This window comes from Sardina pilchardus, chromosome 10 (genome assembly GCF_963854185.1).
Source record: "Sardina pilchardus chromosome 10, fSarPil1.1, whole genome shotgun sequence".
NCBI lineage: Eukaryota > Metazoa > Chordata > Actinopteri > Clupeiformes > Clupeidae > Sardina > Sardina pilchardus.
Genome location: NC_085003.1, coordinates 1,388,632 through 1,519,517, shown reverse-complemented (window position 1 = coordinate 1,519,517; position 130,886 = coordinate 1,388,632). Strand labels below are relative to the sequence as shown.

Genomic DNA, 130,886 nt, shown 5'->3' with positions numbered 1-130,886 from the left:
AAAAAAAAGGCTGCAAAAGAAATAAAAAAAAAAAATAATTTCCCCATTCATTTCAATGGGTCCGAAAAGCGGGAATACCGGAGAAACGACAACCGGCAGCCATCCGACATTAACAAGCAAGCTACACCGGATCAGGCCTGATTTTGTGTTGGAACCATGTCGATAGCTCAAACGCTCTAGGAGAAGAGGCATCTTAACCCTCAATTTGACCCCAAGCAATGTTTAACATCATAAAATATATGGTTCACTTTTTTTGTTTTGCGCCAAGTTTCATGACTTTTCCTCATTTGAAGGGTACAAGAGAGTAAACATGAAATTTCCACAAAAATATGTTTCAAATGTCCTGTAAGAAAAATTGTTATGTTGGTGTTTTTGGGGTCAATTTGACCCCATTTTTATGAAACATGAGGTAAATGAATATTTGACACATTATGGATATTATTATTGTAATAGTATGAGAACATATAGTTATTATCATTATTACATATACAAGTACATATTACATGTAAGTTACTTTGGCAGGTCTGAAAAAGTCCAAAAAGTCAGCCTTTGGGCTGTTGACACTGGATTGGCCATATTGTCAGCCAGGGTTCCAGGGTTCATAAAGGGGTGTGGGGGGTGGGATTGTTTTGTAGGGCTTTTGATGGTGGTTATTACACTCTTGTTTAAGTACCTACCACAAAAAAAAACTGTGTAAAAAAATATATTTTAATAATTTTTTGAGAGTTTTTTTAGCTGGGGTCAAATTGACCCCAAGGATAACGAACGTCGACAAGATTTGAGGACAACATATGAGGGTTAAAAAAGTGGGTGAACGGGAATAATAAGTTGCATAAGAAAAATGTGCATCTCCGTGGAGGAGCTGCAAGAGTGGGCTTGCTCACCAGGGGCGGTGATGTACGCCTGAACAGTCCCCCATTCATTTCAATGGGGAAACGCCTCTAGTGGAGCAAGGCGGAACTACAAGGGTCTAAAAACGGGAATACCGGAAAAACGACAACCGGCAGCCATCCGACATTAACAAGCAACTTACATCAGATCGGGCCTGATTTTTTAGTGTTTGAACCGCGTCGATAGCTCAAACGCTCTTGGAGAAGAGGCGTCTTAAAAAAACGGGCAAAGAAGATATAATTATATTTGACTGCAGCAATTTACTAATGTAGCCTATCTGACTATTCTTCTCGTCACTATTTATTGTAATCATTATTGTGATTAAAGGAGAATGTTGATAGCCTACTGTGTCTGGCATCCACTCAGGCACTACTTTCAGGCATCCACACACCTCATGCTCATATGGCACTACTCAAGGCACTAACCAGGGTCACAGTGGAGCCTTCCGTGCTAATACAATTTACACCCACCGTTCACTCTCACCTCTTCTCTGAGACAACACACGATATTTTGAAGGTCTTTGGGCGCATGCGTATATCGTAAAGGATTTCAGCTAAGCCAGGGGGTCTGGGGGGATGGCCCATTCCATTCCATGATAAAATAACTTCTTAAATTATGATTACAGGCCAATTTTGGGGAAATAAATCTACAGATTGAGACTTGCAAAGATGACATGACCTTCAACAGATTCAAGGCATCTGTTTTGTAGAACAAAAACCATTTTAGACAGGAATAACATTAACATTCAAAACTGCAACATGGAGTAGCAACACTTGGACTCATCACCCTCTATTGTAAAGATGTAAGAAATGAATTGAACAGTTCCACAACTGCATATAAAGAGATTCTTAAGTTTAACTAAAGATGATTGTTATTAAAAACTAGCTCTGAGTTAGTCATTTAATTACTTTTTTACTTTAATTTAATTTTTCAGAACAACCTGCTAAAATACATCAGAATGCAGGAAATGGTATCTACTTCATTAAATAAAATTGGGTGAAGGATGTCTGGACCCTGTGGCACATTGTATCACCCACATTCAAAATGCTTCTGACATCCATGTGTTCAGCAAATGATTGAAGCATGTAAATACAGGTATCTGATATGATCACTTTGAAGATTGTATCATATAGGCAAAACATCATACTGTAAATGTGCATCAAGCCCAAAGTGTAAATTAAGCTTTAGAAACTAAGTGTTTTGGCTATGAGTTAATAGTAAGATGAGGAGTATTGAAACATTTAACAAACGTGTTTTTTTTAGTCTCTTTATTATTTTTTTTTACAGTTGTGCCTTAAAGCAACATATTGCACTTTAGTATGGATGTTCATGAGTATACATCATTAGGTGCTTCATAGCCAACCATGTTTCAGATGCAGTTGGGATGATCTGACTGGCTGGCAACACAAAACCATAGCGACCAGTGTCACGAAGCTCAAAAGCAAATGAGTACTTGATCCCAAGATCGTAAGACCAATCAATGCTACCACCACTCGCTTGATCTGTTAAGGGAAAGTAAGACATGAAGGATTACGTTTAATGAAACATGATCTTGTCCCTGAGAACTAAAATTAAATTAGCTTATTTTCTACCTAGAATCAGTACCCAGCTTCTTCTGGGCCTTTTCAAAGTATTACAATGTGATACCGTGCATTGGTACTTTTGTCATATATTTCTTTATTGTAAAAACGAATTTGGAACTTACAAATAATATTGCAAATGCTTCCCACTTTATATCTTGTCCCATACAAGGAGGTGAGGGCATTCACGGCAGCTCTACCCACTGAGTCCTACAGTAAAGTAAAAATTTATGAAATGATGTTGATAGAGATCAGTTACAATCTTCCAGTGTTGTATCACAGCTCCAGACATTTAAAGAGCAATTCAAACTGTAACTGTGGATTTGGGAATTACTGAAAAATGAAATACATACCAACTCTGCCTGGTGAGGCACATGTTTGCATGAATATCCATGGGGATACATGAGGAGCTGTGAGTAGGCATGGATGGAGATGAAGGATTTGAAGTTGCCATGAGTCTGGATTAAGTTTACTACATTTTTTACCTCCACCTCTGAATGGGCATGGGGCCCATGATAAGAGTCTGAGCAGGGGTTCCTACTGGCTCCAGGGCCTGGTTTGTATCCAGACAAGAGAACATGATCATCACAGAGTTAGAACAATACTGTATATTAAACGTTACTCAAAAGGACAGTAGATCACAAACCTCCAAAACCTGCGTTCCAGTTTCTGTTAGGATCAGTACCACGGCACATAGATCCAGAATTACTTGAACGAGTCTTACGCCACATGCGATCCTATTGAACATTACATATAATTATTTACAGCAAAAGTTTTCAATACAATTTTGAACTGGAAAATTGTTAGCCTTGCCCTGCCTGACTCTTTCACAACGTGTGTGTGTGTGTGTATGTATGTATGTATAGTATATTCTTTTGATCCCGTGAGGGAAATTCGGTCTCTGCATGTATTTCAATCCGTGAATTACTGAACACACACAGCACACAGTGAGGTGAAGCACTCACTAACTTGGAGCAGTGAGCTGCCTGCTCAACAGCGGCGCTCGGGGAGCAGTGAGGGCTCAGGTGCCTTGCTCAAGCTGTGGACTGGTTGGGGATCGAATCTGCAACCCTCTGGTTACGAGTTCGAAGCCCTAACCAATAGGCCACAGCTGCCCCCAATGACGTGAATCGAGACTGGGAACTCTTGATTGGGAAACGTTTGCATCGCGATGGGCACTAACTTTGAAATCAGTAGTCCAGCCTTACCAATCACATTGATCAGGATCATTAGTCCAGCCTTACCAATCACATTGATCAGAGATTCCTAACATCACTTCCTACTTCACCTACATTTTTCCTATGATTAATTAATAAAAGTGAATGTGTTATTTGACCGCCTTAGTTAATTTATATAATATAAAGGCGTAAAGTACACTTACAGAAATGTACAACTAGTCCGATACAAGACTTACACTTGTGTGAGAGTGCACATAACCATCGGGATTGGTGATGACCAGCAGGTAGATGTCCATTGCATTCAGGAGATTTGTCACTGAGGGATCATTATTGTAGTCAGAGGCAATCTAGACAAAACAAATGCATCCATACACACACACACACACACAGTTTAGGTTTGGATTCACAAAATATTATTCCGGTTTTAGAAAGAAAGTTTGCAGATTACATCATGTGCTTACATAACATTTCTACATTGCCCATCATCAGCAACCATTCATCCAATGTTGCAAAGGCACTTTGGCCCAATCCCAATGTCCAGACTCACAGACTTTGGTGCGCGTTCTCGCGAAATTCGTAAGAGCTTAGGGCTGTCCCAATGTCGAATTTCAGAAGGCGTGAGGGCTTGAGTAGCCTACACACTTACAGAGCCCTTTCCTTGAGTCTGCATCGGTGCAGACTTCACTTAAGGGAATTACCCACAGTTCAAAGTGTTGTGACGTTTACCGCAGAGACCATAGACCTCTGAAGTTCGCCTACAAAAAAGCCGCCATCTTTGCCCAAATAAGGAGATTTTTTCTATCGGAAAATAATATGGAGATTTTGAATTTTCGCACCTCTCACGGAGACGAAGAAATTGGAAATGCAGACATTTTGAGCTACAAAGTTTGTCCTCTGCCTTCAAGTGGATACTGTGATTTTCGGTAGGTGAAGACGGCACACTTTGATCTTTGCTTCCCCAGAGCTAATTTACAATACAACTTGCCATAGGCAGTTAGCTTCAATTAACACCCGGAACTCCTTATATGGGAAAAGATTGGCAGCTTTGGATCCTATTTGTAGGCGAACTTTCTATAGCAAAATCCAGAAATTACAAAGGTAAACAACAGGGGGACACATGTGCATGGTGCAAATGTCAGCAACATCTTTGTCATTAAACATTGCCATGTGATCTTGTGAAGTGCTGTCCCAATCCCAAATACATATCTGAGCCCATGTGGCCTCACACACTCACTCACTTAGCACCTGAGATGAATTAATTATGTGAGTCTTCAGTCCTTAGTCCTCAGGGCTCACATTGGGATTGTGCCATTCTGTTTGCTAATCTGATATCATTTCAAAAGGCTAACAGAGAAAACATTAAGAGAACATTTTCGCAATTATGTAAGCACATGTAATCTGAAAACTGCTGTCCTGATTAAAACAATGCAACTGATCTCAGCTGGTATTCTGTCTATAATGGAATGGACATGTTTTATACTATAATCTGATATAACCATTAGTTAAAATGCATTATTAAAGCAACAGATTGCATTGACGATTGCTATAGAGTCTTACAGTATGCTTGTTTGTGAACGACATTACATCATATTTAAGGTGTTATGAATGTATGAATGTAAGTGACCTTAGTGGAAAGTGTCACAGAAAAATGTTTCAGTTTTTAAGCTTTGTGACAGTAATTGTTAAATATTTCTTGATGAAAAGTTTCTTCTCACTGAGCAAATTTTCTCTAACTAAATGTTGAATTTTTCGTAAATTTCTAGTGAGAGATTAAATTAATTACCAAAAAGGTGAATTTTGTACAGCACTTTTTGCTCATCTTTGAGTCATACATTTTGATTATTTGAAAAAAAGAAAGAATCAGTGGTTTGTATTGTACAACCAGATTTTCACATTCCTTTGAGGCAGATTAGATGCCTTTTGGTGCTAATTTACAACTGCGAGACTTTAGCTTGCTATTGTTTTAGCTGGCTGTGGCTGGCACCCCATCAAGCAGCCATCACCACTTCCTCCATCTATGCAGTGAAAGTCAAATTGACAACTTCTGAAATACTTATAAAATGTATGTTGTGAATGTAATACATCCATGTTTGGTCTTAAATTAATACTTGTAATATGGGCAGCCTGATCACGGTTTAATTGCAATCTAATGTATTTGTACATAGTTGTAGACTAAGAACTACACTATAGAGTTTTAGACACCACACCCACTTTCAGGTAAAGAAATCCTGCTGAGTCGGGGGTGGCTAGATGAATGAAAAGGGAAGCTCTTCAATTCATTCCCTCTCTTCTTCTCTCTCTCGGCTCTGGGCAAGAGATCACTCTGATCTCTTGTCCACTCTCTCTCTCTCTCTCTCCCATTCCCTCTCTCTTTCTCTCTTTTCTCTTTGTTTCTTTATGGTTTGTTATTTTCATTATTTGATGCATTGTTTTATCTGGTGTATTTTACATTGTAACTTGATAACTTACGTTTTAAGTTCAAGTTTATTGTTTGTTATGAGGTTAAGTTTACTTTCTCCTTTTGTTCCTTTGTTTAAGGATAATTACTGATATTACTTCACTCCTACATTCAAAGGCTCAAGGCCTAATAACAAACTAGTTATTTGGTCATTTATTAGAGGTACAATCAAGCATCTTATGGAGTCAGATAAATCGTGGTTTTCTCCTAATAACATTACCATCTAACTTCTCCGATATCTTAATTACAGTCCAATTCAATCTGATTGAAGCGCCGGACGTAGACAGAACGCATATATACTGTATAAGCGGGAAAATATAGTTTGAATATTTTTCCCTTTACAGTATTCACCTTGTTTGCCATCCATACAGCACTGGCCTGAGACACCCACTCCCTGGCGTGGATACCAGCATCAATCCAAATGGCAGGCCTTTTAGTTCCTCCTGTGCTGAACTGCATGTGGTACAGTAAAATATCATTTTCATTTGTTCAAATTGTAGTGATACACATGCACACAAAACATTTTAATTGTTTTAACTTTCAGATACCTTCAGGACATACATTGGACGATTCTCATAGGACAATCCAATTTGTTCTTTAGATACAATATTGGGATAATCAGCTACAAGAGTGTCCATCCAGCTGTAGATCTGTGTGGAGAAATGTAACAGATCACAACAGAATACTCAGACACCTCATTACACTTCAACTGGGTACAGCAGCAGTGACAACATAGTATTTCTTAGTCATTTAGGTTTACATTGTTACATTAGCCTCGTTGACACTAGACCCTTCTCAATTGAAAGTGTGCCTGGAAACGGTTAATTGATTTACGACTTCCAGTAGGAGCGTAACTAGCCGTAAAATTAAACTTAAGTTGGATTTAACTCTTATCAATTGCATTAAGCTCTTATCAAATCATTTCAGAAGTGTATAATCTGGCCCCAGCCGTGGCGCGACTGGCTGGGGCACCTGCACCACACGCCGGCGACCCGGGTTCGATTCCCGCCCCGTGGTCCTTTCCGGATCCCACCCCGACTCTCTCCCACTCGCTTCCTGTCATTCTCTCTACTGTCCTGTCCAATTAAAGGCATAAAAAAGCCCCCCCCCCCCCCCCAAAAAAAGAAGGGTATAATCTTGTAAACAAAAGTGGTAACACTTTACATTACAGATCAGTAGTAAGTGGGTAATGTTATGGTAATATGCAATTTCATGGTAATAATATTTTTAAACCACATATTACAAATAATTCATGTGTAATTTCTAGACAATTACTGTGTAATTACCATACAACAACAATGCAAACTAGAGAATGTAATTCCAGGGAAATTACGAGTGCATAAAAATGCCAATGCTGTGGAGAAACATTTTGTTAAATACTGTATTGTTTCAAATATGATCAAAGCACAAAGATAGAGGTGAGAGAGAGAAAAAACTTTTGTCATAGTTGATGATTACTGTAATTTGATGATTGTTATCTGTTGTTATGATGAAATAAATGTGATAATTTCACAATAACTATATGGTATCAGGGCTGTAAAATACTGTTTTGTCTTTTTGAAAGGTTTTCTGTACGGTGGGGAGTTGTTGAAATTCTTTCGAAAAGACAAACCAGTATTTTACAGCCCGTTCTCTCTGCTCGCGGATGGTGGTGGGGGGTTATTTGAGGATGGGTGGCGCCGCCTGTGGGCGGACTCTGGCTGGCCATGCTCGGCCATGCTGCTTGGGCGCGCGGTTCAGATGTGGTGTGTGGGTTCGCCGGGGGGGGGGGGGGGGGTGGGGCATTGGGGGGGCATTGTGGGTGGGTGGATGTTGCGTGCGTGGTGGGTGGGTGGATGTTTGCATGCGTGGTGGACGATGTGCGGGATTCTCTCTTTGAGTTTAACTGGGTAACCTATTCCGACGCACCTGTCCCCACAAAAGAGGTGTGTAAAAGCGTTTTGTAAACCCTCAATAGTATAATCATTTATATCACTATTGATATACTTATTAATACCAACCATCATGACTTAGTAATACTAACACACTCTATTTCTCTTCCCTTTCCCCTATACCTCACCTGTGAGGTAAACCATTACCAGCCAACCTCTGTGCCTTTCCCTCATCACACCTGAAGTCACATCCCTCTGACTGCCCTACCATCGCCATTGCCTTCGCCATCCCTATGACTGCCCTACCATCGCCTGCTGTGGTTCCCTGCCCAAATCGTTGGCCCACACATTCCAGCGACCCATCACTTTCCGAAATAACTAATAGATTACTAATGGACAATTTATTCCCTACACTGGACTATTTGAACTTTCATTGTCATTGTAACTTTCAAACTACAAATGGCTGTACTGTAACTGACCCAAGGCAGATGGGTTGGGCCCTTGAGTCGTGGATCTGTCTGAGGTTTCTTCCTATATGTATCTCCAATTCTAGGGAGTTTTTCCTTGCCCCTGTTACTCATGGGCTCTCTTTGAATGTCTAACACTCTGTAAAGCGCCATGAGACATGTGTAATGTTTTGGCGCTCTGTAAGCGAAATTAAATTGAAATTGAAATTGATACCATATAGTTATTATGAAATTACCTTATTTTTTCATCATAATACTAGATAACAGGTCACATTTTACCATCAAACTAACTACCACAAAAACGTTGACCATTGTGTAATTGTGCCATACCACTTTTATTGTGCCATACCACAGTTACTATGTAATTTAGTCCTTCATAGCACCATCATGTTGGTATAATTACAGAAATATTATGTCACAATAAGTGAATCCTAAATATTTATTGCTTCGGTAAGTACATATTTACAGCAGTTGTTACCATTTTATTTTACCCAAGTTATTTGCATTGTTGTTGTATGGTAATTACACAGTAATTGTCTAGAAATTACACATTCATTATTTGTAATATGTGGTTTAAAAATATTATTACCATGACATTGCATATATATTACCATAACATTACTCACTTATTACTGATCTGTAATGTAAAGTGTTACCAGAAAACCTTTCGAAAAGACAAAACAGTATTCTACAGCCCTGATACCATATAGTTATTGTGAAATTACCTCATTTATTTCATCATAACAACAGATAACAGGTCACATATTGTGTTACAATAAGTAAATCCTAAGTATTTATTGCTTCAGTAAGTTCATATTTACAGCAGTTATGTAAGGGATAACGGCCGACGAGGTGACCGGTTCGATGGAAATAATGGCTAGGTGGAGGTCTAGAACTCCGGCGACGTGCGAAGCACGGAGACGGAGTTACCTCCGCCGTGCCATTATTTCCATCGAACCGGTCGACCTCGAAGGCCGTTATCCCGCTTATCTCCCGTTTGTATTCATAACCTGTATATTTAGAACATAGTTTTATTCCACCGTTGCGTCCGTTAACATCGCTAAAACTGTCTTGACTGTGGGACTACTTTTCCGCCACATATCAACTTTCTACTTGCAGGACAAAACTGCCGTTACTAGTTCTAAATGGATGGTTGCTATGGCCAAAAGCCAGTCGTTAGTTCTAAATGGCTGGTTGCTACGGCCAAAAGCCAGTCGTTAGTTCTATCTCTCCCGTTGTCAAGCGGGCATATCCCAGGATTCTGATTAACTTTATCTTTGAAAGATCGCTACTTTTATAGCCTAAATGGCATCCAACTAGCTACAATCCACCTCCGTCATATGCTACAATGTTACTATGGTTCTGCACGTCTGTATTTCAGCTTGGATGCAACGTGACAGTTCATTTAAACTTCGCAACGAGTTTGGCGAATTAATATTCAAGTGTGATACGGGAACTACTTCAAAGGTAGCAGGTTATACGAAGTTAATGGCCACCCCATCAGCCAATCAGAGAAGAGAATTCCATTGTTGAGGGAGATAATACCATTTTATTTTACCCTTAAACCCAAATTATTTGCATTGTTGTTGTATGGTAATTGCATAGTAATTGTCTAGAAATTACACATTAATTATTTGTAATATGTGGTTTAAACATATTATTACCATTAAATTGCATACATATTACCATAACATTACCCACTTATTACCGATCTGTAATGTAAAGTGTTACCACAAAAGTTTTAAATGCAGTTGTTTAATCAATTCAAAAGAAATACAAGTCTATGCCAGATTGTTTGCATGTCCTTGATTTAGTGGCATTGGAAATGTGTTTCAATGGCCACTTGGCCAGACGGAACGCAAATCTGAAATTAGGTCGTATGGGTATTCCTAGCCTATAATTACGTTACATTATTTAAAATCCAGTTACTGTCCCAGAAGAAACCTAATTGCCTAACCTATTTCCCCTAGACTTGGCTCTATTTGGACAGGGTGTGTTTCTATTGGCTACCCCACATTCAATGTTAGTCCTGATTTTTGGCTGTGCAGATCGGGTATTGGTACAACAAGATATATTGCCATTCTTTGGCATTGACATTAAACAAAATACAAATACAGTTATTAGGTTTGGGACCTAAAGATTATGTAGATAAACTGAGCAAAATCTGAGACAGGAGCCACGTTTACGGTTACTATTAATCCGATTAAAAAATAACAGCTCAGTCTGAAAAAAATGTGAATATAAACATCACAAGCGGAATAAAACTGCCTGATCTGAATTTTAATCAGCATGAAAGATGTGGTCTAGTCTGTTCCTATTCCCATTGAACGGCCATACCCATGACAATTGGATTGCCAGCTGTATCTTCTCAAGAAAAAGTAGGCAACAACAGCTATTCTGATCAAAGATTCTAAAGCCCCTGAGAGCACCTGAACGGAATAGAATATACCTCATGTAAACAGGCGGCACAAATTTTTCAATTGGATTAGTTGTATCCTTGTTCAAGCAGAATGACAAAAAAACTGTTCATGTAAATGTGACTGGTGAGTGCTGCAACCATTTCACAAAATGACCCGACTGTGGCAAACGTAAAATTTGAATGAACATAGAGGATGATGAAAGCTCTGAAATTTCATGAAATCAAAGTGTTTGAACACAGAAGTTATAAAGTTATGTTTTTGTGTACACATGCATGCTGATTTTCACTCACTGTTTCAAGCTTGTGATAAGCACCAAAGTTGAAACTCCTCAAGTTGCGTTCCTTCTCATTGTTCTCTTCCATCTCTGCCTGCTCTTCATCTAGCAGTTCCTGATAGGATAAGAGGGTCACATCATAATATCTAGCATGTTGTATACATTTCCCTTAATGCCGAATATATGCACATGAATGTCAGACTTACTTGCAGATTGTTGATCATTACAGAAAAGGGGATGTTGTTGTCCTTGAGGTAATCCTTTACAGCATTTAGACTAGCATAAGGTACATGAATGTCGACTGGCAGCTCAGAAGAGACAGGATGCTGCCAAAAGTCAAGCTGGGAGATAAAGGGATTTTGGGTCAAACCTGCTGTGGCATGTAAAGTTTAGTTCTTTATCTAAATATGGTCTGTTTTAGAGTGATCAATCAACTTTTTACAGAAATGTTCATCCTTGGATATTGATTCACAGGGATTTAATATCAGAATGATTTGGTTAACAAACCTTCCAGTCCTGTTCGTTCTCCAGTGACTGAAGGAGTTCAATGTGCTGAACAGATTCCATATGGATTCTGAGCACTTGGTCTCTAAAGTTTGTAAATAGAAAATCCATGCATTTACAGAGCACAACTGGACTACAATCAACTCTACTCTAAGACAGTAAGCAGTTATTTATAAATTTCAAGTAGATAAGTATGTAAAATAAACCCACCCAATGAAGACCTTGTTGCATTGACTTGTTACAACAAGCACAATGAAAATCAGACAGGTTATCATCTTCATCTCAGCTGCACACGAGACACGACACTGTGTAGAGTAGATGTGACCAGTTTTATACCCGTGCAGACATATGGGGAGTTCTCACAGTGTTTATTCAGCTGGATTTACATATCAGTTTCTCTTACCTGTGTTTTGCAACATTGACATTTTAAGGACTGAACTTGTTGTCCACTTCCAGGCATATCTATCACAACGTATCAGTTCTAACATTTACTCCTATTGTATTTAGGCTCTCCATTTTGATATAGATTATACAGTATTAGCCATTTTCTCACTGTGGAAAATGATTATAGTATGTGATCCATCCAAGGTGTAAGTTTGGTTCTAGCTTTGGTAAGGACAGAACAATTATGTCCGCATAGCTGGTTATTACTTACACTCTGCATGGTGAAACAATTTTGGAGGTCTTTTTTGGTATAGTTTAACTGATCTAAAAGCACAAAAAGAGACAGATGTGCATGTTGAAAGACAAAGGAATACTAGATTGAAGTTTACTCTTTCCTGAAATATGTTCTGGCAGACAGCCCTGATAACTATTTTTTGCAACTGTTTGCCTCCTTTATATCTACCACCTACCCTACTGTATTCATTGAGTGAATTCAGGGCACCACTCTTCAGTAGTCTAGCATTAAATCAAATGAGATACCAATGCTGATTTAAAAAATAATGTTTTCAACTCATTTCACCTGTAATTAAAAGGTTTGATGTTGTTTTACTACTGGAGTGGTTTACAGTGCTATTACACAATTGTGTCATTCCGTGTGAAATCAGACAAAATCCAGGAAAATGGTTGCAGCACCGACTCTGATTTTTTTCTGAAGTTTGTTTAAGAATTCCTGCTTCTTTTTGTTATATGATAAGTAAAATATAGCCATTCCATTCAATTCAAGTAACTATCAGAGTTCCCTTAATAAGTAAAAAAAAAAAGAAAAAATGTTAATGTAACAAAAAACAAAAAAAATGTTGTTGTAAATGTTTATTCTGATGTTCCCAAAACACCTGTAACTATGCATACATTCTGTGAATGGGATTTGGTACAATATTAATACTTTACACACTACATGTCCATACCACATAGCATTTCAGTTGCATGGAAACGACACAAAAATACATTATTATTGTCATGGTCATTTGTTGTGGAGACTTCAAATTGTGAGAACACATTGATAAACTGATATATTTGAAGAGAAAATAGTGACCAAGTCAAAAAACCCCATCAATTTCACACAATATCACATTTTTCCAAAATCTAGGGCCCTTTGGAAAGTCAAGAGACAAGTACAGCCTTGAAATTGTTTACAGATGCGTATTATGAGTTTATCTTCCACTCTAGAAAAATTGGGGAGAATAGGGAACACATTTGTTGAGATATGAATGGCCAAATATGGCATGTGTTTTCAATTTCAAGGTCTGAAAAAGATATGAAGACACATGATTTCCACAGAAATATTTCACAGGCCTTGGTTTTAGGACCCATTGATGATATAGGCTACTGTACAGTAGACAAAGTTTGAACAAAATCTGAGACAGTGCAGCAACAACCTTATCCGATTTGAGATGGAATGACTAAGGCACACTATTCAATTCAATTCAATTCAATTAAAAAAAACATTATTTATCCCCGAGGGGCAATTGCTCCATGCAGGCATAGTGATATATAAGACGCACAACATGTAAGACAAATAAGACAAGACAAAGGGAGAACAGGACAGACAATGGTGTGTGTGTGTGTGGGTCCTAGTCTCTTAGTCCCAGGAAAGAGAGGAGGAGGGGGCTGGGAGCATATTTAAGTTCAGAAGGCGAATAGCCTCAAAAGTAAAAGTAGCCTTCCTCCTGTTGGTCCTAGCAAGAGCACAGCGCAGACGCCTGCCAGAGGGCAGCCATTCAAAAACTCTGTGCAAGACATGCGTAGAGTCTTCTAAGATGGAGTTGGCTTTTCTTAGTGTTGCCTTCTCATGCAGTGATGTCAGAGACTGAAGAGGGTGGCCAATGATTTTACAGCATGTTTGCACAATGCTCTGGAGGTGTTTCTTGTATGTGTCACTATGCAAGATTTTTACCTTAATAATGACCTTTTACGAAGCAAATTTGATGGTAAACAAACATGTAATAGGGGAATCATTCACCTAGCAGAGCCATAGCAACTAACCATAACCAGCCATGCAACGAGAATTGTCAGCTGGAAGACGTCTCCCAAGAATTGTGAAAATGACCTTGTCAGATATTGCTCTTTTGAGAGAGTTTTTGCCTGTTGTTAATCCTTCGCCTCCACAACAAAAGCATGTTTGCGTTTGTGTACAGGGGGAACAAGCCATGAGAAGTAGGCTACTTACAATGGCAGAATAAAATATACAGTTAAGGCCAACATTATTAGCCCCCCTTGTGAAATCAGATATAATCCTAATTTGTTTATACATGAAAATGACCATTTCCAAAAATGTGCTAAGTTTATATGATTACAAAAGAGCAAAGACAGCATGCCCACAAAGTTTGATATTGTTTTACTCATGCTCTGATTTGTGACAAGAAAAGGAAGAATTGACATGTTTAAAATTATTAGCCCCCAGACCATTAATAGTCAATAGTGTAGCCTTTCTTTGCTTTACTGACAACTTCTTTGAATAGTCTTTTACTAGGTTGGCACCTATCTCTATAGACACTCTTTAGCTCCAGCTCGTCCAAACTGCATGGTTTTCTTGCATGGACTCTTGCTTTAAGCACGTGCCACAGATTCTCAATGGGGTTGAGGTCTGTGTAGGCCACTCCAGGATCTTGATTTTGGTATCCTTTAGGACGTTTTAGACCACTTTTCACATATGCTTTGGGTTATTATCATGCTGAAAGACCTGGTGGCGACCTAAGCCTAGACTAAGAGCAGACTTCTTGATGTTATCCCTCAAAATGTCAACATAATCTTTCTTTTTCATGATTCTATGCACCCACAGCCCCATAACATGATGCTCCCACCACCATGGTTCACTGTGGGAACTGTATTTTTATGGTTGTAGGCCTTACCCTTTTTTCACCAAACATAGGCAACATCCATGTGCCCAAACAGCTCCAGTTTAATCTCATTAGACCAAAGCAGGGGCGCAGAAAGCCCCCCCCCCCCCCCCCCCCCCGCAATAATATCATTAAAATTAATAGCGGTCACTACAGTGGACAGCTGTTTAAAAGTCATTTTCTCCTAAATGCAATAGTTTCTATGGTGGACTGCATATCAGCCATTAGAGTACTCTCTGCTGCCCCCAACCATTGAGGTGTATTCAGTGGTTAGTTGTTGTAGCTACACGTGAGCCTCCTCTAAATCAAAGATGGCTGACAGACAGCCACACCTGTTGACTACTTCGGGTATATCCTGTCAATCCTCCTATTACAGGAGAACCCAAGAGGTAAAAAAAATATGATGATATGCAGGAATATCTAAGGAACAATATTACTCTATATTTTTTTAAAAAAAAAATATTTCAAATAAGCTGGAAATTGCGATTAACCATGTGTCCTATAAAGTGGACATCATGCATTACTGACCATATTTTTCACACAGGTCATGTGGTTGATTCATCTCTTATAATGATTATTTTGGTTGCAATTCAGTGCATTTTGGGTATATTCATGTTAGTTTATACATTGTATGCATATTATTCATAATTTATGCATAATTGTGGATTTTTATGCATAATAGTTGTAGTTTGTGTTTCTATAAAATATTATTTTATCATATTTTTAGACCACAAGTGCAGCAAATAATAGGTAAGACCCCTCTGACTCCAGTGATGATCAGTATAGTGATGAAAATGATGATGAGTGGCTGCCAGAGAACAATAAAGGCATGGACGATGAGGATGATGAATGAGATGCAGAGATTTAGGATGCAAAGAGTTAATAGGATTGATGAACTGATGATTGATGAGCATAAAATGAGGTTAATTTGAGAAAAACTCAGTTTGCTTCATTTTTACATTAGGTTTTCACTTTTATGTTTGAGGTCCGAGGTGCATGTAGTCCACTGTAGTGGACATGTTTGTAACTTCCTGAAAAACTCATATTTTTAAAAATGTTTTGAATATTTGGTTTTTTCATGTCCTAAGCAGATTAAAAACACATTACAAACAATTTTGACCCAGGCTTTCATAATTCATGCATCAGAGGGTTAAAAATAAATAAATAACTAAATAAAAATAAAAAAATAATTCCCTTCCACTTATTCCACATTGTAAGTGCACATGCACAATACAATATAGGCCTATACAATATACAATATACAATACACACACATACAACATCCTGCATTAATACTTGCATTGATTTGATTTTGAAAAATTCAAAAAGCATACTTTACAAACTCTTACATTTTGATGTGTATCTCACCACAGCAAGCTGGCAGCTTGACACGGCTTTCATGTTTGTGTAGGCCTGACTGCCCTGGAAATGGCAATATAAGAACCATGGTGGAGGGATACTTTGGGGCTAAGCAATTTACAAAAATATGTGGTGTGTGCCTTACAGAAATAAATGTACATTTTTATTTAGTGATGAAAAATGACTTTTTGACACTTTTTGCGCTCCATATTTGTGACACTAGCTGATCTGACCTGACTTGTTTGCGTGGTAGCACACATGACGTGCCCAGATGATGATTCTCTATAATATGTTTTACTGCATTGCAATGAACAAAATAAAGGCAAAAAAGTGTTTATTTGTCAAACAAATTTGGATGCAATATGAGTCTTGAATTGGATACCATACAGGAGTTTGCTAGGATCTCAAAACCGTATAATGAACGTGACTTGCCAGAGAAACACATGATAATGTTGGATAATGAACATAGGCTATTATATGCCACACAAAAACATGGGGTAAGTGGAGCTAAATGAACTTATTATTTTGCTGTCACTTCGTCTGTTTTATGACCTAGAATATTGTATTTGGTATCTGTAGCTCTAGCTCTCCTCTTTCATCTGATATGCGTGGCATATCTTTCTGATGGTGGTTTCACGAGTAAATCAAACGAGAGTAATAGACCATGAGCCAGGGCCTCAAATTATGGAAACCGTTACCGAAAAGGTGGCAAAGGCTACCATACCTTTTCTGAAAGCCTGGAATCTCAGCTTTTCAATGATGTATGATGGCCATCTGACAAGAGTAGCTGTTTTGAGTTATGACACATAATGTAAACTAAGGTTAAAGAAATAATGTGTATAAATCAAGCAGAACACTGGAATATTTTATTTTGTTATGTTTGGTATCATTTTAAAGGGGAGACTCTGAGCTTTCATTTAAATCCTTTTGTGAACATTTTGGATAAGTACAGCCAACCCTGGAGCTCTTCAAACCTTTAATCACACACATTTCCCTACCATTTCCCTGCCATTTTTTGTCTTTTAATTAGTGGTGGGCCGTTATCGGCGTTAACGTGCTGCGTTATCGTGCAACTCTTATCGGGCGATAAAAAAAATATCGGCGTTAATCTATTCTCAAAGTTGGGCTGGGAGCTGGGTCTATACCACGCAAGCTATGATCACTTTCACCTTGATATCTTAGCGCGAACGCCAATGTTTAAGAGTGCGCCTGAAAAAAGTCTAGGTCGCACTGGTGCACCTGACGCTGCTCGGCTGCTTTCTTTCACAAGTTGTCATTGTAGACTATGCGTGCAACTTTACCTAACAGTAACCAATGATACATCCTCCCAACATGGACGATAAGCTCAGACCCCTCCCGAATGGCACCTGATCGCTCATTCCTAATAGAAGTAACCCCCCTCTCCTTGGCCCGCTTTCTCTCCCTCTCCCTCCCTCTCCCGTGCGCGCTCAATGGACACTCGCGAGTCGCGACCCGCCCCTCGACATGCACATTTAATCCAAATAAAACATTCACTATCGTGAAAGCAATGATGCATATAGAAGACGTTAGCTAAATTAATATAAATTCCGGTTAGCATCATTGCTGCAGAAAGTTGATTAAAACTCTTACATTCAAGTCACTCTTGCATGAGTTGGATGATAATCTCAATACCAATGTTTTCCAACTCCAAAACTCGAAAGGAGAAAAAGTATTAGCCCACATTGAAACTTACAGTAAACACACGTGGGGAAACTGAGCAGTCCAACTAGTAAACTATGATAAACTAGCCAACTATGCTAGGCTTTGTTTACATTTTGAGGTTTCAAGCAGACAGCTGAATTAAAGAGGCAGAGTTGTAATATAGTAGGCTGCAATATGCATAAAGTGTGCCGTCATGAATATCAGACATTTCAGTATGTAGAATAGGCTTATATAAATAATTTTGTAAAGAAAAAAATCTTTTATTGTGTTTCAAGCTTTTTCTAGACTTTTTGTTGTTAAAAAATCATTATATGAAAGGACAGCAATAAAAAGGGGACCTTTTAGTGTTAAAGGCGATGCAATGAAAAATGTGGGTGCACCTAAATTTCGCGCTGGTGCACCTAAAATTAATCTAGATTAATCTAGATTAATTTCAAGATTACAGTGAGATTAATCTAGATTAACAAAATTAATCTATGCCCACCTCTACTTTTAATCCTGTGGCACCTGGGAGCATCAGAGAAACAAAATCCAAACACTGAAATACTGGCATGACCCTAAGGATTCAGGAAATGTATCATTTACCCATATCTAATAACGTTTAGAGAACGTTATCTCCAGGTTGTCAAAACAAATAACGTTCCCCTAACGTTTTTACAACTGAAAAAAGAAACGTTATATTTTGGTTGAATCCAGCAAGCAAATAACGTTAGCCATTGGTTCTCCTGTGGTTAGTTTATCAGTAACCTTCTAATACCCTGGAGAGAACGTTAGCTCCAGGTTATTACAACTAAAAAAAGAAACGTTATATTCTGGTTGCATTTCTCTTTTCACACAACGTTGCTACTTAGTTGTTTTTTGGTATCTTATTTGTATAACCATATCGGTATTTTCTGGTTATGTGCGTGGGGTTGATTATTGTTGATGAAAATCGCCCCAGAGTTTCTATGAGTTTCCAATTGAACACGGCCAGCAGCCACACTGCAACTTAGTTGGAATAATTTGTTGCAAAATCAACATATAGGCCTATTCTATTCTTCCCCCCTCTGTTGGATTGATATTAGGCCGACCAGAGCCAGCCCGTCTAGCTAAGAAGGGGCCAGCGCGAGAAGAGGTTGAGAAAAGCTAGCCTACTTCCATCATCTCGGGTCCGTGAAAAAAACAGCCAGCTCTGGGGCCCGTTGCACAAAAGCAGAATTAAGACATCCGGGATAAGTTACTGAGCCGCGATCACTGAATCCTAAACAAGAGCATACCGGCTGAATTGGTTGCACAAAGACCAATCCAGGATAAGCAGACACAGATTCATCAAGCCAGGTGTAAGTTATTCTGTGTATGTGCGCGTTCTCGTTTCTCCCCAAATAACTCGCGGTTGGAATAAAAAAAGTCCCGAAAAATAGCGTCTTGCACACAAAGTGAACAACCGCTTTTGATATAGACTAACAACGAGGTAAAGTTGAACTTTTTTGGATGGGGGATCATGATTATTTCTGTTACATAGCGGGAGTAGGTGTGGCAGATCAACTGAATGCAAATTTACGTATGCACGTGTGAGAGCTTCCTTGTCTCGGCACGCAACGTCATTAAGGAAGCGCTTTGCCACCGCAAAGATGCACAAAGTATCTTAATTTGTCTTAAAAGCCGAATTAGTTGAAAACACCTTCGAATGTCCCCTCCACTTCCAATCAACTACTACAGCAGCCTATTCATCAAACATCTGTCAAAAAAGAAGCGAACAACGAGTAGGCTGTTATTAATTATAAGGCCACCATAATTTAAATGACATCCATATGGTGTTAGGCAGACATTCTGCTGTGTTTTGCGAGTAAATGCATGTAGCAAATAATATATTATGGAATCTACAGCTCTTTAAAAAAAATCACGTGGAGGTCTCATTTGAATGACAGCTAGCTGAACCAATCAGATAATGTAATTACCATTAGAATCAACTTATCTTGGATGTTAGCCTGGTCAGGAGCAGGCTAGCTCCACAGAATAAATCGCCATAACTTATACCATAACATATCCTGCTGCCCCCTATCCCGCTTTTGTGCAACTGGATCACGGATAAATTGAGCCAGGATAACCAAGATATCCCGGGTTAATCCCTTATCCTAGTTTTGTGCAATAGGCCCCTGGTCGGGAGCGGGTTATGTGCTTAGTTATAGCTCAAATCGTGAAATATCACCGCCCTCTGACCAATTCTAACCAATCCATTATCTTGAAAAACGAAGTTATCTCACGTGTGCTAATCTGTCTACTTTGAACAGGTCCAGCCCCGCCTCTGCAAACATTTTGAATCTCGAAGGCGCTTTTAACTATGTTGTGCGTGCAAATATGTCACTACTATGGACATGCATGCCATACAATATCTGATGGCCATCGACTTTTTGATGTTATAGGTTAGACACTTAAAAAGACCACCCTAGATTTCGCTACCGCTCATAAATGCGGAAGTAATCGTTTTTAAACCTAGGCTGTCTTGTGCGTCTCCACGTTTCCCGATTGGTCAAAATCACCCCAACCACGAGAACGCGCACAGATCTGAGCTGAAAGCCTAGTTTGACAAATTTATCACATACCTGCTGTCGTAGGATCACTTAACTTAATACCCGAGTTGAGGCTTTGTGCAGCCTCGATATGTCTAGATAACCTAGATTTGTCTAACTTGCTTCGTAGGACACCCCATAGGTCAAGCCAGGTGTAAGTTATTCGGTATGTGTGCGCGTTCTCGTTTCTCCCCCAAATAACTGACGGTTGGAGTAAAAAAGACGCGAAAAATAGCGTCTTGCACACAAAGTGAACAACCGCTTTTGATATAGACCAGGGGTCTCAAACTCAAATGAGCTGGGGGCCACTGTAACCAACATCAACTGGTTGGGGGGCCGCATAGGTTAACCCATAGGTTTATCGCATAAAAAATACCCTCAAGGGGCGACTTAGGCATTAGCCTATTATTTTGACAGAAAGTTGCGGGCTGGAACATGTTGCAAGTAAACAATTGCTAATTCGTGTTGTTGTCACGAGCCTGAGCTATGGTAGTGCAGCCATAGAGCCCAGCCCACGATTGTTACAAAATATAAAATGCCCAGATGCATGCGCGGGCCGCACTAACATTAAGCTTCGACTTCAGGCCGGGGGCCGCAAAATATCATCTCGCGGGCCGCAATTGGCCCGCGGGCCGCGAGTTTGAGACCCCTGATATAGACTAACAACGAGGTAAAGTTGTACTTTTTTGGATGGGAATCATGATTATTTCTGTTACATAGCGGGAGTAGGTGTAGCAGACCAATGGGGTATACTACGAATCTCGATTAGTGGGTTAGCGAGGTATGTTGCGCTCAAAGCCAGGGTATGCTGTCATTCGAAAGTGGATTTGTTTTAGCGTCGCTGTATCACCATGGTATCTTATGCTCGCAACCAAACCTGGTCGGGAGCAGGTTATGTGCTAGGTTATAGCTCAAATCGTGAAAAACTACCGCCCTCTGGTCAATTCTAACCAATCCATTATCTTGAAAGACGAAGTTATCTCACGTGTGCTAATCTGTCATACTTAGAACAAGTTCAGCCCCGCCTCTGCAAACATTTTGAAACTCGAAGGCGCTTTTAACTAGGTTGCGCGTGCAAATATGTCACTACTATGGATGTGCATACCTTGCAATATTTGATGACCATCGATTTTTTGATGTTATGGGTTAGACACTAAAAAAGACCACCCTAGATTTCTCTGCCGCTCACAAATGCGGAAGTAATCGTTGGTTAACCTAGGCTGTCTTGTGCGTCTCCGCGTTTCCCGATTGGTCAAAGTCACCCCAACCACGAGAACGCGCACAGATCTGAGCTGAAAGCCTAGTTGGACAAATTCATCCTTGAGTGAGTTTCGTAGTACCACTCAACTCTGATTGCGACTTTCGTTTTTAGCAATCCAGGTTATCCAAAGAAAGCCTGGTTATATTCAACGAGATTCGTAGTATACCCCACAAGTGAATGCAAATGTACGTATGCACCCACGTGTGACAGCTTCCTTGTCTCGGCACGCAACGTCATTAAGAAAGCGCTTTGCCACCGCAAAGATGCACACAGTATGACTATATATATCTTAATTTGTCGAATTAGTTGAAAACACCTTTGAAAAATGTCCCCTCCACTTCCAATAAACTACTAGGCTATTCATCAAACGTCCGTCAAAAAATAAGCAAACAACGAGTATGTTATTAATTATAAGGCCACCATAATTTAAATAACATCCATATGGTATTAGGCAGACATTCTGCTGTGTTTTGCGAGTAAATGCAAGTAGCAAATAATATATAAATGGAATACAGCTCTTTGAAAAAATCGCATGGAGGTCTGATTTGAATGCAGAACCAATTAGAATTAACTTAGCTTGGCTGTTAGCCTGGTCGGGAGCAGGCTAGCTTCCAAGTATAAATTCCCATGGTAACTTATATGTGATCTCTTCTGTGAAACCAAGTCAAGGCTATGTTCATCCAGGATAACCCAGTAAGCCTGTCTAAATCCCCTATCTTGGTTTTGTGAAATACCCCCCTGGTTTGGTTGCGAGCATAAGATACCATGGTGATACAGCGACGCTAAAACAAATCCACTTTCGTATGACAGCATACCCTGGTTTTGAGCGCAACATACCTCGCTAAGCCACTAATCGAGCTTCGTAGGACACCCCACTAGCCGCCTCAACTCATCTGCGCTCAGCATTAGTGAAACGTGTTTTGCATGTTTACTTTGACCAGGGGGGTATTCCATCAAGCGAGCTAACCGTAAATCGCGGCTAACTTTGATAAGCCTCGCTAATTTTAGAGAGAGCTCGGTTCCATTACTCTCGCTAACAGGAATCTCAGCTGAGTTGCTGGGGTAACATATGCTTCTGAACTAACCTGGTCGGTGGCAGGCTAACTGCCGAGCTGAATTAATCTGTGTTGCAAATAAAAAACACCTGTCGGAAAACGAGTCCCAAACCGTTGGTTCCGTCAACCTGTGCTTTCGTCACCTGTAGCCTACAACTTAAAAAATAGAAGGAGAAACTTTTTTCCGACAGTGTTGCAAGCATTGATTAAGGCTACCTATCCGCTAGTTTAAATTAATTTCTGAAAATTATGCAACTTACATTGTTTGAACTTGATCTGTGTGTGGTCCAAGGGATCTTGCGGCTCTACCCAAAGTACTTCTTTCGTGGTGTCATGCGCAGCGTGACAGGAGAACAATCTGGGCATGTTTTGCGTGTTCTGGGGTTCGGTTCCCATGCGATGAATTTACATAGACTATGTTAACATATTAATATTGCCATGTTTAGTTATACTCTTTAATGAAAGGCATCATTATTAAGGGTCATATACAGTAGCTTCAGTGACATAGGCAGGCTGTCAGTGTGCTATACGATGCAAGGCAAGCCAGCCTATAGCCTAATTCTGTAAAGGCTAATAATTAAAACCGCTTCATAGTCTAATTAATTATGCATGTAGTTCGGATATCAAACCAACTGTATTACAGAAATTAAATATGAAATGACATATTGAAAGCCAATATTGCATTTCAGATAGGCTAATTATATTTCACAAACACTTTGGCAGAACTATATGCTTGGGAGACAATAGGCTAGGTTTTCTCCCAATACTCCCAGGACAATAAAGGCTACCAATTTATTTTATGACCACCGAAAAAATATTTCAGAGTGAACCCTTTTAATTTACAAACGTAGGTTATCTTTATTGTTGAATAGCCTATGCCAAAGTTGTTTTGAGTTTAAATAGCCTGCTATTCACTCGTTTTGTTCAGAGTGAAGACAATCAAAGTCCCAATTCAAACCATCATAATTATACTGTTTAGCGATTTACAGTAGGCCTACGATTTCGTTATTCTCCTTTTTAGGCAACTACTGTAGGCCTATCTATTTTTTTCTCTCGTGTTCAATTTGATTACTTCCGATGAAAATCCTGTAGATGGCGCTTGTAAATCGAACTGAAATCTTCTAGTTTGCCTTAATTTTACGACATGCATCCTCTTTTCGTCAATCTATGGTTTTGGTCTACTTTTCTACCTCGTGCACGAGCTGATTTTAGCCTCGTTTGAATAAACGAGGGCAAGATGCAGCTAACTTGAGTTAATGGAACGGCTTTAGCTTCAAGTGGAAGTCTACACTAGTTCAAGCCAGGCTATTTCTGTTGAGCGCCGCCTTGTTTAGCGAGGTTGATGGAATACCCCCCAGGCTTGGTCAACTGCGTGTGTCGTCACTTATCTTGGATCTACTTACTCTGGTTTTGTGAAATAGGCCCCAGGTGGAAGAGCTAGCTAGCCATAGTCCCAGGCAGGCACACATTTCATGCTAACTGCAAATCTGACGAATAGTGTTGGATTAATCCATTATCGATTAGAGTGGCACCTGAAATGCATTCATGTTTTTAAAGCTGTATTTGTTATGAGAATGATGATGAGGACTCCAACGAATTCTTTCTCAAACGTTGAGACTGCATCTTAAACAGCACAATGTTCCCGGGGGAGAATTGTTTTATATTAACACGTAGTCCAGTGGGGTGTCCTACGAAGCTTGATTAGTGCCTTAGCGAGGTATGTTGCGCTCAAAACCAGGGTATGCTGTCATACGAAAGTGGATTTGTTTTAGCGTCGCTGTATCACCATGGTATCTTATGCTCGCAACCAAACCTGCTCGGGAGCGGGTTAATTATGTGCTTAGTTATAGCTCAAATCGTGAAATATCACCGCCCTCTGACCAATTCTAACCAATCCATTATCTTGAACAACGAAGTTATCTCACGTGTGCTAATCTGTCATACTTTGAACAGGTTCGGCCCCGCCTCTGCAAACATTTTGAATCTCGAAGGCGCTTTTAAGTATGTTGTGCGTGCAAATATGTCACTACTGTGGACATGCATGCCATACAATATCTGATGACCATCGACTTTTTGATGTTATAGGTTAGACACTAAAAAAGACCACCCTAGATTTCGCTACCGCTCATAAATGCGGAAGTAATCGTTTTTAAACCTAGGCTGTCTTGTGCGTCTCCACGTTTCCCGATTGGTCAAAATCACCCCAACCACGAGAACGCGCACAGATCTGAGCTGAAAGCCTAGTTTGACAAATTTCTCACATACCTGCTGTCGTAGGATCACTTAACTTAATACCCGAGTTGAGGCTTTGTGCAGCCTCGATATGTCTAGATAACCTAGATTTGTCTAACTTGCTTCGTAGGACACCCCACAGGTTATAGCCTATGTTTACTGTGTTGTTCACTCAGCCTATCCCACAATTCCCAGTCCCAATTTAAAACAAATGAAACCAAAATCCATCATAATTCTGAACCGAGGACTTTTAATGGAATACGATGCAATAAAAGCAGCCAGTTTTGAATTTTGAAACAATGTGTTAGGCTAGCGCCTGCTCTGCTGATGTTTTGATCTGACTAATCGTTTATTATAGGAAAAAAGACACCGTAGACAAGAAGGTATTAGACCTAACCGCATTTAAATATTTCGCTGACACACACGTAAACTAATGAGCCGTATTCGTCGCAGTTCAGCAAGCAGCTAAAGAAAAGTGAAAAATGTACGTGTAGTGAATTGTCATTGCCTTTATCATCAGAGACTTTCGCTCTCCCAGATCACAGATGGTCTATCGTCGCAGACGGCGAGTGTACAGCGGAGCCATGTCTGGATGTCAAGATAAATCCACATATTTTTTTCCCCTTCACACTTTGTTGCTGGGAGGTTAGGGGAACGTTAATGCAACCAAATATTATAACGTTCCCTAAAGGGTAGGAGAACGTTCTGCTAACCAAAATAAATAACCAGAAAAAAACGTATTTTCGTCAGGAAAACTTTCCTGGGGAACCATAGGGCAACTTTCGCAACTTTCAGGCAACGTTCCCTTAACCAAGAAAAAAACGTTCTAAAAACATCCTCCTAACCAGAAATTGTTAGCTGGGTTGTTATGTTCCAATTTCAATTTCAATTTAATTTCGCTTATAGAGCGCCAAAACATTACACATGTCTCATGGCGCTTTACAGAGTGTTAAACATTCAAAGAGAGCCCATGAGTAACAGGGGCAAGGAAAAACTCCCTAGAATTGGAGATACATATAGGAAGAAACCTCAGACAGATCCACGACTCAAGGGCCCAACCCATCTGCCTGGGGTCAGTTACAGTAAGGTCATTTGTAATTTGAAAGTTACAATGACAATGAAAGTTCAAATAGTCCAGTGTAGGGGATAAATTGTCCATTAGTAATCCATTAGTTATTTCGGAAAGTGATGGGTCGCTAGGATGCGTGGGCCAAAGATTCGGGCAGGGAACCACAGCAGGCGATGGTAGGGCGATGGTATGTTCCGTGTGTTATTGTTATGTTCCACCCTAAAACCCGTCCCTATGGAAGCCCTGTGTGTTGTTTTAGTTCCCCCCTGTTTGCCCTGGTGTGAACGCTACCCCGTGACACTAAGCACCATGACCTTAACCATTACAAAGTCTGAATTAATGTTTAAACACCCTGGAAACTTTTCATATGTGGCTTGTTGCCAGACCATAATTTGACACTTAATACATTTTACATCACCATGATGCATAACACAATTAACAAGGATAAGAAGTCATAGTATTTAATTAAACCTTTATTTCTGAACATAATTGGTCATTTTCTAACATCTCTGCACTGCTCCTTCCAACCATAAATCCTCATATAAACATGGAGTGGCAAAAGATGTATTGGCACACTACTTTGGCAACATAAACCAAAATATATCATGTGTTCATATGTACTGTAACTGTACTGAAATGTACAAGATCTCAATTTAAATTACACATTCTTAGACTATCAACTGTAATAGAAAACAAAAGGAAAACCTTAAGCAAGTTTAATAGGTTGGGTCCTGTACAATCACAAGTTATATAATTCACTCAATTGAGTTTCTCAAAATCTGAAGTAAACAAGAGATCTTAAAGCTTAATTTCTATCCAGTTGAATTATTTACATTTCAAACATTATATCTTCAACACAGCTGAAATGTTGTCCGTTTAAGTTTGAAAAAGCACTGAATAGACTCTGGTGGGAATCTTCCAGGTGATCGTTGTGCCAATCAACATGGATTACAACAGGTCTGGCATTTAGAAAGGTTTTGCCATTAGGCCATGTTAGGTTCACATGATGGCGATGAAGCTGCATGGAACAAAGAAAGTGAAATACAGTCAGAGATAATGGTTGGTATTTTGCACACAATTAACTACACAATCAACATCCTAAAGAAAACTTTAGAATTGGAAATCCAGCAATGTCTAAGTATAACATTTAGTGAAACCAATTACAATTGATGAAATATAGCCGCAAGCGGCGATGGCGGGCCCGAGCACCTGCGGTGCGGACCTGAGACGTTTCTGAATCTAACAAAGCAACATCTGCGTGTTGGTGGGCATGTGCATGAGCAACACACATGCCCATCAAAAGTGGTTCATTTTCATGAATGTTTGTGTCAACCACAACAGACAACACGCTAGGTGGCTCTATAGAGTCCCTAAGCCACACCCTAGGCCAGACCTCTGTCTCTGACTGGCGGCAGCAATAAGACACAAGCCTACCTAAATTTGTTCAATTTCGTGAATGTATATGTCAACCACAATAGGAAACGCACTAGGTGGCGCTATAGAGTCCCTAAGCCACACCCTAGGCCAGAGCTCTGTCTCTGACTAGCAGTAGCAATAACACACAAGCCCACCAAATTTGCTTAAAGAGAAACTATGCAGGATTGGCGATTTCATCTTAAGTTTCGGTTTCGTTTTTCATTTTCGCTCGTTTTATGACTTCTAATACTAAAAAGGCCTAGATATTCTCTTGGAAGACTTGATCACCTTCCTAGAGATAGTCTGGTGTTCATCTGTATAGAAGTCTTAGGGGGTATTCACACCTGCCTTGTTTAGTTCGATTAAAACGAACTCAAGTTCGTTTCTTGCTTGGTTCGGACCTTTTTGACTGGTGTGAATACAATCACTCGAACTCTAGTGCGGACCAAACAAGCGGACCGAGACCCAGCTGAGGAGGTGGTCTCGGAGCGGTTCCTATCGAACCCTGGTGCGGTTCGTTTATGGTGTGAAAGCAGACCGACCTCGATCCGACCCAGTTACAGAAATCTACCTTTTTTGGATTTGACGAGCTCCCGTAGTTTTTGCGCATTATGGGAAATGTAGGATAGCTCCGTGACGCACAACAGCTGTAAGCAGCAGTGGGCTAACGCTTTTTTTTGCCAACAATAATTTGATTTTGCATCTCCTACCCGTTCCGTCTTCCGTAGGCCTGCTGTTAGCATGTTGGACACACATGAGAGCTCTTCTCAGCTGTTTTGTTGCACGTCTTCGTCGTTGCAAAATTACGAGCATGATATTGTTAAACTTGCATCAAACGGTCTTGACACTCAAGCACTTCTGCAAAGCTGTAACTGTATAAACTATATTGCTAATAACGAGTACAGTACGCAAACATAGTATTTACGTGGACCAACTTTGACTTTGGCTTCCTATTCTTCACCCCACCTACACGTTTACCAGCCAATGGTTGAACGACCTTAGCACATGTGCTTTTGTTTATAAATTCTGGTCCGGTTGCAATTAATCACGGTGTGAAAGCGAACCGCACTAAAAAATAAAAAAAATAAAAAAAAATGGTCCGGACCAAATAAGTGAACTAACGGACCTTCCTGGTGTGAATACGCCCTTAGGTTATTGACATCAAATAGGTAAGAGCATAACTTCACTTGACAGTGGGTCCCTGGCCTTTTAGATTCAACCCCTGATGACTGGTGTACGGGCGGACACGTAACGAAACATTCGTACCGGTCATCAGGGCAACCTCCAGGGGGCGCCACAATACTTATTTCTTTATCTTTGTGTAGCAGTGAAATATTTTATATATTATTTTCTTTATTTTTTTGGTGATGAATTTCATAAAATCTTATATACATAGAAATTCCTATACACTGTTCCTTTAATTGCGCGCGATGTTGCTAAGCAACCCATGTTTACAGCATTCCTCAGTTGCCTAATGGATGCTGTAAACGGTAAGCCGCTATCATTTTCTCCCGATAGAAAATTACATTAATTACATTAATTATTAAAACAATTAAAAGTATTGTTCTTGAACAGAAAACAATGTCACAATCTTTTATAAGTATAATTTAATCACTTGTAACCCTGTTTTAGCGAACGTGTAAGAGAAATCAATAACTTTAGCATTTATAGTGTCTTCCTCTACCGTAATGTAAACAATGATTGTATATAAGGGTATCTTTAGTCCACAACAAGTAAAAACGATGTCATTACCTCCTGTTGTATACATGATCATATTGTATCTGTTATGAGTGATATATATAGCTTTGAAATTGGTTGAAATAGTTCTTACGGTTAGACATTTCATTAGCGTTCACTGGAATTTGCCGTTACTGTGTGTAGGGGATTGGAGAGGATCCGCTGTGCGTGTGCGCATTCTAATATGAAACTGCTCCATTCTCTGTCCAGGTACAAAGTGACTTAACGGTTGTTTTTTAAGATAAAGTGGGTTCTGTCATCTATATTGTGTACCCTATGTCACTGTGTATTATTATATATATTACATCATTTATTTATATGACTCATAGTATGGCCTGTGCAAAGCCAGCCTAAGCCCAAGATGAAGGCCTATCTGTAGGCCTGTTGTATATGAGCTTGTGAATTGTTTCCTGTTTTGTATTGTATTATTGTCATTTATACCCATCATCATATGTATAACTTGTTATTCATAATTACTTATATGAGTTGCCTAATGGATGCTGTAAACGGGGATTGGAGAGGATCCGCTGTGCGTGTGCGCATTCTAATATGAAACTGCTCCATTCTCTGTCCAGTAAACAGATATTGCAGATACCCCATCCCTGTGTGTGTGTGTACATCATTCCTGTCCATTCAACTGGCCTGAACCGATACACATCTGCTACATTTGCTATAATTAGAGTGCATGCAAATGCACTCTACTGTTCTTCCAAAGTCTTCTTCTTATTATTATTACAGTGCATGAAAATGTAGTGCATTTTTAACATTTCTGCTAGAAATCATCAGCTAGGTTAGCTAATCAACCTAGTTAGCATTGTTAGTAAAGTTAGCATCATTACCATAGTTAGCATTGCTAGCATAGTTAGCATAACTGCTCGTAATCATTAGCTAAGTCAGCTAATCAACCTGGTTAGCACTGTTAGCATAGTTAACATTTTAACATGAATAGAAATCATTAGTTAAGTTAGAACTGGAATGTTTCAGCTTTAAACTGTCTACCTTCACACTATCAACTTTCTTTAAACCAGTGATTCTTAACCATAGGGCCGCGGCCCAAACCTGGGCCGCCAGCACCCCACCGAGGGCCGCAACAAACTTTCAGTTTTGCATCTGTGGGCCGCAAGACTGCCTTCAGGGGTGTCCAAACCAACTGCGGCCCGCCGAGCATGCAGTTTATCATAGATCCGCCACGCACTTAGGTTATCATTGGCTATTCGCTATTTTTTTTTTTTTTTTAGCAACGACGTTGTGGTTGACATTACTGCAAACTGCTTTACACTCTTCATAAAGAACGTTTACATTTACAATGTCAATATCAAAACAGCATGTTACATAGAGATGTTTGATACATAGATTTGAAATCTCTATTGCAGCAAATCTAATTATGTTACTCATAACGTTACTCATAACGTAGCTAATTGGGAAAGCGTTTGAGCGCGCATGAAAAGGAGACAGAGCGCCAGCTGGCTTGTCATTGTTGATAACTGATATCTCCTTTTTATGAGAAACGAAAAACGCGAAGACAACAGTAGTTCCATAGCCTGATTACGTCACTGGGAGGGCGTGCCAGGCTAGTAATTCCACTCCTGAGCAATCTACTGTGAGAGGGCACTGCAGCCACTGAATGGAGCCGGCAAGAGTCTTAAAGTGACAGTGCACCATTTATAAATGAATTATACATCCTCATATTAACCGTATTTCTTAACGAATTTATTTTCTACAACAAAAAATTACTTTGTCATTATTATAATTTAAATTTAAATAATTCTATATGGGGGGGGGGGGGCTGGTAATATTTAATGGGCCCCGGGCCACTTTGTAATTTAAAAATGGGCCTCGAGGTCAGAAAGGTTAAGAACCCCTGCTTTAAACTATGCAATCACCATCTTTACCCTAGCTACACCTTAGTAGCCATATCTACATTATCTATCGATACATTTTTGCATTTTCATGCACTGGTAATTCCTTGGAATTGCATTTCTAGTTAAACTTCTTCTTCTAACGCTCGCAATTCAGCTTCAACCGTTTAAAGTAGAAACGTCATTCAAACGTTGTTGCGTAGGTCTTGCTTATTCTATGTGTTCTTTTTATTTTTCAACTTTGTAACTTTTATACTTTTTGAACTATTAAATAAAAACTATTAACAATTTCCCCCATAGACTTAACATTGCTCATTATGACATCACGGCAGCAATTAGAATGTTACGCCAGGTGGCCAGTCCAGGTGCAGCAGCTCTCTCTCTCTCTCAGGCTTTAAACATACACTGGCTCTCTTGAGACTACATTTTCTGTTCCCCTGTATCCTCTGCGCACAACTGTATCAACATAAGTCTTCCTAATTCCATCCAACTTTCTATCCATTCATCTTCTTCAAACCATTCACTCATTCACCCATTCTAAACAGTCTGCCTATCAACATCAATTAGACAATCTACATTCAACTTTTAATCTACTCTGTCTCAGGCTTTAAGCATACACTCTGGCTCTCTTAAGACTAGCCAGTTAAATTGATTACACCTGTATCTGTATCCACTACTCTCAGTAGAGAGCTGTGTCTCTCCATTCTACAAGAATATAAGGCACATTCCATCCAACTTTCTATCCATTCATCTTCTTCAGACCATTCACTCATCCACCCATTAAACTGTCTATCAACATCCATTAAACTCTCTGTCTATCAACATTAATTAGACTATCTAAATTCAACTTTTAAATTATTTACTCAGTCTCAGGCTTTAAGCATACACTCTGGCTCTCTTAAGACTAGCCAGTTAAATTGATTACACCTGTATCAACTACTCTCAGAGAGCTGTATCAGTGTCTCTCTTAACAAGAATATAAGGCACATTCCATCCAACCTTCTATCCATTCATCTTCTTAAGACCATTCACTCATCCACCCATTAAACTGTCAATCAATATCTATTAAACAATCTGCCTATCAACATCCATTAAACATTCTGTCTATCAACATTAATTAGACTATCTACATACAAGTATTTACTGTAGGTGCCTCTCAAGCAGCGTTTATATGTCCTCCCTCGGTCCTCGGGCCTCAATGATCTACATAAAGAAAGATAGAAGAAGGGCTAGACTATCCCATTGTTGCCGCTCCATCATTCTTTATGTAGATCAGTGAGGATCGAGGCCCGAGGAGCGGGAGGGGACGCGTAAACGCTTCATGAGAGGCACCTTCTGTCTCAGGCTATAAGCATACAATCTGGCTCTCGAAGCCAGTTAAATTGTTTCCTCTGTCCACAACTGTTTCTAAATAAAAGTCCTCGCTGCAATAATAGACTATCAAATCATTTAACCATTGTAACTACTCAACTGACAGTTGGATTGGTTGAACAGTAAAATAGTTATCATCAACTATGCCTTCGGCCAACTACATGAAACCTCCATGTACCAGGCAACCAACATAGCAACCATTTAAATTAAGCGTTTATGACTGTTTCCATGGCAACCAAAATGATTATACTATAATAACTTCTTGTTTCCTGATAGTGGCCACCATGGATAACCTAACAAGAAATGTTTCAAAATAAAAGTCCTCACTAGCAAGTTAGCTAGTTAGCATAGTTAGCATTTTTAGCATAGTTGCTAGACATCATTAGCTAAGTTAGCTAATCAACCTGGTAAGCATAGTTAGCATAGTTAGCTAATCATTTCTAGCAGTTATGCTAAAAATGCTAAGTTAGCTAATCAACATGGTAAGCATTGTTAGCATAGTTAACATTGTTAGCATAGTTAGCATTTTTAACATAACTGTTAGAAATCATCAGTTAAATTAGCTAATCAACCTGGTTAGCATTGTTAACAGTTAACATTTTAACATACCTGTTAGAAATCATTAGTTAAGTTAGAACTGGAATGTGTAAGCTTTAAACTGTCTACCTTCACACTATCAACTCTCTTTAAACTATGCAACCACCATGTTTACCCTAGCTACACCTTAATAACCATATCTACATAATCTATCTATATCATCAGTTAAATTAGCTAATCAACCTAGTTAGCATTGTTAACAGTTAACATTTTAACATACCTGTTAGAAATCATTAGTTAAGTTAGAACTGGAATGTGTAAGCTTTAAACTGTCTACCTTCACACTATCAACTCTCTTTAAACTATGCAACCACCATGTTTACCCTAGCTACACCTTAATAACCATATCTACATAATCTATCTATATATTTTAGCATTTTCGTGCACTGGTAATTCCTTGGAATTGCTTTTCTAGTTCTTCTTCTAACGCACGCAATTCAGCTTCAACCGCTTAACGTAGAAACTCCATTCAAACTATGTCGCGTAGGTCTTACTTACGCGATGTTAGCTTTGTATTTTTCAACTTTGTAACTTTTATACTTTTTAAACTATTAGTTAAAAACTATTACAATTTCCCCCATAGACTTAACATTGCTCATTATGACATCACGGCAGCAATTAGAATGTTACCCCAGCTGGTCAGCCACCAGGGCACCAACTGTCAGTTTCTCTCAGGCTTTAAGAGTCATTGCATGAGAAAACCAGGCAGAGGTGGGAAGAAGGGGGTCGGCCAAATCGGCTCATACTTTGTATATGTGATAAGTATGTGGAACTATGAACAGCCATATACTTAAAACCCTCCAGCTGTTTTTTTGTTATGGAGTTCTGGGACCCGTCTCAGAGACCCTCAAAAATCCAACAATTCATGGCTGAAAATGACTGAAATTGCCATTTCTACCCTGATTATCCTGATAAAGATATGAACATAAGCTTTATATTTCCATAGAGCCTAGGTAGCATAGTTTTAAAGACCAAAAGGTGCACCGAGGGGTTATCTACACCACTGAAAGCAGAATGTCCCCCCCTCTAAATTTCGGTCATTTTTAAGAAGCATTATCTCGTATTCGCAGTGGCTTTGGTGGATGGTTTTACTGTTGCTGGAGAAAGGAACATCTACTGATTCAAAAACAATTGTCGTCTAATTGGGCCACACATAATGTGTGCCGTGCCAGGAGGGTCTTAAGCAGAATTTGTCGTGTTTTGGCCTATGATAAACCAAATTCAGATCGCCATCACATGGCCATACCATGGCATTACATCACAAACAGATTTAATGCCAGATGTTTGCGATGTAATGGCATGGTATGGCCACTCGGTGACGATCTGAATAGTCTAGTTTCAAATGTATGACAACCAAGAGCATCAATGCATGCAGAGGTCTGCACTCTTTGAGTGATTTTCTAGTTAATTAAAGCTTTCTTTAACAATCTGTCATACAGTGACACAAAAATTGACCATAAATTACCCTATAGTGAGATATTATTACCTGGTTTATTATACTCCAAAATCCGAAAAAATACCGGAAAGACCCTCCTGGCACGGCGCACATTATGTGTGGCCCAATTAGACGACCATTGTTTTTGAATCAGAAGATGTTCCTCTGTCCAGCAACAGTAAAACCATCCACCAAAGCCACTGCGAATGTGAGATAATGCCTCCTAAAAATGACCAATTTTAGAGGGATGAAAATTCTGCTTTCAGTGGTGCAGATAACCCCCTAGTGCACCTTTTGGTCTTTAAAACTATTCTACCTAAGCTCTATGGAAACATAAAGCTCGTGTTCATATCTTTATCAGGATAATCAGGGTAGAAATGGCAATTTCAGTCATTTTCAGCCATGAATTGTTGGATTTTTGAGGGTCTCTGAGAGGGGTCCCAGAACTCCATAACAAAAAAGAGCTGGAGGGTTTTAAGTATATGGCTGTTCATAGTTCCACATACTTATCACATATACAAAGTATGAGCCGATTTGGCCGACCCCCTTCTTCCCACCTCCTGCTTGTTCTGCCTGGTTTTCTCGTGCAATGACTCTTAAGCATATAATCTTTCTGAAGACTTCATATCCTGTTAAACTGTTTCCTCTGTCCACAACTTTTTCAAAATAAAAGTCCTCAATGCAATAATACACTATTAAATCATTTAACCATTGAAACTACTCAACTATTTAACTGTTCAACCATTCCAGCTGTCAGTTATCATCAACTATGCCTCCAGTCAACTGACATGAAAACTCCATGTACCTAGCAACCAACATAGCAACCATTAAAATTAAGCGTTTATGACCGTTTCAATAGCAACCAACATGATTTTACTACAGTAACTTCTTTATTCCTGATAGTGGCCACTATAGATACCCTATCAACACATGTTTCAAAATAAAAGTCCTCACTAGCAAGTTAGCTAGTTAGCATGGTTAGCATTTTTAACATTACTGCTAGAAATGATTAGCCAAGTTAGCTAATCAACCTGGTTAGCATAGTTAACATAGTTAGCATTTTTAGCATAACTGTTAGAAATTATTAGCTAAGTTAGGTTATCAACCTGGTAAGCATTGGTAGCATAGTTAGCATTGTTAGCATTTTTAACATAACTGCTAGAAATCATTAGTTCAGTTAGAACTGTAATGTTTAAGCTTTAAACTGTCTACCTTCACACTATCAGCTTTCTTTAAACTATGCAACCACCATGTTTACCCTAGCTACACCTTAGTAACTATATCTACATTATCTACTGTATCTATACATTTTTGCATTTTCATGCACTCGTAATTTCCCTGGAATTACATTCTCTAGTTGTTATTACTATTATTATTTGTATGTATGATATACCACCATTCTTGCAGACCATTACAGTGCTGTGCTATGTGCATGATCCAAGAGAGACTGGGCTGAAGGACGAGACATTTTCACAGGGATGGAGGAGGGGTTATGTTTGTACATGTTCAGGAGAAAGAGATATGGACAGAATTACCTTAAAAAGTGCCCCATCATTGCAATGCCACACAATCCCTTCCACTTGACCTTGGTCACACTCTGAAAACCAGGTATACAGCTCCTTGTAACTCACAGGAGGGGGATCTCTAATATTCAGGATTCCATGAGGCACCAAGAAATGAATTGGGCGTTTCTTGCTTCCCAATCCTTCAGATAATAAAAGAAAAGACGTGAAAATGTAAAAAAGAGTGAAAGAGCACTACTGATATACCTGCATACACGTCAAAAAGATGCAAGTAAATATGTAAATAGACGGGAAACAGTTGTAAAATGTTTGTGTAGGCCTACTTTTTTCTGGTTGCTCAAAACATGCAACATACATCTTTCTTATATACTTACTTCAAGGAGATGCATTACTGTTTCTGTATTTTTTTATTTTGTAGTGTATATTTTGGGACAGTTTTAACACAAAGGTACAATTGTAATATGTTAGCTTCAAAGAGGTGAAGTAAATAGACTTTGAGTTGCGAACCCGGTATAGCCCCAGTCTTTCTTTTCCTTAGCCCAATTTTCACACAATTATTAAACATAATAAACATAGTCAGGTATTTCATTTGAAAGATGTTGAGATTCAATATTACCATATGGATTTCCATTGACATTGGTCCCAATGAGTTCCAGAGTTTGTTCTTGCAGTTCTGATAGTGGAGCACATGTGATTTCCAGCATTTCTTCACCTTCTCTGAGGGGCCTGAGAAGAAGTGCTTCTCCAGTCTCATAATCAATCACGGAGGAGTGCCAGCAATACTGCTTATTGCTTTTCTCCACAGGGACCCAACCTTGATCAGTCAGAAAAAAACACATTGTTTTCACTATCAGGTAGCATAATCCTTTTCCCCAAAGAGTTGGGGCATTGTGTAAAATGTCTGATGCGGCTAACTCCGTCACTGCCGGACTTTGATAGCGAGGAGATATCGGAAGGTATGATTTTGAGGAGTTTCTCGGATTCGTTCATTATTGACTTTGGTGCACTTCCTCCCTCATGTTGCCTGCCTTAGACATACAGTGGGCATTGGTTGATATTGGCCGCTTTCACGTGAGATTCTCATGAGAATCACACGTGAATCACGTGTATTTTATTTATTTTTCCCAAGTGAAGCTGCAATGTCCCAAACAACCACCAGGTGGCACTTGTGAGCAGGGTTAGGAATGTCGGCATTTACCACTAGCCAAACAGTCCCAAATTGAATTCAATCCCGAAGCAAGCTGAACATCTTTTCTGCTTTTAATAGCCTAGTCTCACGACAAAACTTGTTATTGTTTATGAAGGTGTCTTCTGTTAGCCTATTTTATGAAGAGGCATCTGGCTGTTTCGTTTAGGTTTGTTTAGCTGTCACTAATGTTTTCATGAGGTAGGCCTAACCACTAAAAGCATAAGCCTATGTCCTAAGCACAACTGTGTTCTCGTTTTTGGGTCAATTCATACATTTTATTTCAAATGTGTGGATAGGCCGATGGTACGCTTGTTTTTATGCTGGCAACAAAACAAAATGCTTCACAAATGTTATTCTTGATTCTAAATGCGGGAAACAATTAAAAAATAAAATGTCCCATTTTCCGACGCACAACAAACCTCTAGGCTATGTTTATTTGAAATGTAAGCTGGCTGTTGTCAAATTTGTAAAATAAGATAGACCTACTGGAGAAACTATGGTTTATGCTCTCTTATGCTGTTTCTTTCCAAACCGAATGCGAAGGAGGGAGAATGAATTACGAACTGAACGGTTTTGATTAAATATAAAATGTCCCATTTTCCGAAGCACTACAAACATCTTGCCTAAATATTCTATTATTATAGAATATTTATATTATTATACATAACTCCCGATGCCGGCTTCTGGACCCAAATCTGCAAAAACATCTTCCTCATGACTAATAATTCCAATCTACAACTAATACAATACAAGGTACTTCACAGATTCCACTATACTGCACAGAAATTATCAAAAATGGGTTTTGGCTCCGACACATGTTCTCACTGCATGCTTAACACACCCGACACATACATTCACGCTGTTTGGCTGTGCACCCCAATCTATCAGTTTTGGTTCCATGTCACAGAAGCACTCATCCTGGGCTGTCACATCCCAGCAACCTCATCCCTGTGCATATTAGGAGATACATCCGTAATCAGTCTAAGCACCACAAAGAATAAGTTTCTACTGGTAGCACTAACCATCGCCAAAAAAACAATCCTTACGAACTGGAAGTCTAGGAAAAAGGTTAATATTGCACACTGGAAAAATTTACTAACCGACTATATATCATTAGATGATCCATCTACACTCAACTAGGGCTTTGACTTTTGGCCAAAAATCATATTCGAAGTTCGTTTGGTTATTAATATCAAACTTCGAATGTATTCGAATATTTGTTAATAATATTTTGACCATTATTTTTATGCTATTGGAAAAACACGCAGCATTCATTAAGCTGAATTTCCTTTTCCTGCTCTCCCTCCGTCTCTCTGTCACTCATGCGTCTGTGTCTCTCTCTCTCTCTCTCTCTCACAAACATACACACACACACACACACACACACACACACACACGTTCACAGCCCCTCCACTGCACTCCGTGCAGACCGCGTCTGTCTCCATGAAAACAAGATCCCTGGAAGCTTGATTGCACCGACATGTTCAGGTGGAGGCACTATGCATAGCCTACAACTTTACCAAACAGTATAGCCTAAGTAGCCTAAACTCATTCTCCATGGCCCGCTTTCTCTCGTCCTCCCTCGTGCGCGCTCAATGGACACCCGTCCCTCGACATGCATCCTAAACCTTCACAATCGTGAAAGCAATGACGCATAGAAGACAACAAGCTAAATTATCCGGTTAGCATGATTAGCATGCTGCACAGATTAAAACTCTTGCATTCAAGTTGATTGACCATCTCAATACCAATGTCTTCCAACTCCAAGACTTAAAAGGGCCTGTCCCAATGAGGAAGTTACTAGCTTACCTTGAAACTTACACACACGTGGGGAAACTGAATAGGCTAGTCAAACCACTCGCTAACATCACCTACAGGAGCCCAGATGAGTAAGCCTAATAGCCTTGCTAATGAGCTCATGATTCACGACTTTACCAGATGTGAGAAAGCCGCTGAATCTGAAAACAAAGTTTGCATGCAAACACATGTACCAAAAATTAGTGCTCATAACAGGTTCGAATATTAAGAGCTGCCTAAAATTCGTTCGAATATCATATATTTTTCAAAAATTCGAATTATATTCGAATAACGAAGTTCGGAGTCAAAGCCCTACACTCAACCCACATAACACTCAGGATACACCTTCCCCTTGGTCCTCTTTTCTCACCTATTCGCAGTCCGGACCTGGCTCTCTTCACCGTTGATCCAACCCCTAATCTCACTTTTTTGTTAGAAAACAATTTCATTTGAATTATGGACTGCCTTTGAATGAAATTTGATCGGACTTTCAGTTCACAGAAGAAAGTTTCAAGACGCTAAGAAACACGTTTGCCCCGTAGCATTAACGGTGACTTAATTTATTTCAAAAGGATATGACCTCATGAATCCTATGGTTGTTTGTGTGTTCTACTTGTCTTTTTGACCTATAATGATTAGGGGATGCATCTCAGTTGTTAGATTTGCATATAACATGTATGCATATAGGCTAGTCTTCTTTTTCTACACTTGACATTCAGTTGTGTTCTGTTCTCAGAGCATAGGCCTATGCTTTCTTTGTCTATGATCTGCAACTTGCCGATGCGATGCGTGCTTCTCAAGTCTGATAATTTGCAGCAAGATCGAATGGTGGAACCATGGACTGAAAGAAAAATAAATTAAAAGTTTCCCCAATCAGGAAATATTTCTTAATTTAATGCCATCAAGGCATATAGCCTACAATTGGTATGAGCATGCAATGTGCGTCCTTGCGCAATATAAAGTGGCTCGTTGGAAAGCCGTACGTCTGCTCTTTCGTGCAATAAAGGTTTCATCTCGCTGCAATTTATAATCGCTGAGCAATGACGCACTCAATCGGGCTCTATGAGTTTTGGTTTTGATTTTTGTTTTGGTCCATTGATGAAGACGTTAATAAAGAGTTTCTTAATAGCAATACTGTAATATTCTATGCCTGCATTTCATGCTTGGGAGGCTCAACGCATTCATGTGAGGAACGGCTGAAACAGAATTTGTAGGCCTATAGGAAAATCCTTAAGCTAACTATGTTCAATGTTGAGTCAAATAGCCTAATTTTTGGATGAATGCTGACACGAAACAAAAAAAGGTAGACTAAATGCATGTTTCCCAAATTCTGAGCAATCATAGATAATTAGGCCTAGGCTATATTGTTTTACATGCATGTGAGATCCCAGTTTTGCGTAGCTCAATGACGCTACGACTAAGTTAGACTAATTTTTACAATAAGCGGGTCGGGTACAGGCCATTTCAATAATAATTTTTTTGCGGTCCGAGTTGCGGTCGAGTTAGTTGTAAACGGCGGGGCGGGGCGGGCCGTTCAGACACGTACCCGCGCATCACTGGTGGGCACCAACTTTTTTGATGAATTGATAAACATTTAAAAAGTGGTGGGGACAAAAAAGGTTCGTCATAAAAAGTGGTGGAGACATGTATGCTACCCGGTCCCCGGCGAAAATGATGCTGCTGTTTCCGAAAGCCGAAAAGGAGTAGGCTCACTGTTGCAGACGCACACTCAACAAAAGATTGCTAATGATGTGTGAAACTGCTCTTGAACTGCTCTCTACATAAAACAATCTTCAGTTTTGCGGATGACAAGAAATAATGACATCATTAGGAAATAAAAACCGAGAGTAGAGACTGTATTGCACACTTTCCACGTGGAATTATTCATGGTCTACAGGCAAACCATGAGGAGGCTGACACACGCATCATCCTACATATGCTGGAAGTAATTAATGCTGGGTACGAGAACATCATTGTGAAGTACCGTGATACAGATCTCCTCCGTCTGCCTCTTCACTTCACTAGGGACCAAGCCTGCAAGGTGTGGATGATGACTGGGACCTCCAAGGAGTATGAGTGCTACCCAGTCCACCTTATCAATGAGAACTACCTCGGGTAGTTGTGGATAATGTACTCGGCTTCCATGCCCTAACTGGTTGCGATACTGTCTCCTCATTTGCTGGACATGGGAAGAAGTCATGTTGGACTGTGTATTTGCAACACCCAGAACGGTTACATGGTGTTGGTTGGGATGGGCCTCAAGGTGACGTTGAGGAGTTTTTGTGCCATCTGTACAAAGCACCATGCACATCTTTGGGTATTGACAGGGCTAGACATGACTTGTTTCAGAAAGGCAAAAAGGCAATGGAAATGTTACCTCCAACAAGTGATGCATTGTCATTGCATCTTGCATCTGCAAATCACCAGGCAAAGGTATGGCTGCAATCTGACAAGGTAGATGTTATGGCCTGGTCAGATTACACGATATCAGCCCGATTTTGGCCATTTGTCGTGGTGACCGACAAGTTTACAGCGTCGTATCCGATTTCAAATGATCGGGCACGACATCAAACGCGGAGGGAATCTTATAATGTGACATGCTTCACGACTTGCGATTTGTCGTTCACAACGTTCTAAAACAGCCCGACCAAAAGACTGGCTTGTCAGAAATTTGACGGGAGTCGTAATGACGCGACCGATGCTTTCGGTGTATGTGGCCACTCTCCCGACCAAGACGCGGAGAGGTTTTCATGGTTCTAAAATCGTATAGTGTGACATGGTAGATCGTAAACGACAATTGTGAGCGACAAAAACATTGTAGCCTATAGTCTGACCCTGCCATTAGTGAAATCCCTGAGGAGACAGGTGGTTGGAAGGTTGTAGACCAACACTTGGTGGTTGTGTGACTCAGGAACCTCCTGTTCCAAGTAGTTGCTTGGAGCTGATAACTTGTGGTTGTAGAACCAAGTGCCATACACATGCCTGCACTTGCCTTAAGAATGGACAGCCTTGCACACCTGCATGTGGTTGTGATGCTGATGGATGTCTCAACAATGTAGGGATGGAACATGATCAGGACGAGACAGCCTTTTTGTAATACAGCAACAAAAATTGCACATTGCAAAACATTGCATATATTACAAAAACATTCAGACAGTCTGAATTGACATTTGAATTGACATTGACATTTTACCTTGAAATAAAGAACCATTCTTGTTATTCATTAGCAATATATTCTTATGAGTATTTTCAATAAATTAACAGCTCAAAAAACCTATTTTAGGGTGCAGTGACTCTTTAATGTCCACCATGGTGAACTTCATTTGTTTTCCTGGCCTGACACCCACCCGGATCATTAAAGTGGAGTTTCACCAACTGGCAGGCTGCATCACATGTTAAGGTGCCCTGCCACACAGTGCCACACCGTTTTTACTTGTACTTTTTGAAATGTGTTTGTGTTATGTCGTAAATATGAAAATGAGCATCTGTCAGATCTAGCCTCAAGAAAAAAGACAAGAAATAGCGAAGAAATCTGGCCCATTAAAAAAGCTGGTCATGCTGATGTGTAAATGACAGGTCATTACTATTCATGAGCTCGCCCAGTTGAGACTGTGCCCACAGAATTTGTAGCCCAGTGAGAATTTTCCAATACAGCTGGATGGCTGAACGTCAATGGACTTGTGTGATATGCAGGAATTTGGAACAATACCATAACAGGATCAATTAAAATTAGTTATCTGTTCTGAAGCCTGGAGCAGTTGCTGTTCGCAGGTTCGAGTCTAGTCATGTGCAGGGCTGAAACGCGCAGGTTCAAATGTACTTTACAACTCCCCAGGACAGCATGCTTGTATTTGAAATCTTAAGACATTTGTCATGGTACACACAGCTTATGGTGAAGCAACATGGGGAGATATAGAGCAACATTGATATGTTGAAATTACACTATTATCAATTAAATATCGTTTTCATGTTCTCCAAAACATCATTTTTCAATTTACATTTTACACAGCATCTAGCCTAGAAATCTAGACGCACCCTAATGGCAGGAAATGTATTAGCAGGATAGTCTAGCAACTGTCCATGGAGTTGTGAGCTGAAAACAAATGTAATTTATATCGGGCCAATCACATCGTGTATAGAGGTAGGCGGGCATAACTTAATGACGACTGACCTGCGACCATAAGTTGCGACTATTAAGCGTGAATTCCCCATCCTGCTACTTGAAAACAAGAAGATGATTGGTTGTAGCGCCATCCGTGGAGAGGGAATTTGAAAGACAACTGTTTATCCCACCCCTCCGATTGAGCCCTGCCTATGGTGAGTTCCCAAACCCTACATGTTTAAGTGGGTCTGGCTCGTCAGGCTACACAGAACTCCAACTTTGTTGAAACGGAGTTGCACATGTGGTCTGTGAAAGGTGCAGATTGTAGCTTTTTTTAGGCAATAGGTTATACATATTATTGTTATTGTGAGGGAACAGCACCAATCAAGACATTTACATATCACGTGCACAAAGCAGTATCACCTTTGTCTGCACTGTGCAGGCTAGTTTCTCAATTGTGATATGCCTACTGGTAAATCATCTGCAAATAAACAAAATACAAAATCCATACTGCAGCTTCATCTGTACACTTCAACACCAAAAATAGCTGATAAGATCTTACTTAGTTTATCAAGCTTCAATGGTTTCTATATTCGTTGGACCCACCTGGGATATGTCCATACTCATCGGGTACAGGATCGCCATCAAGGTGCTGAACCTTTTGTGCTGGCACCCAATTATCAGGCACGGCTTTGAAATCCTCCTGTAGGTTCCACGTGAAGCCTAAAAAACACTCATCAGGTATATTACAATAGAACAAATACTATGTATATTTGATGCCTGATAAAATAATATATATTTTTTATTTCCATCATAAATATTTTACCTGTCCCGTTTTTGTGAGAAGATTGAAACTTCCTGAACTTCTTCTCTGCTTGCTTGTTTGGTTTTCGATCTAAGCGTGCCCAGAGGTAATGTTGGCCTTCAAAGATGGGAATAGAAATGCATATGAAAATTGCTTACTGTAAAGTGTAGTAGTGGAATATTTAGTCACATGAGAAAACATATCTAGGGTAGTGCATGCTAGGGCTATGACCAAGCAAAAAGGTTTGGGGAACGTTTCCTAAAGGTTTGTTGAAGATCACACAAAACAATCTCCAAGTTCTATACTGTTCACGTATTGTATGTAGCATTTAGCAAATGTTCCCGGTCATCTTCCAGCAGTTTTGAACAACCGTCAGCGAACTTTAAGGTAATGTTTCCTGATGGTTTTATTAAGGATACATTTTTTATCCATTAAAGGCATGGTTCGGAGTAATTTCATCCTAGGGTCCTTTGCACCATGACCTCGAGCCAAACACCCATCCAGAAGCTTTCTCCCCTTGGTTGAGTTAGTGCTATCAGCCTAATGGCTTAGTGCAGGTGCTAATGGAACCAACGGTGTGATGTGACGCGACACATACGTCAACGCAACGGTAGCCACTGAGAGTAGAAGCCATCAGGTAAGTGTTATTTAAATAAACTCCTGGTGTACTTGCAGAGTCCTGTCCTGGTAGTGGCTGGGGCTGGCACAGCACACAGCACATGAATCCAATTCCATTCAAATAGCTACTACATGCCTTGTAAAAGTAGCAAAATGCTACTGTTTCGCCAGAGGGGGGTGCCAAACTTCACCTTCTTTTATTGTAAATGTTTATTCTGTGACACTGCCACATAATTAATGAAGGTGTATGTATGTGTGTATATTTTACCATTCCATAGAAGTAATATATGTTTACTATAGTGAAATCCTTGCAAGGTTAAACATTTTCTATGGTGTGTGTGTTTCAAATTGTGTTTTGGCTGCAAGATAACGCCTCAATAATACAGGTGACCAGAAATACTTATGTAAATGCTGCACTGGTGCTTTAAGGGGCTACCTGGGGAAGTAAAGGGGTGGAGCTAAGGTGGCTGGCAGCGGAAGCAGGAAGTGATGGACAATAAAATGTTTGGTAATGGAGATTGAAGGGAAGTGGTGTGTTTGGGACTGGTGCTTTTGGAAAGTCTCTCAAATCCTCCTCTTTGACCTGAGAAGACAGCCTTTTCCAACAGAAGAAGGATTTTACTGGGATTCCTTGGGAATTTACTGACTGTCTTACCGGTGAGACCAATCTGGTTTATTTTTCCATTTTTGTGTAGCAATGCATTGCAAAGGACTATTTTTGTGCTGATTTTTGACCACAGGGTTTTTGGACTTTGATGGACTTCTGGGGAAAGGGGAGAATTGTTTGACATGAGCAATTGTTTGTTGGGCTTTTGGGTGTTTAATCCAAAATATATAATAGTTTGTGAAACAATTTGATTGTGCTTGTGATTGGGTTTGTGCAGGGGTTTGTGTGTTTGGAGGGGATTGACTTAACTCTTTAATTTATGAAACAGTGTAGTGCTTCAATTTAAATTGTAGCCTATTTAACTATTTATTTAATTATAGTTAGATTGTTACAGAGTGGTGGCCAGTACGGGGACTACATTGTTAAGAGTTTTGTTGTTTATTGCCTCCATTTTGTGTCACCATGTCCATGATGATGGAACAGCGTGGGCCTGGTGAGCCTGATACTGAAATAGGGGAAGAACCTATTTTGAATCACACTCCTCCATTTAAACCTGGTCCATTTGTAACTTTTAGAGAGCCTGTTGCTGAAATTTCTTCACTTTTAAGTGATTTGTATTTAGAGGAACATGACTCTTCAGGTTCAGAAAATGGGGAAGATACTACAGTCACAGGTGTTTTAGACAGTTCTGTGGTTCAGGAGCTTAGGGACTCCATTAAAGGTGTACAAGATCAAGTAAACACTGTAGAGATAGAGTTTAAGGCTTCATTGGAGAGCTCAATAAATAGAGAGCATGGTCTTAGGGAATATGTGGATAACAAGTTTCATGACTTTGAGACACTTCTAAAGAACTCTCTTAAACAACTAGAGCAAGGTGTGGTGGAATGCCTGTTACGTAGGGATGAGCAGTTGAAGAAAGAGATGTGTAAATTAAAACGCTCTAGCACTCCTAACAGTTATACCACCTTTAATTATCCTACACCCAATATTAGTGACATTAGGCTACTCCCTTCTGGTGAGTGGTCTGGTACTCCTACTCTCATTACCAAGCCACCTGTCCGCATTGTATTTCCAACCTTTGGAGAATCCTGTGAAGCTACAGATGTGTTCGACTTCATCGAACAATGTGAAAACTTTTTAGCACTACGTCCCCTGTCTGATGGAGAGCTTACTGCCACTTTAGCTGCCAGTTTGAAAGGGTCTGCTAAGAGTTGGTGGACGACCGAAAAAACAAAGGTGCGTAATTGGGCTGAATTCAAGAAGTCCTTTTTGTCAGCTTTTTTAACGACTGACTACTTGACTGAGGTGGAGGAACAGTTGCACATTAACGTTCAGGCTCCTGACCAATGCCTACGAGACTTTGTTTACGAGTACAGGGCTCTGTGTCTGAAATGGAAGTCTGATATGGCCGAAGAGGAGTTGGTCAGACGTATCATGAACAATTGCAATCCTGCTCTAGTCAGTAGTTTAAGGGGAACAGTCCACACCGTGGAACAGCTAGTTAAAGTGGGGTCCATGGTGGAGCGTGACTGGTCTGCCAAGAAAGACTACTGGGCGAGAGTGAACAGCCAGGCCTCCAGCGAAAAGAATAAGAAGAAAACGACCACCAAAAGTTCCAGTCAGCCACACCCAGGCCAGAAGGGAAATCAGCATGCAGCCATGGCTAAAGCAGAACCTCCTTCGCTGCTGGTAGTGCCAATTGAGGTCCGGGGACTTCAAGGGGAAGCTGTGTTGGATACAAGTTGCACCTTCACTTTGATGCAGATGAGTCTTTGGCAAAAGCTTGCCAGACAGGGAGAAAAGTTATGCACTGGTGACCCCTTGAACTTTGTGTTAGCAGATGGAAAATCACACCAAGCAGAGGGGAAGAGACAGCTGGCATATACCTGGCATGGGGCAGTCTGGACCTTAGAAACATACATCATGGCAGACAGCAACCTAACTTTTCCACTAATTCTCGGACTTGACTTTTTAACAAAAACTAGGGCCCAAATCAACCTAGGGGAACGTTCCTATGGGGTCCCGATAAATGGGAAATGTTCCTTTTTCCCATTTCTAAATCGCAACCCTGGTAATCTGACTTGGGTTTCCCAGTACCTGTATATGGCAGTCACTCCTCCCACTTCTTCCCTGCTGATGAGCGCAGCCGAGACATCTGAGGCCCATGAAGCTCTGCTGAGAACCCACCCATCAGAGATGCAAGAGCTGTTCCAAACTTGGCCATCGGTGTGTTCATCTAAGATTGGAAAGACCAATGTGATGCAGCATCATATTCTTACCTCTGATGAAGTGCCAGTTCGTGCAAAGGCTTATCGGGTATCTCCACTCAAGAAGAACATCATTGAGCAGCAGGTGAAACAGATGTTGGCAGATGATGTCATTGAACCATCCCAGTCAGCCTGGGCGTCGCCTGTGGTACTGGTGGGAAAACCTGATGGGAGCCATCGCTTCTGTATAGACTACAGGAGGTTGAATTCTAAGACACCCCTAGATGCTTACCCTATGCCATTAATCCATGAGATCTTGGAGTCTTTGCATGGGGCAAAATGTTTCAGTACTTTGGATCTCCGGTCTGGTTATTGGCAAGTGGCTATGAGTCCTGAGAGCAAGGCTAAGACAGCGGTCATAACACCAATGGGCTTATACCAGTTCAAGGTTATGCCATTTGGTTTAAAAAATGCCGCAGCCACATTCCAGCGGCTAATGGAAAACGCTCTGGGGGAGTTAAGGGGGCGTAACTGCTTTGTATACATTGATGACATCATAATTTACTCCCCCAACACAGAACAACACCTGAAAGATCTCCATGATGTGTTCTCAAAACTACATTCTGCAAATTTGACTTTGAATTTGAAAAAATGCCACTTCTTCAAGACCCAGCTCAAGTTCTTAGGACACATTGTCACGGATAAAGGGGTGGAGATTGACGCTGAGAAGACCAAGGCAGTTACCACTTATCCTACTCCAACGAACATAAAGTCTCTTCAAAGATTCTTGGGTCTTGTGGGGTGGTACCATAAATTTATTCCTCACTTTGCTGACAAGGCTGCTCCTTTGAACAACCTGAAGCGGAAATCAGTGAAGTGGGAGTGGACAGAAGAATGCCAAAACAGTGTTGACCAACTGAAGCAAGCACTGAGAAACGCTCCTGTCTTGGTCCAGCCTGATCTAAGCTTGCCATTCCAGGTGCACACGGATGCAAGTGATGTGGGACTAGGAGCAGTTCTATCTCAGCAGACTACGGATGGTGAGAAAGTAGTTGCATTTGCTTCAAGAGGACTTAGGGGGGCAGAAAACAATTATTCTACATCAGAGAAGGAGTGCTTGGCTGTCATATGGGCTGTGGAGAAATGGCGCCACTTCCTGGAAGGAGGTAGATTCGACGTCTTCACAGACCATAGCGCTTTAACCTGGGCTTTCAACTGTCCCAAGACCAGTTCCAGGTTGACCCGCTGGACCCTGAGGTTGCAGCAATTCAGCTTTGAGGTCCACTACAGGAAAGGCTGTATGAACATTGTGCCGGATGCACTCTCGAGGGCAGGAGAGGACGAACAGCCATCCGCGATGGTGTCTTATATAGCTGCCCATCCAACCCCATGCTCCTCCGATTTGCCCACTTCTCTAGCTGAGATCGCGCTTGCTCAAGACCAAGACTCGGAGGTCAGAGAGATGCGAGGCAGAGAGACCACCACTGGCCAGCAGGCGGAGCGCATTGGATGGGAAGTGCTCCAGGGTGTTCTCTACAGAACAATTCCCATTAAAGGAGTGGGACTGAAATATCAGCTGGTAGTACCAAAGGAACTGACCTCTGTTTTCCTTAAGTACTTCCACGACAGCCCACTAGGAGCACACTTGGGCAGGCTCAAAACCCTGTTGCGGATTTTGGAAGTAGCTTGGTGGCCTACAGTCAGGAAAGACGTGTGGCAGCATGTAAAGCAATGCAACATCTGTCAGCAATACAAGCCAGAGAATAGGAAACCTGCTGGATTTCTACAGTCCACCGAGGTGGAGGAGGCAGGCTACATGCTGGGGCTGGACTTCATGGGACCTTTTCCACGGAGCAAGAAAGGAAACCTTTACCTACTGGTGATAGTGGACTACTACACTAGGTGGGTTGAGTTATTCCCTATGCGGGACAGCAAAACTCCTCGGCTTTGCCAGCTACTAAAAGATGAAATTCTGACTAGGTGGGGCGTCCCCAAATATTTAGTTTCTGACCGGGGCCCACAGTTCACCAGTCAGCTCCTCATACTACTCTGCAAGAAGTGGGGAATCATACAGAAGTTGACCACCAGTTACCATCCGCAGACCAATCTAACCGAACGTGTCAATCGAAATCTGAAGACCATGATTGCGTCCTTTGTGGGAGAACATCATGAAGACTGGGATAAGTGGATTGCAGAGTTCCGTTTCGCTATTAACACTACTCAACATGAGACTACTGGACGGACTCCGGCAGAATTGGCCCTGGGAAGACAGGTGAAAGGTCCTTTGGAGAGGCTTATTCATCAAGCTCCAGCACCACAGCCCCAGCATCCATCCTATTCCCTACTGGAGCGACAAAGGCACATGGCACAGGAGTGGGAGTGGCCAGACTCAGACAAGCCAGATACTATAATGCCCATAGGAGACCCGCGCATTTTCATGTGGGAGATCTGGTCTGGGTTAGGGCCCACCCTCAATCTAAAGCCTCTGATAAGTTTTCATCAAAGCTAGCGCCAAAATGGACAGGGCCAGCAGAAGTGATGAGAATATTAGGTCCATTGAATTATAGGCTTAAATGGCAAAACACTGACAAAACTGACACCTTACATGTGGGTAATCTAAAACCATATTTTGGGGTTGGGTCCCTCTTGCCTCCGGCTGGGGGGGGGGGATCTGTGACACTGCCACATAATTAATGAAGGTGTATGTATGTGTGTATATTTTACCATTCCATAGAAGTAATATATGTTTACTATAGTGAAATCCTTGCAAGGTTAAACATTTTCTATGGTGTGTGTGTTTCAAATTGTGTTTTGGCTGCAAGATAACGCCTCAATAATACAGGTGACCAGAAATACTTATGTAAATGCTGCACTGGTGCTTTAAGGGGCTACCTGGGGAAGTAAAGGGGTGGAGCTAAGGTGGCTGGCAGCGGAAGCAGGAAGTGATGGACAATAAAATGTTTGGTAATGGAGATTGAAGGGAAGTGGTGTGTTTGGGACTGGTGCTTTTGGAAAGTCTCTCAAATCCTCCTCTTTGACCTGAGAAGACAGCCTTTTCCAACAGAAGAAGGATTTTACTGGGATTCCTTGGGAATTTACTGACTGTCTTACCGGTGAGACCAATCTGGTTTATTTTTCCATTTTTGTGTAGCAATGCATTGCAAAGGACTATTTTTGTGCTGATTTTTGACCACGGGGTTTTTGGACTTTGATGGACTTCTGGGGAAAGGGGAGAATTGTTTGACATGAGCAATTGTTTGTTGGGCTTTTGGGTGTTTAATCCAAAATATATAATAGTTTGTGAAACAATTTGATTGTGCTTGTGATTGGGTTTGTGCAGGGGTTTGTGTGTTTGGAGGGGATTGACTTAACTCTTTAATTTATGAAACAGTGTAGTGCTTCAATTTAAATTGTAGCCTATTTAACTATTTATTTAATTATAGTTAGATTGTTACAATTCTGGTGTTACCAAAACACCTGTAACTACATGCATTTATTCTGTGAACGAGGCTTGGTACAATATTAGAACTTTACACACTACATGTCCATATACTTTTCTATTTCCACATAGATTTTCATGATCCTACTACCTACCCCACATAGCTTTTCAGCTGAGAAGCAAACAACGTAGCCTAATCTTGATATCGCCTTACATACTTTCCTAATTCCTACGTAGGGCTAGTCAGACTTTTGTTAAATCTTCAGGGCCCGGTTGCACAAACACCAAAACCAAAGATTGATGATATGAACCAAATATTCTGGAACAGACGGATTCACAACATTGAACGCGATGGGCTATTAAGCTACTGCAACTTCCACCGTTTCCTTTCCAGAGATTGCTGCGCTGTTCACAACGCATGCAGTCTACATTGAAGTGAAACGTGCAGAACGTTGTCCAAAACAATACAATAACAATAACATTGTGTGTTGAGATCTAGTACAATATAGACATCACATGAAGTGGCAACTAAAGCCATTATCAGTCATGAAAACTTTGGCGGCTGCAACCTCATTTAGGTTTTGGCTGAGCCAGCTAGCCAGCCAACTACTTCATCAGCCGGCCGTTATTCTCAAAGCAATGGCTTCGGGGTCTATAGCCTACATAACACACTATCCATTGCAAACATAGCATATTTGAAACCGATCATTCCCCATCCCCCATACACTCGTCTAGGCTAGGCTACTACAGACATCACCGCGGCATCGAGGACAATTAACTGCCTCCCCACCCCCACCGCCTCTCTCTGTCCCCTAGGCTGTTGTAGGCTGGCTGTTTAGGCAACTCGTGGAAGAATGCGCAATCATGTTTCATCGCATATGCGCGTTTCAGAATGTTCGAATTCGCCAGCGTGTGTGTAGTTGTGTGAATAGAAAAAAATAGAATATAGCCTATATTTATTGATGCCTTGCTTAAAAAAATTCTGCCATGAATAGGTCGGGGATCGAACCAGCAGCCCTTTGGATAAGAGGCCGAAGCTCTAACCAGTGGGCTACAGTTCTCCTCTACTGATCTGTTAAAATGTGTGTCTCAATGCTGAATCTCGAATTCACATAGACGTTAGCTTAAATTGTAGAAACAATAGGCCTATAGGTAGCCTATATGTTTGCGCCGCCGAAAATGATCGGACCAGAGCCTAACAGTCTGGTTTCAATTACACAGTACAGTAGCCAGGCTACAGGCTACCGTGGCTACTTTCTAAAACAATTTTTATTAATTTAGGGAGAAGCATCTTATAGAGTCTAGCTACATCGGAGGGAGGGAGATAGAGGGCTATGCTGAGCAGAAAGATATTCTCCGTTTTGTGAATGTGTATATGTTTGCGATGTCTGCTGAAAAAAAGCGCCATCTAGCGATCATTTTGTGTAAGTAACAGCCTCCCAGTCTAAGGACTCAGCGGTCTTTTGACCGCCTCGCCGCGCTTTAAGTAGTTCACACCAGCACGGCGCTTCTAGTAGGTCGTCAAAGCGGTCAAATGACCGGGGCGCGGCGCTTCTAGGTATAAGTGGGTCAGAACGGCGTGGCGCTTCTAGTGTTAAGGTGTTTAAAAATGAGCGTAGCACTCTAGAATCTTTGGTTAACACTACGGTATGACGTTAGCAAACGCCTGACGTTAAACTAAATTAGCCTACGTAAGCTAGCAGGCTAACGGAATAAAATAGTTTCACTGGCAGCTAATATCTCAGACCAGGCGTTATTAGTGGGCACAACAATGGTATAACCAGGTAGTAAATCGTTTATTTTCAAACTACTTTTCACAAATCCAAGCTAAATAACGTCACACAAATGACATTTCAACAGACTCGGCAGTCATTTACCGATATCAGCAGCCATGTTTGTTTTGTTTTCACGGAGATTCAGATGTGGCCGCAAAGGATTATGGGTAGAAGGGAGCTTGAAGTGTACATCGATGCTGCCTTCGTTTTTTCGGTTTCGAACGGCCTTCGCTGCCTTGCTCTCTAGTTAGATATCTTAGAAGGCAGCAGTTTTACCCGATTCGAACGGAGCCATATTCACACAAATATTAGATGGAACACAAAAACATAGTTATACAACATGATCAGACAAATATATATTCACAGATATAGCAGAAGCCATTTTTGTACTTTGTGGATTGAGGACTGACTAAGCCAGACCTAGTTCTCATCCTCACAAAAACGCTTGGTTGGAATTGAATGTAATAACCAGAATACAGTAAAGTCACACAATCATGATTTACTAGTTAAGTTTTGTTTTCATCAAGACACACACAGAGACAAAAACACACTCACACACACACACACACACACACAAAATTCAGTATACATGTGAAAGCATTACACAGGTTAAGTTGTCAAATATGGATTACCAATCAGAACTGCATTTCGTAGATGTCATAATTAGATTAATCTGGTTAGTCAGATTAGGTGTATATGACATCTAAACAGCTAATATGCCTGTTTGGCATAGCATGAATCCAGAGGCAGACTTTTCTGGTTCCAGAGAGCAAAAGTCCTGCCATAGTTATCTGATCTACCTGGCAGCTAATTAGGATGAGCTGGTTTACTAAATGGTTAAATCAAATACTTGGCAGGACTTTTACTCTCTGAAAACAGGATGTCCGCCTCTGAATTAATCTGATGATATCCACATACCCAAGCTGCTAACCTGGTTTACTGCTTCTAGCTGACCAAATAGGAAATGTCACAGATATTGACAACACCTTTGTTAATTGGTCTGAAACGTTCCTTAATATTAGATACTATGATAAAGCTGATACTGATATGCCTAAATCACATGTCTGGTATAGCCTCCACCCATCCTCCCCCAAGCAGGTATGCTGGAAGCAGATTTTTTAGATAACTACCAGCAGTAAAATGATCTTGAGGGGTTGCCCAAGAGGTATTGCGAACAGATTTTTTAATTTTCTAAGTATATTGAAATGGCAAGGTTTGAATTATGGCATCTTATTAAAGAAACAGGAAGTTGGTGTTAAAGGCAGAAAAAAGGTTATCATTTGGATGTCATTTGGAAGCTACATGTGAAATTGGTGCCGCTAGTCAGAGACAAAGCTCTGGCCTAAGGTGTGGATTAGGGACTCTATAGCGCCACCTAGCACGTAGTCTGTTGTGGTTGACACATACATTCACGAAAATGGACCAAATTTGGTGGGCTTGTGTGTTATTGCTACCGCTAGTCAGAGACTGAGCTATGGCCTAGGGTGTGGCTTAGGGACTCTATAGCGCCACCTAGCGTGTTGTCTGTTGTGGTTGACACATATATTCACAAAAATTAACCACATTTGATGGGCGTGTGTGTTGCTCATGCATATGCCCACCATCACGTAGATGTTGCCTTATTAGATTCCGAAATGTCACAGGTCCGCACCGCAGGTGCTTGGGCCCGCCATCGCCGCTTGCGGCTATATTTTGCATTGTTGTTGTATGGTAATTGCACAGTAATTGTCTAGAAATTACACATTAATTACTTGTAATATGTGGTTAAAAAATATTATTACCATGAAATTGCATATATATTACCATAAAATTACTTGAATTAATGTAAAGTGATACCGAAATTACTTCATGAAATGTCACTTCTGCTTTGAAGTTTGTTAATAACGAGTCAAGACGTGCTTGAGGTGTGTAGATTAAAGACTCTGTAAAGTGCCATGTGACATGTGTAATGTTTTGCCGCTCTAAGTGAAATTAAATTGAAATTCATAATTCAAAAAATCACGGTTGACAAAAAAGTTTCGCTGGCAGCTGCCTCGAATAATATCAATGTATATGCTAAGAATTCTGTAGACTGACATCTGCAGCTTCGAACACAGTAGAGAGACTGGCATAACAAGTTCAATTACAAACTAATCAAAAGACAAGAGAATAAACTATGCTGCTCCACAATAGTGCAGACGTCTGTGCAAATGTATGGATGACTTCGGTGCAGTTGTAAAGAAACGGACAGACTCGAACAAAGTCTGCTATGGGATTATGATTTCACGTTAAATTAAAACTGAAGATGCACAATCGGTAAGCTCCAATACTCAAAGTGGGTGATTATAACGGGGTTTTCACTATTTCACAATGTAGCCTCATGGATAAGGTAATGTTATGGCTATGGCTATGGCTATGGCTATGGTTATTTAGCAGACGCCTTTGTCCAAAGCGACATACAAATAAATAACAATACAAATTAAATTAACAGTGAACAATTACAAACTAGGGAGAATAGTAATATTATCAGTAAAACAATAATTTTAAGCACTAACCTAATGAGAAATAAAACAGTGAAATGAGAATAGCAATCAAATAAGTCACTCAGTTAATTAAATATAATAATAATAATAACTAAAGCATGGTATGGCTAAATTTAAGGACAATAGCAAAATAAATTTCAAATTCTATCAATAGACAAATTATAACAAAACAATACTATTATACAAACCATAACACATCACAAACTCAAAGGACTAAGTGCATATTAAATAAATATGCCTTAAGACCCCTCTTAAAAGATCCAAAGCTGTTGCTGGAACGGAGAGCTCTGGGCAACTCATTCCACCAACACGGAACCACTGAAGAATAGGATCTACAATTTGACCTAGCATGTATGGTTGGTCGACATAACAGACGCTCCTCAGAAGATCGCAATGGGCGGTTGGGAATGTACATCGTGATTAAAGAACTGAAGTAGCTGGGAGCAGATCCAGTCAGTGTCCTATAGGCCAGAGTGAGAGATTTAAATTTAATTCTGGCTACTATAGGGAGCCAGTGGAGAGTAACTAGGAGAGGGGTTACATGTGTCCTCTTTGGCTGATTGAAGACCAGTCGTGCTGCAGCATTCTGAATCAACTGTAGTGGTCTTAATACACAAGCAGGTAGGCCAGCTAACAGAGAATTACAGTAGTCCAGCTTGGAGATAACCATTGCCTGTACAAGAAGCTGAGTGGAATCTTGTGTCAGATAAGGTCTGATCTTCCTAATGTTGTACAGGGTATACCGACATGACTTTGCAATTGAGGCAACATGCTCAGAGAAAGTAAGTTGGTCATCAATTATGACAGCCAAGTTACGTGCCGATCTGGTTGGAGTCAGTGAGGATGAATCAAGCTGGATATTGATCTGTTGGGGAATAGCTGTTTTTGCTGGAAACACCAAGAGCTCAGTTTTGGAAAGATTAAGCTGAAGGTGCTGATCCTTCATCCAGATTGAAATGTCCTTCAGGCATGCAGAGATCCGATGGGAAACACTAGAGTCCTCAGGTGGGAAGGATAGGAAAAGTTGAGTGTCGTCCGCATAGCAATGATATTCAAATCCATGAGAGCGAATAATCCCACCTAAAGAAGTGGTGTAAATAGAGAAAAGGAGGGGCCCTAATACTGATCCTTGGGGGACTCCTGTAGTGAGGTCATGAGACTTTGATATCTGTCCCTGCCAAGACACGCTAAAAGAACGCCCTTTAAGGTAAGACTTGAATCAGTCAAGAGCTTTCCCAGAAATTCCCAGTTCATATAGTGTAGAAAGGAGAATGTCATGGTTAACCGTATCAAAGGCTGCAGATAAATCTAACAGAATTAACACTGATGACTGAGCAGAGGACTTAGCTACTCTCAATGCTTCAGTCACAGATAGAAGAGCAGTTTCAGTAGAATGACCACTCTTGAAACCAGACTGCATAGGGTCTAGTAGGTTATTCTGATAGAGGAAGTCACACATTTGCTTGAAGACCACTTTCTCCAAAACCTTTGACAAGAAAGGAAGAAGGGAGACAGGTCTGTAGTTCTTCACATCAGTTGAATTAAGTGTACTTTTCTTCAGCAAAGGCGTAATTCTTGCCTGTTTAAAAGAAGAAGGAACTATTCCAGAACTGAGTGAAGTATTAAATACATGTGTGACTGCCGGTATAATAGCGGGTGCTATAGACTGCAGGAGCGTAGACGGGACAGGATCCAAAGGGCATGTTGTTGGACGGCTTCGCTGAAGCAGTTGAGAGACCGCTTCCTCATCAAGAGGAGAGAAAAAGTCCAATGATGGCATCATGCTAACACCAGGCAGAGTCCTTCTTATAGGGTCATCAAACTGAGCACTTATCTTAGCAACTTTCTCAGTGAAAAATGTTGCAAAGTCATCTGCTGACAGTGAAGTAGCTGATGGCGGTGGTGGAGGATTGAGAAGAGACTTGAACGTAGCAAAAAGTTTTCTGCTGTCAGTGGCGTTCTCAATCTTACTCTGATAATATGTTCTTTTTGCAAGTGTGACAGTGGATGAAAAAGATGATAGCATAGACTGGTATTTACTAAGATCATTTCTATCTCCAGATTTACGCCATTTCCTTTCAGCAGCTCTAAGTTCCTTGCGTACTGAGCGTATACTGTTTGTCAGCCATGGATGGCGAGGTTTAGAACGAGTGGGTCTTGTGGAAAGAGGACATGCTGCATTCAGACAGGATGCCAGTGTAGAGCAAAGAGTGTCTGTAGCATCATTAACCTCAAGTGATGAGAATGAGCTTGGAATAGGTAGAGCAGAAGTTACTAAATAGTAATGTTACGAAATATGCCACCGTGTGACACTGTAATGCAGAAAACATGAAGCCGTATCAGCTTATAAGCATCACATTTAATACTGCAATGTCATCATCATCATCATCAACCGTTTTTTATTCAGGGAAAATTGACTGAGCATCAAGCTCTTTTACAGCAATGCCCTGAGTCACAAAACATATAACAACAATAATCAAAATAATGAAACAAGAATAAGAAAAAAAAAAAAAAAAAAAAAATATATATATATATATATATATATAAAAAGCAAATAATTAAAATAATACATAAACAATTAATAAAGCAATAATAATAATAAAAAACAGAGAGAAGAGAAAAGGAAAATGTATGTATAAATAATAATAATAATAATAATAAAATAAAAGGTCTAAATATTAGTCAAAGCAAGAACATTTTACAACAGCCATATCATCAATCATACCTTTGAATTGGTCTAGTGACACAAACCTATCTAATTTGAATAATTCTTGGAATTTGTTCCATTTATTAGATGCAAAAAATGTAAAAGCTAATTTACCAAATTCTGATTTAATTTGAGGAGTTTGAAGAGATATAAAACCCTGTGAACGTGTATTGTGGCAGATTGATTTCATATTCAGAAGAGAAGTTAGGTAAGGAGGTAACTTTCAATATGTCAATATGTAATGTTCCGTATTGCCTACATCTAGGCCTACTGCCGACATGAGCAATATGCTGTTTCACCTTGTAGTGGCGCTCGACCTTAATACAGCCCTCCAGAATGCGTACCGTATTTTCCGGACTATAAGTCACACTTTTTTTCATAGTCTGGCTGGCCCTGCGACCTATAGTCAGGTGCGACTTACATATGAAATGTAACATGTTTTTGAATAATTCCAAAATGAAAGAGGAGTAAACATTACTGTCTACAGCTGTCTACAACTACAGATGGGCGGACATTCACGCCTTCTCACCATTAATATTAATCTTTTTGGCCTCTGTGTCTAGTTACAGCCTCTGTCTGTTCTTGGTCTTAGATTTTGTGAATACATTTCTGAATACTGCGACTTATAGTCAGGTGCGACTTATATATGGCATTTTCCTCTTCATTAGGCATTTTTTGACTGGTGGGTCTTTCCACCTCAATTCAACAAATGCCTTCTGCTTGACCATCTCAGATTTCCTTCAAAATTTTACCACCTGAAGAGTAACCATTTAAACTGACTTAGCCAAAGTATTAGATTGGTATACCTAATACATCCAGAGAAAAACGTTTTTGAACATGGTACCCCCCTTCTAATTTTTGGCACATTGGCGCCCACATCTAAATCTGCAGCAACGTTCAGATGTCATTATCTCAAAAAGTGTTCAAGCTAAAGACTTCAAATTTTCTGTGAATAATGATTGCTACCTATAGATTCCACATAGTCATTTGTAGGCCGTATGTATTGACACTGACTGTGTTTCAATCTTGTGAAATCAGAAGAAAAATGGCAGATTTTTTTTCAACCCCCACATTGGGTGCTCCATTACACAATTTGTAAACAAAATGTTTGACAAATGGTTATATCTCTCTACAGAAGTGTTTAAGCTGTCTTTGAAAAAGTAATTAAGAGGTGTCTATATTGTTTTTTTGTTGGAAGTATTGTAACACAAAACTGAAAAATAATCAATTTGGATGATATTGTATCTCCCCATTACAGAGGTATGACACGCTATACCAATGAATTGAACACATCTCCTGAAAGAGTATGGAATGGGCTTTCAGACTGTGAAATTTCAAGATGGTATTATGGCTGCAGTTATTAAAAAACATTTTTTTAAATATTGGTCTATTACAACAATTAGCGTTGCTTTTTTGTGCTATTATTTAATGATTTCATAATCCTTGTCTTATTCCTAAGTATCAGATGTTTATGTCTCATACTGTTAAACATTTATATTTTCATTTACTTGCTGAGTGATGAACTAATAAAATATTTCCTGTATTTCCGAAATAAATTGCTGCTGTCACTATTTAATGCCACTAGATGTCACTGTTCATGGATATCAGCAATGTGTTGTTATAGTAGACCAATATTTCAAAAATAACATTTCAATAACCATAGCCATAATACCATCTTGAAATTTCACAGTCTGAAAGCCCATTCCATACTCTTTCTGGAGATGTGTTCACTTCATTGGTATAGCTTGTCATACCTCTGTAATGGGGAGATACAATATTATCCAAATTGATTGTTTTTCAGTTTTGTGTTACAATACTTCCAACAAAAAAGCAATATAGACACCTCTTCATTACTTTTTCAAAGACAGCTTAAACACTTCTGTAGAGAGACATAACCATTTGCCAAACATTTTGTTTACAAATTGTGTAATGGGGCACCGAATGTGGGGGTGTGAAAGAAATCTGCAATTTTTCTTCTGATTTCACAAGATTGAAACACAGTCAGTAGCTGTGTCTCATTCCAGGGGCTGCGTGGTTCTAAGGCCGGATTCGTAGACCGGTTGCGTCATAGTGGCGCGCCTAGTACTGTCCCATTCCGTGGGCTCCTTCGAATCCGGCCGACAAACCCACCCTTCTTTTCCCCGAAACAGAGTGTGCATCTGATGTATGCTTCGCGGCCTACCTGGCCACCAAGATTCGATACCATAGATATATATAGGTAGATACCGCATTGTCCGCTGAGTTCTATTAGAACGAACGTGGAATACGGCCGCCATATTGGTAGGGGCAACATTCCCCCGTAAATGAATGGAGACCTATGGTGAGCTGAAGGAGTTTTGGGCTATAAAGTCCTCATAACTCATAAATATTTCAATCGATGGGCATAAATTATATGTCATGGTTACAAGTAGCTAAACTAAGTTAAGAAAACAAAAAAATAATACTATTTACGTGGAGAAAAAATAAACATTTTGATGAGATCAATTCAAAACACACACAAACTCATTAAAATATATTGTCGGATTTATTTAAATATTTGACATATAATCGTTTCAATAAAAAACTATGACTTTTAGCCGTTTTGATGGTTTAAAATAGGAGATGCCGTCAGTTCTGCCACTTCGAACGTTACCATTTCACTACTACTGCAAGCTGTCTGACAACCAACATACAAATGACGGCATTTGACAACAGTAACAGGACACAGATCATACGGATATCGTTTGACAAGTGAAAACGTTTACCTTTACATTACCCCAGAAAATGGAAGGTTTAACAATTCAATAGGGCAAAGAAATTGACACTTTTCTGAAGTTATCCGGTCCTGGACCGGCTTACGTTACGTTATGCTATGGCAGCAACGAGCTAACAGGTAGGCTAACTTACTTTCATAAAATTAGACAGGTTAAGGCTGTATGAATACTATTATAATAAAGTGACTACATGAGTAACGTTACGTTTCAGAATTAATTTGCCTTCAATTCACAACAAAACCATAGTTAACTGACGTGAAATTAGCCTTGCCACACTAGTCAGTACTATTAGCCAACTCAAAACCTGTTCTCTACAAGCCTTTATAAGACTGTCAAATGCAACAACAGAAAACATAAACGTGCGATTTTACATGTACAAGGCCATTCCCATATGGTTAGAAGGCGCTACGATTTGTACAAAGCCCACAGGGTCTGTTATCCTATCATTTCCACTCAGAGACACCTGTTTCTCCATAGGCTTCCATTGATCTATCGGTCGACATTGCCCCTAGCAATATGGCGGCGCTCTTGCCGTACGTTCTAGAGTCCAATGCGGTGTCTATGTATATATGTCTATGTTCGATACGTTTATGACGTTTCATTGAGTTTCATTGAGTTGGCGAGATAGTCGGCAGAGGAGTAGCCTAGCCTACACGTTTAAACATTTAATAAACGTTATAATAATATTTAAATGAAGTTATTATATATTTTCAGTTAAGTCTCAGTTTCAAAATAACTTTTTGAAATGTGAACTATGCTATGTCGCCGATTTCCGTAGGCTATCAAAATAATCACTTCCTAAATAAAGCTCAAACATTGGCCTTTCACTTTCAAATGGTTTATCAAGTCATATGCCAATTAACATTATGCTCAGATAATCACTAGTGCAGTGGCGGTTCTAGACTGAATTACTCCCCAGGCGAGATCCTCCACGAGCGCCCCCATGAGTGTTTTTTGACGCACTTTGCGTCAGTCGGGCTCATAGGGTTAAGCGCTCGTGCCGCCCCATACAAGATGCCGCCCCGGGCGACCGCCCGGTTCGCCCGTACCTAAAACCGCCACTGCACTAGTGAGTAGGCCTAGGCTAGTCTATTATAATTGGTTCCCACTAGAAGATCGTAATGTTAGTTGATGGCCGTTTGCGTAAAGTCCAAGGGTGAATGACATCCACCAAATGTTTCTTAAAGCATTTGTTGGTGACATCTAGCCTAACGGAAACTAGATTAAATATTGAATTGATAGATTACAAATGTGTCCCTTGCAAATTAAGTAGCAAATACAATTCCATCAGTTCAAGAAAAATGTGTAGCCTGAATTAACCACAGCCTGCACACACGATGCCGCTGGAGATAGTTTTCGTGTAGGCTATATAATCAGTAGCCTAAGCCTAATGACAGCAAGTCTGATCACTAATTGTAAACCTGCAATAATAGAATGCCTAACGTAGAAAGAGAGAGAGAGAGAGAGAGAGAGAGAGAGAGAGAGAGAGAGAGAAGGAGTGTTGCGTTGGGTTAATTAAAGTAAAAAACAGCTCTTCGGGAACGGACAAAAATAGAATTGAAACTGCGACTGTCCTGTAGCCTATGTAAAGTTTCTTGGTGATAAAGTTTGTAGAAGGCAGTAGGCTAGTCAGAGGTCCGAGGCACACCGATTAAGTGAAAACATTAAAAAAAAAATGCTTTATTTCATTGGATAAAGTCAGCGCGTTTCGACATATGAGAGCGCATCTTCTGCCGTTATATGAGACTGCCCTTCAACAGGAGCGGGTCTTCCTCAGGACAATCCAATAGAGTAACCTACTTTGTCGATCTATTGTATGTGGCAAATGCATGTGATGCTTTGTGCATGATCGAGATATGAATAGCCTAAAACATGATATAAACCTACAAACAGCACTTGCGCAAGAGACGATCAACTTCTGCTATAACATGGATAGCCTATGATCATCAGCTGAGCCTCAATGACGTTTGTCAACGTTGCAATAGGGAGGGAAAGTGAAAACCAGCGCCCCAAGTGGTTGCGTTCCTATCGAAGAGCAGCTCCAATGTCAAGTCCCATAGACCGACTTTTCAAAAAAATACAACGCAGCTATACCAGCGATCTTATCCACCAAAAATATTTTTCAGTCGGCATACTGTAATAATCTACTAACTGCGAAAATATCAGACTCTATTTCGCCTTATTTAAAAAAACCGTAATTGCTCGTTTCATTTCATAAATGGACTACAACTTCAAGTGACGTGACACCCTTCGACGACGTTACTCACCTAGCATGGTTTGTTTATTAGCCTGTTAGCTAGTTGGTTAGTTAGTAGACAATCACACTTACTGCCAGCTCTTGTGTGAGTAGGAGCACAACACAAGTTATCCCAACATAAAGGTAATTACCACGCGGTTTACATCGCTCTCTGTTATTACAAAAATATGATAAGCAAGTTAAGCAAATTGCCGTTTTGATCAGTTGGAGATGGAGCGCCCAAACTGGTGACGTCAAATGCTACTGTAGCTAGCTACTGTAGTTCGTTATCACCATGTTACAAACAAACTCAAAACAATTAAACTGATCCTAAAAAATAAAGTATGACCACTAGAAGCAATAGAGCTGACCTACATGGATAGCATATTGAAGGCATTTAACTAACTTCCGATCGTGGGCAGAGATATATTTTTTCTAAAAGAAAATCTAATCAACTCCCGCTAGCCTCTAGGAACGCAACCACCAGGTGGCGATGAGATTACTTTCCCTCCCTATGGAGCTACAAGCTAGGTCAGTTAACGACGAAGTCCAATAGTTATGCATTTAAGCCTGCAAACGACCAGCATTCACATCAGCTGATCACAGCTCGTTATCCTGCAATTCCATAGCCAGTTATCTAAACTCCTGTTATATTCCCTCCGATGTTTTTGAAATTATGTCAAGCAGCGAAAGCAATTACGCTAGCCATGCCCATCTGTACCCTACCTGTAAAGTTTGGTTTTAACCAGGCTAGAAAGAAAAAGGGCAAGGCTACTCACATGAACGCTATCCAACTCCCTTTGAAATAGCCATCTCTTGAAAAGTAGCCTAATGCGACAGTTGTGTGACCGCTTGTTAGCCGGTGGCTTAAATAATTATTTTAAATTGGAGATGGACAAGGCAAGCATAGAATATGGCCATAGGCTATCCTCCTATCACTGTTTTGACTAGTCTTAATAAGATTGGCATTGCCTATGCCACATTAATTCCTTGATAACGTTTCCTCTGCACTGAATGTTATTAAGCGTCTGCTAAATAAAAATAAAAAAATCGAATAGATGATTGTTCTCATTCAGTATAGCATGTTATATCGTTAACATGTTTTGATGACATGGGCGTGTTGAAAGGATGCTTTTCACGTAGCCTACATGAGTTTGACAGATCAGGCCAAGCTCGGACTCATGACGTAACAGAGCAGTTCTTTTGGGCTAGACCGTCCCGTTTAAAAAACCGTTGGTCCGGCTAGGTCGGGTCTATGCGGTCACAGAAGACCAGTGCTAGGTAGCACGAATGCTCCGAAGCATCCAACCCCTGAAATGAGACACAGCTAGTGTCAACACATACGACTTAGGAATGAATATGTGGAATCTATAGGTAGCAATCATTATTCACAGAAAATTTGAAGTCTTAAGCTTGAACACTTTTTGAGATAATGACATTGTAAGCTGGTAAATTTTCCATCTGAGAAACATCCCTAAAGTTCAGAACGGGGGAGACGACCTCACAGTTAGACTCCTTTGTGTCCAGGTGATCTATTTGCATTTGAACTGTTCCCATTGTGTGTGTGGCCGGCCATTTGGGAAAAGGCCCTCGGACACACCTCTTCTCCCCCTCTCCATGCCTCTGATGAATTAATGTTGAAAACTGGAATGTATCTGTTTCATGACAAATGATAATACATCCATGTTTGGTCTTGAATTAATACTTGTAATGTGGGCAACAGCCTGATCACGCTTTCATTGCACTCTAATGTATGTATACATAATTGTAGAGTAAGAACTGCACGGGAGAACTTCAGGTGGTAGACACACCCACATCCCACCCACAGGGTTGGGGGGTGACCTGCATGATAGTTTAAGGTTGAGAATTTCTCACCTCGCGCTTCTCTCTATCTCGGCTGTGGGCAAGAGGTCACTCTGATCTCTGGTCCCTCTCTTCTCTTCTCTACCTGCTCTGCTCTGGTCTAGGCAAGAGGTCACACTGACCTCTCTGCCCCTCTCTCTCTCTCTCTCTCTCTCTCTCTCCCTGCCTTTTCTCTCTCTCTCTCTCTCTCTCTCTATCTTTTGATTTCTTTATGGGGTTTGTTATTTTCATTATTTGATATATTGTTTTATCTGGTATATGTAGCATTTTAACTTGGTAACTTGTTAAGGTTTAAGTCCAAGTTTATTGTTTGTTTTGAGGTTAAGATTACTTATCCTTTGTTCCTTTGTTCAAAGACAATTACTGATACTTTTACTCTTACCTAAGGCTCAAGGCCTAATAAATGGTTAATTCTCCTCGCTCAGTTTGCATATCTCTAAAGTCTAGTTGTGCCATGCCATTCTCTGCCATAGTTAAACAAAATAGTTATTTGGTAATGTATTAGAGGTACAATATATCTATGGAGTCAGATTTAATCGTGGTGAATTTCCTAATACAATTGCCATCTAACTTCTCAGATATTTTTACAGTCCAATTCAACCTCATCGAAGCGCCGGACGTAGACAGAACACGTATAAAAGTGGGAAATATATTGTCGTATATTTTGCCCTACTTTACAGTGGCGACCTCGACCGTGATCGTTATGACGGGATGTACCTATATTTCTGAAATTTGGTGAGTAGAAAAACTTCTTAAAGACGTGTAGCAGAAAGCACACGCATAGGCCTACGCATTATTTTCGCTATCAACTCACCTAAAGATTCAGAAACTTTGCTCTCTCCGTTATACGGAAATACGAACATGGACAGATGTAGACACGTGATAATATTTCTTTGTTTAATACATTAAGACAGAAAATGGCTAAAATTGTTGAAACTGAAGACATTACTTCTTACTCTAATGGGATAGAGATATGCAACTGGCGATTTTCCATTGAAATACATGCGTTACAAACAAAAAAACATGCAATGATGGACGGTGTTATCTTGTTACTTCTCATTATTTGCATTTATTCATTATTGAACACCGCGCAGTCATTGAAACCTTTCTCTGATGCGAGATATGTGGCTATCCCCAACAAAGCGATGTTAGAATATGTTGCTTCGTCAGAATTGTCGTTCACAGCCGACTCAAGCAACGACGTCTCTTCTAACACCACTGGAACAGCGCAAACAGACTGCGAAAAGGAGGCTATCCAACACATGGACGCAAACGACCCAAGCATTGTCTGCAACTCATGTGGAAAATCAGAACATGAGATGCAGACATGTTGGTCGACAGGCTTTCGAAAACACCGCCAACGCAGAGTCCAATCATCTAACACCTTTGCTTCTCCTAACAACCCACATGCCTCTGGACCCATCCATTGTTCTAGGTGTTAAGGCGCAAAATTGCTGTGTGTGTGTGTGCTTTCACTGAAGGACAATGTAATGATGCAGACTAACCATTCAAGACCATGGTAAGACAGAGTTTTATATTTTTAAACTGAACATGATAACATTAACCTATACTAATAATAGCACAGATAATTCCATGCAACAACCTGTAGCATTGTTCTCCCAAGGTGCTCTGATGGGAAATTTGTTAGTCAGATATTCAGACAGTGTTTTAATTTACTTTGAAGATAATGGTATTTGCTAGCTTGTTGTATGCTCATGTATAGTGAGTGTGTAGACTCTGTAAGTGTTGATGCTTGAAAGCATTTAACTGTGCAGATGCTAGTAGCATGATTATTCTTCACACTTTTTGTTTTTCTTTATACTCACCGGTTAAACCAAATGAACGGTCACTGAACCAAAGAGTATCTGCTGAATGAATGTTAGGTTGGATCTCTCGTGACTAACAAATAATGCCTATATATTAAAAAAAAAAAAAAAAAAAAAAAATGGGAAATGCAATGTTGTAGATTGTTGCTTAGTATGACTACCACCTGAAATTTGAATGTCTGTATATGTCTCTGCCAAAAGGAGGCCCATGTGCAGCTGACTGTGTGGCAGACACATCATGCCGACATTCTTATACCAACTAAATGTTAAGTCTATTGTTGAATGTCCAGAAGTGATAAAGCACATACACACACACAAGTACATTTTCTATTAATGATTCAAATTGAAGAATTTTAACTGCTGGGATGAACTAATTTGCTTTCCTTTTAACTTCTATCATTTTATATAAATTCTTTGATTATTTGATTTGATTTCCGTGATACATTTGTATTCAGTGTGCAAATAGTGCCAGTAACAAAGATGATTAATCTTATGAAGCATTTTTTTTTCAATTTGAGATACACCAGAATGTGTTTAATTCCATTTATTTTGAAATTTGTATATTGGTTTGTTTGTTTTGCTCTTTCTCTCTTTCCTGTCTTTTCCCTGTATACATGCCCAACTCATCGAAAAGCAAAAGACTATTGATATTCTAATGTTACAGCAGACAGACGATACTCTCACGATTCTGCTCAACTCCAGATTGCTTTTACACGAAGAAGAATGTTCCACGCTACAGCAATGCTCACCTGATCCTGAGAACTTGTTTCAGACCGGAGAAGCTCGGTCAACTAATGTCAAAACTACTCTGAGAGATTCCTTCGGACACTATGGACAAATATGTGAATATGGATGACCAGCTTTAATTTTTTGACACTTATGAGATAATGACTTCACAGTGTCAATGGGGCGACTGTAAGCTGGTAAATTTTCCATCTGAGAAACATCCCTAAAGTTCAGAACGGGGGAGACGACCTCACAGTTAGACTCCTTTGTGTCCAGGTGATCTATTTGCATTTGAACTGTTCCCATTGTGTGTGTGGCCGGCCATTTGGGAAAAGGCCCTCGGACACACCTCTTCTCCCCCTCTCCATGCCTCTGATGAATTAATGTTGAAAACTGGAATGTATCTGTTTCATGACAAATGATAATACATCCATGTTTGGTCTTGAATTAATACTTGTAATGTGGGCAACAGCCTGATCACGCTTTCATTGCACTCTAATGTATGTATACATAATTGTAGAGTAAGAACTGCACGGGAGAACTTCAGGTGGTAGACACACCCACATCCCACCCACAGGGTTGGGGGGTGACCTGCATGATAGTTTAAGGTTGAGAATTTCTCACCTCGCGCTTCTCTCTATCTCGGCTGTGGGCAAGAGGTCACTCTGATCTCTGGTCCCTCTCTTCTCTTCTCTACCTGCTCTGCTCTGGTCTAGGCAAGAGGTCACACTGACCTCTCTGCCCCTCTCTCTCTCTCTCTCTCTCTCTCTCTCTCCCTGCCTTTTCTCTCTCTCTCTCTCTCTCTCTATCTTTTGATTTCTTTATGGGGTTTGTTATTTTCATTATTTGATATATTGTTTTATCTGGTATATGTAGCATTTTAACTTGGTAACTTGTTAAGGTTTAAGTCCAAGTTTATTGTTTGTTTTGAGGTTAAGATTACTTATCCTTTGTTCCTTTGTTCAAAGACAATTACTGATACTTTTACTCTTACCTAAGGCTCAAGGCCTAATAAATGGTTAATTCTCCTCGCTCAGTTTGCATATCTCTAAAGTCTAGTTGTGCCATGCCATTCTCTGCCATAGTTAAACAAAATAGTTATTTGGTAATGTATTAGAGGTACAATATATCTATGGAGTCAGATTTAATCGTGGTGAATTTCCTAATAACATTACCATTTAACTCCACATGGCTACTGATCCATTGTTCTTCACGCATGTAAAGGGACAACGTCCGACGTGTTTGTGTAGCGCGTTTGGGACTGTTTTTTCAACCTTTACAACATCTGAACTTTGCTGCAGATTTAGATGAGGGCGCCAATGTGCCAAAAATCAGAAGGGGGGTACCATGTTCAAAAATGTTTTTCTCTGGATGTATTAGGTATACCGGTCTAATATTTTGGCTAAGTTAGTTTAAATGGTTACTCTTTAGATGGTAAAAGTTTGAAGCAAATCTGAGATGGTCAAGCAGAAATTTTCTCTAAAATCCGTTGAATTGAGGTGGAATGACCCTGGTGCGATTTATACTCCGGTGTGACTTATACTCCGGAAATACGGTAGGTGGAAAAGTGCTTAAGCCACGGCAGAATGCCCGCAAGAGTTGTATATAAGAAACGCCCAAATCTTGGGGTTGCTCCACCCAAAAACGCGCAACACCCTCTATCACGCGTAAAATGACAGATTTAAGTGAAGGGCAGAATTCACTTAGAGTGAAATGCGCATAGTTACGAGTTTTTTGGACTTACACACTTGGAATTCCCCCCTTACAGAATAAGGATCTTAATTGAACAAATCACTTACCTTTGTATGTTGAAATATAACAACAGGTGCCATCCAATTTCTCCGTAGCAAAGGCAGTGTGAATATCTGAGTCCAGTGAAGAGGAGTTAAGATGCTCTGTTGCAACAACACGAAATGGCTGAGAATAGAATAAAAGCAAAAGCTTAAGAAGAGGTCAGGATAAGTCACAAGTCTGAACAGGCTGAAAAATAATAATATGTGCCCAGTCTGGACAGTTTTAGCTAGCTAACTCAAGCCTACTAAAATGAATCTAGCAAGCCTAGCCCTATCAACAAACTCTATCCTCCATCCATATTAGAGATGTAACGATTACCGGTGTGACGGTAAACCATGAAAAAAATGTTGACGATAACAATTGACCCTTCCAGAGCCACGCCCTAAAACCGCCACGGGCCAATCGTGGCTTAGCAACCCGTAACTAGGCAAGCAAGGCCTGGCAAGCTTTCAAGTTTTTGCCATGTTAACCTATGGAGACTGCATAGCCTATGGGCCATTAAGGGCATTTATTTGGATGTGTGGTGCCCCCAAACACGTAAAATCACGGTGAAATAACATGTTGAACTATATTGACATGATATAGTTTGAAACAAGTGTTTTTTTAACTTTAAAAAATCGCATTTTGCGTGATATTTCCAGAGAATGTCAGACATGACGCAAGGAAGAAACGATTTAATTTTGAGAGTGATCCGTAATTCCGTCGGGATTCCGGGCCGTTTATGTATTTAGCTTAGTGGTGTAATGGCATGGTATGACCACGTGGTGGCGATCTGAAAAGTTTAGGTTCAAATGTATGAGAACCTAGGAAGAAGAAGGCAGGCGGAGGTAGCTGCGCTCTCTGAGTGCTTTTCTGGTTTTGTGTAATGCTATTGTTTTATTGCATATGGCATCTGTCTCTGTCAAAGCGGAGCATTCATGAAGATGAGGTGAAAAGAAGTGAGAAGTTTGGGGGAGTCAGTCCATGGAACTCATCGTAGATAGGTGAGTGGATTGACACAGCCGCATACATGTATTAGACAAAGTATTTTACACTATCTGAGGCCACTCATAATTTCCAGGCTACTAGCATACTAGTCAGGTTCCTTAACACTAGAAGCGCCGTGCCGTTCTGACCCACTTATACCTAGAAGCGCCGCGCCCCGGTCATTTGACCGCTTTGACGACCTACTAGAAGCGTCGTGCTGGGTTGAAGCGCGGCTGAGGCGGTCAAAAGACCGCTGAGTCCTTAGACTGGGAGGCTGTTACTTACACATAATGATAGCTAGATGGCGCTTCGTGCACGAATCAAATCGTTTGGTCATAAATTCAGTTTGCACTAAGCCATGTGTCATTCGTGTCAGACCGTGTTGTTGATAGTCTGTGGTTGTTTCATTATGACATACAGCACGTTTGAGTTATCTGTTCATTTATTTGTGTTGATTTGTGTCGTTTGAGGTAAAAACTCTAGAAGAGTTCTTGAACAAACCTTAAGCAAACTTGACTTTCAACTTTTTCATAGTATTTATTTTTTTATATTTCGTTTTTTTACATTTTGTATGCTACTTAGAAATGTTATTTATAGGCTATTTTAAAACGGAGGCATGCGTTCTGTGATTAGGAGCCCGACCCGACGGGAGGGGAAGGATGACAAATGTCGACCAAACACCGGTGTTGTTGGATCTCGAGATCCGTAACACCGGCCCGCAGTTCAGGTTTGGGCAGATAATCTAAGCTCTAAAATGAATGGGTGGCTACTTCTAATTCACTCCCCAAATTCACTTCTATTCATTTAATAGGTAGCCTATATGTTCGCGCTAGGGCTTTGACTTTTGGCCAAAAATCATATTCGAAGTTCGTTTGTTTATTAATATCAAACTTCGAATATATTCGAATATTTGTTAATAATATTTAGACCATTATTTTTAGGCTGCGCTATTGAAAAACACGCAGCATTCATTTCCTTTCCCTGCTCTCCCTCCGTCTCTCTGTCACTCATGCGTCTGTGTCTTTCTCTCTCCCTCTCTCACACACACACACACACACACACACGTACACAGCCTCTCCACTCCGTGCACACCGCGTCTGTCTCCATGAAAACAAGATCCGTGGAAGCTTGATTGCACCGATGCACATAAGGCTGCTCGGGTGGTGGCACTATGCGTACAACTTTACCAAACAGTATTTAAGTAGCCTAAACTCATTCTCCATGGCCCGCTTTCTCTTGTCCCCCCTCGTGCGCGCTCAATGGACACCCGTCCCTCGACATGCATCCAACATTCACAATCGTGAAAGCAATGACGCATAGACAACAAGCTAAATTATCCGGTTAGCATGATTAGATGCTGCACAGATTAAAACGATTGCATTCAAGTTTACTGACCATCTCAATACCAATGTCTTCCAACTCCAAGACATAAAAGGGCCTGTCCCAATGAGGATATTACTAGCTTACCTTGAAACTTACACACACGTGGGGAAACTGAATAGGCTAGTCAAACCAGTAGAGTATGATAAGCTAGCCACCTATGCTACTTTGTTTACAATTTTGTAATAGCCTTAATTGCTAATGAGTTCGTGATTCACGACTTTACCAGATGTGAGAAAGCCGCTGAATCTGAATTGAAAACGTTTGCATGCAAACACATACAAAAAAATAATGCCCATAACAGGTTCGAATATTAAGAGCTGCCTAAAATTCGTTCGAATATCATATATTTTTCAAAAAATCGAATTATATTCGAATAACGAAGTTCGGAGTCAAAGCCCTAGTTCGCGCCGTCGAAAATGATCGGACCTGGAACAAAGAGCCTAACCTAGTCTGGTTTCAATTACACAGTAGCCAGGATTTCATGCCGCATGTTACAGGCTACCGCGGCTACTTTCTAAAACAATTTTCATTCATTTAGGGAGAAGCATCTTGTAGGGTCTAGCTACCTCGGAGGGAGGGAGATAGAGAGAGCAGCTATGCTGAGCAGGCATAGGCGCGAGAAGTAGCCTAATTAAAAATGATGAGTGAAAGATGTTTTGCGAATGTGTAGGCTATGTTTGCGATGTCTGCTGAAAAAAAGCTATAGGCCTATTGTTTCTACAATTTAAGCTAACTTCTATGTGAATTCGTGATTCAGCATTGAGACACACATTTTACCAACTTGGTGGGGCGGAGCTGTAGCCCACTGGTTAGAGCTGCAGCCCCAAAACCCAAGGGTTGCTGGTTCGATCGCCGACCTGTTCATGGCTGAAGTTCTTTTGAGCAAGGCATCAATAAAGTATATTATATTCTATTCTTTTCTATTCACACAACTACACGCACGCTGGCGAATTCGAACATTCTGAAACGCGCATATGCGATGAAACATGATTGCGCATTCTTCCACGAGTTGCCTAAACAGCCAGCCTACAGCCTATGCAGGGGGCAGAGAGAGAGGGTGGGGGTGGGGAGGCAGTTGTCCTCAATGCCGCAGTGATATCTGTAGCCTAAGTGAACTGGTTAGACGAGTGTATGGGGGAGGGGGAATGATCGGTTTCAAATAGGCTATGTTTGCAATGGATAGTGTGTTATGTATAGACCCCAAAGCCATTTGCTTTGAGAATAACGGCTGGCTGATGAAGTTATTGGCTGGCTAGCTGACTCAGCCAAAACCTAAATGCTGCTGCAGCCGCCAAAGTTTTCATGGCTGATAATGGCTTTAGTTGCCACTTCATGTCTACAGATGTCTATATTGTACTAGATCTCAACACACAATGTTATTGTATTGTTTTGGACAAAGTTCTGAACGTTTCACTTCAATGTAGACTGCATGTAATGTAATGCTTATATATTAGTCTGAGCTTTAAAAGATAGTCTACAAATAGAAGATAAGATATACAACTATGAATGTACGTAGGCATACGCGCCCTACGTAGCCTACATAAATAGGCTATGACGAATTTCAGCTGAAAATATTTTTTACACACGTAGGCCTGTCTAATGGAACAACGTCGCAACGTTTTCAAAACAAACTTTACCACTGTAAATCGCCTCCAAGGACTATGCCATGTAAATGAAAAATAGTTATTAAAATAAATCACATAATACATATTGCACACATATAAACTATATGTTTTATGGTAAAATATTATTCTCATGCCCGACTGACAGGAAACCCTTGCGACATCTGCTGTGAGAAAAGAGAATAGCAGCCTGGACAAACATGGCCGAACATGAGACAACATAGTGTTGTCACATAAGTGAGCGCAAAATAGCTCTATCATGTAAAAATTCTGGGTGATAAAACACGCGTATTTAGGAAAAGTCGTGAACGTAGGGTCCTGGAATTTAATCGAGTGAAGAGATTTTTTTTTTTTGTAATCACTGCGGTCAAAAGACCACAGCCCGGCAGTTCTAGGTATATCTAGGTCAAACCTACACAGCGCTTCTAGTAATACGCGTCAGCGGTCAAATGACCGGCGCTTGGCGCTTCTAGTGTTAAAGATATGATATGAAGTGTAATAGTCTTCTTTTTTTTTCTTAGCACGGTTCGCTTTCACACTGTGATTAATTGCAACCGGACCAGAATTTATAAACAAAACACATGTGCTAAGGTCATTCAACCATTGGCCGGTAAACGTGTAGGCGGGGACGGGGTAAAGAATAAGGAAGCCAAAGTCAAAGTTGGCCCACGTAAATATTTGGAAACATTGCGTAGCCTACTGTACTTGTTATTATCCTAGCAATATAGTTTATAAAGTTACAGATTTGCAGAAGTGCTCGAGCGTCAAGACCGTTTGATGCAACATGAGTTTAACAACATCATGCTCGTAATTTTGCAATGACGAAGACGTGCAGCAAAACAGCTGAGAAGGAGAGCTCTCATGTGTGTCCACTGTCCAACATGCTAAACTAACAGCAGGCCTATACGGAAGACGGAACAGGTAGGAGATGCAAAATCATTGCCAAAAAAAAAAATGTTAGCCTACAGCGTACAGCTGTTGTGTGTCACTGAGCTATCCTACATATCCCATAATGCGCGAAAACTACGGGAGCTCTTCAAATCCAAGAAAGGTAGATTTCTGCAACTGGGTCGGATCGAGGTCGGGCTGCTTTCACACCATAAACGAACCGCTCCAGGGTTCGATAGGAACCGCTCCGAGACCACCTCCTCAGCTGGGTCTCGGTCCGCTTGTTTGGTCCGCACCAGAGTTCGAGTGATTGTATTCACACCAGTCAAAAAGGTCCGAACCAAGCAAAAAACGAATTTGAGTTCGTTTTAATCGAACTAAACAAGGCAGGTGTGAATACGCCTTTAATTTCACAACGATGCCGCATGAGTTCACCCAGCCCAGCAGTGGCGTAACTATAGTAGGTGCAGCAGGTGCAGTCGCACCAGGGCCCGTGACCTCCCGGGGCCCGTCGCTACCCCAGCCCTGCCTTTTTTTTTTTTTTTTTTTAGAACTTAACCAGTAAGAATCAAACTATCAAATAAAAACGGCTAAATCAAATTACCATCTTTCCTTGTTGTCATACTGTTTCGCCAGAGTATCTTTCTTTCTACGGAGATACAGCAAGGATTTCTGGGTAGGCTAAGTAATTTGTTGCGATTTTTTGAATGGATAGTGCGGCGGCACATTTCAGTCATCGTTCCGAGCAAAATGCCCTTCAAACACAAAAGTGCCTGCAAGAAGTGGCAGGAGCGTAAGGAGCAAGGGGAACTAACACTAACATCTATTTTTCAACTTGCCAAAATGCTGCTGGTGGTAGATTATTTACGACAGTAACATCCACATTCGGGTGTAGCCTACTACTCTGTTGTTTCTTACATTGCCTGTGACTGTGACAACAGCTGAGCGATCTTTTTCCAAACTCAAACTTATTAAGACTTAGGCCTACCTAAGGAGCAGCATGGGGCAGGAGAGGCTCAGTGGGTTAGCTATCCTGTCCATTGAAAATACGAGAGCCAGCGCATTAAATATTGGGAACATCGTTGACGATTTTGCACAACGAAAGGCTCACGGCCTAATTCACGCATAGGCTATTGGATATTGTATGCATATTAATGATTTTATTTGGTTTCTGCACAGTTGAATAAGTTAGGATAAATTAAGTTTCGTTTCTGCGCAGTGCAAGTTTATAAGCAAGCAATCTACGCTTGCAGTTTCAGCAGAAGGTTGAAGAAGTTTCAGCGCATTGAGTGTTACCATAATTCCATGCGAGTTGATGTTAATGCAGTAATATTAGATTACACTGGCATGCAGACTATTAATATATATATTTTGAATGTAATGGTCCTATGTAGCCGTGTGTTTTTCATTATATATCTGTAACTACTAAACTACTTCGTTTCCAGAGGTCCTTTGCATAGAGAATTGAAGTCACCCTTAATGTGTATTGCATGTAAGCCTAACAGAGCTAATACATCTCTAAGTATATTTCTTGAAAAATAGTCGCGAGAGGGCCCGATTGGCCACGTCGCACCGGGGCCCGCACCTGCCTTGTTACGCCACTGCAGCCCAGCACCACACTCCAAGAGCACAGTAAAGAAAACGGGACTTCGTTCATGTCCACAAATCTATGGCTACTGGAAAATGTAGGTTCATTTATCAAATGTTATTTCGAAATAGGCAAATTAAAAAACATAGTTATTTTAGAATTTCTGAAAGAAAAGGGCTGGAATTGGAGCACAATAGTCCTTAAAGGGATATTCCACCATTTTTGGAATTAAGCTCATTTTCCACCTCCCCTCGAGCAAAACAATTGATATTTACCTTTTTCCCGTTCATCCAGTGGTTCTGTGAGTCTGGAGATTGGCTACAACTTTTAGCTTTAGCCTAGCAACAGTCATTGAATTGGTCTAGACCATATGCATATCGCCTGCTAGCCTCACGTTTAAAAGTGACTAAGATTTCCGGTCATTTAAAACCAGTCTCTTCTGAAGTTAGAAAGTGCAATAAGACAAACTGAAAATAAAACCTGTCGATTTTCTAGGCTGATTTGACATGGAACTACACACATCTGGCGTAATAATCAAGTTGCAGACGTATGGTGTAAACCGATTCAATGATTTATGCTAGGCTGGAGCTAAAAGTTGTATCGCCAGACTCACCGAATGGCTGGATAAGTGGGGAAAAAAGAAAATATGTATTGTTTTGCTCGAGGGGAGGTGGAAAATGAGCTTAATTCCCCAAATGGTGGAATATCCCTTTAACTGCTGTGCTACCACCACCCCTTCCGTGCCTGCATCCGAACCACACCCGTGATATGGACAATCATTGATAGGGCTGTAGGTAGTGCATCCCAGAATTTTCAATATGTATGTTCAAATTCCTGTTCGGCATTCCAAAGAAGAAGAAAAAGTTAGTTTCGTTGAGAGGTGATGGTGGTGCTAGGCACTATGACCCTATCTCGCCTGCAAATTAAATCGGTACAAAACTGGCCACCATGCTTACACACTGATTGCAGTGTAAGTGTGGCCTCACTTGCATACTTACAAACTTTCTCACTCAATTTTACTGACTTGCACTAGAAGAAATTGCAATGAAGATTTGCTTTTTTATCTTGGTGATAACTTTATCCACCAGTGTTTTGTTTGCTTTATACCTAAAGTTTTTTTTCTTCTCCCTTCTCAGATGCAGTTATGTCAAACCACTCAATTTCGGCTGGCCAGATCGGAACAGCCCTGAATGGGAAGATGGCAGACTGGCAATGTCCAGGAAAAATGTTAATTTAAAATTAGTGTTTCCTCAGGTGGTGGCGAGTTTGGAAATGTTTTAAATGTGGCTATATTAACTTGAAAATAACTTTTCACTTGCAAAGTTTGTACTTGTTAAGTCTGTACTTGAAAGTGGTAAATGTGTAATGAAAAAAAAATGCAGTAAAGTTTGTATTTGAAAAGACTTGGAATTGTGTGTTCTGTGCAATGAGTAGCCTAAATATATGTGCAGGCTGTATAAAAAACAGTTGTGCCACTAATATGAAAGCACATGGTGTCATCATATTAGAAGCATATTTGTATCCCTAATATATGTGAAAGTACCATCATATTAGAAGCATATTTGTATCCCTAATATATGTGAAAGTATATGTAGTCTGGAAATAAGTGCAAGCATGTATACATACAGAGCTGCCAACTCTCACGCTTTCGGCGTGTGACACACGATTTTGCTTGTTTACACACGCACTCACGCCATACATCCATTTTCTCACACAAAACAAAATCTGATTTTGGGCTGAGACTAGTTCGTTCCTTTTACAACTCCCCAACGGCTAAGAAGCGCCACTATAGCTACAGTAGGCTAACCCTATTCGTTGCATAGACATCCAAGTTTGCGACAGAAGGAGAGACCCGCGGGAGAAAATCTCAATCTGGTCAGAGAACTATGTATGTTGACAATGTCACAAATTGTAGGCCTATCATTAATTAAGAATTCACTCTCTTAAACTTAACATCTTGAAAGAAATCAGTTTGTGTGGATGAACTTGATTCCCATGTTAACTTTAGACATTGCACTGTTTTGTTTGCTGGAACGTGTGGATAAATGGAGAGAGCTAAATCATAGTGCTCACTAAAATCATAAAGGAACATTGCAAGACACTCATCTCTTATATGATCCCTGAAAGATTTTCTTCAACTTGTTAGTGTTTTGAACATGTATTTTATCTAAGGACACAGAAAGCAAAATTAATTGCATCCACATATCCTTGTCATGCATCTTTTATTTCACTCGCGTAAAACCGTCAGATAGAAAGCCACCTCACGTATTTCTTAAAGCGACAGGCACTCAATTCCACACACCACTAACGCACACTCAATTATACGGAAGAGCAATAAGGCCACGGAGTAAAATATTTATTCTAAATCTCTGAGAAAAAAAGTTACATTTTTTGAGAAAAAAGTAAAAATTTTCAAGAAAAAAAGTTGAAAATTTCAAAAGTTGAAATTTTTGAGAAATAAAGTCAAAAGTTTTGAGAAAAAAAGTTGAAATTTGAGAAAAAAAGTCAAAATTTTCGAGAAAAAAGTCAGAAATCTGTAGAAGGCGGTAAATGTTATATTTAAGATATTATAGAATCATTTGTGCACAAGTGGCGCAACGCCAGAGTGTTCGTCTTTCACTCCGGGGACCCGGGTTTGATTCCCGTTATGATTCAGGATTTGCAGTTTACATGTTGATTGATTTCCATGGCCATTTTTCAACGACGATTTTTCGTTAATGGTTTTTAATAACAAACTATCTGAAATAAACAGATGAATAGACAAACATTTTGAAACTAGAGAATGTAATTCCAGGGAAATTACGAGTGCATGAAAATGCAAAAATGTATAGATACAGTAGATAATGTAGATATAGTTACTAAGGTGTAGCTAGTGTAAACATGGTGGTTGCATAGTTTAAAGAAAGCTGATAGTGTGAAGGTAGACAGTTTAAAGCTTAAACATTACAGTTCTAACTGAACTAATGATTTCTAGCAGTTATGCTAAAAATGTTAACTATGCTAACTATACTAACAATGCTAACCAGGTTGATTAGCTAACTTAGCTAATCATTTCTAACAGTTATGCTAAAAATGCTAACTATGCTAACAATGCTTACCATGCTAACTAGCTAACTTGCTAGTGAGGACTTTTATTTTGAAACATTTGTTGATAGGGTATCCATGGTGGCCACTATCAGGAATAAAGAAGTTACTGTAGTAAAATCATGTTGGTTGCTATGGAAACGGTCATAAACACTAATTTTAATGGTTGCTATGTTGGTTGCTAGGTACATGGAGGTTTCATGTAGTTGACTGGAGGCATAGTTGATGATAACTGACAGTTGGAATGGTTGAACAGTTAAATAGTTGAGTAGTTTCAATGGTTAAATGATGTAATAGTGTATTATTGCAGTGAGGACTTTTATTTTGAAACAGTTGTGGACAGAGGAAACAGTTTAACAGGATATGTGTAGTCTTCACAGAGAGATTGTATGCTTAAAGCCTGAGAGAGAGAGAGCTGCTGCAGCTGGACTGGCCACCTGGCATAAGATTCTAATTGCCCTATTATGATGTCATAATCGCAATGTTAAGTCTATGGGGGGAATTTTAATAGTTTTTATTTAATAGTTCAAAAAGTATAAAAGTTACAAAGTTGAAAAATACATAGCTGAAGTCACCTAAGTAAGACCTACGCAGCGCAGTTTGAATGAAGTTTCTATGTTAAACGGTTGAAGCTGAATTGCACGCACAAAAAGCGTCAGCGGAATAATAATATCGATAATAATAACTAGAAATGCAATTCCAAGGAATTACCAGTGCATGAAAATGCAAAAATAGATAGATAATGTAGATATGGTTACTAAGATGTAGCTAGGGTAAACATGGTGGTTGCATAGTTTACAGAGAGTTGATAGTGTGAAGGTAGACAGTTTAAAGATGAAACGTTCCAGTTCTAACTTAACTAATGATTTCTATTCATGTTAAAATGTTGATTAGCTAACTTAGTTAATGATTTCTAGCAGTTACGCTAAAAATGCTTATTATGCTAGCAATGCTAACCAGGTTGATTAGCTAACTTAACCGATGATTTCTGGCAGTAATGCTAAAAATGCTAACTATGCTAACAATGCTAAATTTGCTAACAATGCTAACCAGGTTGATTAGCTAACTTAGTTGATGATTTTTTGCAGTTATGCTAAAAATGCTAACTATGCTAACAATGCTAACTATGCTAACCATGCTAACTAGCTAACTTGCTAGTGAGGACTTTTATTTTGAAACATTTGTTGCTTGGGTATCCATGGTGGCCACTATCAGGAAACAAGAAGTTACTGCAGTATAATCATGTTGGTTGCTATGGAAACGGTCATAAACACTTAATTTTAAATGGTTGCTATGTTGGTTGCTAGGTACATGGAGGTTTCATGTAGTTGACTGGAGGCATAGTGGATGATAACTGACAGTTGGAATGGTTGAACAGTTCAATAGTTGAGTAGTTTCAATGGTTAAATGATTTAATAGTGTATTATTGCAGTGAGGACCTTTATTTTGAAACAGTTGTGGACAGAGGAAGTAGTGAAACAGGATCTGTAGTCTTAATGAGATTGTATGCTTAAAGCCTGAGACAGAAGGTGCCTCTCATAGCGTTTACGCGTCCTCTCTCGCTCCTCACTGATCTACATAAAGAATGATGGAGCGGCAACAATGGGATAGTCTAGCCCTTCTTCTATCTTTCTTTATGTAGATCATTGAGGATCGAGGAGCGAGGGAGGACATATAAACGCTGCTTGAGAGGGACCCACAGTAAATACTTTAAAAGTTGTATGTAGATAGTCTAATTAATGTTGATAGATAGAATGTTTAATGGATGTTGATAGGCAGATTGTTGAATAGATATTGATTGACAGTTTAATGGGTGGATGAGTGAATGGTCTGAAGAAGATGAATGGATAGAAGGTTGGATGGAATGTGCCTTATATTCTTGTTAAGAGAGACACTGATACAGCTCTCTGAGAGTAGTTGACACAGGTGTAATCAATTTAACTGGCTAGTCTTAAGAGAGCCAGAGTACTCTTAAAGCCTGAGACAGAGTAAATAATTTAAAAGTTGAATGTAGATAGTCTAATTAATGTTGATAGACAGAGAGTTTAATGGATGTTGATAGACAGATTGTTTAATAGATGTTGATAGACAGTTTAATGGGTGGATGAGTGAATGGTCTGGAGAAGATGAATGGATAGAATGTTGGATGGAATGTGCCTTATATTCTTGTAGAATGGAGAGACACAGCTCTCTACTGAGAGTAGTGGATACAGATACAGGTGTAATCAATTTAACTGGCTAGTCTTAAGAGAGCCAGCCTGAGACAGAGTAGATTGTTTAAAAGTTCAATGTAGAGCGTCTAATTACAGTGCATGAAAATGCACTGTACTGTTCTTCCTAGACTTCTTATTATTATTATATTTATTATTATTCCGCTTACCACTTTTTCTGACCGCAATTTCTCTTCAACCGTTTAACTTAGAAACTTCATTCAAACTTTGTAACGTAGGTATTCTAATGGATCGGGTTGCTATGACTTTTCAACTTTGTAACTTTTATACTTTTTGAACTATTAAATAAAAACTATTCAAAATTTCCCCATAGACTTAACATTGGCCTCTATGACATCACAATCGGGTCGTTGAGCAATTAGAATCTTATGCCAGGTGGCCAGCCCCACCTGCAGCAGCCCTCTCTCTCTCAGGCTTTAAGCATACAATCTCTCTGTGAAGACTACATATCCTGTTAACTGTTTCCTCTTTCCACAACTGTTTCAAAATAAAAGTCCTCACTGCAATAATACACTATTAAATCATTTAACCACTGAAACTACTGAACTATTTAACTGTTCAACCATTCCAACTGTCAGTTATCATCAACTATGCCTCCAGTCAACTAAATGAAACCTCCATGTACCTAGCAACCAACATAGCAACCATTAAAACTAAGCGTTTTTGACAGTTTCCATAGCAACCAACATGATTATACTACAGTAACTTCTTTATTCCTGATAGTGGGCACCATGGATACCCTAGCAACTACTGTTTCAAAATAAAAGTCCTCACTAGCAAGTTAGCATTGTTAACATGGTTAGCATTGTTAGCATAGTTAGCATTTTTAGCATAACTACTAAAAATGATTAGTTAAGTTAGCTAATCAACCTGGTTAGCATTGTTAGCATAGTTAGCATTGTTAGCATAGTTAGCATTTTTAGCACAACTGCTAAAATGATTAGCTAAGTTAGCTAATCAACATGGTTAGCATTGTTAACATAGTTAGCAATGTTAGCATAGTTAGCATTTTTAACATTACTGCTAGAAATCATCAGCTAAGTTAACTTATCAACCTGGTTAGCATTGTTAGCATAGTCAACATTTTAGAATACCTGTTAGAAATCATTAGTTAAGTTAGAACAGGAATGTTTAAGCTTTAAAATGTCTACCTTAACACCATCAACTCTCTTTAAACTATGCAACCACCATGTTTACCCTAGCTACACCTTAGTAGCCATATCTACATTTTTTTGCATTTTCATGCACTGGTAATTCCTTGGAATTGCATTTCTAGTTGATGTTGTTGATAGGCAGACTGTTTAGAATGGGTGGATGAGTGAATGGTTTGAAGAAGATGAATGGATATAAAGTTGGATGGAATTAGGAGGACTTATTTTGATACTGTTGTGCGCAGAGGATACAGGGGAACAGAATATGTAGTCTTCAGAGAGGAGCCTGAGAGAAACTGACAGTTGGTGGCCAGGTGGCTGACCAGCTGGGGTAACATTCTAATTGCTGCCGTGATGTCATAATGAGCCATGTTAAGTCTATGGGGGAAATTGTAATAGTTTTTAACTAATAGTTTAAAAAGTATAAAAGTTACAAAGTTGAAAAATACAAAGCCCACATCGCGTAAGTAAGACCTACGCGTCAAAATTTGAATGGAGTTTCTACGTTAAGCGGTTGAAGCTGAATTGCGTGCGTTAGAAGAAGAACTAGAAATGCAATTCCAAGGAATTACCAGTGCATGAAAATGCAAAAATGTATAGATAATGTAGATAAGGCTACTAAGGTGTAGCTAGGGTAAAGATGGTGATTGCATAGTAGAAAGTTGATGGTGTGAAGGTAGACAGTTTAAAGCTGAAACATTCCAGTTCTAACTTAAAGGTAGGGTATGGAATGAGCTTTTTTGGCCATTTTTGCAAAATCACTTGAAATCCTATTCCTAACCCACTTATAGCCACTAGGTTGGAAGCACTGAAATGGAAATTAAACACGTCAATCATCTGCGGAACGGGCAGGGCTCGAAAAACTCCAGCCAATAGAATTCCTCACCCCATACCATCATTTCACAGCTCGATCGTCAATCTAACGTCTTACTCCTCTTCCTACTCCCCCTCCCCACCGCGCGCGACCCTTTCGAAAGCTGGTGACCGCGAGTCAGTGCTGAAACGAAACCAACTGCCTGCTGCTGCACGTCCATGTTCCCCTCTTGTTGTGTCACTTCATTTCTATACAAACTAACTAAGGCAGCGGATACCTACGGAAACTCAATCACCCACGCAATAAATAAGCTATGTAGCAAAAATTACATTTTACCATGACACGAAGAGTGCTGTAAACATGAAATCGAAACTTAACAGCTTGGAGCTACGGTGGAATAGGCGAACCAACGGGGCAGCACTAAACTCGGATATTTCAGGAGATAATCGCCCTGGTAAGAACAAACCAGATTCTGTTCAAATATACACACCTATGGCTACTGAACCATATGTACTACAACCCTTTGGAGGTGAATAGCCTAAAGAATGTAATTGGGGAAGTTGATGTGAGTGATTGTATGGAGACTAGAGCTCATAGTGCTGTAGACGCCAGGATGGCATTTCATTTAGCCTGGCTCGCTCTCGCGCTGCGCATTTGAATTGTCGCTCGTGCATGGAGGGCGGGACTTGAGGTTGTATATGTTCAAACTCTGCCGTCCGTTTTGCTAATTCCGTACCCAACCTTTAACTAATGATTTCTATTCCTGTTAAAATGATAACTATGGTTACAATGATAACCAGGTTGATTGTTAACTTAGCTACTGATTTCATGCAGTTATGGTAAAATGTTAACTATGCTAACTATGCTCACAGTGCCAACCAGGTTGTTTAGCTAACTTAACTGATGATTTCTAGCAATAATGCTAAAAATGCTAACTATGCTAATAATGCTAAAATTGCTAACAATGCTAACCAGGTTGATTAGCTAACTTAGTTGATGATTTTTTGCAGTTATGCTAAAAATGCTAACTATGCTAACAATGCTAACTATGATAACCATGCTAACTAGCTAACTTGCTAGTGAGGACTTTTATTTTGAAACATTTGTTGCTAGGGTATCCATGGTGGCCACTATCAGGAAACAAGAAGTTACTGCAGTATAATCATGTTGGTTGCTATGGAAACAGTCATAAACACGTCATTTTAATGGTTGCCATGTTGGTTGCTAGGTACATGGAGGTTTCATGTAGTTGACTGGAGGCATAGTGGATGATAACTGACAGTTGGAATGGTTGAACAGTTCAATAGTTGAGTAGTTTCAATGGTTAAATGATTTAATAGTGTACTATTGCAGTGAGGACTTTTATTTTGAAACAGTTGTGGACAGAGGAAACAGTTAACAGGATATGTAGTCTTCACAGAGAGATTGTATGCTTAAAGCCTGAGAGAAAGAGAGCTGCTGCAGGTGGGGCTGGCCACCTGGCATAAGATTCTTATTGCTTAACGACCCGATTGTGATGTCATAGAGGCCAATGTTAAGTCTATGGGGAAATTTTAATAGTTTTTAATTTATAGTTTAAAAAGTATAAAAGTTACAAAGTTGAAACATATAAAGCACACATGTCCTAAATAAGACCTACGCAACAACGTTTGAATGAAGTTTCTACGTTGAACGGTTGAAGCTGCATTAAACACGTTAGAAGAAGAATAATAAGAACTAGAAATGCAATTCCAAGGAATAACCAGTGCATGAAAATGCAAAAATAGATAGATAATGTAGATATGGTTACTAAGGTGTAGCTAGGGTAAACATGGTGGTTGCATAGTTTACAGAGAATTGATAGTGTGAAGGTAGACAGTTTAAAGATGAAACGTTCCAGTTCTAACTTAACTAATGATTTCCATTCATGTTAAAATGTTGATTAGCTAACTTAGCTAATGATTTCTAGCAGTTACGCTAAAAATGCTTATTATGCTAGCAATGCTAACTTTACTAACAATGCTAACCAGGTTGATTAGCTAACTTAACCGATGATTTCTAGCAGTAATGCTAAAAATGCTAACTATGCTAACAATGCTAAATTTGCTAACAATGCTAACCAGGTTGATTAGCTAACTTAGTTGATGATTTTTTGCAGTAATGCTAAAAATGCTAACAATGCTAACTATGCTAACCATGCTAACTAGCTAACTTGCTAGTGAGGACTTTTATTTTGAAACATTTGTTGCTAGGGTATCCATGGTGGCCACTATCAGGAAACAAGAAGTTACTGCAGTATAATCATGTTGGTTGCTATGGAAACGGTCATAAACACTTAATTTTAATGGTTGCTATGTTGGTTGCTAGGTACATGGAGGTTTCATGTAGTTGACTGGAGGCATAGTGGATGATAACTGACAGTTGGAATGGTTGAACAGTTCAATAGTTGAGTAGTTTCAATGGTTAAATTATTTAATAGTGTATTATTGCAGTGAGGACCTTTATTTTGAAACAGTTTTGGACAGAGGAAGTAGTGAAACAGGATCTGTAGTCTTAATGAGTTTGTATGCTTAAAGCCTGAGACAGAAGGTGCCTCTCATATAGCGTTTACGCGTCCTCTCTCGCTCCTCACTGATCTACATAAAGAATGATGGAGCGGCAACAATGGGATAGTCTAGCCCTTCTTCTATCTTTCTTTATGTAGATCATTGAGGATCGAGGAGCGAGGGAGGACATATAAACGCTGCTTGAGAGGGACCCACAGTAAATACTTTAAAAGTTGTATGTAGATAGTCTAATTACAGTGCATGAAAATGCACTGTACTGTTCTTCCTCGGTCTTCTTCTTCTTATTATTATTATTATTATTATTACAGTGCATGAAAATGCACTGTACTGTTATTCCAAGTCTTCTTCTTATTATTACAGTGCATGAAAATGCACTGTACTGTTCTTCCTAGGCTTCTTCTTATTATTACAGTGCATGAAAATGCACTGTACTGTTCTTCCTAGGCTTCAACTTCTTATTATTACAGTGCATGAAAATGCACTGTACTGTTCTTCCTATTCTTCTTATTATTACAGTGCATGAAAATGCACTGTACTGTTCTTCCTCGGTCTTCTTCTTCTTCTTCTTATTATTATTCTTCTTCTAACGCACGCAATTCAGCTTCAACCGTTTAACGTAGAAACTTCATTCAAACGTTGTTGCGTAGGTCTTGCTTATGCCATGCCTGCTTTGTATTTTTCAACTTTGTAACTTTTATACTTTTTAAACTATTAGTTAAAAACTATTACAATTTCCCCCATAGACTTAACATTGCTCATTATGACATCACGGCAGCAATTAGAATCTTAGGCCAGGTGGCCGGCCACCTGGGCACCAACTGTCAGTTTCTCTGGCTTTAAGCATACAGTCTCTCAGAAGACTACATATCCTGTTAACTGTTTACTCTGTCCACAACTGTTTCAAAATAAAAGTCCTCACTGCAATAATACACTATTAAATCATTTAACCATTGAAACTACTCAACTATTGAACTGTTCAACCATTCCAACGGTCAGTTATCATCCACTATGCCTCCAGTCAACTACATGAAACCTCCATGTACCTAGCAACCAACATAGCAACCATTAAAATTAAGCGTTTATGACCGTTTCCATAGCAACCAACATGATTATACTGCAGTAACTTCTTGTTTCCTGATAGTGGCCACCATGGATACCCTAGCAACAAATGTTTCAAAATAAAAGTCCTCACTAGCAAGTTAGCTAGTTAGCATGGTTAGCATTGTTAGCATAGTTAGCATTTTTAGCATAACTGCAAAAAATCATCAACTAAGTTAGCTAATCAACCTGGTTAGCATTGTTAGCAAATTTAGCATTGTTAGCATAGTTAGCATTTTTAGCATTGCTGCTAGAAATCATTGGTTAAGTTAGCTAATCAACCCGGTTAGCATTGTTAGTAAAGTTAGCATTGCTAGCATAATTAGCATTTTTAGCGTAACTGCTAGAAATCATTAGCTAAGTTAGCTAATCAACATTTTAACATGAATAGAAATCATTAGTTAAGTTAGAACTGGAATGTTTCATCTTTAAACAGTCTACCTTCACACTATCAACTCTCTGTAAACTATGCAACCACTATGTTTACCCTAGCTACACCTTAGTAACCATATCTACATTATCTATCTATTTCTGCATTTTCATGCACTGGTAATTCCTTGGAATTGCATTTCTAGTTATTATTACAGTGCATGAAAATGCACTGTACTGTTCTTCCTAGTCTTCTTCAACTTCTTATTATTCTTCTTCTAACGCACGCAATTCAGCTTCAACCGCTTAACGTAGAAACTCCATTCAAACTATGTCGCGTAGGTCTTACTTACGCGATGTGGGCTTTGTATTTTTCAACTTTGTAACTTTTATACTTTTTAAACTATTACTTAAAAACTATTACAATTTCCCCCATAGACTTAACATTGCTCATTATGACATCACGGCAGCAATTAGAATCTTATGCCAGGTGGCCGGCCACCTGGGCACCAACTGTCAGTTTCTCTGGCTTTAAGCATGCAGTCTCTCAGAAGACTACATATCCTGTTAACTGTTTCCTCTGTCCACAACTGTTTCAAAATAAAAGTCCTCACTGCAATAATACACCATTAAATCATTTAACCATTGAAACTACTCAACTATTTAACTGTTCAACCATTACAACTGTCAGTTATCATCAACTATGCCTCCAGTCAACTATATGAAACCTCCATGTACCTAGCAACCAACATAGCAACCATTAAAATTAAGCGTTTATGACCGTTTCCATAGCAACCAACATGATTACACTGCAGTAACTTCTTGTTTCCTGATAGTGGCCACAATGAATACCCTTGCAACAAATGTTTAAAAATAAAAGTCCGCACTAGCAAGTTAGCTAGTTAGCATGGTTAGCATAGTTAGCATTTTTAGCATAACTGCTAGAAATTATTGGCTAAGTTAGCTAATCAACCTGGTTAGCATGTTTAGCATAACTGCAAAAAATCATCAACTAAGTTAGCTAATCAACCTGGTTAGCATTGTTAGCATTTTTAACATGGTTAGCATAGTTAGCATTTTTAGCATTATTGCTAGAAATCATTAGTTAAGTTAGCTAATCAACCTGGTTAGCAATGTTAGTTTAAGTTAGCATTGTTACCATAGTTAGCATTGCTAGCATAGTTAGCATTTTTAGCATAACTGCTAGAAATCATTAGCTAAGTTAGCTAATCAACCTGGTTAGAACTGTGAGCATAGTTAGCATAGTTAACATTTTTACCATAACTGCATGAAATCAGTAGCTAAGTTAACCAATCAACCTGGTTATCATTGTTACCATAGTTAACATTTTAACATGAATAGAAATCATTAGTTAAATTAGAACTGGAATGTTTCAGCTTTAAACTGTCTACCTTCACACCATCAACTCTCTGTAAACTATGCAACTACCATGTTTACCCTAGCTACACCTTAGTAACCATATCTACATTATCTATCTATTTTTGCATTTTCATGCACTGGTAATTCCTTGGAATTGCATTTCTAGTTAAACTTCTTCTTCTAACGCTCGCAATTCAGCTTCAACCGTTTAACGTAGAAACTTCATTCAAACTTTGTTGCGTAGGTCTTGCTTATGCCATATGTGCTTTATATTTTTCAACTTTGTAACTTTTATACTTTTTAAACTATTAGTTAAAAACTATCACCATTTCCCCCATAGACTTAACATTGCTCATTATGACATCACGGCAGCAATTAGAATGTTACCCCAGCTGGTCAGCCACCTGGGCACCAACTGTCAGTTTCTCTCAGGCTCCTCTCTGAAGACTACATATTCTGTTCCCCTGTATCCTCTGCGCACAACAGTATCAAAATAAGTCCTCCTAATTCCATCCAACTTTATATCCATTCATCTTCTTCAAACCATTCACTCATCCACCCATTCTAAACAGTCTGCCTATCAACAACATCAATTAGACGCTCTACATTGAACTTTTAAACAATCTACTCTGTCTCAGGCTGGCTCTCTTAAGACTAGCCAGTTAAATTGATTACACCTGTATCTGTATCCACTACTCTCAGTAGAGAGCTGTGTCTCTCCATTCTACAAGAATATAAGGCACATTCCATCCAACATTCTATCCATTCATCTTCTTCAGACCATTCACTCATCCACCCATTAAACTGTCTATCAACATCTATTAAACAATCTGTCTAACATCCATTAAACTCTCTGTCTATCAACATTAATTAGACTATCTACATTCAACTTTTAAATTATTTACTCTGTCTCAGGCTTTAAGATACTCTCTTAAGACTAGCCAGTTAAATTGATTACACCTGTGTCAACTACTCTCAGAGAGCTGTATCAGTGTCTCTCTTAACAAGAATATAAGGCACATTCCATCCAACCTTCTATCCATTCATCTTCTTCAGACCATTCACTCATCCACCCATTAAACTGTCAATCAATATCTATTAAACAATCTGCCTATCAACATCCATTAAACATTCTATCTATCAACATTAATTAGACTATCTACATACAACTTTTAAAGTATTTACTGTGGGTCCCTCTCAAGCAGCGTTTATATGTCCTCCCTCGATCCTCGATCCTCAATGATCTACATAAAGAAAGATAGAAGAAGGGCTAGACTATCCCATTGTTGCCGCTCCATCATTCTTTATGTAGATCAGTGAGGAGCGAGAGAGGACGCGTAAACGCTATGAGAAGCACCTTCTGTCTCAGGCTTTAAGCATACAATCTCATTAAGACTACAGATCCTGTTTCACTACTTCCTCTGTCCACAACTGTTTCAAAATAAAGGTCCTCACTGCAATAATACACTATTAAATCATTTAACCATTGAAACTACTCAACTATTGAACTGTTCAACCATTCCAACTGTCAGTTATCATCCACTATGCCTCCAGTCAACTACATGAAACCTCCATGTACCTAGCAACCAACATAGCAACCATTAAAAAGTGTTTATGACCGTTTCCATAGCAACCAACATGATTATACTGCAGTAACTTCTTGTTTCCTGATAGTGGCCACCATGGATACCCTAGCAACAAATGTTTCAAAATAAAAGTCCTCACTAGCAAGTTAGCTAGTTACCATGGTTAGCATAGTTAGCATTGTTAGCATAGTTAGCATTTTTAGCATAACTGCAAAAAATCATCAACTAAGTTAGCTAATCAACCTGGTTAGCATTGTTAGCAAATTTAGCATTGTTAGCATAGTTAGCATTTTTAGCATTACTGCTAGAAATCATCGGTTAAGTTAGCTAATCAACCTGGTTAGCATTGTTAGCATTGCTAGCATAGTAAGCATTTTTAGCGTAACTGCTAGAAATCATTAGCTAAATTAGCTAATCAACATTTTAACATGAATAGAAATCATTAGTTAAGTTAGAACTGGAACGTTTCATCTTTAAACTGTCTACCTTCACACTATCAACTCTCTGTAAACTATGCAACCACCATGTTTACCCTAGCTACACCTTAGTAACCATATCTACATTATCTATCTATTTTTGCATTTTCATGCACTGGTAATTCCTTGGAATTGCATTTCTAGTTCTTCTTCTAACGCACGCAATTCAGCTTCAACCGCTTAACGTAGAAACTCCATTCAAATTTTGTCGCGTAGGTCTTACTTACGCGATGTGGGCTTTGTATTTTTCAACTTTGTAACTTTTATACTTTTTAAACTATTAGTTAAAAACTATTACAATTTCCCCCATAGACTTAACATTGCTCATTATGACATCACGGCAGCAATTAGAATCTTACGCCAGGTGGCCGGCCACCTGGGCACCAACTGTCAGTTTCTCTGGGTTTAAGCATACAGTCTCTCAGAAGACTACATATCCTGTTAACTGTTTCCTCTGTCCACAACTGTTTCAAAATAAAAGTCCTCACTGCAATAATACACTATTAAATCATTTAACCAATGAAACTACTCAACTATTGAACTGTTCAACCATTCCAACTGTCAGTTATCATCCACTATGCCTCCAGTCAACTACATGAAACCTCCATGTACCTAGCAACCAACATAGCAACCATTAAAATTAAGTGTTCATGACCGTTTCCATAGCAACCAACATGATTATACTGCAGTAACTTCTTGTTTCTTGATAGTGGCCACCATGGATACCCTAGCAACAAATGTTTCAAAATAAAAGTCCTCACTAGCAAGTTAGCTAGTTAGCATAGTTAGCATTTTTAGCATAACTGCAAAAAATCATCAACTAAGTCAACTAATCAACCTGGTTAGCATTGTTAGCAAATTTAGCATTGTTAGCATAGTTAGCATTTTTAGCATTGCTGCTAGAAATCATTGGTTAAGTTAGCTAATCAACCTGGTTAGCATTGTTAGTAAAGTTAGCATTGCTAGCATAATTAGCATTTTTAGCGTAACTGCTAGAAATCATTAGCTAAGTTAGCTAATCAACATTTTAACATGAATAGAAATCATTAGTTAAGTTAGAACTGGAATGTTTCATCTTTAAACAGTCTACCTTCACACTATCAACTCTCTGTAAACTATGCAACCACCATGTTTACCCTAGCTACACCTTAGTAACCATATCTACATTATCTATCTATTTCTGCATTTTCATGCACTGGTAATTCCTTGGAATTGCATTTCTAGTTCTTCTTCTAACGCACGCAATTCAGCTTCAACCGCTTAACGTAGAAACTCCATTCAAACTATGTCGCGTAGGTCTTACTTACGCGATGTGTGCTTTGTATTTTTCAACTTTGTAACTTTTATACTTTTTAAACTATTAGTTAAAAACTATTACAATTTCCCCCATAGACTTAACATTGCTCATTATGACATCACGGCAGCAATTAGAATCTTACGCCAGGTGGCCGGCCACCTGGGCACCAACTGTCAGTTTCTCTGGCTTTAAGCATACAGTCTCTTAGAAGACTACATATCCTGTTAACTGTTTCCTCTGTCCACAACTGTTTCAAAATAAAAGTCCTCACTGCAATAATACACTATTAAATCATTTAACCATTGAAACTACTCAACTATTGAACTGTTCAACCATTCCAACTGTCAGTTATCATCCACTATGCTTCAAGTCAACTACATGAAACCTCCATGTACCTAGCAACCAACATAGCAACCATTAAAATTAAGTGTTTATGACCGTTTCCATAGCAACCAACATGATTATACTGCAGTAACTTCTTGTTTCCTGATAGTGGCCACCATGGATACCCTAGCAACAAATGTTTCAAAATAAAAGTCCTCACTAGCAAGTTAGCTAGTTAGCATGGTTAGCATAGTTAACATTGTTAGCATAGTTAACATTTTTTAGCATAACTGCAAAAAATCATCAACTAAGTTATCTAATCAACCTGGTTAGCATTGTTAGCACATTTAACATTGTTAGCATAGTTAGCATTTTTAGCATTACTGCTAGAAATCATCAGTTAAGTTAGCTAATCAACCTGGTTAGCATTGTTAGTAAAGTTAGCATTGCTAGCATAATTAACATTTTTAGCGTAACTGCTAGAAATCATTAGCTAAGTTAGCTAATCAACATTTTAACATGAATAGAAATCATTAGTTAAGTTAGAACTGGAATGTTTCATCTTTAAACTGTCTACCTTCACACTATCAACTCTCTGTAAACAATGCAACCACCATGTTTACCCTAGCTACACCTTAGTAACCATATCTACATTATCTATCTATTTTTGCATTTTCATGCACTGGTAATTCCTTGGAATTGCATTTCTAGTTATTATTCTTCTTCTAACGCACGCAAATCAGCTAGAACCGTTTAACGTAGAAACTTCATTCAAACTGCGTTACGTAGGTCTTACTTAGGACATGTGTGCTATGACTTTTCAACTTTGTAACTTTTATACTTTTTAAACTATTAGTTAAAAACTATTACAATTTCCCCCATAGACTTAACCCTCTAACCGCCCAGGTTTATTTTGATTTTTGCATAAAAATTTCATAAGCCCATGGCTTGAAAGTGGTCAGAGATAAAGTCCTACTGTAAATGTGAAAATCATTGAGTATGAACTAAAGTTTATGAAGGGGGTCAATTTTCTCATCTAATTTGCATATTATGACGTCACAGATTGGCAATAGCGTCAAATTATGCACATTTCAGTAAATACTGATTGTTGAACACATTTGAGCAGTTTTACTTTGATTTTTGTAATTTCTCCGACATAACAAACAAACAGGACCACAGCCACATGTAAACCAACAATAGTAAACTATTAGTATTACCACAATCCCTATGTTACTATATAATAAAGTAGCCTGGTCAAATCAGTTCCTATCGCGGATGACTTTGTTGTTCTTCAGAGCCCTATTTTTACTAGACCTGCTGTCTGTACCATGTCAATTACAGACACTATCATCATGATTATCACTGGCACCAAGCACACCATGCTTATTTGAACCCTTTGGTCAACATTGCTGCAGGTAAACATTGACGTACACACGCAAAGACCCACCTCCATTCACAGACGCATCTTGACTGTCACTGCCAATGAACGACCGATCATAATCTCCAAAAGGCAGATATTCTCCTTCAGAATCAGAGTAGGTGAATAGCAGACCCAAGACTTCATAACACACGACTTTGTTTTTTAACATTTGCCGTTTTTCTGCTTCAATTTGTGCATAGCGATCGCGCATTTCACTTCCGCGTTATAAACAGGAAATGCGTCTTTTTTTTTTGTTTCTCGCGAGTAATACAGGCACTTCCTGAAAACTTTTTTACTCGAATTTGGGCTTGAATCGAAGCTCTGGATGTCTGCCATCTAGTGGTGGAGAGTACAAAGGCGATTTGTCACCCTACTCGGATCTACCGTCTGTTTTAATCAGTGATGTTGCTTGTCGCCGTACGGCGCCTTGGGCGGTTAGAGGGTTAACATTGCTCATTATGACATCACGGCAGCAATTAGAATCTTACTCCAGCTGGCCAGCCACCTGGGCACCAACTGTCAGTTTCTCTCAGGCAATCTTTCTGAAGACTACATATTCTGTTCCCCTGTATCCTCTGTGCACAACAGTATCAAAATAAGTCCTCCTAATTCCATCCAACTTTATATCCATTCATCTTCTTCAAACCATTCACTCATCCACCCATTCTAAACAGTCTGCCTATCAACATCAATTAGACGTTCTACATTCAACTTTTAAACAATCTACTCTGTCTCAGGCTGGCTCTCTTAAGACTAGCCAGTTAAATTGATTACACCTGTATCTGTATCCACTACTCTCAGTAGAGAGCTGTGTCTCTCCATTCTACAAGAATATAAGGCACATTCCATCCAACATTCTATCCATTCATCTTCTTCAGACCATTCACTCATCCACCCATTAAACTGTCTATCAACATCTATTAAACAATCTGTCTATCAACATCCATTAAACTCTCTGTCTATCAACATTAATTAGACTATCTACATTCAACTTTTTAATTATTTACTCTGTCTCAGGCTTTAAGAGTACACTCTGGCTCTCTTAAGACTAGCCAGTTAAATTGATTACACCTGTGTCAACTACTCTCAGAGAGCTGTATCAGTGTCTCTCTTAACAAGAATATAAGGCACATTCCATCCAACCTTCTATCCATTCATCTTCTTCAGACCATTCACTCATCCACCATTAAACTGTCAATCAATATCTATTAAACAATCTGCCTATCAACATCCATTAAACATTCTGTCTATCAACATTAATTAGACTATCTACATACAACTTTTAAAGTATTTACTGTGGGTCCCTCTCAAGCAGCGTTTATATGTCCTCCCTCGCTCCTCGATCCTCAATGATCTACATAAAGAAAGATAGAAGAAGGGCTAGACTATCCCATTGTTGCCGCTCCATCATTCTTTATGTAGATCAGTGAGGAGCGAGAGAGGACGCGTAAACGCTATATGAGAGGCACCTTCTGTCTCAGGCTTTAAGCATACAATCTCATTAAGACTACAGATCCTGTTAACTGTTTCCTCTGTCCACAACTGTTTCAAAATAAAAGTCCTCACTGCAATAATACACTATTAAATCATTTGACCATTGAAACTACTCAACTATTTAACTGTTCAACCATTCCAACTGTCAGTTATCATCAACTATGCCTCCAGTCAACTACATGAAACCTCCATGTACCTAGCAACCAACATAGCAACCATTAAAATTAAGTGTTTATGACCGTTTCCATAGCAACCAACATGATTATACTGCAGTAACTTCTTGTTTCCTGATAGTGGCCACCATGGATACCCTAGCAACAAATGTTTCAAAATAAAAGTCCTCACTAGCAAGTTATCTAGTTAGCATGGTTAGCTTTGTTAGCATAGCTAGCATTTTTAGCATAACTGCAAAAAATCATCAACTAAGTTAGCTAATCAACCTGGTTAGCATTGTTAGCAAATCTAGCATTGTTAGCATAGTTAGCATTTTTAGCATTACTGCTAGAAATCATCGGTTAAGTTAGCTAATCAACCTGGTTAGCATTGTTAGTAAAGTTAGCATTGCTAACATAATTAGCATTTTTAGCACAACTGCTAGAAATCATTAGCTAAGTTAGCTAATCAACATTTTAACATGAATAGAAATCATTAGTTAAGTTAGAACTGGAATGTTTCAGCTTTAAACTGTCTACCTTCACACTATCAACTCTCTGTAAACGATGCAACCACCATGTTTACCCTAGCTACACCTTAGTAACCATATCTACATTATCTATCTTTTTTTGCATTTTCATGCACTGGTAATTCCTTGGAATTGCATTTCTAGTTATTAAACTTCTTCTTCTAACGCAGCCAATTCAGCTTCAACCGTTTAACGTAGAAACTTCATTCAAACGTTGTTGCGTAGGTCTTGCTTATGCCATGCCTGCTTTGTATTTTTTAACTTTGTAACTTTTATACTTTTTAAACTATTACTTAAAAACTATTACCATTTCCCCCATAGACTTAACATTGCTCATTATGACATCACGGCAGCAATTAGAATCTTACGCCAGGTGGCCGGCCACCTGGGCACCAACTGTCAGTTTCTCTGGCTTTAAGCATACAGTCTCTCAGAAGACTACATGTACATATCCTGTTAACTGTTTCCTCTGTCCACAACTGTTTCAAAATAAAAGTCCTCACTGCAATAATACACTATTAAATAATTTAACCATTGAAACTACTCAACTATTGAACTGTTCAACCATTCCAACTGTCAGTTATCATCCACTATGGCTCCAGTCAACTACATGAAACCTCCATGTACCTAGCAACCAACATAGCAACCATTAAAATTAAGTGTTTATGACCGTTTCCATAGCAACCAACATGATTATACTGCAGTAACTTCTTGTTTCCTGAAAGTGGCCACCATGGAAACCCTAGCAACAAATGTTTCAAAATAAAAGTCCTCACTAGCAAGGTAGCTAGTTAGCATGGTTAGCATTGTTAGCATAGTTAGCATTTTTAGCATAACTGCAAAAAATCATCAACTAAGTTAGCTAATCAACCTGGTTAGCATTGTTAGCAAATTTAGCATTGTTAGCATAGTTAGCATTTTTAGCATTACTGCTAGAAATCAACAGTTAAGTTAGCTAATCAACCTGGTTAGCATTGTTAATAAAGTTAGCATTGCTAACATTATTAGCATTTTTAACGTAACTGCTAGAAATCATTAGCTAAGTTAGCTAATCAACATTTTAACATGAATAGAAATCATTAGTTAAGTTAGAACTGGAATGTTTCATATTTAAACTGTCTACCTTCACACTATCAACTCTCTGTAAACTATGCAACCACCATGTTTACCCTAGCTACACCTTAGTAACCATATCTATGGCTATGGCTATGGCTATGGCTATGGCTATGGCTATGGCTATGGTTATTTAGCAGACGCCTTTGTCCAAAGCGACATACAAATAAATAGCAATACAAATTAAATAACAGTGAACAATTACAAAAAAGGGAGAATAGCAATATTATCAATACAACAATCATTTAAGCACTAATCTAATGAGAAATAAAACAATGAAATGACAAAAGCAATCAAATAAGTCACTCAGTTAATTATCTAATAACAATAACTATAGCAAGGTATGGCTAAATTTAAGGACAATAGCAGAATAAATGTAACATTTTAACAATGGACAAATTATAACAAAACAAAACTATTATACAAACCATAACACATAACAAACACTCAAAAGACTAAGTGCATATTAAACAAATATGCCTTAAGACCCCTCTTAAAAGATCCAAAACTGTTGCTGGAACGGAGAGCACTGGGCAACTCATTCCACCAACACGGAACCACTGAAGAATAGGATCTACAGATTGACCTAGCATGTATGGTTTGTCGACATAACAGACGCTCCTCAGAAGATCGCAATGGGCGGTTGGGAATGTACATCTTCATCAAAGAACTGAAGTAGCTAGGAGCAGATCCAGTCAGTGTCCTATAGGCCAGAGTGAGAGATTTAAATTTAATTCTGGCTACTATAGGGAGCCAGTGGAGAGTAACTAGGAGAGGGGTTACATGTGTCCTCTTTGGCTGATTGAAGACCAGTCGTGCTGCAGCATTCTGAATCAACTGTAGTGGTCTTAATACGCAAGCAGGTAGGCCAGCTAACAGGGAATTACAGTAGTCCAGCTTGGAGATAACCATTGCCTGTACAAGAAGCTGAGTGGAATCTTGTGTCAGATAAGGTCTGATCTTCCTAATGTTGTACAGGGTATACCGACATGACTTTGCAATTGAGGCAACATGCTCAGAGAAAGTAAGTTGGTCATCAATTATGACACCCAAGTTACATGCCGATCTAGTTGGAGTCAATGAGGATGAATCAAGCTGGATGTTCATCTGTTGGGGAATGGCTGTTTTTGCTGGAAACACCAAGAGCTCAGTTTTGGAAAGATTAAGCTGAAGGTGCTGATCCTTCATCCAGATTGAAATATCCTTCAGGCATGCAGAGATCCGATGGGAAACACTAGAGTCCTCAGGTGGGAAGGATAGGAAAAGTTGAGTGTCGTCCGCATAGCAATGATATTCAAATCCATGAGAGCGAATGTAGATCATTGAGGATCGAGGAGCGAGGGAGGACATATAAACGCTGCTTGAGAGGGACCCACAGTAAATACTTTAAAAGTTGTATGTAGATAGTCTAATTAATGTTGATAGACAGAATGTTTAATGGATGTTGATAGGCAGATTGTTTAATAGATATTGATTGACAGTTTAATGGGTGGATGAGTGAATGGTCTGAAGAAGATGAATGGATAGAAGGTTGGATGGAATGTGCCTTATATTCTTGTTAAGAGAGACACTGATACAGCTCTCTGAGAGTAGTTGACACAGGTGTAATCAATTTAACTGGCTAGTCTTAAGAGAGCCAGAGTAGGCTACTCTTAAAGCCTGAGACAGAGTAAATAATTTAAAAGTTGAATGTAGATAGTCTAATTAATGTTGATAGACAGAGAGTTTAATGGATGTTGATAGACAGATTGTTTAATAGATGTTGATAGACAGTTTAATGGGTGGATGAGTGAATGGTCTGAAGAAGATGAATGGATAGAATGTTGGATGGAATGTGCCTTATATTCTTGTAGAATGGAGAGACACAGCTCTCTACTGAGAGTAGTGGATACAGATACAGGTGTAATCAATTTAACTGGCTAGTCTTAAGAGAGCCAGCCTGAGACAGAGTAGATTGTTTAAAAGTTCAATGTAGAGCGTCTAATTGATGTTGTTGATAGGCAGACTGTTTAGAATGGGTGGATGAGTGAATGGTTTGAAGAAGATGAATGGATATAAAGTTGGATGGAATTAGGAGGACTTATTTTGATACTGTTGTGCGCAGAGGATACAGGGGAACAGAATATGTAGTCTTCAGAGAGGAGCCTGAGAGAAACTGACAGTTGGTGCCCAGGTGGCTGACCAGCTGGGGTAACATTCTAATTGCTGCCGTGATGTCATAACGAGCAATGTTAAGTCTATGGGGAAATTGTTAATAGTTTTTATTTAATAGTTCAAAAAGTATAAAAGTTACAAAGTTGAAAAATACAAAGCACACATGTCATAAGCAAGACCTACGCAGCAACGTTTGAATGAAGTTTCTACGTTAAACGGTTGAAGCTGCATTAAACACGTTAGAAGAAGAACTAGAAATGCAATTCCAAGGAATTACCAGTGCATGAAAATGCAGAAATAGATAGATAATGTAGATATGGTTACTAAGGTGTAGCTAGGGTAAACATGGTGGTTGCATAGTTTACAGAGAGTTGATAGTGTGAAGGTAGACTTGAAACATTCCAGTTGAAACATTCCAGTTCTAACTTAACTAATGATTTCTATTCATGTTAAAATGTTGATTAGCTAACTTAGCTAATGATTTCTAGCAGTTACGCTAAAAATGTTAATTATGCTAGCAATGCTAACTTTACTAACAATGCTAACCAGGTTGATTAGCTAACTTAACCAATGATTTCTAGCAGCATTGCTAAAAATGCTAACTATGCTAACAATGCTAAATTTGCTAACAATGCTAACCAGGTTGATTAGCTAACTTAGTTGATGATTTTTTGCAGTTATGCTAAAAATGCTAACTATGCTAACTATGCTAACCATGCTAACTAGCTAACTTGCTAGTGAGGACTTTTATTTTGAAACATTTGTTGCTAGGGTATCCATGGTGGCCACCATCAGGAAACAAGAAGTTACTGCAGTATAATCATGTTGGTTGCTATGGAAACGGTCATAAACGCTTAATTTTAATGGTTGCTATGTTGGTTGCTAGGTACATGGAGGTTTCATGTAGTTGACTGGAGGCATAGTGGATGATAACTGACAGTTGGAATGGTTGAACAGTTCAATAGTTCAGTAGTTTCAATGGTTAAATGATTTAATAGTGTATTATTGCAGTGAGGACTTTTATTTTGAAACAGTTGTGGACAGAGGAAACAGTTAACAGGATATGTAGTCTTCTGAGAGACTGTATGCTTAAAGCCAGAGAAACTGACAGTTGGTGCCCAGGTGGCCGGCCACCTGGCCTAAGATTCTAATTGCTGCCGTGATGTCATAATGAGCAATGTTAAGTCTATGGGGGAAATTGTAATAGTTTTTAACTAATAGTTTAAAAAGTATAAAAGTTACAAAGTTGAAAAATACAAAGCAGGCATGGCATAAGCAAGACCTACGCAACAACGTTTGAATGAAGTTTCTACGTTAAACGGTTGAAGCTGAATTGGCTGCGTTAGAAGAAGAAGTTTAACTAGAAATGCAATTCCAAGGAATTACCAGTGCATGAAAATGCAAAAAAAGATAGATAATGTAGATATGGTTACTAAGGTGTAGCTAGGGTAAACATGGTGGTTGCGTAGTTTACAGAGAGTTGATAATGTGAAGGTAGACAGTTTGAAGCTGAAACATTCCAGTTCTAACTTAACTAATTATTTCTATTCATGTTAAAATGTTGATTAGCTAACTTAGCTAATGATTTCTAGCAGTTGTGCTAAAAATGCTAATTAGGCTAGCAATGCTAACTTTACTAACAATGCTAACCAGGTTGATTAGCTAACTTAACCGATGATTTCTAGCAGTAATGTTAAAAATGCTAACTATGCTAACAATGCTAGATTTGCTAACAATGCTAACCAGGTTGATTAGCTAACTTAGTTGATGATTTTTTGCAGTTATGCTAAAAATGCTAGCTATGCTAACAATGCTAACCATGCTAACTAGATAACTTGCTAGTGAGGACTTTGATTTTGAAACATTTGTTGCTAGGGTATCCATGGTGGGCACCATCAGGAAACAAGAAGTTACTGCAGTATAATCATGGTGGTTGCTATGGAAACGGTCATAAACGCTTAATTTTAATGGTTGCTATGTTGGTTGCTAGGTACATGGAGGTTTCATGTAGTTGACTGGAGGAATAGTTGATGATAACTGACAGTTGGAATGGTTGAACAGTTCAATAGTTGAGTAGTTTCAATGGTTAAATGATTTAATAGTGTATTATTGCAGTGAGGACTTTTATTTTGAAACAGTTGTGGACAGAAGAAACAGTTTAACAGGATATGTGTAGTCTTCAGAGAGATTGTATGCTTAAAGCCTGAGAGAAACTGACAGTTGGTGCCCAGGTGGCTGACCAGCTGGGGTAACATTCTAATTGCTGCCGTGATGTCATAATGAGCAATGTTAAGTCTATGGGGGAAATTGTAATAGTTTTTAACTAATAGTTCAAAAAGTATAAAAGTTACAAAGTTGAAAAATACAAAGCCCACATCGCGTAAGTAAGACCTACCCGACATAGTTTGAATGGAGTTTCTACGTTAAGCGGTTGAAGCTGAATTGCGTGCGTTAGAAGAAGAACTAGAAATGCAATTCCAAGGAATTACCAGTGCATGAAAATGCAAAAATAGATAGATAATGTAGATATGGTTACTAAAGTGTAGCTAGGGTAAACATGGTGGTTGCATAGTTTACAGAGAGTTGATAGTGTGAAGGTAGACAGTTAAAAGATGAAACATTCCAGTTCTAACTTAACTAATGATTTCTATTCATGTTAAAATGTTGATTAGCTAACTTAGCTAATGATTTCTAGCAGTTACGTTAAAAATGCTAATAATGTTAGCAATGCTAACTTTATTAACAATGCTAACCAGGTTGATAAGCTAACTTAACCAATGATTTCTAGCAGTAATGCTAAAAATGCTAACTATGCTAACAATGCTAAATTTGCTAACAATGCTAACCAGGTTGATTAGCTAACTTAGTTGATGCTTTTTTGCAGTTATGCTAAAAATGCTAACTATGCTAACAATGCTAACTATGCTAACCATGCTAACTAGCTAACTTGCTAGTGAGGACTTTTATTTTGAAACATTTGTTGCTAGGGTTTCCATGGTGGCCACTATCAGGAAACAAGAAGTTACTGCAGTATAATCATGTTGGTTGCTATGGAAACGGTCATAAACACTTAATTTGAATGGTTGCTATGTTGGTTGCTAGGTACATGGAGGTTTCATGTAGTTGACTGGAGGCATAGTGGATGATAACTGACAGTTTGAATGGTTGAACAGTTCAATAGTTGAGTAGTTTCAATGGTTAAATTATTTAATAGTGTATTATTGCAGTGAGGACTTTTATTTTGAAACAGTTGTGGACAGAGGAAACAGTTAACAGGATATGTAGTCTTCTGAGAGACTGTATGCTTAAAGCCAGAGAAACTGACAGTTGGTGCCCAGGTGGCCGGCCACCTGGCGTAAGATTCTAATTGCTGCCGTGATTTCATAATGAGCAATGTTAAGTCTATGTGGGTAATGGTAATAGTTTTTAAGTAATAGTTTAAAAAGTATAAAAGTTACAAAGTTAAAAAATACAAAGCAGGCATGGCATAAGCAAGACCTACGCAACAACGTTTGAATGAAGTTTCTACGTTAAACGGTTGAAGCTGAATTGGCTGCGTTAGAAGAAGAAGTTTAATAACTAGAAATGCAATTCCAAGGAATTACCAGTGCATGAAAATGCAGAAATAGATAGATAATGTAGATATGGTTACTAAGGTGTAGCTAGGGTAAACATGGTGGTTGCATAGTTTACAGAGAGTTGATAGTGTGAAGGTAGACAGTTTAAAGATGAAACATTCCAGTTCTAACTTAACTAATGATTTCTATTCATGTTAAAGTTGATTAGCTAACTTAGCTAATGATTTCTAGCAGTTACACTAAAAATGCTAATTATGCTAGCAATGCTAACTTTACTAACAATGCTAACCAGGTTGATTAGCTAACTTAACAAATGATTTCTAGCAGCAATGCTAAAAATGCTAACTATGCTAACAATGCTAAATTTGCTAACAATGCTAACCAGGTTGATTAGCTAACTTAGTTGATGATTTTTTGCAGTTATGTTAAAAATGCTAACTATGCTAACAATGCTAACCATGCTAACTAGCTAACTTGCTAGTGAGGACTTTTATTTTGAAACATTTGTTGCTAGGGTATCCATGGTGGCCACTATCAGGAAACAAGAAGTTACTGCAGTATAGGGCTGTAGTCAAGACCACCTTTGTCGAGTCCAAGACAAGTCCAAGACCAGGACCGGTCGAGACCAAGTCAAGACCGAGTCCAAAGAGGTTCAAGTCCAAGACAGACCGAGTCCAAAAGACTCGAGTCCGAGTCAAGACCGAGTCCAGGACAGAAAAAAACAAATTGCATGCATGACAGTATAAAGACAATCATTTTGGGTTATTATTTGCTGATCTAAATACCCACCCAGGATTTGTAAGCATAACCATTCCCCTTGATATCACATAATCTCATCTAAAGAAAACAGAATGATATAAGGTGATACCTTAGTTACAACTGATACAAACACCAATCCACCACTATTACCACTGCTAGGTACTAGTACTGAGCATTTGAGCAACTAAATTACAATAGCTTCACTCCAGACATAGACAAGAATGACCAGTATTACAGAGTGTACTCCTACTTCCCTTGAATATTATAAAATAATAAAGACGCCTGGACTCGGTCAAGACAAATAACCATATTTGGCAAGACCAGTGGCCGAGACCGAGACAAGTCCAAGTCAAATACCAGCGAGTCCGAGACAAGTCCGAGACCATAAAAAAACGGACTCGAGTCCGGACTCGAGTCCGAGTCCGGACTCGAGTACTACAGCCCTGATTTCTAGCAGTAATGCTAAAAATGCTAACTATGTTAACAATGCTAAATTTGCTTACAATGCTAACCAGGTTGATTAGCTAACTTAGTTGATGATTTTTTGCAGTTATGCTAAAAATGCTAACAATGCTAACTATGCTAACCATGCTAACAAGCTAACTTGCTAGTGAGGACTTTTATTTTGAAACATTTGTTGCTAGGGTATCCATGGTGGCCACTATCAGGAAACAAGAAGTTACTGCAGTATAATCATGTTGGTTGCTATGGAAACAGTCAGAAACACTTAATTTTAATGGTTGCTATGTTGGTTGCTAGGTACATGTAGGTTTCATGTAGTTGACTGGAGGCATAGTGGATGATAACTGACAGTTGGAATGGTTGAACAGTTCAATAGTTGAGTAGTTTCAATGGTTAAATGATTTAACTCATTGGCTGCCAGCGATTTTCAGTGCAAAGCGCTCCATACTGCCAGACGTTTTACAGCATTTTGACTTTTTCCAAGATCCACCGAACGGTGAGCTTTATGACTATGTAAACACCGAAGGTACCAAATGAAAGAGTAGACTCTCTTCTTTCACCAGGAAAAAACGGCTTGTTTCTATCGTTTTCCGTTCTTTAGTAATCGTCAGTAGAACATGGGTTAGTTTTGCTAAAAACACCTGTTTTTGACCAAAACATGGAGAAAACGATCTTTTTGTGAAAATCAACTTTTCAACGTTAGCGTTTCAGTAGTATGTCAACCACAATTGCACTGTTATCTCGTCAGTCTCGTCAAGGTTGCTAGGGACTCTGATGGTCGCTAAAGACTCTGAACAGGATGCTAGACTTAGCAAGCTAGCACTAGCAAGGTTGTTGTTAGTCTATATCGCAATATCCAATGTAAATGGATCATACCGTTCACGTGTTTTCCATCCTTGATGTAAGAAGTAAGCATATTTATTCCCTGCATCGCGTGCAAACTAGATCCACTGTGGTCGATCTTCAGTGTGTTTGCTAGTTGTCTCTGCATGACTTGTGCACTAGGCAGATACTAATGATCCAAATGGCACTGTTGCCATCTAGAGGTTCGGATCGCTAGTGCAGTCTGTTTACAAGCCTGAAACTCTGCCAGATCGTTCCCAAGCCCACCCAGGAGCCCCCCCCATTGAAAACGGCAATTGACGTCTATAGACGTCAATGGCAGTCAACGTATGTGTCTAAATTGACGTTTAAAGACGTCAATGGCAGTTAATGAGTTAATAGTGTAATATTGCAGTGAGGACCTTTATTTTGAAACAGTTGTGGACAGAGGAAGTAGTGAAACAGGATCTGTAGTCTTAATGAGATTGTATGCTTAAAGCCTGAGACAGAAGGTGCCTCTCATAGCGTTTACGCGTCCTCTCTCGCTCCTCACTGATCTACATGAAGAATGATGGAGCGGCAACAATGGGATAGTCTAGCCCTTCTTCTATCTTTCTTTATGTAGATCATTGAGGATCGAGGAGCGAGGGAGGACATATAAACGCTGCTTGAGAGGGACCCACAGTAAATACTTTAAAAGTTGTATGTAGATAGTCTAATTAATGTTGATAGACAGAATGTTTAATGGATGTTGATAGGCAGATTGTTTAATAGATATTGATTGACAGTTTAATGGGTGGATGAGTGAATGGTCTGAAGAAGATGAATGGATAGAAGGTTGGATGGAATGTGCCTTATATTCTTGTTAAGAGAGACACTGATACAGCTCTCTGAGAGTAGTTGACACAGGTGTAATCAATTTAACTGGCTAGTCTTAAGAGAGCCAGAGTACTCTTAAAGCCTGAGACAGAGTAAATAATTTAAAAGTTGAATGTAGATAGTCTAATTAATGTTGATAGACAGAGAGTTTAATGGATGTTGATAGACAGATTAGATGTTGATAGACAGTTTAATGGGTGGATGAGTGAATGGTCTGAAGAAGATGAATGGATAGAATGTTGGATGGAATGTGCCTTATATTCTTGTAGAATGGAGAGACACAGCTCTCTACTGAGAGTAGTGGATACAGATACAGGTGTAATCAATTTAACTGGCTAGTCTTAAGAGAGCCAGCCTGAGACAGAGTAGATTGTTTAAAAGTTCAATGTAGAGCGTCTAATTGATGTTGTTGATAGGCAGACTGTTTAGAATGGGTGGATGAGTGAATGGTTTGAAGAAGATGAATGGATATAAAGTTGGATGGAATTAGGAGGACTTATTTTGATACTGTTGTGCGCAGAGGATACAGGGGAACAGAATATGTAGTCTTCAGAGAGGAGCCTGAGAGAAACTGACAGTTGGTGCCCAGGTGGCTGACCAGCTGGGGTAACATTCTAATTGCTGCCGTGATGTCATAATGAGCAATGTTAAGTCTATGGGGAAATTGTTAATAGTTTTTAATTTATAGTTTAAAAAGTATAAAAGTTACAAAGTTAAAAAATACATTGCGCTGATGTCCTAAGCAAGACCTTCGTAACACAGTTTGAATGAAGTTTCTACGTTAAACGGTTCAAGCTGAATTGCGTGCGTTAGAAGAAGAACTAGAAATGCAATTCCAAGGAATTACCAGTGCATGAAAATGCTAAAAAAGATAGATAATGTAGATATGGTTACTAAGGTGTAGCTAGGGTAAACATGGTGGTTGCATAGTTTACAGAGAGTTGATAGTGTGAAGGTAGACAGTTTAAAGATGAAACATTCCAGTTCTAACTTAACTAATGATTTCTATTCATGTTAAAATGTTGATTAGCTAACTTAGCTAATGATTTCTAGCAGTTAAGCTAAAAATGCTAATTATGCTAGCAATGCTAACTTTACTAACAATGCTAACCAGGTTGATTAGCTAACTTATCGATGATTTCTAGCAGTAATGTTAAAAATGCTAACTATGCTAACAATGCTAAATTTGCTGACAATGCTAACCAGGTTGATTAGCTAACTTAGTTGATGATTTTTTGCAGTTATGCTAAAAATGCTAACTATGTTAACAATGTTAACTATGCTAACTAGCTAACTTGCTAGTGAGGACTTTTATTTTGAAACATTTGTTGCTAGGGTATCCATGGTGGCCACTATCAGGAAACAAGAAGTTACTGCAGTATAATCATGTTGGTTGCTATGGAAACGGTCATAAACACTTAATTTTAATGGTTGCTATGTTGGTTGCTAGGTACATGGAGGTTTCATGTAGTTGACTGGAGGCATAGTTGATGATAACTGACAGTTGGAATGGTTGAACATTTCAATAGTTGAGTAGTTTCAATGGTTAAATGATTTAATAGTGTATAATTGCAGTGAGGACCTTTATTTTGAAACAGTTGTAGACAGAGGAAGTAGTGAAACAGGATCTGTAGTCTTAATGAGATTGTATGCTTAAAGCCTGAGACAGAAGGTGCCTCTCATAGCGTTTACGCGTCCTCTCTCGCTCCTCACTGATCTACATAAAGAATGATGGAGCGGCAACAATGGGATAGTCTAGCCCTTCTTCTATCTTTCTTTATGTAGATCATTGAGGATCGAGGAGCGAGGGAGGACATATAAACGCTGCTTGAGAGGGACCCACAGTAAATACTTTAAAAGTTGTATGTAGATAGTCTAATTAATGTTGATAGACAGAATGTTTAATGGATGTTGATAGGCAGATTGTTTAATAGATATTGATTGACAGTTTAATGGGTGGATGAGTGAATGGTCTGAAGAAGATGAGTGGATAGAAGGTTGGATGGAATGTGCCTTATATTCTTGTTAAGAGAGACACTGATACAGCTCTCTGAGAGTAGTTGACACAGGTGTAATCAATTTAACTGGCTAGTCTTAAGAGTGCCAGAGTACTCTTAAAGCCTGAGACAGAGTAAATAATTTAAAAGTTGAATGTAGATAGTCTAATTAATGTTTAATTTAAAGTTTAATGGATGTTGATAGACAGATTGTTTAATAGATGTTGATAGACAGTTTAATGGGTGGATGAGTGAATGGTCTGAAGAAGATGAATGGATAGAATGTTGGATGGAATGTGCCTTATATTCTTGTAGAATGGAGAGACACAGCTCTCTACTGAGAGTAGTGGATACAGATACAGGTGTAATCAATTTAACTGGCTAGTCTTAAGAGAGCCAGCCTGAGACAGAGTAGATTGTTTAAAAGTTCAATGTAGAGCGTCTAATTGATGTTGTTGATAGGCAGACTGTTTAGAATGGGTGGATGAGTGAATGGTTTGAAGAAGATGAATGGATATAAAGTTGGATGGAATTAGGAGGACTTATTTTGATACTGTTGTGCGCAGAGGATACAGGGGAACAGAATATGTAGTCTTCAGAGAGGAGCCTGAGAGAAACTGACAGTTGGTGCCCAGGTGGCTGACCAGCTGGGGTAACATTCTAATTGCTGCCGTGATGTCATAATGAGCAATGTTAAGTCTATGGGGGAAATGGTGATAGTTTTTAACTAATAGTTTAAAAAGTATAAAAGTTACAAAGTTGAAAAATATAAAGCACATATGGCATAAGCAAGACCTACGCAACAAAGTTTGAATGAACTTTCTACGTTAAACGGTTGAAGCTGAATTGCGAGCGTTAGAAGAAGAAGTTTAATAATAACTAGAAATGCAATTCCAAGGAATTACCAGTGCATGAAATGCAAAAATAGATAGATAATGTAGATATGGTTACTAAGGTGTAGCTAGGGTAAATATGGTGGTTGCATAGTTTACAGAGAGTTGATAGTGTGAAGGTAGACAGTTTAAAGCTGAAACATTCCAGTTCTAACTTAACTAATGAATTCTATTCATGTTAAAATGTTAACTATGGTAACAATGATAACCAGGTTGATTGGTTAACTTAGCTACTGATTTCATGCAGTAATAGTAAAAATGTTAACTATGCTAACTATGCTCACAGTGTTAACCAGGTTGATTAGCTAACTTAGCTAATGATTTCTAGCAGTTATGCTAAAAATGCTTACTATGCTAACAATGTTAAAATTGCTAACAATGCTAACCAGGTTGATTAGCTAACTTAACCGATGATTTCTAGCAGTAATGCTAAAAATGCTAACTATGCTAAATTTGCTAACAATGCTAACCAGGTTGATTAGCTAACTTAGTTGATGATTTTTTTGCAGTTATGCTAAAAATGCTAACTATGCTAACTATGCTAACCATGCTAACTAGCTAACTTGCTAGTGAGGACTTTTATTTTGAAACATTTGTTGCTAGGGTATCCATGGTGGCCACTATCAGGAAACAAGAAGTTACTGCAGTATAATCATGTTGGTTGCTATGGAAACGGTCATAAACACTTAATTTTAATGGTTGCTATGTTGGTTGCTAGGTACATGGAGGTTTCATGTAGTTGACTGGAGGCATAGTGGATGATAACTGACAGTTGGAATGGTTGAACAGTTCAATAGTTGAGTAGTTTCAGTGGTTAAATGATTTAATAATGTATTATTGCAGTGAGGACCTTTATTTTGAAACAGTTGTGGACAGAGGAAGTAGTGAAACAGGATCTGTAGTCTTAATGAGATTGTATGCTTAAAGCCTGAGACAGAAGGTGCCTCTCATATAGCGTTTACGCGTCCTCTCTCGCTCCTCACTGATCTACATAAAGAATGATGGAGCGGCAACAATGGGATAGTCTAGCCCTTCTTTTATCTTTCTTTATGTAGATCATTGAGGATCGAGGAGCGAGGGAGGACATATAAACGCTGCTTGAGAGGGACCCACAGTAAATACTTTAAAAGTTGTATGTAGATAGTCTAATTAATGTTGATAGACAGAATGTTTAATGGATGTTGATAGGCAGATTGTTTAATAGATATTGATTGACAGTTTAATGGGTGGATGAGTGAATGGTCTGAAGAAGATGAATGGATAGAAGGTTGGATGGAATGTGCCTTATATTCTTGTTAAGAGAGACACTGATACAGCTCTCTGAGAGTAGTTGATACAGGTGTAATCAATTTAACTGGCTAGTCTGAGACAGAGTAAATAATTTAAAAGTTGAATGTAGATAGTCTAATTAATGTTGATAGACAGAGAGTTTAATGGATGTTGATAGACAGATTGTTTAATAGATGTTGATAGACAGTTTAATGGGTGGATGAGTGAATGGTCTGAAGAAGATGAATGGATAGAATGTTGGATGGAATGTGCCTTATATTCTTGTAGAATGGAGAGACACAGCTCTCTACTGAGAGTAGTGGATACAGATACAGGTGTAATCAATTTAACTGGCTAGTCTTAAGAGAGCCAGCCTGAGACAGAGTAGATTGTTTAAAAGTTCAATGTAGAGCGTCTAATTGATGTTGTTGATAGGCAGACTGTTTAGAATGGGTGGATGAGTGAATGGTTTGAAGAAGATGAATGGATATAAAGTTGGATGGAATTAGGAGGACTTATTTTGATACTGTTGTGCGCAGAGGATACAGGGGAACAGAATATGTAGTCTTCAGAGAGGAGCCTGAGAGAAACTGACAGTTGGTGCCCAGGTGGCTGACCAGCTGGGGTAACATTCTAATTGCTGCCATGATGTCATAATGAGCAATGTTAAGTCTATGGGGAAATTGTTAATAGTTTTTATCTAATAGTTCAAAAAGTATAAAAGTGACAAAGTTGAAAAGTCATAGCACACCTGTCCTAAGTAAGACCTACGTAACAAAGTTTGAATGAAGTTTCTACGTTAAATGGTTCAAGCTCAATTGCGTGCGTTAGAAGAAGAAGTGGAACTAGAAATGCAATTCCAAGGAATTACCAGTGCATGAAAATGCAAAAATAGATAGATAATGTAGATATGGTTACTAAGGTGTAGCTAGGGTAAACATGGTGGTTGCATAGTTTACAGAGAGTTGATAGTGTGAAGGTAGACAGTTTAAAGATGAAACGTTCCAGTTCTAACTTAACTAATGATTTCTATTCATGTTAAAATGTTGATTAGCTAACTTAGCTAATGATTTCTAGCAGTTACGCTAAAAATGCTTATTATGCTAGCAATGCTAACTTTACTAACAATGCTAACCAGGTTGATTAGCTAACTTAACCGATGATTTCTAGCAGTAATGCTAAAAATGCTAACTATGCTAACAATGCTAAATTTGCTAACAATGCTAACCAGGTTGATTAGCTAACTTAGTTGATGATTTTTTGCAGTTATGCTAAAAATGCTAACTATGCTAACAATACTAACCATGCTAACTTGCTAGTGAGGACTTTTATTTTGAAACATTTGTTGCTAGGGTATCCATGGTGGCCACTATCAGGAAACAAGAAGTTACTGCAGTATAATCATGTTGGTTGCTATGGAAACGGTCATAAACACTTTTTAATGGTTGCTATGTTGGTTGCTAGGTACATGGAGGTTTCATGTAGTTGACTGGAGGCATAGTGGATGATAACTGACAGTTGGAATGGTTGAACAGTTCAATAGTTGAGTAGTTTCAATGGTTAAATGATTTAATAGTGTATTATTGCAGTGAGGACCTTTATTTTGAAACAGTTGTGGACAGAGGAAGTAGTGAAACAGGATCTGTAGTCTTAATGAGATTGTATGCTTAAAGCCTGAGACAGAAGGTGCTTCTCATAGCGTTTACGCGTCCTCTCTCGCTCCTCACTGATCTACATAAAGAATGATGGAGCGGCAACAATGGGATAGTCTAGCCCTTCTTCTATCTTTCTTTATGTAGATCATTGAGGATCGAGGATCGAGGGAGGACATATAAACGCTGCTTGAGAGGGACCCACAGTAAATACTTTAAAAGTTGTATGTAGATAGTCTAATTAATGTTGATAGATAGAATGTTTAATGGATGTTGATAGGCAGATTGTTTAATAGATATTGATTGACAGTTTAATGGGTGGATGAGTGAATGGTCTGAAGAAGATGAATGGATAGAAGGTTGGATGGAATGTGCCTTATATTCTTGTTAAGAGAGACACTGATACAGCTCTCTGAGAGTAGTTGACACAGGTGTAATCAATTTAACTGGCTAGTCTTAAGAGAGCCAGAGTACTCTTAAAGCCTGAGACAGAGTAAATAATTTAAAAGTTGAATGTAGATAGTCTAATTAATGTTGATAGACAGAGAGTTTAATGGATGTTGATAGACAGATTGTTTAATAGATGTTGATAGACAGTTTAATGGGTGGATGAGTGAATGGTCTGAAGAAGATGAATGGATAGAATGTTGGATGGAATGTGCCTTATATTCTTGTAGAATGGAGAGACAGCTCTCTACTGAGAGTAGTGGATACAGATACAGGTGTAATCAATTTAACTGACTAGTCTTAAGAGAGCCAGCCTGAGACAGAGTAGATTGTTTAAAAGTTCAATGTAGAGCGTCTAATTGATGTTGTTGATAGGCAGACTGTTTAGAATGGGTGGATGAGTGAATGGTTTGAAGAAGATGAATGGATATAAAGTTGGATGGAATTAGGAGGACTTATTTTGATACTGTTGTGCGCAGAGGATACAGGGGAACAGAATATGTAGTCTTCAGAGAGGAGCCTGAGAGAAACTGACAGTTGGTGCCCAGGTGGCTGACCAGCTGGGGTAACATTCTAATTGCTGCCGTGATGTCATAATGAGCAATGTTAAGTCTATGGGGAAATTGTTAATAGTTTTTATCTAATAGTTCAAAAAGTATAAAAGTGACAAAGTTGAAAAGTCATAGCACACCTGTCCTAAGTAAGACCTACGTAACAAAGTTTGAATGAAGTTTCTACGTTAAATGGTTCAAGCTCAATTGCGTGCGTTAGAAGAAGAAGTGGAATAATAAAAAGCCTAGGAAGAACAGTACAGTGCATTTTCATGCACTGTAATAATAAAAAGCCTAGGAAGAACAGTACAGTGCATTTTCATGCACTGTAATAATAAGAAGAATAGGAAGAACAGTACAGTGCATTTTCATGCACTGTAATAATAAGAAGTAGTAGAAGAAGAAGCCTAGGGATAACAGTACAGTGCATTTTCATGCACTGTAATAAGAAGAAGCCTAGGAAGAACAGTACAGTGCATTTTCATGCACTGTAATAAGAAGACTTGGAATAACAGTACAGTGCATTTTCATGCACTGTAATAATAATAATAACTAGAGATGTAATTCCAAGGAAATTACGAGTGCATGAAAATGCAAAAATGATGAGGACTTTTATTTTGAAACAGTTGTGGGCAGAGGAAACAGTTGAACAGGATATGTTGTCTTAAGAGAGCCAGAAAGCCTGAGACAGAGAGTTGCTGCCAGGTGGCTTTGAACACCTGGCTTAAGATTCTAATTGCTTAACGACTTCATTGTGATGTCATAATCCAATGTTAAGTCTATGGGAGAAAAAATGTTTTAAAAAATTCATATAAATTAAACGATAAAGTTTTCAAAGTTGAAAATTACATAGCTGAAGTCACCTAAGTAAGACCTACGCAGCGCAGTTTGAATGAAGTTTCTACGTCGAACGGTTGAAGCTGAATTGAACGCACAAAAAGTGTCTGAAGAAGAATAATAATATCGATAACTAGCTAACTTGCTACTGAGGACTTCTATTTTGAAACATTTGTTGATAGGGTATCCATGGCTGCCACTATCGGGAATAAAGAAGTTACTGTAGTAAAATCATGTTGGTTGCTATGGTTGCTACAGAGTAGTGGATACAGATATTATGGTTGCTACAGAGTAGTGGATACAGATACAGGTGTAATCAATTTAACTGGCTAGTCTTAAGAGAGCCATAGTGTGTGCTTAAAGCCTGAGACAGAGTAGATTGTTTAAAAGTTTAATGTAGATTGTCTAATTGATGTTGATAGGCAGACTGTTTAGAATGGGTGGATGAGTGAATGGTTTGAAGAAGATGAATGGATAGAAAGTTGGATGGAATTAGGAAGACTTATGTTGATACAGGGGAACAGAAAATATAGTCTCAAGAGAGCCAGTGTATGTAGCCTGAGAGAGAGAGAGAGAGCTGCTGCACCTGGACTGGCCACCTGGCGTAACATTCTAATTGCTGCCGTGATGTCATAATGAGCAATGTTAAGTCTATGGGGACATTTTTAATAGTTTTTAATTCATAGTTTAAAAAGTATAAAAGTTACAAAGTTTAAAAATATATTCCACAGGTCTCCTAAGTAAGACCTACGTAGCAAAGTTTGAATCAAGTTTCTACGTTAAACGGTTCAAGCTGAATTGCGAGCGTTAGAAGAAGTAGTGGAATAATAACTAGAAATGCAATTCCAAGGAATTACCAGTGCATGAAAATGCAAAAATAGATAGATAATGTAGATATGGTTACTAAGGTGTAGCTAGGGTAAACATGGTGGTTGCATAGTTTACAGAGAGTTGATAGTGTGAAGGTAGACAGTTTAAAGATGAAACATTCCAGTTCTAACTTAACTAATGATTTCTATTCATGTTAAAATGTTGATTAGCTAACTTAGCTAATGATTTCTAGCAGTTACGCTAAAAATGCTTATTATGCTAGCAATGCTAACTTTACTAACAATGCTAACCAGGTTGATTAGCTAACTTAACCGATGATTTCTAGCAGTTATGCTAAAAATGCTAACTATGCTAACTATGCTAACTAGCTAACTTGCTAGTGAGGACTTTTATTTTGAAACATTTGTTGCTAGGGTATCCATGGTGGCCACTATCAGGAAACAAGAATTTATTGCAGTATAATCATGTTGGTTGCTATGGAAACGGTCATAAACACTTAATTTTAATGGTTGCTATGTTGGTTGCTAGGTACATGGAGGTTTCATGTAGTTGACTGGAGGCATAGTGGATGATAACTGACAGTTGGAATGGTTGAACAGTTCAATAGTTGAGTAGTTTCAATGGTTAAATGATTTAATAGTGTATTATTGCAGTGAGGACCTTTATTTTGAAACAGTTGTGGACAGAGGAAGTAGTGAAACAGGATCTGTAGTCTTAATGAGATTGTATGCTTAAAGCCTGAGACAGAAGGTGCCTCTCATAGCGTTTACGCGTCCTCTCTCGCTCCTCACTGATCTACATAAAGAATGATGGAGCGGCAACAATGGGATAGTCTAGCCCTTCTTCCATCTTTCTTTATGTAGATCATTGAGGATCGAGGAGCGAGGGAGGACATATAAACGCTGCTTGAGAGGGACCCACAGTAAATACTTTAAAAGTTGTATGTAGATAGTCTAATTAATGTTGATAGATAGAATGTTTAATGGATGTTGATAGGCAGATTGTTTTATATTGATTGACAGTTTAATGGGTGGATGAGTGAATGGTCTGAAGAAGATGAATGGATAGAAGGTTGGATGGAATGTGCCTTATATTCTTGTTAAGAGAGACACTGATACAGCTCTCTGAGAGTAGTTGACACAGGTGTAATCAATTTAACTGGCTAGTCTTAAGAGAGCCAGAGTAGGCCTACTCTTAAAGCCTGAGACAGAGTAAATAATTTAAAAGTTGAATGTAGATAGTCTAATTAATGTTGATAGACAGAGAGTTTAATGGATGTTGATAGACAGATTGTTTAATAGATGTTGATAGACAGTTTAATGGGTGGATGAGTGAATGGTCTGAAGAAGATGAATGGATAGAATGTTGGATGGAATGTGCCTTATATTCTTGTAGAATGGAGAGACACAGCTCTCTACTGAGAGTAGTGGATACAGATACAGGTGTAATCAATTTAACTGGCTAGTCTTAAGAGAGCCAGCCTGAGACAGAGTAGATTGTTTAAAAGTTCAATGTAGAGCGTCTAATTGATGTTGTTGATAGGCAGACTGTTTAGAATGGGTGGATGAGTGAATGGTTTGAAGAAGATGAATGGATATAAAGTTGGATGGAATTAGGAGGACTTATTTTGATACTGTTGTGCACAGAGGATACAGGGGAACAGAATATGTAGTCTTCAGAGAGGAGCCTGAGAGAAACTGACAGTTGGTGCCCAGGTGGCTGACCAGCTGGGGTAACATTCTAATTGCTGCCGTGATGTCATAATGAGCAATGTTAAGTCTATGGGGGAAATGGTGATAGTTTTTAACTAATAGTTTAAAAAGTATAAAAGTTACAAAGTTGAAAAATACAAAGCACATATGGCATAAGCAAGACCTACGCAACAAAGTTTGAATGAAGTTTCTACGTTAAACGGTTGAAGCTGAATTGCGAGCGTTAGAAGAAGAAGTTTAATAACTAGAAATGCAATTCCAAGGAATTACCAGTGCATGAAAATGCAAAAATAGATAGATAATGTAGATATGGTTACTAAGGTGTAGCTAGGGTAGACATGGTGGTTGCATAGTTTACAGAGAGTTGATAGTGTGAAGGTAGACAGTTTAAAGATGAAACGTTCCAGTTCTAACTTAACTAATGATTTCTATTCATGTTAAAATGTTGATTAGCTAACTTAGCTAATGATTTCTAGCAGTTACGCTAAAAATGCTTATTATGCTAGCAATGCTAACTTTACTAAAAATGCTAACCAGGTTGATTAGCTAACTTAACCGATGATTCCTAGCAGTAATGCTAAAAATGCTAACTATGCTAACAATGCTAAATTTGCTAACAATGCTAACCAGGTTGATTAGCTTACTTAGTTTATCATTTTTTGCAGTTATGCTAAAAATGCTAACAATGCTAACTATGCTAACCATGCTAACTAGCTAACTTGCTAGTGAGGACTTTTATTTTGAAACATTTGTTGCTAGGGTATCCATGGTGGCCACTATCAGGAAACAAGAAGTTACTGCAGTATAATCATGTTGGTTGCTATGGAAACGGTCATAAACACTTAATTTTAATGGTTGCTATGTTGGTTGCTAGGTACATGGAGGTTTCATGTAGTTGACTGGAGGCATAGTGGATGATAACTGACAGTTGGAATGGTTGAACAGTTCAATAGTTGAGTAGTTTCAGTGGTTAAATGATTTAATAGTGTATTATTGCAGTGAGGACCTTTATTTTGAAACAGTTGTGGACAGAGGAAGTAGTGAAACAGGATCTGTAGTCTTAATGAGATTGTATGCTTAAAGCCTGAGACAGAAGGTGCCTCTCATATATAGCGTTTACGCGTCCTCTCTCGCTCCTCACTGATCTACATAAAGAATGATGGAGCGGCAACAATGGGATAGTCTAGCCCTTCTTCTATCTTTCTTTATGTAGATCATTGAGGATCGAGGAGCGAGGGAGGACATATAAACACTGCTTGAGAGGGACCCACAGTAAATACTTTAAAAGTTGTATATAGTCTAATTAATGTTGATAGACAGAATGTTTAATGGATGTTGATAGGCAGATTGTTTAATAGATATTGATTGACAGTTTAATGGGTGGATGAGTGAATGGTCTGAAGAAGATGAATGGATAGAAGGTTGGATGGAATGTGCCTTATATTCTTGTTAAGAGAGACACTGATACAGCTCTCTGAGAGTAGTTGACACAGGTGTAATCAATTTAACTGGCTAGTCTTAAGAGAGCCAGCGTGTACTCTTAAAGCCTGAGACAGTAAATAATTTAAAAGTTGAATGTAGATAGTCTAATTAATGTTGATAGACAGAGAGTTTAATGGATGTTGATAGACAGATTGTTTAATAGATGTTGATAGACAGTTTAATGGGTGGATGAGTGAATGGTCTGAAGAAGATGAATGGATAGAATGTTGGATGGAATGTGCCTTATATTCTTGTAGAATGGAGAGACACAGCTCTCTACTGAGAGTAGTGGATACAGATACAGGTGTAATCAATTTAACTGGCTAGTCTTAAGAGAGCCAGCCTGAGACAGAGTAGATTGTTTAAAAGTTCAATGTAGAGCGTCTAATTGATGTTGTTGATAGGCAGACTGTTTAGAATGGGTGGATGAGTGAATGGTTTGAAGAAGATGAATGGATATAAAGTTGGATGGAATTAGGAGGACTTATTTTGATACTGTTGTGCGCAGAGGATACAGGGGAACAGAATATGTAGTCTTCAGAGAGGAGCCTGAGAGAAACTGACAGTTGGTGCCCAGGTGGCTGACCAGCTGGGGTAACATTCTAATTGCTGCCGTGATGTCATAATGAGCAATGTTAAGTCTATGGGGGAAATGGTGATAGTTTTTAACTAATAGTTTAAAAAGTATAAAAGTTACAAAGTTGAAAAATACAAAGCACATATGGCATAAGCAAGACCTACGCAACAAAGTTTGAATGAAGTTTCTACGTTAAACGGTTGAAGCTGAATTGCGAGCGTTAGAAGAAGAAGTTTAATAATAACTAGAAATGCAATTCCAAGGAATTACCAGTGCATGAAAATGCAGAAATAGATAGATAATGTAGATATGGTTACTAAGGTGTAGCTAGGGTAAACATGGTGGTTGCATAGTTTACAGAGAGTTGATAGTGTGAAGGTAGACTGTTTAAAGATGAAACATTCCAGTTCTAACTTAACTAATGATTTCTATTCATGTTAAAATGTTGATTAGCTAACTTAGCTAATGATTTCTAGCAGTTACGTTAAAAATGCTAATTATGCTAGCAATGCTAACTTTACTAACAATGCTAACCAGGTTGATTAGCTAACTTAACCAATGATTTCTAGCAGCAATGCTAAAAATGCTAACTATGCTAACAATGCTAACCATGCTAACTAGCTAACTTGCTAGTGAGGACTTTTATTTTGAAACATTTGTTGCTAGGGTATCCATGGTGGCCACTATCAGGAAACAAGAAGTTACTGCAGTATAATCATGTTGGTTGCTATGGAAACGGTCATAAACGCTTAATTTTAATGGTTGCTATGTTGGTTGCTAGGTACATGGAGGTTTCATGTAGTTGACTCGAGGCATAGTGGATGATAACTGACAGTTGGAATGGTTGAACAGTTCAATAGTTGAGTAGTTTCAATGGTTAAATGATTTAATAGTGTATTATTGCAGTGAGGACTTTTATTTTGAAACAGTTGTGGACAGAGTAAACAGTTAACAGGATATGTAGTCTTCTGAGAGACTGTATGCTTAAAGCCAGAGAAACTGACAGTTGGTGCCCAGGTGGCCGGCCACCTGGCCTAAGATTCTAATTGCTGCCGTGATGTCATAATGAGCAATGTTAAGTCTATGGGGGAAATTGTAATAGTTTTTAACTAATAGTTTAAAAAGTATAAAAGTTACAAAGTTGAAAAATACAAAGCAGGCATGGCATAAGCAAGACCTACGCAACAACGTTTGAATGAAGTTTCTACGTTAAACGGTTGAAGCTGAATTGCGTGCGTTAGAAGAAGAATAATAACTAGAAATGCAATTCCAAGGAATTACCAGTGCATGAAATGCAAAAATAGATAGATAATGTAGATATGGTTACCAAGGTGTAGCTAGGGTAAATATGGTGGTTGCATAGTTTACAGAGAGTTGATAGTGTGAAGGTAGACAGTTTAAAGCTGAAACATTTTGATTTGCTGATTTCTATTCATGTTAAAATGTTAACTATGGTAACAATGATAACCAGGTTGATTGGTTAACTTAGCTACTGACTTCATGCAGTAATGGTAAAAAGGTTAACTATGCTAACTATGCTCACAGTGTTAACCAGGTTGATTAGCTAACTTAGCTAATGATTTCTAGCAGTTATGCTAAAAATGCTAACTATGCTAGCAATGCTAACTATGGTAACAATGCTAACTTAAACTAACAATGCTAACCAGGTTGATTAGCTAACTTGACTGATGATTTCTAGCAATAATGCTAAAAATGCTAACAATGCTAAAATTGCTAACAATGCTAACCAGGTTGATTAGCTAACTTAGTTAGATGTTTTTTGCAGTTATGCTAAAAATGCTAACTATGCTAACAATGTTAACTATGCTAACCATGCTAACCAGCTAACTTGCTAGTGAGGACTTTTATTTTGAAACATTTGTTGCTAGGGTATCCATGGTGGCCACTATCAGGAAGCGAGAAGTTACTGCAGCATAATCATGTTGGTTGCTATGGAAACGGTCATAAACGCTTAATTTTAATGGTTGGTATGTTGATTGCTAGGTACATGGAGGTTTCGTGTAGTTGACTGGAGGCATAGTTGATAACTGACAGTTGGAATGGTTGAACAGTTAAATAGTTGAGTAGTTACAATGGTTAAATGATTTAATAGTGTATTATTGCAGTGAGGACCTTTATTTTGAAACAGTTGTGGACAGAGGAAGTAGTGAAACAGAATCTGTAGTCTAAATAAGATTGTATGCTTAAAGCCTGAGACAGAAGGTGCCTCTCATATAGCGTTTACGCGTCCTCTCTCGCTCCTCGATCCTCACTGATCTACATAAAGAATGATGGAGCGGCAACAATGGGATAGTCTAGCCCTTCTTCTATCTTTCTTTATGTAGATCATTGAGGATCGAGGAGCGAGGGAGGACATATAAACGCTGCTTGAGAGGCACCCACAGTAAATACTTTGAAAGTTGTATGTAGATAGTCTAATTAATGTTGATAGACAGAATGTTTAATGGATGTTGATAGGCAGATTGTTTAATAGATATTGATTGACAGTTTAATGGGTGGATGAGTGAATGGTCTGAAGAAGATGAATGGATAGAAGGTTGGATGGAATGTGCCTTATATTCTTGTTAAGAGAGACACTGATACAGCTCTCTGAGAGTAGTTGATACAGGTGTAATCAATTTAACTGGCTAGTCTTAAGAGAGAGTGTGCTTAAAGCCTGAGACAGAGTAAATCATTTAAAAGTTGAATGTAGATAGTCTAATTAATGTTGATAGACAGAGAGTTTAATGGATGTTGATAGGCAGATTGTTTAATAGATGTTGATAGACAGTTTAATGGGTGGATGAGTGAATGGTCTGAAGAAGATGAATGGATAGAAAGTTGGATGGAATGTGCCTTATATTCTTGTAGACTGGAGAGACACAGCTCTCTACTGAGAGTAGTGGATACAGATACAGGTGTAATCAATTTAACTGTCTAGTCTTAAGAGAGCCAGCGTATGTAGCCTGAGAGAGAGAGAGAGCTGCTGCAGGTGGGGCTGGCCACCTGGCATAAGATTCTAATTGCTTAATGATCCGATTGTGATGTCATAGAGGCCAATGTTAAGTCTATGGGGAAATTTGTAATAGTTTTTAATTTATAGTTTAAAAAGTATAAAAGTTACAAAGTTGAAAAATACTTAGCAGCCTTCCCCTATTTAAGACCTACGTTGCGACGTTTGAATGAAGTTTCTAAGTTAAACGGTTCAAGCTGAATAGAAAAAATGAATTTGATCAGCGGAATAATAATAAGAAGAAGAAGCCTTGGAAGAACAGTACAGTGCATTTTCATGCACTGTAATTAGACACTAGAGAATGTAATTCCAAGGAAATTACAAGTGCATGAAAATGCAAAAATGTACAGATAAATCATGTAGATATGGTTACTAAGGTGTTGCTAGGGTAGACATGGTGGTTTCATAGTTTTTGAAAGTTGATAGTGCTAAGATAAACAGTTTAAAATTGAATTTGCTAACCTGATTGCCAGATAAGCTAACTATGCTAACAATGCTAACTATGCTAACGAGGTTGATTAGCTAACTTAGTTGATGATTTCGAGCAGTTAATGCTAAAAATGCTAACTATGCTAACAATGTTAACTATATTAACAATGCTAACCAGGTTGATTAGCTAACTTAACAGATGATTTCTAGCAGTTATGCTAAAAATGCTAACTATGCTAACAATGCTAACTATGTTTACAATGCTAACCAGGTTGATTAGCTAACTTAGTTAATCATTTCTAGCAGTTATGCTAAAAATGCTAATTATGCTAACAATGCTAACTATGCTAACCATGCTAACTAGCTAACTTGCTAGTGAGGACTTTTATTTTGAAACATTTGTTGCTAGGGTAACCATGATGGCCACTATCAGAAATAAAGAAGTTACTGTAGTAAAATCATGTTGGTTGCTATGGAAACGGTCATAAACGCTTAATTTGAATGGTTGCTATGTTGGTTGCTAGGTATGTGGAGGTTTCATGTAGTTGACTGGAGGCATAGGTGATGATAACTGACAGTTGGAATGGTTGAACAGTTCAATAGTTGAGTAGTTTCAATGGTTAAATGATTTAATAGTGTATTATTGCAGTGAGGACTTTTATTTTGAAACAGTTGTGGACAGAGGAAACAGTTAACAGGATATGTAGTCTTCTGAGAGACTGTATGCTTAAAGCCAGAGAAACTGACAGTTGGTGCCCAGGTGGCCGGCCACCTGGCCTAAGATTCTAATTGCTGCCGTGATGTCATAATGAGCAATGTTAAGTCTATGGGGGAAATTGTAATAGTTTTTAACTAATAGTTTAAAAAGTATAAAAGTTACAAAGTTGAAAAATACAAAGCAGGCATGGCATAAGCAAGACCTACGCAACAACGTTTGAATGAAGTTTCTACGTTAAACGGTTGAAGCTGAATTGCGTGCGTTAGAAGAAGAATAATAATAAGAAGAAGAAGAAGAAGACCGAGGAAGAACAGTACAGTGCATTTTCATGCACTGTAATAAGAAGAAGAAGAAGAAGACCGAGGAAGAACAGTACAGTGCATTTTCATGCACTGTAATAATAAGAAGAATAGGAAGAACAGTACAGTGCATTTTCATGCACTGTAATAAGAAGCCTAGGAAGAACAGTACAGTGCATTTTCATGCACTGTAATAAGAAGCCTAGGAAGAACAGTACAGTGCATTTTCATGCACTGTAATAAGAAGAAGACCGAGGAAGAACAGTACAGTGCATTTTCATGCACTGTAATAATAAGAAGAAGACTTGGAATAACAGTACAGTGCATTTTCATGCACTGTAATAATAAGAAGAAGAAGCAGAAGACCGAGGAAGAACAGTACAGTGCATTTTCATGCACTGTAATAATAAGAAGACTTGGAATAACAGTATAGTGCATTTTCATGCACTATAATAATAATAAGAAGAAGACCGAGGAAGAACAGTACAGTGCATTTTCATGCACTGTAATAAGAAAAGGGATAACAGTAGAGTGCATTTTCATGCACTCTAATAAAGACAAATAAGCAGTCCAACAGATTGTCACAAACGATCGGGCAGGCAAATCTCCCCTCTTCCTGCTACTATTACGCGCGTGCGCAGAACAGATCACAGTCCAAGAACTTGTCCTTGATGTCAAGTAGGGCTGAACGATTATGGAAAATAATCTAATTGCGATTTTTCTTGCCAATATTGCGATTGCGATGCGATATGCCATTATTTTTGAAGGTGTTTGTCTTGTGAATTATTCAACAAAAACAAGCAGTAAATCATATAGTATGGGCAATAGGCTATATTAAATTAAAAAGAAACTGTTATTTCCTGGAAGTCATACCTGTTATGATGACAGGTGATGTATGAATTGATGAATTGCATTTTTTTTTTAACTAGCTACTTCAATCACAATAGTATATTTATATTTTGAACTTCCAACCTTGTTGGAAGCCTGGTGTAAACATTAAAACAAAAGTGCAGATTGCAAAAATGTGAAAATATTAATACATCTGTGGCTTATTCCTATGCAGTTTTCAGATCATTCATGTGATATGTTCTGCATACAGAAATTCTTGATATTCATGGCTGCACACTGCACTGACTGTCTGCTATTCTTATTCTAACTCCGTCTCTTTAATTCCGCTGTCTGTCAGCTGTCAGCTGTCTGGTTGAAGCCTCAAAATATTGTAAACAAAGTAGCATAGTTGGCTATCTTATCATAGTCTACTGGTTGGACAGTTCAGTTTCCCCACGTCTGTTTAAGTTTCAAGGTAGGTTAATACTTTTTTCTTCTTCGGACAAGAAGAAAGTCTTGAAGATGGAAAACATCTGTATTGAGATGATCAGTCAATTTGAACGCAAGAGTTTTAAATGTCTGCAGCATGCTAATAATGATGCTAACCGGATGTTACAATAATTTAGCTAATCGTCTTCTATGCGTCATTGCTTTCACGATTGTGAATGTTTTATTTGGATTGAATATGCATGTCGAGGGGCGGGTGTCCATTGAGCGCGCACGACATAGAAAGAGAGAGAGAGAGGGAGGGAGAGCGAGAGAAAGCGGGACAAGGAGAGGGGTTTGAATCTATACCATTTGGTGAATTTGCACGCATTGTCTACAATGAAAACTTGCGAAAGACATTCATGCTCTTACCCGAGCAGCGCAGGTGCACCAGTGCAACCTAGATATTTTTTCAGTGGCACTCTTAAAAATGTTGGTGCCATGGTTCTATCCAGCAGCTTGCCGAGTTCACTCTCTGATGGACTGTTTCAAATATTTGCTACTTTACGATCGCAGCCAAATCGCAGCCTTTGCGGTTAGAAAATTGCACTTCATCATATCGCGATATTATCGCAAATGCAATATATCGTTCAGCCCTAATGTCAAGCCTCGCCTTCCATGTCGCCTTCCCGCGGGCCGGAGCGAGCTGTACTTGAACGATATCCCTGCATCTGTCCGCATGCAGTTTCTCCTACACGAAGGCTATCGCATTGTCTATGTCCGACTGATTTCGCCTCCTACAGTCCAAGTTCACGACACCGCCTCTTCAAGGTCCGGATAGAAATCACAATAGGGCCTAGCCTACTGTAAATCTGTGCTAAGACTGCAGATCTTTGCTAGTTAATTCAATCTCGAAATAAAATGTAATTAAGTTGTCCATTACAGCAGCACCATGTCAGGTGACGAAGTTCCGCGTATGGCAGGAATCGAACCCCGTTCGATTGATTATTAAACGAGAGAGCTAGCGTTGCGCCACTTGACACTGAATACTTGAACGGATAATATCCCAAATTCAAACTTTGTAGCCGCCTTCTACAGATTTTCTGACTTTTTTCTCGAAAATTTCTACTTTTTTTCTCAAAACTTTCGACTTTTTACATTTTCGACTTTTTTCTCGAAAATTTTTACTTTTTTTCTCGAAAATGTTTACTTTTTTTCTCAGAGATATAGAATAAATATTTCACTCCGTGGCCCTATTGCTCTTCCGTACAATTAGACCTAGGCCTACACACCTTTTAAAAATATAATAGGCCTATGAGTAAGTGTAAGTCTTGAAATCAGTATACATTTTTTTTAGCTACTAATAATTATGCAGATTGTAAAATACTAAACATTATCAACAAAATATGTACAGTTATAAGAATTCCAAAATATATGATATTAAAACATATGACTATCATTTTCTGTCTGTGTGTGGAGGGTCGAGCAGAATCTTATGGCCACTGGTGTGAATGATCACACAATGTTCAATATTAGGTTACTGATGATTAAATCACCAAATACACTAAAATAGTTTTAAGAAAAGTATCGAAAAAGTATCGAAATCACAACTCTTGACTTAGTATCCGGATCGAAACAATAATTTTGGTATCGTGACACATGCGGGACAAACTTTTGGTCACCCCCGACAGAATCTCACTCCAAGGTTTTTTGAAAAGTTGGCAGCTCTGTACATATGCGTCTTACATATATGTGAATATACGGGAAAAGATATGGCACATACATGAAAGCGGACAATTTTGCTATATTTTGAAATATATGTTTCATATACTTGCATATGTTTTACATATATGAATTTTGCATACATGGCCACTAATATTATGTAATTTACATATTGACATTACATTTAAGTATGGGAAACCTGTATGGTAGGCTATGGAGCCCAAGTTGACAGGAACACAATACGTTATTGCGAGAGAACACAAAAGTTATTGCGAGGGAACGCAAAGTATTGCGAGGGAACGCAAAAGTGCACTTAAAAAATATTCGCCCACCTGACCCTTCCCGGGCTCGGTAGTTGCACAAAACGAGAGCCAACTCATACACGCACACATTGGCTGTGTCCAGAAGTCAAGCGTGCATGCTGGCAGAGAATGTCTAATAAGGGGAGAAGGACCACTAGCGAAATACTTCCGCATGGTACTGCAACTAGAGGGCGATCGCGAGCAAGTGATGAATTAATGGGTAGCAATGGAGCTGAACCCCCCAGTACCACATTTCTCGTTATATAATTTTTTCTCCTGAAATTGCATTAATGCATGCGATGCAGGATAACTTGACTTGACAATCAGCTGACCAATACAATTTTCAATATGTGTTGTTATTCCTAAAAACCCTTTCAAAGTTTTCATGTCACGTGACACAAGCGAACCACTTTACGGCCATACACCTAAAAGAAGGTTCAGCTTCACGACGGTCGTAATCGGTCGCGATTGTCGCGAGCATCCATGAGCTAAATGCTAGCATGTTACAGGGAAAACGGCCCATCCTATGAAAAGCAGAAAGGACATGAGTGACTTTTTATTTCATTTCCAGTGGAAAACCTATACTCAGGTAGCTACTACGACAATGTACATTAGGAAATGAAGTTGTCAACTGTGAAAAAAACGAGTTCTAGCCGCTTAGCCCCATAGACCACAATTCATGTATCACTTGCTCGGCAACGCCCCTAGCGGAATTTCAACAGATTGCATGAACAATCCGGTACAATGGAGTTAATAGGAAGTGGACCGGCTCTCCCTAAAGGGGCTCTGATGCTGGGCAGTGTGCATTTTCCGGAAGTTACGTCAGAATAGACTGTCCGAAAGTCAAGCGCTCTCACTAGTGGGTACTTCGTTTGGCGTGATTTCCAAGCGTGCATCGATGCATCTTTTTTGGCCTCAGATATCCCATAATCCATTGCGCAGCGCAGGTCAAGCTCCACACGTCATGCAAATCGTCAACACACCCCCCTCCCCGAGTCAGGTGACGCCAACTAGTTAGTGCTGTCCAAATGTAGGTAGGGACGCACACTGAGGAGCAAGCTAACTAATACGCTACTGGGAAGAAGGTACTACCCAGCGTGCACGCTTGACTTCTGGACACAGCCATTATGTCACACACACACACACACACACACACACACACACACACACACACAAACATATGAATGCAGAATAATAATAAAATACATAAATAAAACCTCAGGCTCATGGGCATGGGACAGCTGACATTCTGTGCAAACGTCCATTCCATTTTTGACACAGCATGCATTAGTTTAGTAAAGGCTGTCGATACAGACGCACAAATCCTCATCACACTTATAGTTAGTTAACAATACCTGAGCCTCACGTTTTCCAGACGGCGCGTCTTGTATTTCTGTCATGAAAACACAAGGTATCTTTTGCTGGACTGTCCCACGGCGCCGCATATTGTTAGCCCGTAATTTACGAATTCGCTGTGTTTAAAAAGGGGAAAAAAGCCTGCACGTTCAATCTAATAATGGTGCATCACCACACTCGGATGGCCCATTTAATCGCCAAAATAAAAGTTTCCCTCTACGTTCAATGTTGATGCTCACAAATGAATAGAGTAGCTGATCGAGAAAACGTTGAATGCTAAAAAAAACATGATATCGAGATCCAGCTTGAGACCATCGCAGAGATGTGACGCTCGAAACTGACGTCTAGACCATGGTCTAGACTTAAAAGAAGACAGCCATGTCTTCTTCTTCTTCTTCTTCTGTGGGTTTTATTGGCAGTTTGCAGGCTTGGTGCATTACCGCCATCTACAGGACTGAGGTGTGATCATACTAGGCTTTAAGCAGAGACACTTAGGCCGCGTTCAGACTGCAGACGAATCTGATTCAAATCTGATTCCTTTTCATATCCGATTTTTAGAGCTGACTGTTCACACAGGGGTCATCCCTATGTTCCCCGGGTCCTATGTTCCCCAGGTCCTATGTTCCCCGCTCGGGGAACATAGGACCCTTTTTCAGAAAAAGGGTCCTATGTTCCCCATTTTTCCCCAAAAGGGTCCTATGTTCCCCGGTTGCAATACATACAGGGGATCATAGGACCCTTTCTCTGAAAAAGGGTCCTATGTTCCCCAGGTCTCCCGGGGAACATAGGACCCTTTTTTTGAAAAAGGGTTCTATGTTCCCCGCTGTGAGAAACTCACCCACTGCATCCCTCTTTGATTGTAAAATGTTTTGTGAGTGGTAGGTGAAAGACTCTCCTGTGAGGCAGAGTAAGTGAGTATTAGATAGATAGATAGATAGATAGATACTTTATTGATCCCCAAGGGGAAATTAAATTCAATTAGGCTAATACTTTAACTGTGCATTGTTTGTGCTATTTTTGTTGGTAAAATTATCATGACAGCCCTACAGCGCAGGTTTAGTCAGATTTTTTTTTTTTTTTTTTCCATGCGCAATTGTCAGTCAAGGATTCCCGGGACCGGGGTGCACGAAACTTGTTGGACCAACTTTTTTTGTATGTTGGTCTTAAAGGACCATATCAACCCATCCCATAACCACTCATTTCATGTATAGAGCCACCTAGTTAAAAATGAAAAAGCAAAATTGAGGCATTGTAATTGCAGGTATCTTTGGATGTATGCCAAGTTTTGTGTAATTGAGGGACCATACAATAAATTAATATGTGTACATTTAGCGACTGTACACTATGCACACGCACGCATAAACACATAAAGATACATGCACACACATGCAGGCACACACACACACACACACACACACACACACACACACACACACACACACACACACACACACACACACATACATGTACATGTATACAGTGGGGAGAATAAGTATTTGACCCCATGCTAAAGTTGACTAAAAAGAGGTATATGAAATACCCTTTTCAAAATGTATCTTAATGCCTTAATTAAACAAATGAGTACAAATCCAACCTTTGAGGACATACATTTTCTTTGTGAATGAAGAATGTATCATAAATAGATAAATAAATGTTTTCCTTAAAACACAGGGGCATAAGTATTTGACTCCTATATTAAATTCCCATAGAAGCAGGAAGATTTTACATATGTTTTAATTTTTAAAGGCCAGTTATTTCATGGATCAAGTTTCCCTTTGCCTTTGGAATCAAAATAGCCCCACATCACCACATAACTCATTGAGCTTAATGCAAATCAAACAGGCTAATAGGCCTAGGCTAACTGAAAAAAAAACACCATGCCAATCTCTAGGTATGGTGAAGGGTATGTGGTGATGTGGGGCTATTTTGATTCCAAAGGCAAAGTAAAACTTATCAGGATGCATAGTATCCTGGAAATAATTGGCCTTTAAAAATAAAAACATATCAAAAATTTTTCTGCTTCTATGGGAATTTAACATAGGAGTCACTATGCCCCCTGTGTTTCAAGGAAAACATTTATTTATTTACGATATATTCTTCATTCTACCCTCCTTACGGGGGTCCAGTTGAGTTGGCGACGGATCAAAATGAAAAACAATGGTTCCATGCTATGCTTGTGGGTCTACATGCGCACCAAGTTTCATGCACCCCGGTCTTTCAGTGGCCCGGGACTTCTTGACGGAAAATTGCGCATGTGAAAACCCCCCCCAAATCTGACTAAACCTGACCTACCCACCGCTTCGCTGTGTGGCGGTCATAATAATAGACTGGGAAACATAGGACCTTTTTTTAAAAAAAGGGTCCTATGTTCCCCCCTTTGTATGGGACCGGGGAACATAGGACCTTTTTTTAAAAAAAGGGTCCTATGTTCCCCCAGTCTCCTGGGGAACATAGGACCTTTTTTTTGAAAAAGGGTTCTATGTTCCCCAGTCCCATACTAAGAGGGGAACATAGGACCCTTTTTGGGAACAGTGGGGAACATAGGACCCTTTTTTTAAAAAAGGGTCCTATGTTCCCCGGTCCCATACAAAGTGGGGAACATAGGACCCGGGGAACATAGGACCCGGGGAACATAGGTACGCTCCCGTTCACACATGCCTTTAGCAGTAAAGTGTCCAAATCGGATATGGCTCTGTTCAGACTGGGTCACATTAGTAACAGATCTGACAGGTTGCTGTAGCAACGAAAACAAACATTTCGGCCATCAGGAGGAAATACGTGTGATTGAACAGTCAACTAGGAGTGTTCATTGATGCATACGTGTGCGCATTTGCGCGACAGAAACCGAAACTAATCAGTGGCAAGCTCCGCTTCAAACTGTTGGAAGGCTATTTAATTATTTAACGCCATTTGAGCTGACAACTCTCACGCTTTCGGCGTGTGACACACGATTTTGCCTGTTTACACACGCACTCACGCCATACATCCATTTTCTCACGCAAAACAAAATCTGATCTTGGGCTGAGACATCGTTCCTTTTAAAACTCCCAACGGTATATGGCGCTAAGAAGCGCCACTGTAGCCTACAGACCATATTCGTTGATATAGACATCCAAGTTTGCGGCAGAAGGAGGAGACACCCGCGGGAGAAAATCGCAATCTGGTCAGAGATAGGTATGTTGTATCACAAATCATAGGCCTATCCTTAATTAAGAACTCACTCTTTTAAACTTAACATCTTGAAAGACATCAGTTTGTGTGGGTGAACTTGATTCCCTAGCCTACATGTTAACTTAGACTAACTTGTTGGACTTTTGTTGCACTGTTTTGTTTGCTGGAACGTGTGGATAACTGGAGAGAGCTAAGGTACCTCATGTATTTCTTAAAGCGACAGGCACTCAATTACACGCTCCATAATGCACACTCAATTAGACCTAGGCCTACACACCATTTAAGCAAAAAGGCCTATGAGTAAGTGTAATAGTCTTGAAATCAGTACACAAATGACTAAACATTTTTAGCTACTAATAATTACGCAGATTGTAAAATACTCAACATTATCAACAAAATATGTACAGTTATGAATTCCAAAATATATGATATAAAAACATATACTATCATTGTCTGTGTGTGTGGAGGGTCGAGCAGAATCTTAGATGGCCACTGGTGTGAATGATCACACAATATTCAATATTAGGTTACTGATGATTAAATCACCAAATACACAAAAAATGTTTTTTAAAAAGCATCGAAAAAGTATCGAAATCACAATTCTTGACTTAGTATCAGGATCGAACAATAATTTTGGTATCGTGATGAGTGCGGGACAAACTTTTGGTCATCCCCGACAGAATCTCACTCCAAGGTTTTTTGAAAAGTTGGCAGCTCTGATTTAGAACAATGTGGATTCTTGCAACTTCCATAGAAACAGAGCAGAGACTGTATAATGCTCTATTTAGCATTGAGTATTGTTAAGTCACGTTTAATATAACATGGTCAAAAGACATAACGTAGCCGTAACGTTGCTCTACAACTCAAAATAGGTGGGCGGTCACGCACGTTAAGTCACGTCACGGACAGTCAAATCCGATCTGAGTGTTGGGAGTTGTTCAGACTGAGACGCATCTGTCCATATCCGATACGAATGCGATATGAAACTACCTCCTATATGTGGTTTGCAACCGTTTCGCAAAAATCGGATTTCATGTGACCTGTCACTGTTCAGACTTCGAAAGTGACATCCGATTTTGGCTGGCAGTCTGAACGCAGCCTTATAAGAGGAGACACTGCACTGGAAAAATCGCCCATTGAAATCAAGGGGGCAGGCATATTCCCGGAAGTAG

The 130,886-nt window shown here is 39.1% G+C and overlaps 2 protein-coding genes across 2 annotated transcripts; both read right to left on the bottom strand.

The window, feature by feature from the left end:
* Nucleotides 1–2,185: 2,185 nt before the first annotated feature.
* LOC134093859 (carboxypeptidase A2-like) lies at nt 2,186–11,923 on the bottom strand. Its single transcript, XM_062547145.1, has 11 exons — nt 11,854–11,923; nt 11,647–11,728; nt 11,346–11,480; nt 11,156–11,254; nt 6,656–6,757; nt 6,459–6,560; nt 3,886–3,996; nt 3,118–3,208; nt 2,825–3,024; nt 2,597–2,681; nt 2,186–2,393 (listed from the first exon to the last, which is right to left on the bottom strand). Exons 1-11 carry the CDS (start codon nt 11,916–11,918, stop codon nt 2,206–2,208), a joined length of 1,260 nt encoding a protein of 419 aa, XP_062403129.1. The 5' UTR covers nt 11,919–11,923; the 3' UTR covers nt 2,186–2,205.
* Nucleotides 11,924–26,590: 14,667 nt separating this feature from the next.
* rlig1 (RNA 5'-phosphate and 3'-OH ligase 1) lies at nt 26,591–126,911 on the bottom strand. Its single transcript, XM_062548265.1, has 8 exons — nt 126,783–126,911; nt 126,543–126,659; nt 69,042–69,159; nt 43,985–44,080; nt 43,765–43,881; nt 36,687–36,884; nt 36,083–36,252; nt 26,591–27,150 (listed from the first exon to the last, which is right to left on the bottom strand). Exons 2-8 carry the CDS (start codon nt 126,630–126,632, stop codon nt 26,962–26,964), a joined length of 978 nt encoding a protein of 325 aa, XP_062404249.1. The 5' UTR covers nt 126,633–126,659; nt 126,783–126,911; the 3' UTR covers nt 26,591–26,961.
* Between the last annotated feature and the right edge of the window lie 3,975 nt (nt 126,912–130,886).

Excerpts from the sequence above, each read along its gene's own strand:
- LOC134093859 (XM_062547145.1), bottom strand. The coding sequence starts at position 11,918 with ATGATAACCTGTCTGATTTTCATTGTGCTTGTTGTAACAAGTCAATGC. Across the intron at positions 3,997-6,458 it reads CTGTATGGATGGCAAACAAG|ATTGCCTCTGACTACAATAA; the intron begins GTGAATACTGTA and ends TGTTTTGTCTAG. Across the intron at positions 3,025-3,117 it reads CTGGAACGCAGGTTTTGGAG|GCCCTGGAGCCAGTAGGAAC; the intron begins GTTTGTGATCTA and ends GATACAAACCAG.
- rlig1 (XM_062548265.1), bottom strand. The coding sequence starts at position 126,632 with ATGCGGCGCCGTGGGACAGTCCAGCAAAAGATACCTTGTGTTTTCATG. Across the intron at positions 44,081-69,041 it reads TTATATTTCAACATACAAAG|GCCAACATTACCTCTGGGCA; the intron begins GTAAGTGATTTG and ends CCATCTTTGAAG. Across the intron at positions 36,885-43,764 it reads TGAGTATGGACATATCCCAG|GTTGGGTCCCTGTGGAGAAA; the intron begins GTGGGTCCAACG and ends TGACTGATCAAG.